We start from the raw sequence: 141,195 nt of genomic DNA on the forward strand, positions 1-141,195 counted from the left end.
AGTGTGTAGTGAGCCAGTGTGTGTAGTGAGCCAGTGTGTAGTGAGCCAGTGTGTAGTGAGCCAGTGTGTGTAGTGAGCCAGTGTGTAGTGAGCCAGTGTGTGTAGTGAGCCAGTGTGTAGTGAGCCAGTGTGTAGTGAGCCAGTGTGTGTAGTGAGCCAGTGTGTAGTGAGCCAGTGTTGTCAGTGAGCCAGTGTGTGTAGTGAGCCAGTGTGTGTAGTGAGCCAGTGTGTAGTGAGCCAGTGTGTTAGTGAGCCAGTGTGTGTAGTGAGCCAGTGTGTGTAGTGAGCCAGTGTGTAGTGAGCCAGTGTGTGTAGTGAGCCAGTGTGTGTAGTGAGCCAGTGTGTAGTGAGCCAGTGTGTGTAGTGAGCCAGTGTGTAGTGAGCCAGTGTGTGTAGTGAGCCAGTGTGTAGTGAGCCAGTGTGTAGTGAGCCAGTGTGTGTAGTGAGCCAGTGGTGTAGTGAGCCAGTGTGTAGTGAGCCAGTGTGTAGTGAGCCAGTGTGTGTAGTGAGCCAGTGTGTAGTGAGCCAGTGTGTGTAGTGAGCCAGTGTGTGTAGTGAGCCAGTGTGTGTAGTGAGCCAGTGTGTAGTGAGCCAGTGTGTAGTGAGCCAGTGTGTGTAGTGAGCCAGTGTGTGTAGTGAGCCAGTGTGTAGTGAGCCAGTGTGTGTAGTGAGCCAGTGTGTGTAGTGAGCCAGTGTGTAGTGAGCCAGTGTGTAGTGAGCCAGTGTGTAGTGAGCCAGTGTGTAGTGAGCCAGTGTGTGTAGTGAGCCAGTGTGTAGGTGAGCCAGTGTGTGTAGTGAGCCAGTGTGTGTAGTGAGCCAGTGTGTAGTGAGCCAGTGTGTTAGTGAGCCAGTGTGTGTAGTGAGCCAGTGTGTAGTGAGCCAGTGTGTAGTGAGCCAGTGTGTGTAGTGAGCCAGTGTGTAGTGAGCCAGTGTGTGTAGTGAGCCAGTGTGTAGTGAGCCAGTGTGTAGTGAGCCAGTGTGTGTAGTGAGCCAGTGTGTAGTGAGCCAGTGTGTAGTGAGCCAGTGTGTGTAGTGAGCCAGTGTGTAGTGAGCCAGTGTGTAGTGAGCCAGTGTAGTGCAGTGTGTAGTGAGCCAGTGTGTGTAGTGAGCCAGTGTGTAGTGAGCCAGTGTGTAGTGAGCCAGTGTGTAGTGAGCCAGTGTGTGTAGTGAGCCAGTGTGTGTAGTGAGCCAGTGTGTAGTGAGCCAGTGTGTGTCGTGAGCCAGTGTGTAGTGAGCCAGTGTGTGTAGTGAGCCAGTGTGTAGTGAGCCAGTGTGTAGTGAGCCAGTGTGTAGTGAGCCAGTGTGTAGTGAGCCAGTGTGTAGTGAGCCAGTGTGTGTAGTGAGCCAGTGTGTAGTGAGCCAGTGTGTGTAGTGAGCCAGTGTGTAGTGAGCCAGTGTGTAGTGAGCCAGTGTGTAGTGAGCCAGTGTGTAGTGAGCCAGTGTGTAGTGAGCCAGTGTGTAGTGAGCCAGTGTGTAGTGAGCCAGTGTGTAGTGAGCAGTGTGTAGTGAGCCAGTGTGTAGTGAGCCAGTGTGTGTAGTGAGCCAGTGTGTAGTGAGCCAGTGTGTGTAGTGAGCAGTGTGTAGTGAGCCAGTGTGTGAGTGAGCCAGTGTGTGTAGTGAGCCAGTGTGTGTAGTGAGCCAGTGTGTAGTGAGCCAGTGTGTAGTGAGCCAGTGTGTGTAGTGAGCCAGTGTGTAGTGAGCCAGTGTGTAGTGAGCCAGTGTGTGTAGTGAGCCAGTGTGTGTAGTGAGCCAGTGTGTAGTGAGCCAGTGTGTGTCGTGAGCCAGTGTGTGTAGTGAGCCAGTGTAGTGAGCCAGTGTGTAGTGAGCCAGTGTGTAGTGAGCCAGTGTGTGTAGTGAGCCAGTGTGTGTAGTGAGCCAGTGTGTAGTGAGCCAGTGTGTGTAGTGAGCCAGTGTGTGTAGTGAGCAGTGTGTGTCGTGAGCCAGTGTGTAGTGAGCCAGTGTGTGTAGTGAGCCAGTGTGTAGTGAGCCAGTGTGTGTAGTGAGCCAGTGTGTAGTGAGCCAGTGTGTGTAGTGAGCCAGTGTGTGTAGTGAGCCAGTGTGTAGTGAGCCAGTGTGTGTAGTGAGCCAGTGTGTGTAGTGAGCCAGTGTGTAGTGAGCCAGTGTGTGTCGTGAGCCAGTGTGTAGTGAGCCAGTGTGTGTAGTGAGCCAGTGTGTAGTGAGCCAGTGTGTGTCGTGAGCCAGTGTGTAGTGAGCCAGTGTGTGTAGTGAGCCAGTGTGTAGTGAGCCAGTGTGTAGTGAGCCAGTGTGTGTAGTGAGCCAGTGTGTAGTGAGCCAGTGTGTAGTGAGCCAGTGTGTGTAGTGAGCCAGTGTGTAGTGAGCCAGTGTGTAGTGAGCCAGTGTGTGTAGTGAGCCAGTGTGTAGTGAGCCAGTGTGTGTAGTGAGCAGTGTGTGTAGTGAGCCAGTGTGTAGTGAGCCAGTGTGTGTAGTGAGCCAGTGTGTGTAGTGAGCCAGTGTGTGTCGTGAGCCAGTGTGTAGTGAGCCAGTGTGTGTCGTGAGCCAGTGTGTAGTGAGCCAGTGTGTGTAGTGAGCCAGTGTGTGTAGTGAGCCAGTGTGTAGTGAGCCAGTGTGTGTAGTGAGCCAGTGTGTGTAGTGAGCCAGTGTGTAGTGAGCCAGTGTGGTAGTGAGCCAGTGTGTGTAGTGAGCCAGTGTGTAGTGAGCCAGTGTGTGTCGTGAGCCAGTGTGTAGTGAGCCAGTGTGTGTAGTGAGCCAGTGTGTGTAGTGAGCCAGTGTGTGTAGTGAGCCAGTGTGTAGTGAGCCAGTGTGTGTAGTGAGCCAGTGTGTGTAGTGAGCCAGTGTGTAGTGAGCCAGTGTGTGTAGTGAGCCAGTGTGTGTAGTGAGCCAGTGTGTAGTGAGCCAGTGTGTGTAGTGAGCCAGTGTGTGTAGTGAGCCAGTGTGTAGTGAGCCAGTGTGTGTCGTGAGCCAGTGTGTAGTGAGCCAGTGTGTGTAGTGAGCCAGTGTGTGTAGTGAGCCAGTGTGTAGTGAGCCAGTGTGTGTAGTGAGCCAGTGTGTGTAGTGAGCCAGTGTGTGTAGTGAGCCAGTGTGTAGTGAGCCAGTGTGTGTCGTGAGCCAGTGTGTAGTGAGCCAGTGTGTGTAGTGAGCCAGTGTGTGTAGTGAGCCAGTGTGTAGTGAGCCAGTGTGTGTAGTGAGCCAGTGTGTGTAGTGAGCCAGTGTGTAGTGAGCCAGTGTGTGTAGTGAGCCAGTGTGTGTAGTGAGCCAGTGTGTAGTGAGCCAGTGTGTGTCGTGAGCCAGTGTGTAGTGAGCCAGTGTGTGTAGTGAGCCAGTGTGTGTAGTGAGCCAGTGTGTAGTGAGCCAGTGTGTGTCGTGAGCCAGTGTGTAGTGAGCCAGTGTGTGTAGTGAGCCAGTGGTGTAGTGAGCCAGTGTGTAGTGAGCCAGTGTGTGTAGTGAGCCAGTGTGTAGTGAGCCAGTGTGTAGTGAGCCAGTGTGTGTAGTGAGCCAGTGTGTGTAGTGAGCCAGTGTGTAGTGAGCCAGTGTGTGTCGTGAGCCAGTGTGTGTCGTGAGCCAGTGTGTGTAGTGAGCCAGTGTGTGTCGTGAGCCAGTGTGTGTAGTGAGCCAGTGTGTAGTGAGCCAGTATGTGTAGTGAGCCAGTGTGTGTAGTGAGCCAGGTGTGTAGTGAGCCAGTGTGTGTAGTGAGCCAGTGTTTAGTGAGCCAGTGTGTTAGTGAGCCAGTGTGTGTAGTGAGCCAGTGTGTGTAGTGAGCCAGTGTGTAGTGAGCCAGTGTGTGTAGTGAAGCCAGTGTGTGTAGTGAGCCAGTGTGTAGTGAGCCAGTGTGTGTCGTGAGCCAGTGTGTGTAGTGAGCCAGTGTGTAGTGAGCCAGTGTGTGTAGTGAGCCAGTGTGTGTAGTGAGCCAGTGTGTAGTGAGCCAGTGTGTGTAGTGAGCCAGTGTGTGTAGTGAGCCAGTGTGTAGTGAGCCAGTGTGTAGTGAGCCAGTGTGTAGTGAGCCAGTGTGTGTAGTGAGCCAGTGTGTAGTGAGCCAGTGTGTGTCGTGAGCCAGTGTGTGTAGTGAGCCAGTGTGTAGTGAGCCAGTGTGTAGTGAGCCAGTGTGTGTAGTGAGCAGTGTGTGTAGTGAGCCAGTGTGTTAGTGAGCCAGTGTGTGTAGTGAGCCAGTGTGTGTAGTGAGCCAGTGTGTGTCGTGAGCCAGTGTGTAGTGAGCCAGTGTGTGTCGTGAGCCAGTGTGTAGTGAGCCAGTGTTGTAGTGAGCCAGTGTGTGTAGTGAGCCAGTGTGTAGTGAGCCAGTGTGTGTAGTGAGCCAGTGTGTAGTGAGCCAGTGTGTAGTGAGCCAGTGTGTGTAGTGAGCCAGTGTGTGTAGTGAGCCAGTGTGTAGTGAGCCAGTGTGTGTAGTGAGCCAGTGTGTAGTGAGCAGTGTGTGTAGTGAGCCAGTGTGTGTAGTGAGCCAGTGTGTAGTGAGCCAGTGTGTGTAGTGAGCCAGTGTGTAGTGAGCCAGTGTGTGTAGTGAGCCAGTGTGTAGTGAGCCAGTGTGTAGTGAGCCAGTGTGTAGTGAGCCAGTGTGTGTAGTGAGCCAGTGTGTAGTGAGCCAGTGTGTGTCGTGAGCCAGTGTGTAGTGAGCCAGTGTGTGTAGTGAGCCAGTGTGTAGTGAGCCAGTGTGTAGTGAGCCAGTGTGTGTAGTGAGCCAGTGTGTAGTGAGCAGTGTGTAGTGAGCCCAGTGTGTGTAGTGAGCCAGTGTGTAGTGAGCCAGTGTGTAGTGAGCCAGTGTGTGTAGTGAGCCAGTGTTGTCAGTGTGTAGTGAGCCAGTGTGTAGTGAGCCAGTGTGTGTAGTGAGCCAGTGTCTAGTGAGCCAGTGTGTGTAGTGAGCCAGTGTGCTGTAGTGAGCCAGTGTGTAGTGAGCCAGTGTGTAGTGAGCCAGTGTGTGGTGAGCAGTGTGTAGTGAGCAGTGTGTAGTGAGCCAGTGTGTAGGTGAGCCAGTGTGTAGTGAGCCAGTGTGTGTAGTGAGCCAGTGTGTAGTGAGCCAGTGTGTGTCGTGAGCCAGTGTGTAGTGAGCCAGTGTGTGTAGTGAGCCAGTGTGTAGTGAGCCAGTGTGTAGTGAGCCAGTGTGTGTAGTGAGCCAGTGTGTAGTGAGCCAGTGTGTAGTGAGCCAGTGTGTGTAGTGAGCCAGTGTGTAGTGAGCCAGTGTGTGTAGTGAGCCAGTGTGTAGTGAGCCAGTGTGTAGTGAGCCAGTGTGTAGTGAGCCAGTGTGTAGTGAGCAGTGTGTACGTGAGCCAGTGTGTGTAGTGAGCCAGTGTGTAGTGAGCAGTGTGTGTCGTGAGCCAGTGTGTAGTGAGCCAGTGTGTCATGAGCCAGTGTGTAGTGAGCCAGTGTGTGTAGTGAGCCAGTGTGTAGTGAGCCAGTGTGTAGTGAGCCAGTGTGTGTAGTGAGCCAGTGTGTAGTGAGCCAGTGTGTAGTGAGCCAGTGTGTGTAGTGAGCCAGTGTGTAGTGAGCCAGTGTGTAGTGAGCCAGTGTGTAGTGAGCCAGTGTGTAGTGAGCCAGTGTGTAGTGAGCCAGTGTGTAGTGAGCCAGTGTGTGAACGTGAGCCAGTGTGTAGTGAGCCAGTGTGTGTAGTGAGCCAGTGTGTAGTGAGCCAGTGTGTAGTGAGCAGTGTGTGGTGAGCCAGTGTGTAGTGAGCCAGTGTGTAGTGAGCCAGTGTGTAGTGAGCCAGTGTGTAGTGAGCCAGTGTGTAGTGAGCAGTGTGTGTCGTGAGCCAGTGTGTAGTGAGCCAGTGTGTGTAGTGAGCCAGTGTGTAGTGAGCCAGTGTGTGGTGAGCCAGTGTGTGTAGTGAGCCAGTGTGTGGTGAGCCAGTGTGTAGTGAGCCAGTGTGTAGTGAGCCAGTGTGTAGTGAGCCAGTGTGTAGTGAGCCAGCCTGTGGCAGAGCATTGCTTCAGACACACACACACCCGTTCACACTGTCAGGAGTGTATTCGGAGAGAGGAGCTTGAGTAAATCTCCGGCCATCTGCTTTAACAGCTCGGTCACTTTGGATTGAGTGGCAAATCCACAGCACTGCGTCACTGTCAGCCTGTCCTTCTCTGCAACTCTCTCTCTTCCCTCTGTTTAACTCATTCACCAGCAAATAAGGAAAAGTGTCTCAACACAAAGATGTCATTATTATGTGATAAAGCACTCGACATCTGTATTTCCACATGCACGTGCATTTGATTGGCCTACGTGTGTCTTAAAACTTGATTCTTGAACGCGTGTGATAAGCGTTCGATCACGTGACCTGCCGTCTCTGGATGAGAAGGAGAGCCGCTCAAGGTTAAACAGGAGGGGGCGGGGCCGAGGATCACGTGACTCCTGTGGGGACCGGTGAATGGCTGACGGAGCAAGAGATAAGAGACTGATACGATATCACTTCATCAAAAAAGAGAGAAAAAAATTCACTGATGTAAATTAACTATAAACACACCGTATTGCATTTCTCATAGACAGAAATTAATCTCTGAAAATGCATACACACACAAAAAATCATGACTACACTAGTAGATTAGGTCGCACGGGAATGGGAGTATTTAGTAAAAGTTAGACGAGCTGAACAGTCCTGATGATAAAAATAGAAGCAGCCTGATTTTATTAATGCTGTGTAAAATTCACACATGACGTTCCAGGAATCATCCAACAGCAGCATCTCTTCCTATAGGCGCATCATCACCACCATCATCATCATCATCCTCGCGTGAGGGAGGAGACAGGAGGCGAGACTCAGACCTGTCTGTCGCTCTCGGGCCTGTGGACCAGCATCCCTCTCTCCCCCCCTCTCTCTCTCTCTCTCTCTCTCTCTCTCTCCATGCAGCAGTGTGTCGGATTGAACTACGCTCTCCATGACTGAGACATGCTCGCCTTCGCTTTAGTCGCTGGATCTGTGTGGGTTGTTCTAGGTGAGTGTTCCGTCTTACTGGTTTATTCTGCTGGAGAACACATCTCCGATCGCGAGACACGCCAGTGCCGCAGTGCCAGAGATGGACATTATTAAAGGCTCAGGATCTCAAATCCTGTAGTGTCTCGAAGCTTCACTGTCTCTCTCGCTCAGATCGCTATTCGAAACGCGACTCTGTTAACATCGCCTCTGGTAGATTGAGCGAGCTACGGGAAATGAAGCGGCTGCTCGCTGCAGCACGTAAGTTGCTGATCGTGATGTTTTCTGTTATACGGCATTAAACGCTGCAGATCTTATGCGACGCGTTAATATGTGAGAATGACTTTATGTGTGTGACATGTGGTGACAGGAGACAGATATGGGTCATATTTCTGTTATGTTCGTGTAAGGGCCGCATTTTATAGCACGTCCTTTAAAGCGGCTAGTTTGCCGGTGTCGTGCTTCATTGTTACGCAGAGACCGCTGACGTCACGAGCGAGCGCGCCTCCTGATTGGCGGAGCTGTCCAGCGCAGAGGTGCTGACTCCGCCCACTGCTCACTGCATTGCTTTATTACGACTTCTGCGGGCAGGGCAAAGTCTTTCTTCAGTGTGTGTTAACATCAAGCATCACTGTAGGCAGAATCTATAACGACTGGAGCTGCTGCACCTTCACAATCACATCTGGATAATTGAGTTTCACTTGAAAATACGTGCATGATGAACTGACCACTGCAGGGTATTTTACTCACACGCTTCGGGTAGCAAGTTTTGGACTTTAAATGGATCACGTTCTTTACAGTGTGGCCTTCACATCATGCATTTTTCATGGCCATGTGTTAGCGAATAGTGCCTGGACGCCGTCTAACCCGAGCCTCCAGCTGCCATGTGCTGCGTATGAATTATGCAGCGGTCCAGTGTGACGAGAGACTGAGGTGAACCTAATCTTTTACCTCGTCCTCCATAATTTAAAGATTTAGGCTTACCAACACTTTCTGTCTTCTCCATTGAAATGTGCGTATCATCATAGCTGGCCCTCAGCGACCGGTTCACAAGCCAACTTGGCATTGACTGTAAAGGGAATGTGCTGTACAGGACAAGCAAACTTTCATCATTATGAAGACATATTCAAAGAAATGAAACTGAGATATTCAGAATTAAAAAAGAGAGTTGACACAAAAATTCTATAATTTACTCTGTTCCAAACTTTGTTCCAAACCTGCATGAGTTTCTTTCTTTCACCCATTGAACACAAAGCAAGATATTCTGAAGAATGTTGGTGACTGAACAGTTGATGGGTTACAGAAGAAGAAACTCAGGTTTGGAGGAACATGAGACTGAGTAAATGATGACAGAGCTTTCTTGTTTTGGGTGAACTATCTTGGGAATCCCACAGTGTGTTGGTGAACGCTTCTGCTTTCAGATTGCTGATGTTTACAGGAACACCAGAAACACTGAGATCCTCTTTCGCCAGCAGTCATGTGTGTGTCCACACACACTTCACCACCAGAGGTTTCACAGTGCGCTGAATGGGGAAAACTGATGTTCATGAGTGTGTGAAGGGCTCAAATGATGCTTAGTGAGCAGAAGAAAGTGCTGAGTGAGCACAGGACTGGTGACACTGGTGACACTGGGGAGACTGGGGAGACTGGTGACACTGGGGAGACTGGTCACACTGATGACACTGGGGAGACTGGTGACACTGGGGAGACTGGGGACACTGGTGACACTGGTGACACTGGGGAGACTGGGGAGACTGGTGACACTGGGGAGACTGGTCACACTGATGACACGGGAGACTGGTGACACTGGGGAGACTGGGGACACTGGGGAGACTGGTGACACTGGGGAGACTGGTGACACTGGGGAGACTGGTCACACTGATGACACTGGGGAGACTGGTGACACTGGGGAGACTGGGGAGACTGGGGACACTGGGGAGACTGGTGACACTGGGGAGACTGGTGACACTGGGGAGACTGGTCACACTGATGACACTGGGGAGACTGGTGACACTGGGGAGACTGGGGAGACTGGGGACACTGGGGAGACTGGTGACACTGGGGAGACTGGGGAGACTGGGGACACTGGGGAGACTGGGGAGACTGGTGACACTGGGGAGACTGGTGACACTGGGGAGACTGGTCACACTGGTGACACTGGGGAGACTGGGGAGACTGGTGACACTGGGGAGACTGGTGACACTGGGGAGACTGGGGACACTGCTGACACTGGGGACACTGGTGACACTGGGGAGACTGGTCAGGTCATGTGTGATGCTGGACACACTGGTGAGACTGGTGAGACTGGTCAGGTCATGTGTGAAACTGGAGACACTGGTGACACTGGGTAGCCTGGGGAGACTGGTCAGGTCATGTGTGATGCTGGAGACACTAGTGACACTGGGTAGCGTGGGTAGCCTGGGGAGACTGGGGACACTGGGGACACTGGGGAGACTGGGGACACTGGGGAGACTAGGGACACTGGGGACACTGGTGACACTGGGGACACTGGGGAGACTGGGGAGATTGGTGACACTGGGGACACTGGGGAGACTGGTGACACTGGGGAGACTGGGGACACTGGTGCTACTGGGGACACTGGGGAGACTGGTGACACTGGGGACACTGGGGACACTGGGGAGACTGGTCAGGTCATGTGTGATGCTAGAGACACTGGTGACACTGGGGACACTGGTGACACTGGTGAGACTGGGGACACTGGTGACACTGGTGAGACTGGGGACACTGGGGACACTGGTGACACTGGGGACACTGGGGAGACTGGTCAGGTCATGTGTGATGCTGGAGACACTGGTGACACTGGGGAGACTGGTGACACTGGGGAGACTGGTCAGGTCATGTGTGATGCTGGAGACACTGGTGACACTGGGGAGACTGGGGAGACTGGTCAGGTCATGTGTTATGCTGGAGACACTGGGGAGACTGGGGAGACTGGTCAGGTCATGTGTTATGCTGGAGACACTGGGGACACTGGGGAGACTGGGGAGACTGGTCAGGTCATGTGTGATGCTGGGGACACTGGTCTTGTGTTGGATATTATCTGTTTCTCTCGTCTGTAGAGCTTTATACAGCACTGATTCACTGTAGGGATTCTGGGGGGCAGAAATATAAAGGATGTTGACTTGCTTCACTGAAAGTTTCTGAAACACTGAAACCAATGTTTAAAGACATTCAGTTCAGATGAAATCTTTTTATTTCTGAGTTTTGATCTCCAAACTCTTGTACAGTGTTGTTTCAAAGCAGCTTCAGATTCAGCATATTCTCATCTGAGAGTTTCCTTGCAGTCAAATCAATAATGCAGCATTTCTGAATATTATTTGTGTTTTAAACGGCGCTGTGACTTCACAATGTGTTTCATCTTTGTTCAAGTAGAAGAATAAATATAACCGAATCCACCTGAGGTTACACATCTTTCACCGGTCAGGCAGAAATAGTGTTTTGATATTGATACAGATGATATAGATAATATAGCTGTGTTCCCCTGCGCTTGCTCTAAACATGTATCTGTGAATGTGTTATTTATATGTCAGTCAGTGTGTGTGTGTGTGTGTGTGTGTGAGAGCTGTAAGCTAAGCCTGCGTATCATGTAGTCAAGGGTAGATGGAGGAGGAGAGAGAGGGAGAGGGAGGGGCGAGAGACATGCATCTGCTGAGGGTGGTGTGATACGGTGGCCACGGAGGCTCACAGCAGACTGATGCGTTTCGCTTTCCCTGCCTGTGTGTGTGTGTGTGTGTGTGTGTGTGTGTGTCTGTGGGCGCGGGAGCTGATCACAGGTAGACTAATACCAACCTACACACACACACACACACACACACACACACACACACACACACACACACACACACACACACACACACACACACACACACACACACACACACACACACACACACACTCAAACATTTATGTCTAAACATAAGATTTATGTATTTGAATTGCACATAACATTTTCATCCATTTGGATTGCATAGTTTTAACATAAACAAATTAATAAACGGAATGTGATTCATATTTGTCAGTCATACATAAATGAAAGAGGTTAGATTTATGTAATAGTAACAGCAAAACGCCCATGTTAAATTAACACTGCTCGTTGTTCATATGTGTGCACACCACAGAGTTAAAGTACCACTGAAGCAGTGTTGAAGTTAATGAGATATTTAAGTGATGATTGCGCATTAATGATGAACACCTGCTGTTAACAAGCAGAATCACTGAAGAACAGAGAAACACAAGAACTACAGCTGACTTCAGCCACAGCCTAAGGGGGCTTTCACACTGGGCTGGTTAGCTGCGGTCCGAGCCGAGCGCGTTTGCTCCCGGCGCCCCTGAATACATCACAATAAGCTAAAACGCATGCGCAGGTCACTTTACTTCCTGAACAAGTGCGCACCCGAGTCCGTGCTGCTTTCACATTCACGCGAGCCGCGGCACGGTTCGGGAGCAGCCGAACTCAGACCACCTCCTCCAGGCAGACTCGGGTTCGGGACCCCAGTGCGCATCAGGTCCCATGACAGCGTTCACATTAGCGATGTTTCATGCGAACCGTGCCCCGTTCCCAACTACACTGCCCGTGTGAAAGCCCCCTAGATGAAACCAACTGAAGATAAAAGAAGACATTAAATCTCTCAAGATCTCAGCAGAGGATTAAACAACTCCACAAACAGCGTTACCAGCTTCACTTACTAAACAGGTTTTTATGTTTAACTTTATTTATGAAATAATAGTTTCATTTGAAGTCACCATGATGGTGGTCAGTGTTTGCTTTTTTTTTGGACACACACACACACACACACACACACACACACACACACACACACACACACACACACACACACACACACACACACACACACACACATAAAGACACACACACACACACACACACACACATAAAGACACACACACACACACACACACACTCACACACACTCTCTCTCACACACACTCACTCACACACACACACACACACACACACACACACACAAACACACACACACAAACACTCACACACACTATTATGGGATGCCTCAGGTATAGACAGCTCTTTAGGGTAACAGATGCAGGTGAGCACTTCATCAGTGCAGAGACTCACACACATGACAGGAAGTGACATCAGGAACTCCGGGCCAGGGAAAAGTGGACAGACTCTAAATAGCCCGTGTAAAGCAAGGGTCACTCGTGTCCATCTGTTAGTGCACTAATAGCCCATAATCTCCTGTGAAAGGGGTGGGGGCGGAGCTTACTCTTCAGACCCCGCCCTCAGGGTGCACAGCAGCCAATCATCGCTCTCCACAGGCTATAAAGGCTGTGAATGGACACTCATGGAGACGGTGGTCTAGTGACCAGAGGACAGAAACGTGTCCTGATCGGATGAGTTGTGTGTTTGAGGAGCAGTAGCTCAGGTGATGTTGAGGAGGACGAGCATCAGATTTGCTGTAGGTTTGATAACTCGTGAACAAGAAGCACACTTTAGCTTACTTTAAAAAGAGAGCATACTTTATAAGAAGATACTTAAGTGTGAAATTCATGTAATGTTTTTGGACACTTCCAATTCCATTAGTTGCAAGTAAATTAAAATGCATTAATGTTGCTTTTGTGACCTATTTAAGTACTTCAGTACAGCTTTATATGTAATTTCATAATGACGTGTGTGTTGTTAAGTGTGCTGCCGCATGACAAGCATTTATGGTAAACTAAAGTATACTCTAGTGTCATTTCTACTGAATGTCATGCATTAAACATATTTGTAATGTTGCAAAAGATTATTAAAACATAATCCCAGTTTATATGAAGTGTCTTTAACTACTGTGCATTAACATTTAAATTAATAATTTGATACAATACTCTTACATACATGTTTTATCAAAACCAACTTTAGCTGGAAATAACATTATTCAAAATCGATATAAAGCCAAAACAATCTCTGTTACCGTAAATTGTATGTTTATCTCTGTAAAGCTGCTTTGAAACAATCAAGCGCTATATAAATGAAGATGACTTGACTTGACTTGACTTGACTTGACTGAACCCTACAAGTATTATTTATAATGCAAGTACTGTATATAGTAGTTAAAGACATCTCATATAAAGTGGGACCAAACATTCTAATTTGACAGAATTACAAAGTGAATTTTTGAAGTGTTATGAATATGAAGACGAGTGGAAGTGCTTCATCTGAGCTTTTGACAGATATTCAGCTTCAGTCATTATCCAGTTATTCGAGATGTTGTGAACAGTGTGTAGTGTCTCGATGAAGATGATGATGAAGGACAGCTTTACACACAGCTCTGTTTAATCTGTTAGACGACACCGGGGGTTTGAGTTCATCATGTCACACACAGACTTTAAAATAAATGTTACATTATATAATGATGAACGATCATCGGATTGGAAATGTCACGAAACCATATGTTTTCAAAAGTTTGCATCTTTATGAACTAGTGATCTTTTAGCAGTGTTCGAAGAATGATGCTTTGTCAGAATGAGAATATATTATATTTCATATCCTGCACACGGCCTGGCGATAATCCCTTGATAATCTACGGCGTATAAATGAAAGCTCGTGCATCGGGACAGACATGCATCAGATTATCTGTCGTTTCCCAGGAGACTTCAGTCCGAAAGCCACGTCTAAAGATCTGTGCTTCTAGACAAACTCCCCACTTTAGGTTATTATAAGTAATAATTACAGCATTACAGAGTTAATTATGAGTGCACAGAAAAACTGTTAAACATGCAGTCTGGACTGGAAGAAAGCTTCAAGTAAATGGACTTCACAAACAATCAATACTTACAAAAGACAATTCAGCAGTTTTGGTGCCATAAACAACCATAAGATCAATATGCATTATTGACCAAGCATATGCATTAGTCCCCGTCTCCCAATAACAGTCCAGATATTTTCATCCTTGCTCTTCACGTCCAGATGTTTGTTATGGCGTTTTCAGATGAAATCTGTTCCAGTTCCTCAATGATGCTCAATGTCTGCTAAGATTCCTGAACAAATGAGAAATTAATTACGATGTTGTATTTTACCAAATATTAATGTAAACAGTACAATCATCTTGTTGTTGCTGTCTATGGAGACCCGCGAGGAAAAGAAGTGCACTTTTCTGTTTTCAATAGGCACTTGTAGTGTACTTCAAATCCTTAAAGGTACAAAGGTAATAAAATATCCAAAAATCGCTTGCACAGTGTGATATATATCCTGCAGTTGTGTATTTACAATATCCCAAAAGTCTCCAAAGATTTTTTATTTCAGAGAAATTCCAATTTTAAATAAGTGGCCGTCCCGTAAAAAAATGTCGCCTGTCAATGACGCAATATCCGCTATCCTCGGTTTCCGCTCGTACTGCCATAGCCATGACGTAACCATGGCGACAGACGTGGACAACTGCGCAGTGCGTAACGTTTAGCGGCACGCAGTTCTCGTTTCTTTCACACATAGACCATGGCAAGCAGACTTTGTGACAAACAAGGAGAACTAAAATGAGGATCAATATCAGCGTGGCGTTTTTGAGATGCCGAGAGCTAGCGTCCGCGGCTAACTTGGACTCGACAGAGCTTCACGAGTCACGACAGCTTTATTAGACAGGTGAGCAAATGTACATAAAACAAATCAATGTTATATAACGTTAGCTCAAAATGATGAAATGTTAGAATATGGTCAGTATATTATTCTAATGTTGATCTAGCTCACTGCTAGTTTCGTATAGCAAACGAACTAACACGTAGTATAACATTATAACTTTCAACACACATTTAAATGCCGTTTAGTGTGATAGTGTAACGTTAGACCGAGTGAAGCAGCGCTGCGTTCCCTCACAAGTTTAATTCGTCTAATAAACTGACCTGTGTGAGTAATCCAGCACTCGCGGTAGTTCGGTAGAATTAAATGTCCTTATTCCTTTATATCCGCGGGACTCGCGTGTGATATCTGTCTCTTTAGCAATCGCGACCTGCTTCATACCACTGTAATGTTAAAAAACATGAATGTTTGCACTCATCCATAAACATTATTAGATCCATCAGCTTGACAGCAAGTCCCATCATTCAGCTCATCACTGCGTCATCAACCTACGCCTGTTTTATTGTTGGAAACTGCGCCCTCTTGTGGCGAAAAAAACCTACATATTGTGCCTTTAAAGTCAGCATGAAATCAAATTTGACAAATCATCTTTTAAATGTAATATTGTAGTGTTTATTATAAATGATTTATCTGTGCACTTCATTATTTTTTTTAAATTCATGTACCCTTATAATCTTTAATCAAATACATTACCCTTCCCTCCCCCCTCGAAACGACTTCTCTTTCGGTCACGTGCAATGGCGAAAGGGTGTGGCCAGAGCTATCAGCCTCTCAGAGAACCTGTCAGTGTCAGCGCCCAACCTCCAACGATCCAATCAATTCCCGAAGGACGAAATCAAGCCCCGCCCTACATTTTTTTCTAATTTCAGAAGCCGTTTCACTCGGATATACGTCACAACAAGGAAAAAATGACAATCTCAACTTCCCTTTCATGCCGACTTTAAACTATATATTAAAAAATATATATACTTGCAGATAATATAGTATTAATGAAATAAAAGGCCACTTAAAGGGCACCTATTATGCCCCTTTTTAAGTCTCAGTGTCCCCAGAATGTGTGTGTGAAGTTTCAGCTCAAAATACCCCCCAGATCAGTTATTATATAATGTTGTAAATGGCCATTTTTGAGTGGAAGGAAAAACATGCTGTTTCCTGCATGTATCTTTAAATGCAAATGAGCTGCTGCTCCGCCCCCTTTCCAGAAGAGGGCGGAGCCTGTACAGCTCGTGCCTCAGATCTTGTGACATTGCAGTTCTTTATCATCATCATGAAAGTTTATTATCTGCATGTGTTTTAAAGTCCCCCTATCATGGTTTTTCGAATATTCCCTTTCATGCAGTGTGTGATATTGCTGTTTGTGGATGTAAACGTTCTGCAAAGTTGTAAAGTGGAAAGTGCACGATAAATAAAGCTATTGTCTCCCAAAAGAAAGAATCGACTTTGTACCGCCTTCACGAGTCGTTTGTGTTTCGAATCCCAACGCTTTACGGTTCTACATCACTAGAAGATACATTTGCATAATACCCGCCTATGTTGTACATTATCAGCCCTGAAACGTCATTTTACTGACGACTGTTTCGCCAATCTCTTTGAGTTCTACGCGAGATTCGCTAAACGCTGGCTCTAGAAAGACGGGTCAGTGCTCAGTTTATTTGGACCAACTCGCTCCTCAGAATCACAACCTGTATTAATTATTGATGTACATATTTTCTACCGAGAGTTCAAAATAGTTTTGTGTTGTATATTGTGTAGGTCTCCGGCTAACTCACGTTATCACTGTCTTCCTGAAACACTTCTGCTGATCAGCCGTGGTCGATCACTATTACCTATAACTGTGTCTATTAGTGCAGATCGTCTGTCGTTCTCACTACTTTGAGGAAAGATAAATGATGGAGCAAGATTTGTTTTACAAACTTTAATGTTTCATCAGGCATTCACGCTAGAGCTGGGAGAAACACACTGTTATTGATACAGTTCCTGAATGTTCACTGCAATAAATTAGAAATGTAATCAGTTTGTTGATGGACACACACTTGTTAATGCTGATGGTGAGGAATTACAGTTGCAACATCTCATAATGTTCCTCAAACTGAGTGGTGTATCACTGAGAAACACTGAGTCCTTCTCGAGTCATCCTCGTGATGGAGGTTCAGGTTGAATAACTAGTTCTTCCAATGTTTCATTATCGGACTCACCTCTGGAGCTGAAGTTCAGTTATGGTAATTGGCATATAGCTTCTGACTTAGACCAATCACAACAGACTGGCCATCTGGCCAATCAGAGCAGAGTATCTCTCAGAAAAGAGGGATTTAGTGAGACTGATTCATCCATCGAGTTGTTTGAGAATCATTGAAAAATGTGGTGATGTTCAATATATATTATGAGAAAATGAAAGTGTTTTTTTACCTTTGATGCATGTACACCTGTTGTAGGAGACTCCAAAACAACATTAGGAGCCTTTAAAATAGCACAATAGCGGCAATTTAAAGCCATATCAGTCTAAACTTCTGATATATGGTTTTCTGAGCGCACCACACACCCGAATAACGCGCACAGAAAGCTGGGTGTCAGACGGAGCGACCCGTGAGTAAACAGAAGGGCGGAGTCTGTCAGCATTCATGGGCGGGGTCTATGCTAATAGGGAGGGGTCCGTCAGCAGTCATTGGCGGGGTCTATGCTAATCGGGTGGGGTCCGTCAGCACTCATGGGCGGGGTCTATGTTAATAGGGCGGGGTCCGTCAGGAGTCATGGGCGGGGTCTATGTTAATAGGGCGGGGTCCGTCAGAAGTCATGGGCGGGGTCTATGTTAATAGGGCGGGGTCCGTCAGCAGTCATGGTCGGGGTCTATGTTAATAGGGCGGGGTCCGTCAGCAGTCATGGGCGGGGTCTATGTTAATAGGGCGGGGTCCGTCAGCAGTCATGGGCGGGGTCTATGTTAATAGGGCGGGGTCCGTCAGCAGTCATGGGCGGGGTCTATGTTAATAGGGCGGGGTCCGTCAGCAGTCATGGTCGGGGTCTATGTTAATAGGGCGGGGTCCGTCAGCAGTCATGGGCGGGGTCTATGTTAATAGGGCGGGGTCCGTCAGCAGTCATGGGCATGGGCTGTCCACTGTTTATTATTTATGGTGATTAAAGGAGTGGGTGGATTTTTACCATTATAGGGGGGTTGTGTACACACCCTGCCAACACACATTTAGTGAATCTTAAATCATCATTTATTAATTTAGGGGCTGTTTACGACAACTGAAAACAGAAAACTTTTAATGCGTTCATTTACACGACAACAGTGTTGTCGTATAAAGCCCAGCACAACTTCCAATATGTTATTAGCAGAGTAAGTATTCTTCAGTAAAGTATGGTAAGCGCCCGCTTTAGATCTGCACTCATTGAGTTCTGTGACACTAACAGCACATTCAGATCCTTTCATTGTGTTTTACAACATCTCTCAGTTAGCTGTCTTTTTAAATTGACCAGGACGAGAGCTGAGACGTGAACTTTAAACATCAGATGCGTCAATATCCCGCGTTCGCTGCTCCACGGTTCAGACACTTCTGCTCCTCGCACCGGTGAGTTATTAGTTATTAGTTACGCTCTCGATACTGCGCCGATGCCTCTCTGATTTCATATGATGTTTATGTGGTATATTCATTTTGCATGAGAGATTGCCACAGGGGAAACAGCTAAAGAAATCTAATTCCTGTTGATCAACTTCCATTTTTGGAAGAGTTCATGAATGAGATCAACAAATAAAGCCGAACTGCAGGATCAGCCACACATGTGTGTTCATGAGTTCATTACCGTAACTCGTCACTAACACGACTGTCAGACTGTTCACAAAGCAAAGAAAGGGTTACGCTTCAGCTCCATGGCCATCGGCAGGCGTTTCACTCACTATAACTGTGCTATGACTACTAACTCTCATTTGAGGATCAGTAGACTGGTAGATCAGGGTTCAGGTTAGTAGAATAAATTAATATGAACCAAAGTTACTTGCGGAGCATCAAAATAAAGTGTTGACAAAGACAGACACAGATCTTCTGTCAGTGGGAGCAACCCTTACGTTCATGAGTTAATATTGATCTGATTGAATTGATTGAAGTAATTACAGCTGGATCATGCAGTCAGATTCCTAAAATGAAATACTTGTAATTACATTTACCTTTTAAAATACTCATAATCAGATTAGAGTTACTTACAGGATTAATTATTGTTCAGAGAATGGCAGTAGAATCAAAGCGAAAGGTCTCGAGGTTTTGTTGGCTTTTGAGGATCATAGAGTTGACTGATGAACCGTTGGACAGACTCTCAATAAAGAGGACCTTAGTGAGCACAGGCTCTGTTGATTTCCAGAGTTGTTTAGTTGTGTGTGTTCAGTATAGTCAGATAGCATGTTAATATGTAAGCCATTAGAAGAAGGCCGAACGCTGTTGAGGTCTAGATAAACTCTGTGTTGTGTCACTGTGACTTTGTGTTATCTTTACATCAGCTTGTGTTCATATAGTGTCTGTGTGTCTGTGTGTGTGTGTGTGTGTGTGTGTCAGAGCTCAGCTCCACTCTGATGGAGAAGATGCAATCTCGGGATCTTCTGCTGGGTCTTCATCTGCCGGAGCTGGAGGATCTGGGTGAGTTTATCCGTTCTCTGCCCACCTCGACTCTGCTGGGTCTGGGTGCGCTCACTGCGGTTCTGGCCTACTGGATCTCCCATCGCCCGCGAGCCATCGTCCCACCCTGCGACCTGCGGCATCAGTCCAGAGAAGAGCAGGTACAGGACTATACACGATCCCCTATACACTCTACACACCTCCTGATCCCCTATACGCTCTACACACCTCCTGATCCCCTATACACTCTACACACCTCCTGATCCCCTATACGCTCTACACACCTCCTGATCCCCCATACGCTCTACACACCTCCTGATCCCCTATACACTCTACACACCTCCTGATTCCCTATACACACTCTACACACCTCCTGATCCCCTATACGCTCTACACACCTCCTGATCCCCTATACACGCTCTACACACCTCCTGATCCCCTATACACGCTCTACACACCTCCTGATCCCCTATACGCTCTACACATCTCCTGTTCCCCTATACACGCTCTACACATCTCCTGATCCCCTATACACGCTCTACACACCTCCTGATCCCCTATACACGCTCTACACACCTCCTGATCCCCTATACACGCTCTACACACCTCCTGATCCCCTACACGCTCTACACACCTCCTGATCCCCTATACACGCTCTACACACCTCCTGATCCCCTATACACGCTCTACACACCCCCTGATCCCCTACACGCTCTACACACCTCCTGATCCCCTAAACACGCTCTACACACCTCCTGATCCCCTATAAACTCTACACACCTCCTGATCCCCTATACATGCTCTACACACCTCCTGATCCCCTATACACTCTACACACCTCCTGATCCCCTATACACGCTCTACAGACCTCCTGATCCCCTACACGCTCTACACACCTCCTGATCCCCTATACACACCTCCTGATCCCCTAAACATGCTCTACACACCTCCTGATCCCCTATACACTGTACACACCTCCTGATCCCCTATACACGCTCTACACACCTCCTGATCCCCTATACACGCTCTACACACCTCCTGATCCCCTATACACTCTACACACCTCCTGATCCCCTATACACACTCTACACACCTCCTGATCCTCTACACACCTCCTGACCCCTATACACGCTCTACACACCTCCTGATCCCCTAAACACGCTCTACACACCTCCTGATCCCCTATACACTGTACACACCTCCTGATCCCCTATACACGCTCTACACACCTCCTGATCCCCTATACGCTCTACACACCTCCTGATTCCCTATACACACTCTACACACCTCCTGATCCCCTATATGCTCTACACACCTCCTGATCCCCTATACACGCTCTACACACCTCCTGATCCCCTATACACTCTACACACCTCCTGATCCCCTATACACACTCTACACACCTCCTGATCCCCTATACGCTCTACACACCTCCTGATCCCCTATACGCTCTACACACCTCCTGATCCCCTATACACGCTCTACACACCTCCCGATCCCCTATACACTCTACACACCTCCTGATCCCCTATACATGCTCTACACACCTCCTGATCCCCTATATGCTCTACACACCTCCTGATCCCCTATACACGCTCTACACACCTCCTGATCCCCTATACACTCTACACACCTCCTGATCCCCTATACATGCTCTACACACCTCCTGATCCCCTATACACGCTCTACACACCTCCTGATCCCCTATACACGCTCTACACACCTCCTGATCCCCTATACACTCTACACACCTCCTGATCCCCTATACATGCTCTACACACCTCCTGATCCCCTATACACGCTCTACACACATCCTGATCCCCTATACACTCTACACACCTCCTGATCCCCTATACACGCTCTACACACCTCCTGATCCCCTATACACTCTACACACCTCCTGATCCCCTATACACTCTACAGATCTCCTGATCCCCTATACACGCTCTACACACCTCCTGATCCCCTATACGCTCTACACACCTCCTGATCCCCTATACACGGTCTACACACCTCCTGATCCCCTATACACTCTACACACCTCCTGATCACCTATACGCTCTACACACCTCCTGATCCCCTATACACGGTCTACACACCTCCTGATCCCCTATACACTCTGTACACCTCCTGATCCCCTATACGCTCTACAGAGCTCCTGATCCCCTATACACGCTCTACACACCTCCTGATCCCCTATACACGCTCTACACATCTCCTAATCCCCTATACGCTCTACACACCTCCTGATCCCCTATACACGCTCTACACACCTCCTGATCCCCTATACACGCTCTACACACCTCCTGATCCCCTATACGCTCTACACACCTCCTGATCCCCTATACACGGTCTACACACCTCCTGATCCCCTATACACTCTACACACCTCCTGATCCCCTATACACGCTCTACACACCTCCTGATCCCCTATACACTCTACACGCCTCCTGATCCCCTATACACTCTACAGATCTCCTGATCCCCTATACACGCTCTACACACCTCCTGATCCCCTATACACGGTCTACACATCTCCTGATCCCCTATACGCTCTACACACCTCCTGATCCCCTATACACGCTCTACACACCTCCTGATTCCCTATACACTCTACACACCTCCTGATCCCCTATACACGCTCTACACACCTCCTGATCCCCTATATGCTCTACACACCTCCTGATCCCCTATACACGCTCTACACATCTCCTGATCCCCTATACACGCTCTACACACCTCCTGATCCCCTATACACACTCTACACACCTCCTGATCCCCTATACACTCTACACACCTCCTGATCCCCTATACACGCTCTACACACCTCCTGATCCCCTATACACTCTACACACCTCCTGATCCCCTATACACTCTACAGATCTCCTGATCCCCTATACACGCTCTACACACCTCCTGATCCCCTATACACGCTCTACACATCTCCTGATTCCCTATACGTTCTACACACCTCCTGATCCCCTATACACGCTCTACACACCTCCTGATCCCCTATACACTCTACACACCTCCTGATCCCCTATACACGCTCTACACACCTCCTGATCCCCTATATGCTCTAAACACCTCCTGATCCCCTATACACGCTCTACACATCTCCTGATCCCCTATACGCTCTACACACCTCCTGATCCCCTATACGCTCTACACATCTCCTGATCCCCTATACACGCTCTACACATCTCCTGATCCCCTATACGCTCTACACATCTCCTGATCCCCTGTACGCTCTACACACCTCCTGATCCCCTATACACTCTACACACCTCCTGATCCCCTATACACTCTACACACATCCTGATCCCCTATACATGCTCTACACACCTCCTGATCCCTTTTACACTCTACACACCTCCTGATCCCCTATACACGCTCTACACATCTCCTGATCCCCTATACGCTCTACACACCTCCTGATCCCCTATACATGCTCTACACACCTCCTGATCCCCTATACGCTCTGCACACCTCCTGATCCCCTATACGCTCTACACACCTCCTGATCCCCTACACGCTCTACACACCTCCTGATCCCCTATACACGCTCTACACACCTCCTGATCCCCTATACACGCTCTACACACCTCCTGATCCCCTATACACGCTCTACACACCTCCTTATCCCCTATACACTCTACACACCTCCTGATCCCCTATACACTCTACACACCTCCTGATCCCCTATACACTCTACACACCTCCTGATCCCCTATACACTCTACACACCTCCTGATCCCCTATACACGCTCTACACACCTCCTGATCCCCTATATGCTCTACACACCTCCTGATCCCCTATACACGCTCTACACATCTCCTGATCCCCTATACGCTCTACACACCTCCTGATCCCCTATACCCTCTACACATCTCCTGATCCCCTATACACGCTCTACACATCTCCTGATCCCCTATACGCTCTACATATCTCCTGATCCCCTATACGCTCTACACACCTCCTGATCCCCTATATGCTCTACATATCTCCTGATCCCCTATACACGCTCTACACACCTCCTGATCCCCTATACACTCTACACACCTCCTGATCCCCTATACACTCTACACACATCCTGATCCCCTATACACGCTCTACACACCTCCTGATCCCCTATACACGCTCTACACACCTCCTGATCCCCTATACACGCTCTACACACCTCCTGATCCCCTATACACTCTACACACCTCCTGATCCCCTATACACGCTCTACACACCTCCTGATCCCCTATACACGCTCTACACACCTCCTGATCCCCTTTACACGCTACACACCTCTACACACCTCCTGATCCCCTATACACGCTCTACACACCTCCTGATCCCCTATACACGGTCTACACACCTCCTGATCCCCTATACACTCTACACACCTCCTGATCCCCTATACACGCTCTACACACCTCCTGATCCCCTATACACGCTTTACACACCTCCTGATCCCCTATACACTCTACAGATCTCCTGATCCTCTATACACGCTCTACACACCTCCTGATCCCCTATACACGCTCTACACATCTCCTGATCCCCTATACGTTCTACACACCTCCTGATCCCCTATACACGCTCTACACACCTCCTGATCCCCTATACACTCTACACACCTCCTGATCCCCTATACACTCTACAGATCTCCTGATCCCCTATACACGCTCTACACACCTCCTGATCCCCTATACACGCTCTACACATCTCCTGATCCCCTATACGTTCTACACACCTCCTGATCCCCTATACACGCTCTACACACCTCCTGATCCCCTATACACTCTACACACCTCCTGATCCCCTATACACGCTCTACACACCTCCTGATCCCCTATATGCTCTACACACCTCCTGATCCCCTATACACGCTCTACACATCTCCTGATCCCCTATACACGCTCTACACACCTCCTGATCCCCTATACACGCTCTACACATCTCCTGATCCCCTATACGCTCTACACACCTTCTGATCCCCTATACACGCTCTACACACCTCCTGATCCCCTATATGCTCTACACACCTCCTGATCCCCTATACACGCTCTACACATCTCCTGATCCCCTATACGCTCTACACACCTCCTGATCCCCTATACGCTCTACACATCTCCTGATCCCCTATACACTCTACACACCTCCTGATCCCCTATACACTCTACACACCTCCTGATCCCCTATACACGCTCTACACACCTCCTGATCCCCATACACGCTCTACACACCTCCTGATCCCCTATACACGCTACACACCTCTACACACCTCCTGATCCCCTATACACGCTCTACACACCTCCTGATCCCCTATACGCTCTACACACCTCCTGATCCCCTATACACGGTCTACACACCTCCTGATCCCCTATACACTCTACACACCTCCTGATCCCCTATACACGCTCTACACACCTCCTGATCCCCTATACACTCTACACACCTCCTGATCCCCTATACACACTCTACACACCTCCTGATCCCCTATACACTCTACAGACCTCCTGATCCCCTATACACGCTTTACACACCTCCTGATCCCCTATACACGCTCTACACATCTCCTGATCCCCTATACGCTCTACACACCTCCTGATCCCCTATACACGCTCTACACACCTCCTGATTCCCTATACACTCTACACACCTCCTGATCCCCTATACACGCTCTACACACCTCCTGATCCCCTATATGCTCTACACACCTCCTGATCCCCTATACACGCTCTACACATCTCCTGATCCCCTATACACGCTCTACACACCTCCTGATCCCCTATACACACTCTACACACCTCCTGATCCCCTATACACTCTACACACCTCCTGATCCCCTATACACGCTCTACACACCTCCTGATCCCCTATACACTCTACACACCTCCTGATCCCCTATACACTCTACAGATCTCCTGATCCCCTATACACGCTCTACACACCTCCTGATCCCCTATACACGCTCTACACACCTCCTGATCCCCTATACACGCTCTACACATCTCCTGATCCCCTATACACGCTCTACACACCTCCTGATCCCCTATACACACTCTACACACCTCCTGATCCCCTATACACTCTACACACCTCCTGATCCCCTATACACGCTCTACACACCTCCTGATCCCCTATACACTCTACACACCTCCTGATCCCCTATACACTCTACAGATCTCCTGATCCCCTATACACGCTCTACACACCTCCTGATCCCCTATACACGCTCTACACATCTCCTGATTCCCTATACGTTCTACACACCTCCTGATCCCCTATACACGCTCTACACACCTCCTGATCCCCTATACACTCTACACACCTCCTGATCCCCTATACACGCTCTACACACCTCCTGATCCCCTATATGCTCTACACACCTCCTGATCCCCTATACACGCTCTACACATCTCCTGATCCCCTATACGCTCTACACACCTCCTGATCCCCTATACGCTCTACACATCTCCTGATCCCCTATACACGCTCTACACATCTCCTGATCCCCTATACGCTCTACACATCTCCTGATCCCCTGTACGCTCTACACACCTCCTGATCCCCTATACACTCTACACACCTCCTGATCCCCTATACACTCTACACACATCCTGATCCCCTATACATGCTCTACACACCTCCTGATCCCTTTTACACTCTACACACCTCCTGATCCCCTATACACTCTACACACCTCCTGATCCCCTATACACGCTCTACACACCTCCTGATCCCCTATATGCTCTACACACCTCCTGATCCCCTATACACGCTCTACACATCTCCTGATCCCCTATACGCTCTACACACCTCCTGATCCCCTATACGCTCTACACATCTCCTGATCCCCTATACACGCTCTACACATCTCCTGATCCCCTATACGCTCTACACATCTCCTGATCCCCTGTACGCTCTACACACCTCCTGATCCCCTATACACTCTACACACCTCCTGATCCCCTATACACTCTACACACATCCTGATCCCCTATACATGCTCTACACACCTCCTGATCCCTTTTACACTCTACACACCTCCTGATCCCCTATACACGCTCTACACATCTCCTGATCCCCTATACGCTCTACACACCTCCTGATCCCCTATACATGCTCTACACACCTCCTGATCCCCTATACGCTCTGCACACCTCCTGATCCCCTATACGCTCTACACACCTCCTGATCCCCTACACGCTCTACACACCTCCTGATCCCCTATACACGCTCTACACACCTCCTGATCCCCTATACACGCTCTACACACCTCCTGATCCCCTATACACGCTCTACACACCTCCTTATCCCCTATACACTCTACACACCTCCTGATCCCCTATACACTCTACACACCTCCTGATCCCCTATACACTCTACACACCTCCTGATCCCCTATACACTCTACACACCTCCTGATCCCCTATACACGCTCTACACACCTCCTGATCCCCTATATGCTCTACACACCTCCTGATCCCCTATACACGCTCTACACATCTCCTGATCCCCTATACGCTCTACACACCTCCTGATCCCCTATACCCTCTACACATCTCCTGATCCCCTATACACGCTCTACACATCTCCTGATCCCCTATACGCTCTACACATCTCCTGATCCCCTATACGCTCTACACACCTCCTGATCCCCTATATGCTCTACATATCTCCTGATCCCCTATACACGCTCTACACACCTCCTGATCCCCTATACACTCTACACACCTCCTGATCCCCTATACACTCTACACACATCCTGATCCCCTATACACGCTCTACACACCTCCTGATCCCCTATACACGCTCTACACACCTCCTGATCCCCTATACACTCTACACACCTCCTGATCCCCTATACACTCTACACACATCCTGATCCCCTATACACGCTCTACACACCTCCTGATCCCCTATACACGCTCTACACACCTCCTGATCCCCTATACACGCTCTACACACCTCCTGATCCCCTATACACTCTACACACCTCCTGATCCCCTATACACGCTCTACACACCTCCTGATCCCCTATACACGCTCTACACACCTCCTGATACCCTTTACACGCTACACACCTCTACACACCTCCTGATCCCCTATACACGCTCTACACACCTCCTGATCCCCTATACACGGTCTACACACCTCCTGATCCCCTATACACTCTACACACCTCCTGATCCCCTATACACGCTCTACACACCTCCTGATCCCCTATACACGCTTTACACACCTCCTGATCCCCTATACACTCTACAGATCTCCTGATCCTCTATACACGCTCTACACACCTCCTGATCCCCTATACACGCTCTACACATCTCCTGATCCCCTATACGTTCTACACACCTCCTGATCCCCTATACACGCTCTACACACCTCCTGATCCCCTATACACTCTACACACCTCCTGATCCCCTATACACTCTACAGATCTCCTGATCCCCTATACACGCTCTACACACCTCCTGATCCCCTATACACGCTCTACACATCTCCTGATCCCCTATACGTTCTACACACCTCCTGATCCCCTATACACGCTCTACACACCTCCTGATCCCCTATACACTCTACACACCTCCTGATCCCCTATACACGCTCTACACACCTCCTGATCCCCTATATGCTCTACACACCTCCTGATCCCCTATACACGCTCTACACATCTCCTGATTCCCTATACGTTCTACACACCTCCTGATCCCCTATACACGCTCTACACACCTCCTGATTCCCTATACACTCTACACACCTCCTGATCCCCTATACACGCTCTACACACCTCCTGATCCCCTATATGCTCTACACACCTCCTGATCCCCTATACACGCTCTACACATCTCCTGATCCCCTATACACGCTCTACACACCTCCTGATCCCCTATACACACTCTACACACCTCCTGATCCCCTATACACTCTACACACCTCCTGATCCCCTATACACGCTCTACACACCTCCTGATCCCCTATACACTCTACACACCTCCTGATCCCCTATACACTCTACAGATCTCCTGATCCCCTATACACGCTCTACACACCTCCTGATCCCCTATACACGCTCTACACATCTCCTGATTCCCTATACGTTCTACACACCTCCTGATCCCCTATACACGCTCTACACACCTCCTGATCCCCTATACACTCTACACACCTCCTGATCCCCTATACACGCTCTACACACCTCCTGATCCCCTATATGCTCTACACACCTCCTGATCCCCTATACACGCTCTACACACCTCCTGATCCCCTATACGCTCTACACATCTCCTGATCCCCTATACACGCTCTACACATCTCCTGATCCCCTATACGCTCTACACATCTCCTGATCCCCTGTACGCTCTACACACCTCCTGATCCCCTATACACTCTACACACCTCCTGATCCCCTATACACTCTACACACATCCTGATCCCCTATACATGCTCTACACACCTCCTGATCCCTTTTACACTCTACACACCTCCTGATCCCCTATACACGCTCTACACATCTCCTGATCCCCTATACGCTCTACACACCTCCTGATCCCCTATACATGCTCTACACACCTCCTGATCCCCTATACGCTCTGCACACCTCCTGATCCCCTATACGCTCTACACACCTCCTGATCCCCTACACGCTCTACACACCTCCTGATCCCCTATACACGCTCTACACACCTCCTGATCCCCTATACACGCTCTACACACCTCCTGATCCCCTATACACGCTCTACACACCTCCTTATCCCCTATACACTCTACACACCTCCTGATCCCCTATACACTCTACACACCTCCTGATCCCCTATACACTCTACACACCTCCTGATCCCCTATACACTCTACACACCTCCTGATCCCCTATACACGCTCTACACACCTCCTGATCCCCTATATGCTCTACACACCTCCTGATCCCCTATACACGCTCTACACATCTCCTGATCCCCTATACGCTCTACACACCTCCTGATCCCCTATACCCTCTACACATCTCCTGATCCCCTATACACGCTCTACACATCTCCTGATCCCCTATACGCTCTACACATCTCCTGATCCCCTATACGCTCTACACACCTCCTGATCCCCTATATGCTCTACATATCTCCTGATCCCCTATACACGCTCTACACACCTCCTGATCCCCTATACACTCTACACACCTCCTGATCCCCTATACACTCTACACACATCCTGATCCCCTATACACGCTCTACACACCTCCTGATCCCCTATACACGCTCTACACACCTCCTGATCCCCTATACACGCTCTACACACCTCCTGATCCCCTATACACTCTACACACCTCCTGATCCCCTATACACGCTCTACACACCTCCTGATCCCCTATACACGCTCTACACACCTCCTGATCCCCTTTACACGCTACACACCTCTACACACCTCCTGATCCCCTATACACGCTCTACACACCTCCTGATCCCCTATACACGGTCTACACACCTCCTGATCCCCTATACACTCTACACACCTCCTGATCCCCTATACACGCTCTACACACCTCCTGATCCCCTATACACGCTCTACACACCTCCTGATCCCCTATACACGGTCTACACACCTCCTGATCCCCTATACACTCTACACACCTCCTGATCCTCTATACACGCTCTACACACCTCCTGATCCCCTATACACGCTCTACACATCTCCTGATCCCCTATATGCTCTACACACCTCCTGATCCCCTATAAACGCTCTACACATCTCCTGATCCCCTATACGCTCTACACACCTCCTGATCCCCTATACGCTCTACACATCTCCTGATCCCCTATACACTCTACACACCTCCTGATCCCCTATACACTCTACACACCTCCTGATCCCCTATACACGCTCTACACACCTCCTGATCCCCATACACGCTCTACACACCTCCTGATCCCCTATACACGCTACACACCTCTACACACCTCCTGATCCCCTATACACGCTCTACACACCTCCTGATCCCCTATACGCTCTACACACCTCCTGATCCCCTATACACGGTCTACACACCTCCTGATCCCCTATACACTCTACACACCTCCTGATCCCCTATACACGCTCTACACACCTCCTGATCCCCTATACACTCTACACACCTCCTGATCCCCTATACACACTCTACACACCTCCTGATCCCCTATACACTCTACAGACCTCCTGATCCCCTATACACGCTTTACACACCTCCTGATCCCCTATACACGCTCTACACATCTCCTGATCCCCTGTACGTTCTACACACCTCCTGATCCCCTATACACGCTCTACACATCTCCTGATCCCCTATACGTTCTACACACCTCCTGATCCCCTATACACGCTCTACACACCTCCTGATCCCCTATATGCTCTACACACCTCCTGATCCCCTATACACGCTCTACACATCTCCTGATCCCCTATACGCTCTACACACCTCCTGATCCCCTATACGCTCTACACACCTCCTGATCCCCTATACACACTCTACACACCTCCTGATCCCCTATATGCTCTACACATCTCCTGATCCTCTATACGCTCTACACACCTCCTGATCCCCTATACACGCTCTACACACCTCCTGATCCCCTACACGCTTTACACACCTCCTGATCCCCTATACGCTCTACACACCTCCTGATCCCCTACACGCTCTACACACCTCCTGATCCCCTACACGCTCTACACACCTCCTGATCCCCTATACACGCTCTACACACCTCCTGATCCCCTACACGCTCTACACACCTCCTGATCCCCTATACGCTCTACACACCTCCTGATCCCCTATACACTCTACACACCTCCTGATCCCCTATACACTCTCTACACACCTCCTGATCCCCTATATGCTCTACACACCTCCTGATCCCCTATACGCTCTACACACCTCCTGATCCCCTACACGCTCTACACACCTCCTGATCCCCTATACACGCTCTACACACCTCCTGATCCCCTATACGCTCTACACACCTCCTGATCCCCTACACGCTCTACACACCTCCTGATCCCCTACACGCTCTACACACTATACGCTCTACACACCTCCTGATCCCCTATACGCTCTACACACCTCCTGATCCCCTATACACACTCTACACACCTCCTGATCCCCTATATGCTCTACACATCTCCTGATCCTCTATACGCTCTACACACCTCCTGATCCCCTATACACGCTCTACACACCTCCTGATCCCCTACACGCTTTACACACCTCCTGATCCCCTATACGCTCTACACACCTCCTGATCCCCTACACGCTCTACACACCTCCTGATTCCCTACACGCTCTACACACCTCCTGATCCCCTATACACGCTCTACACACCTCCTGATCCCCTACACGCTCTACACACCTCCTGATCCCCTATACGCTCTACACACCTCCTGATCCCCTATACACTCTACACACCTCCTGATCCCCTATACACTCTCTACACACCTCCTGATCCCCTATATGCTCTACACACCTCCTGATCCCCTATACGCTCTACACACCTCCTGATCCCCTACACGCTCTACACACCTCCTGATCCCCTATACACGCTCTACACACCTCCTGATCCCCTATACGCTCTACACACCTCCTGATCCCCTACACGCTCTACACACCTCCTGATCCCCTCCACGCTCTACACACCTCCTGATCCCCACGCTCTACACACCTCCTGATCCCCTACACGCTCTACACACCTCCTGATCCCCTACACGCTCTACACACATCCTGATCCCCTACACGCTCTACACACCTCCTGATCCCCTACACGCTCTACACACCTCCTGATCCCCTATACGCTCTACACACCTCCTGATCCCCTATACGCTCTACACACCTCCTGATCCCCTATACACGCTCTACACACCTCCTGATCCCCTACACGCTCTACACACCTCCTGATCCCCTATACGCTCTACACACCTCCTGATCCCCTATACACTCTACACACCTCCTGATCCCCTATACACTCTCTACACACCTCCTGATCCCCTATATGCTCTACACACCTCCTGATCCCCTATACGCTCTACACACCTCCTGATCCCCTATACACGCTCTACACACCTCCTGATCCCCTATACGCTCTACACACCTCCTGATCCCCTACACGCTCTACACACCTCCTGATCCCCTCCACGCTCTTCACACCTCCTGATCCCCACGCTCTACACACCTCCTGATCCCCTACACGCTCTACACACCTCCTGATCCCCTACACGCTCTACACACCTCCTGATCCCCTACACGCTCTACACACCTCCTGATCCCCTACACGCTCTACACACCTCCTGATCCCCTATACGCTCTACACACCTCCTGATCCCCTATACGCTCTACACACCTCCTGATCCCCTATACGCTCTACACACCTCCTGATCCCCTATACACGCTCTACACACCTCCTGATCCCCAATACGCTCTACACACCTCCTGATCCCCTACACGCTCTACACACCTCCTGATCCCCTATACACGCTCTACACACCTCCTGATCCCCTATATGCTCTACACACCTCCTGATCCCCTATACACGCTCTACACACCTCCTGATCCCCTATATGCTCTACACACCTCCTGATCCCCTATACACGCTCTACACACCTCCTGATCCCCTATACACGCTCTACACACCTCCTGATCCCCTATATGCTCTACACACCTCCTGATCCCCTATACACACTCTACACACCTCCTGATCCCCTATACACACCTCTACACACCTCCTGATCCCCTATACACGCTCTACACATCTCCTGATCCCCTATACGCTCTACACACCTCCTGATCCCCTATATGCTCTGCACATCTCCTGATCCCCTATACACTGTACATGGGGCTCAGGGGCTGAAACCACACAGAACAAGCTTTACAGTCAAGTCACCTTCATTTATATTGCGCTTTTAACAGTATAGATTGTTTCAAAGCAGCTTTACAGTGATAATTGGGAATTACCTTAATGCGCTCCGGCCGCTCATTTACACAACAACAGTGTTTGGTGCTCGAGAACGCAAACCTTGAAATAGGTTCCAAGGTGCAAGCCTTGAAAATTTTGAAAAACCTTATCATCTCAGTGTAAGCTTCAAAAATGCAAACATGTGTAAACGCTGACGGCGCGCACATGCGTATTAGTAGGCGTGTAGTCTTTCTTTACAAATTGACCTCAACAAATGACTTGTCTGGCCTTAAAAATTCATAATACAGATTTTTTTATTGCTTCTGCCTATTCATGTGAACTTGAATAATTTTGACAAGGTTTTATCTGCAATAATCAGATAATACATGTAGAAAAAAAATTCCCTCAGCCACTGGCATCATTATTGAAGATCCCGGTTCTCTTGATCTCGGACAAACTGGATATTCTGGAAAGTGTGATTTTATAGACTTGGAAAAGAATAAAATCTCAAGTCATTCTTTATTATGCAAATAATTTATGGTAACACTTTATTTTACAGTGTGCTTGTTACACATGTTACATGAACTTTCTATAGTAATAACTGTAAATTGTGCATAATTACATGCAACTAACCCTAAACCTATAGTACATGTGGTTCATTAACATTACTCAGTACTTACATGTATAATTACACTGTAACAAGGACATCTTTATTTAATATAAGCTTTTATACAAATCTATATAAACTACAAATTGCTAGTTGTTAGTCAAAAACAGTGTTATTATAGTTAACTAAAACTGAAATAATAAAGAAGCATTCTTGTTTCTTGAAATAAAATAAAATATAAAAAAATATGATGTTCACAGAAACTGGGCAACATATTAACAAATAAATCAATAAAATAATGATAAATAATTATTAAAATGATTAAGTTATAAAAACCCCAATAACTGAAAGTTCTTCATGGTTTACATTTCTTATTACAAATTAATTTACATGACTTTAATTTTTTTTTAGTATGTTTGAGATACTATTCTAGTTTTGTTTTGTTTTTTGTTTTTTTTGCATTTTGAATTATTATTATTATTTTATTTTTTAAGTTTTAGTAATTTTCCAGTGTTTTTGTCATTTTTATTAGTTATTGTTTAGATCAAGCTTGAGATCTTGACGGGCCTTCAGAAATGGTCTTTGACACTTGAGCGCTACATGACCAGCACTAGTTAGTGAGCATCATGACGTGCTCCTCACGGGTTCCTCCCTCACTAGTGTTATAAAGCATCCCATAATGCACCTCATGACTGGAGGAAAAGAGTTTGCATTGGTGTTTATTAAGCACCGTCATTATTCTTTTTTCACTTGGATGATAAATGATCAAACCAAAAGTACTTGTTCATTGTTGTCCTGTGAGGATCAGTTTTCTGCTGAATCCTGTGTTCAAATCTGCCTCAGACCTGCATTTTACTCACTGTTTTGCATAAAAGCAAAAGATGTGAGACAGGTGGCCGCTTGAATCGCCCTGAAACATCAGGACGATCAGTATATATATATACGGTATATGTGTGTGTGTGTGTGTGTGTTCATACTCAGCTCAGGAGATGATTATTATAATGAGAATATTTCAGTATCCTATAAAGCTCTTGAAAGCCCTTGACACCACAGCCTAAATAATCGAACAGGACATCTTCATATCTTCACATCTTCACCCAAACACATCCTACAGAGTCTAGGCCAATGCAAATATAAATGCAAACACAGATGCAAACAAGTACCAGACGAAAAATTCAACAATACGTCTTTCATGCAGTTATTGAAATGGGCTGTAGCACAGATGTCCTCCTCTCAGTCTCTCTGTCCCGTGTGTGTGTTTTCCAGATGGGAGACGGCGCTCGACGGTCCATGATGGGCAGCGGCTCCGAGCTTCTCTCCTACTACCATGAGGACGCCAAGACCCTGTACGAGGTGTTCCAGCGAGGCCTTCACATCACGGGTGAGAATCAGTTCATGTGTTCAACACACACCTGCACATCACGGGTGAGAATCAGTTCATGTGTTCAACACACACCTGCACATCACGGGTGAGAATCAGTTCATGTGTTCAACACACACCTGCACATCACGGGGGAGAATCAGTTCATGTGTTCAACACACACCTGCACATCACGGGTGAGAATCAGTTCATGTGTTCAACACACACCTGCACATCACGGGGGAGAATCAGTTCATGTGTTCAACACACACCTGCACATCACGGGTGAGAATCAGTTCATGTGTTCAACACACACCTGCACATCACAAGTGAGAATCAGTTCATATGTTCAACACACACCTGCACATCACGGGGGAGAATCAGTTCATATGTTCAACACACACCTGCACATCACGGGTGAGAATCAGTTCATATGTTCAACACACACCTGCACATCACAGGTGAGAATCAGTTCATATGTTCAACACACACCTGCACATCACGGGTGAGAATCAGTTCATATGTTCAACACACACCTGCACATCACGGGTGAGAATCAGTTCATATGTTCAACACACACCTGCACATCACGGGTGAGAATCAGTTCAAATGTTCAACACACACCTGCACATCACGGGTGAGAATCAGTTCATATGTTCAACACACACCTGCACATCACGGGTGAGAATCAGTTCATATGTTCAACACACACCTGCACATCACGGGTGAGAATCAGTTCAAATGTTCAACACACACCTGCACATCACGGGTGAGAATCAGTTCATGTGTTCAACACACACCTGCACATCACGGGTGAGAATCAGTTCATATGTTCAACACACACCTGCACATCACGGGTGAGAATCAGTTCAAATGTTCAACACACACCTGCACATCACGGGTGAGAATCAGTTCATATGTTCAACACACACCTGCACATCACGGGGGAGAATCAGTTCATATGTTCAACACACACCTGCACATCACGGGGGAGAATCAGTTCATATGTTCAACACACACCTGCACATCACGGGGGAGAATCAGTTCATACGTTTAACACACACCTGCACATCACGGGTGAGAATCAGTTCATATGTTCAACACACACCTGCACATCACGGGTGAGAATCAGTTCATACGTTCAACACACACCTGCACATCACGGGTGAGAATCAGTTCATGTGTTCAACACACACCTGCACATCACGGGTGAGAATCAGTTCAAATGTTCAACACACACCTGCACATCACGGGTGAGAATCAGTTCATATGTTCAACACACACCTGCACATCACGGGGGAGAATCAGTTCATATGTTCAACACACACCTGCACATCACGGGTGAGAATCAGTTCATATGTTCAACACACATCATGTTCACTGGATTCAAAAACACTCAACCCAGAGAGGCTCACCACCGCACACCCTGAATCTGATTCATGCAAATCATGTTCAATCACACAGTGCCTCATCCGTCAATACAGTGTTCACTTGTAGAATATCGTCTGACCCACAAAATAAGCTCAATAGAAAACACTTGTAATATGAATTTCTACAGCTCAGACTAGTTTTAAATAGTAATTTTGGTCGCATCTGAAATGGGTCATACCAGTAACATTACACACTAAAAAACTCATCTTGTTCAAGGATTATATATATACAGCTCTGGAAAAAATTAAGAGACCACTGCAAATGTTTCTTAAATCAGCATCTCTACATGTATGGCAGCCATTCCAGTGTCTGTTAAATCCCAACACAGGCACACCTCATTCTACTGAACCAAATCTTATTTAATGAGGAAAAGTATAAAAACCACTGCTGTGTTCAGCACTCTCCTCTCGCAATAGGACCAGCTGAATGGCAGAAACAGTGCTAGAAGCACCTCAAAAGTAATTGGAATCGAAAAATAACTATTGACCATGCCAAAAGAGTTGAAAAGGAAAGTTTTGAGTGAGGAAAAGAAGGGTTCAATTCTGGATTTACTGACAGAGGGATACAGTGAGAGTCGGGTCGCTTCCATCCTTAAAATTTCAAAGACGGCGGTTCATAAGAACAAGGTCAAGCAGCAGACATTGGGGACAGCACAGCTACAGACCGGCAGAGGGCGAAACCGACTCTCCACCGACCGGGATGACCGCCAACTCATTCGAATGTCACTCAACAACGTAGGATGACATCAAGTGACGTACAAACAGAATAGCAGATGGCAGCTGGGGTGAAGAGCATGGCGAGGACGGGTCGAGGCTCCTAGGGCTGCAGTCGTGCAAAGCTGGAGAAAAGCCCTTCATCACTGAGAAGCAAGAAGAGCCAGGCTGAGGTTTGCAAAAGACCATAAGGACTGTAGATCATTGGAGTACGGTCATCTTCTCTGTGAGTCCAGTTTTCAGCTTTGTCCAACACCTGGTAGTCTAATGGTTAGGCGGAGACCTGCAGAGGCCTACAAGCCACAGTGTCTCGCACACACTGTGAACGTTGGTGGAGGATCGGTGATGATCTGGGGGTGCTTTAGCGAGGCTGCAACCGGGCAGATTTGTCTTTGTGAAGGACGCATGAACCACGTACAAGGTTGTCCTGGAAGAAAAGACCACCAGATCAAGACCCTGTCATGGCCAGCCCAACCTCCAGACCTGAACCCCACTGAAGACCTCTGGGATGTGATCAACCTCCAGACCTGAACCCACTGAAGACCTCTGTGATGTGATCAACCTCCAGACCTGAACCCACTGAAGACCTCTGGGATGTGATCGACCTCCAGACATGAACCTACTGAAGACCTCTGGGATGTGATCGACCTCCAGACCTGAACCCACTGAAGACCTCTGGGATGTGATCGACCTCCAGACCTGAACCCACTGAAGACCTCTGGGATGTGATCAACCTCCAGACCTGAACCCACTGAAGACCTCTGGGATGTGATCAACCTCTAGACCTGAACCCACTAAAGACCTCTGGGATGTGATCAACCTCCAGACCTGAACCCACTGAAGACCTCTAGGATGTGATCAACCTCCAGACCTGAACTCACTGAAGACCTCTGGGATGTGATCAACCTCTAGACCTGAACCCACTGAAGACCTCTGGGATGTGATCAATCTCCAGACCTGAACCCCACTGAAGACCTCTGGGATGTGATCAACCTCTAGACCTGAACCCACTGAAGACCTCTGGGATGTGATCAATCTCCAGACCTGAACCCCACTGAAGACCTCTGGGATGTGATCAATCTCCAGACCTGAACCCCACTGAAGACCTCTGCGATGTGATCGACCTCCAGACCTGAACCCACTGAAGACCTCTGGGATGTGATCAACCTCCAGACCTGAACCCACTGAAGACCTCTGGGAATTGATCAACCCCCAGACCTGAACCCACTGAAGACCTCTGGGATGTGATAGACCTCCAGACCTGAACCCACTGAAGACCTCTGGGATGTGATCAACCTCTAGACCTGAACCCACTGAAGACCTCTGGGATGTGATAGACCTCCAGACCTGAACCCACTGAAGACCTCTGGGATGTGATCGACCTCCAGACCTGAACCCACTGAAGACCTCTGGGATGTGATCGACCTCCAGACCTGAACCCACTGAAGACCTCTGGGATGTGATCAACCTCCAGACCTGAACCCCACTGAAGACCTCTGGGATGTGATCAACCTCCAGACCTGAACCCCACTGAAGACCTCTGCGATGTGATCGACCTCCAGACCTGAACCCACTGAAGACCTCTGCGATGTGATCGACCTCCAGACATGAACCTACTGAAGACCTCTGGGATGTGATCAACCTCCAGACCTGAACCCACTGAAGACCTCTGCGATGTGATCGACCTCCAGACCTGAACCCACTGAAGACCTCTGGGATGTGATCGACCTCCAGACCTGAACCCACTGAAGACCTCTGGGATGTGATCAACCTCCAGACCTGAACCCCACTGAAGACCTCTGCGATGTGATCGACCTCCAGACCTGAACCCACTGAAGACCTCTGCGATGTGATCGACCTCCAGACATGAACCTACTGAAGACCTCTGGGATGTGATCAACCTCCAGACCTGAACCCACTGAAGACCTCTAGGATGTGATCAACCTCCAGACCTGAACCCACTGAAGACCTCTAGGATGTGATCAATCTCCAGACCTGAACCCACTGAAGACCTCTGGGATGTGATCAACCTCCAGACCTGAACCCACTGAAGACCTCTGGGATGTGATCAACCTCCAGACCTGAACCCACTGAAGACCTCTGGGATGTGATCAACCTCCAGACCTGAACCCACTGAAGACCTCTAGGATGTGATCAATCTTCAGACCTGAACCCACTGAAGACCTCTGGGATGTGATCAACCTCCAGACCTGAACCCACTGAAGACCTCTGGGATGTGATCAACCTCCAGACCTGAACCCACTGAAGACCTCTGGGATGTGATCAACCTCCAGACCTGAACTCACTGTAGACCTCTAGGATGTGATCAATCTCCAGACCTGAACCCACTGAAGACCTCTGGGATGTGATCAACCTCCAGACCTGAACCCACTGAAGACCTCTGGGATGTGATCAACCTCCAGACCTGAACCCAATGAAGACCTCTGGGATGTGATCGACCTCCAGACCTGAACCCCACTGAAGACCTCTGGGATGTGATCAACCTCCAGACCTGAACCCACTGAAGACCTCTAGGATGTGATCAACCTCCAGACCTGAACCTACTGAAGAGCTCTAGGATGTGATCAATCTCCAGACCTGAACCCACTGAAGACCTCTGGGATGTGATCAACCTCCAGACCTGAACCCACTGAAGACCTCTAGGATGTGATCAATCTTCAGACCTGAACCCACTGAAGACCTCTGGGATGTGATCAACCTCCAGACCTGAACCCACTGAAGACCTCTGGGATGTGATCAACCTCCAGACCTGAACCCACTGAAGACCTCTGGGATGTGATCAACCTCCAGACCTGAACCCACTGAAGACCTCTGGGATGTGATCAACCTCCAGACCTGAACTCACTGTAGACCTCTAGGATGTGATCAATCTCCAGACCTGAACCCACTGAAGACCTCTGGGATGTGATCAACCTCCAGACCTGAACCCACTGAAGACCTCTGGGATGTGATCAACCTCCAGACCTGAACCCACTGAAGACCTCTGGGATGTGATCGACCTCCAGACCTGAACCCCACTGAAGACCTCTGGGATGTGATCAACCTCCAGACCTGAACCCACTGAAGACCTCTAGGATGTGATCAACCTCCAGACCTGAACCCACTGAAGACCTCTAGGATGTGATCAATCTCCAGACCTGAACCCACTGAAGACCTCTGGGATGTGATCAACCTCCAGACCTGAACCCACTGAAGACCTCTGGGATGTGATCAACCTCCAGACCTGAACCCACTGAAGACCTCTGGGATGTGATCAACCTCCAGACCTGAACCCACTGAAGACCTCTAGGATGTGATCAATCTTCAGACCTGAACCCACTGAAGACCTCTGGGATGTGATCGACCTCCAGACCTGAACCCACTGAAGACCTCTGGGATGTGATCAACCTCCAGACCTGAACCCACTGAAGACCTCTAGGATGTGATCAACCTCCAGACCTGAACCCACTGAAGACCTCTAGGATGTGATCAATCTCCAGACCTGAACCCACTGAAGACCTCTGGGATGTGATCAACCTCCAGACCTGAACCCACTGAAGACCTCTGGGATGTGATCAACCTCCAGACCTGAACCCACTGAAGACCTCTGGGATGTGATCAACCTCCAGACCTGAACCCACTGAAGACCTCTAGGATGTGATCAATCTTCAGACCTGAACCCACTGAAGACCTCTGGGATGTGATCAACCTCCAGACCTGAACCCACTGAAGACCTCTGGGATGTGATCAACCTCCAGACCTGAACCCACTGAAGACCTCTGGGATGTGATCAACCTCCAGACCTGAACTCACTGTAGACCTCTAGGATGTGATCAATCTTCAGACCTGAACCCACTGAAGACCTCTGGGATGTGATCAACCTCCAGACCTGAACCCACTGAAGACCTCTGGGATGTGATCAACCTCCAGACCTGAACCCACTGAAGACCTCTAGGATGTGATCAATCTTCAGACCTGAACCCACTGAAGACCTCTGGGATGTGATCAACCTCCAGACCTGAACCCACTGAAGACCTCTGGGATGTGATCAACCTCCAGACCTGAACCCACTGAAGACCTCTGGGATGTGATCGACCTCCAGACCTGAACCCACTGAAGACCTCTGGGATGTGATCGACCTCCAGACCTGAACCCCACTGAAGACCTCTGGGATGTGATCAACCTCCAGACCTGAACTCACTGAAGACCTCTAGGATGTAATCAAGAGGAAGATGAATGGTCACAAGCCATCAAACAAAGCCGAGCTGCTTTAATTTTTGCAGCAGGAGTGGCATAAAGTCACCCAACATCACGGTGAAGGACTGGTGGAGAGCATGCCGAGACACATGAAAGCTGTGATTGAAAATCAGGGTTATTCCACCAAATATTGATTTCTGAACTCTTCCTAAGTTAAAACATTAGTATTGTGTTGTTTAAAAATGAACATGAACTTATTTTCTTTCCATTATTCGAGGTCTGACTGCATCTTTTTTGTTATTTTGACCAGTTGTCGTTTTCTGCAAATAAGTGCTCTAAATTATTTTATTTGGAATTTGGGAGAAATGTTGTCAGTAATTTATTGAATAAAACAAAAATGTTAATTTTACCCAAACACATACCTCTAGATAGTAAAACGAGAGAAACTGATAATTTTGCAGTGGTCTTTTTTTTTCTTCCAGACCTGTATATAGAAACCACTGTTGAACAGAGAATAAAGGGTCGTATGGGTAACACTTTATTATAGTTAATGCATTAATTAACAATGAGCATTTCTGACAGTATTTATTAAGCTTTGTTAGCGTTAGTTAATAAAAATACAACTGTTTATTGTTAGTTCATGTTTGCTCAGGTCCATTAAACAATATTAATAGATGCAACTTTTGATCATGTATTACTAAATGTTGAGATTAACATGAACTAAGATGAATAATGCTTTAGAGGTATGGATCATGGTTAGCTGATGTTGTGAGCGTCGTGTTTGAGATGATCTGATCTGATGTTGTTCTCTCTCTCACTTCTGATGTTCTGAGCAGGTGATGGACCGTTTTTAGGCTCCAGACTCCCCAATCAACCCTACAAATGGCTGTCCTATAAAGAAGTGAGTGTAGGAGTGTTGTGTGGTGTGGGTAAGCGCTGGTCTGATGCGATCTGACCTGTGTGTGTGTGTGTGTGTGTGTCGCAGGTGTTCCGCAGGGCAGAAGACTTGGGCTCGGGTCTGTTGTCTCAGGGATGTCAGCCCAATACGGCTCAGTTCATCGGGGTATTCGCACAGAACAGGCCTGAGGTAAAACACCCCAAAACACCATCCTGCTGAAGCCAGTTAAAGGAGTAGTTCACTTTAAAATGAAAATTAGCTTACTTAGATTTACTCTCCGTCGAGCCATCCTAGGTGTATATGACTTTCTTCTTTCAGACGAATACAATCAGAGCTCAAAAAAATGCTCAGGACATTTATTAATATTACTCTGATTGTGTTTGTCTGAAAGAAGAATGTCATACACACATAGGATGGCTTGAGGGAGAGTAAATCATGGGCTAATTTTCATTTTAAAGTGAATTACTTATTTAATAGCAGGAGACTCATGAAGCGCTTCTTCTTGTCTTTCAGTGGATCATCTCTGAGCTGGCGTGCTACTCGTACTCTATGGTGGTGGTGCCGCTTTACGACACACTCGGACCCGACGCCATCCGCTACATCATCAACACGGGTCAGCTTCACTCATCCTCTTCATCTGCCTGTCTGTGCCACCCCTTCGCCAGCCCCTCATCATCTTCATCTGCCTGTCTGTGCCACCCCTTCGCCATCTCCTCATCCTCTTCATCTTCCTGTCTGTGCCACCCCTCCGCCAGCCCCTCATCCTCTTCATCTTCCTGTCTGTGCCACCCCTCTGCCAGCCCCTCATCCTCTTCATCTGCCTGTCTGTGCCACCCCTCCGCCAGCCCCTCATCCTCTTCATCTGCCTGTCTGTGCCACCCCTCCGCCAGCCCCTCATCCTCTTCATCTGCCTGTCTGTGCCACCCCTTCGCCAGCCCCTCATCATCTTCATCTTCCTGTCTGTGCCACCCCTCCGCCAGCCCCTCATCCTCTTCATCTGCCTGTCTGTGCCACCCCTTCGCCATCTCCTCATCCTCTTCATCTTCCTGTCTGTGCCACCCCTCCGCCAGCCCCTCATCCTCTTCATCTGCCTGTCTGTGCCACCCCTTCGCCAGCCCCTCATCATCTTCATCTGCCTGTCTGTGCCACCCCTCTGCCAGCCCCTCATCCTCTTCATCTGCCTGTCTGTGCCACCCCTCCGCCAGCCCCTCATCCTCTTCATCTGCCTGTCTGTGCCACCCCTCCGCCAGCCCCTCATCCTCTTCATCTGCCTGTCTGTGCCACCCCTTCGCCAGCCCCTCATCATCTTCATCTTCCTGTCTGTGCCACCCCTCCGCCAGCCCCTCATCCTCTTCATCTGCCTGTCTGTGCCACCCCTTCGCCATCTCCTCATCCTCTTCATCTTCCTGTCTGTGCCACCCCTCCGCCAGCCCCTCATCCTCTTCATCTTCCTGTCTGTGCCACCCCTCTGCCAGCCCCTCATCCTCTTCATCTGCCTGTCTGTGCCACCCCTCCGCCAGCCCCTCATCTTCTTCATCTGCCTGTCTGTGCCACCCCTCCGCCAGCCCCTCATCCTCTTCATCTGCCTGTCTGTGCCACCCCTCTGCCAGCCCCTCATCTTCTTCATCTGCCTGTCTGTGCCACCCCTCCGCCAGCCCCTCATCCTCTTCATCTGCCTGTCTGTGCCACCCCTTCGCCAGCCCCTCATCCTCTTCATCTGCCTGTCTGTGCCACCCCTTCGCCAGCCCCTCATCTTCTTCATCTGCCTGTCTGTGCCACCCCTCCGCCAGCCCCTCATCCTCTTCATCTGCCTGTCTGTGCCACCCCTCTGCCAGCCCCTCATCCTCTTCATCTGCCTGTCTGTGCCACCCCTCCGCCAGCCCCTCATCCTCTTCATCTTCCTGTCTGTGCCACCCCTCTGCCAGCCCCTCATCCTCTTCATCTGCCTGTCTGTGCCACCCCTCCGCCAGCCCCTCATCTTCTTCATCTGCCTGTCTGTGCCACCCCTCCGCCAGCCCCTCATCCTCTTCATCTGCCTGTCTGTGCCACCCCTCTGCCAGCCCCTCATCTTCTTCATCTGCCTGTCTGTGCCACCCCTCCGCCAGCCCCTCATCCTCTTCATCTGCCTGTCTGTGCCACCCCTTCGCCAGCCCCTCATCCTCTTCATCTGCCTGTCTGTGCCACCCCTTCGCCAGCCCCTCATCTTCTTCATCTGCCTGTCTGTGCCACCCCTCCGCCAGCCCCTCATCCTCTTCATCTGCCTGTCTGTGCCACCCCTCTGCCAGCCCCTCATCCTCTTCATCTGCCTGTCTGTGCCACCCCTTCGCCAGCCCCTCATCATCTTCATCTTCCTGTCTGTGCCACCCCTTCGCCAGCCCCTCATCCTCTTCATCTGCCTGTCTGTGCCACCCCTTCGCCAGCCCCTCATCTTCTTCATCTGCCTGTCTGTGCCACCCCTCCGCCAGCCCCTCATCCTCTTCATCTGCCTGTCTGTGCCACCCCTCCGCCAGCCCCTCATCCTCTTCATCTGCCTGTCTGTGCCACCCCTCCGCCAGCCCCTCATCCTCTTCATCTGCCTGTCTGTGCCACCCCTCCGCCAGCCCCTCATCATCTTCATCTGCCTGTCTGTGCCACCCCTCCGCCAGCCCCTCATCATCTTCATCTTCCTGTCTGTGCCACCCCTCTGCCAGCCCCTCATCCTCTTCATCTGCCTGTCTGTGCCACCCCTCCGCCAGCCCCTCATCCTCTTCATCTGCCTGTCTGTGCCACCCCTCCGCCAGCCCCTCATCCTCTTCATCTGCCTGTCTGTGCCACCCCTCTGCCAGCCCCTCATCCTCTTCATCTGCCTGTCTGTGCCACCCCTCCGCCAGCCCCTCATCCTCTTCATCTGCCTGTCTGTGCCACCCCTCCGCCAGCCCCTCATCCTCTTCATCTGCCTGTCTGTGCCACCCCTCCGCCAGCCCCTCATCCTCTTCATCTGCCTGTCTGTGCCACCCCTCTGCCAGCCCCTCATCATCTTCATCTGCCTGTCTGTGCCACCCCTCCGCCAGCCCCTCATCATCTTCATCTGCCTGTCTGTGCCACCCCTCTGCCAGCCCCTCATCCTCTTCATCTTCCTGTCTGTGCCACCCCTCCGCCAGCCCCTCATCCTCTTCATCTTCTCTTTACGGCGCGAGGACGCATCTACGGGGAGGGGGCGTTCTGTCACATTCTCATTAGTTTGGACTCGTTATGTTTTGTCATCACCTGCCTTCGTCACTCACTTGTTGTCACGGACACTAATTACATTCCGCTGCGCACTCATCAGTCACCATCATTAACACCTGTATATATGTTCAGTTCTGTTTGAGTTCAGTGTCCGGTGTTGTCTATGTTTAGTGTGTGTGTTGCTATCCATTTGCCTTTCTGTTGGATCTGTTGTTAATAAACCTTCGTATTGGATATTATGTCTTCCTCATCTGTCTGCCAGCAACCATCCGTGACAAAAGCTTCAATGCCAATGAAGAACCTTTATTTTTAAAAGGGCTCTTTCCGTCTTTAACCGTGAAGTTTTTGTTTTCCAGCTGAAATCGCCACAGTAATCTGTGATAAACCAGAGAAAGCCACAGTGCTTCTGGGAAATGTCCAGAGAAGAGAGACGCCCGGTCTGAAGATGATCATCCTCATGGATGCGTTTGAAGCTCAGCTGGTGGAAGAAGGACAGAAGTGTGGCGTTCACATCCAGGCGCTGAAAGATGTGGAGGTGAGAAGGACTTCATCACGCTTTTACCTTTCAGTTTAAACCAGTGCTTCTCAACCACAAGTCACCATCACAATCATCCCAGATAGCACACGTACGTCTGCAAGATGTCTGTTAAAGATCACTTCATCTGGAAAGCATCTGCTGTTTACCAACATCTGATAGACATCTTTATGATGTCAGTTTAACATACATTCTAAATCATTACATCTTAAAGACATCTTCTAAACGTCTATTTGACATCTAACAGGAAATGTCCTATAGATGTATTGCAGATGAGAAAACACTCTAAATAATACGTCTTCCAGATGTAAACACGCACATCAAATAGACGTCTCCGTGATGTACGTGTGCTATCAGGGATATTTCTTATTTAAATAGCATTTAACTACCATTAATATTTCAGAACCACCTTCTCTTGGACAACCCGGATATGCTAAACGAGGGCATTTTAAAAGTGTAAATAACATTTACAAACATAAATAATATTTTTGTGTAGAAATTGCTATTTGTGAGTTAAAATAATTACAACTAGAAAAGTCATATAAATTCATTGGTAATGTAAACCATGAAGACCATTATCATTATTTAATTTAATTATTTTAATATATTGCCACTCCTTGTTTCTATAAATAAATAAAAAAGAAATTTAACAGCTTTGTCATAATAGCAGAAGTAACAAACATTTCTTCAAAATATTATCCTTTACAGTCGTAGCCAAAAGGATTGAGACCCACTGGTTTAGAGTGATTTATTGGCAAAGGGATTGTTCGACCAAAATTAAGATTCTGAATATTTGAAGAATATCCTGTCTGCTTTTTCCCATATGATGGAAGTGAATGAGGACCGATGCAGTCGTCCATGAACGATTGAGCGATTCCTTCATGAACGCACCATAGAGAGGCCAGACACATGTCAAGAAATGACTGCAACTTTCACTGACTACTGTTATGATCGTTTTATGGCAGTCATTTTGAAGGTTGAGTCCTCATTCCGTTTCATCATATTTCTTTTAGTAACTGGTATGAAATATATCTGTTGGCAGTGTTGGGGGTAGTAACGCATTACAAGTAACGCAAGTTATGTATTCAGATAACTTTTTTCAAGTAACCAGTAAAGTAAATTTAAATTTACAACAAAAAGTTACTTTTTCAAACAAGTAATCCAAGTATTGACTGACAGCTCTCCTGTCCCTATGCTGAGTAAAACCGGGAGTAAGTGCAGAGATGTTTGCGTTCTGTATTCCTCAAAATGAATGAAAACAGTGAAATGCAAACTCAGAATATTACGCAAACCTGCAATTATTAAATATGTTAAATAACACAAATATACTTATGTATTTAATGTCTTTGCTGCTGACCTCTAATGATCCAATTCAACCACACCAATAAGCAAAAATTAGGTTAAACGTAACATTTGTGCTTCATTTTCAGTCGTGTTTATTGCTGAAGTAAAGCCCAATTTATACTTCTGCGTCGAATTCCCTCCGTAGCTACGTCGTAGGCTTCGTGTAGCACGCGTACCCTTCGGCGTACCCTGACTGCAGCTCTCCAAAAATTAAACAACGCACCAATCCTTAGCGGACGCAAGCGCTGTGATTGGTCGGCTGAAACCCCTCCCTCGGGTTTCACATGCTCCCTCTGCATGTGTAATTGCGCCTCAACGCGGACAACGACGCAGAAATATAAGTGAAGACCAACGCGTAGCCTACAGTGTAGAGGCTCCGGCGTAGGTCCGACGCAGAAGTATAAAGCAGCCTTAAGAGTGTTGAACGTTCTTCTTCTGTGGTCCAGAACAGCAGCAGCAGTTTGTTTGAGCGGCGCTCTCTACTGTACAGGAGTGAATCTGCGCTCCCTTCAGCCTGAGGCTTATTCACTCCACCTCTCCTGCTGTGAAAGGGCCTTTACATTTGACAAAAATAGAACTTTTTTTGTTGTTGTTGTTGTTGTTGTTGTTATTTTAAAAAAAAGCAAGCGAGAAAAAGTAACACAAACACATTACTTTTCATAAAAAGTAACTAAGTAACGTTATTAGTTACTTTTTAGGGAGTAACGCAATATTGTAACGCATTACTTTTAACAGTAACTTCCTCCAACATTGTTTGTTGGTTGTCCCATAAGGCATCGAGTTCAACAGAGGGACATGGCCATGGTTCATATTTGAGGGTTGTTTTTAGCACTGCAGACTTCCTTGGTAGTATATCAGGACAATCTGTCAGAGGAAGAAAGCATTCCAGAAAGCGGTTTCATCGAGACAGGCTTCAGCTTGCAGCACAGACTCTTTACATTAGCTGCAAACAACCACATTCAAACCAGCCGTGACCGACCTATGTTCATTAAACAACCAACCACGGAGGACGCATGTTTCCTGTCAGTGTGTGGAGATGAAGAACATGAACAATGTGGGCAAACTGTATTGATGCTGTTGCTTGTAGAATAGCACAAAATGATGTTGGATAAAGTCTTGTTGTTGTTGTTTCCAGGCTCTGGGTCGAGATCACTACAGGAAACCAGTGGTGAGTGAGGAACTATCACTTCTCTGCCAGTGTTTGGATGAATAAACTGATCACTCTTGCTTCACATCTCCCTGAACTAAAGTCAAAAACAGAATCAACCTGAATACATTACTTTATACCATCAATTAAACCAGGTAGACATAGCTCTTAATGGTAACAATTGCAGGTTAGCACTTTTTACAGTGTAAGTTGATGAAAAAATGACTGTAGCTTTAACACTTTATTAAACATAATAAAAAAACAGGATAATCCAGAGAGGAAGAACCACAAAAACTGAACACAGCGTAAAGACAACACTGATCAGAGACTGAACCGACCGAAGGGCTTAAATACACAACTCAACAAGAAACAGGTGCGCAACATAATTAGTCTCCTTGACAACCAACTGCTGATACGAACACAGGAAACGGAATGGAATCACATGAAAATAAGGAGTTCACATTAAGGCATGTTCAGACTGCCAGAAAAACTCAGATGGGTTTTTGAAAGTCTGGAGAGCAAAAAAAAACAAACAAAAAAACATGAAATTTGATACAAACCACATTAGCAGGTGATTTGAAATGCAATTCCATTCAGATTTTTACAGATGCATCTCAGTCCGGGCGCTCTGGCTGATCAAATTTTCATGATTTCAAATGGTCTTTTCTCACTCTTAATGCGACACACAACGATAACGGCAAACCTGGACTCGACAGGGCGCCTATCTGAAGAGCGAGATGATGCAGCCCTGTTTGTCCTGCATCCGTTCGGAAAGCCTCGTTACATACGTGTGTACGCCTGCGTTCTTACCAAAGCTACCCATGCAGATAAGTTACTTATGTCTGGAAACACAAATCTTATTTGCGGACAGTCTGCCAGAAAAGATCTGATTTGAGAAGAAATCTGATTTGCCAGCAGTCTGAAAACAGCCTAATAATCCAAACTGGAACAGATCTATTGGTTAAAGTTGTCATAATTTGTTATAAGATTTGTTCTACAAACATCCTACAAATGTTATATACAGTGCCTGACAAAAGTATTGTCGCTTATCTATTTTGTAGAAACACCTGCTATTAACCTGACTTTTAATTAATCAATTGGTGTTAGAAATAGCTCATATGAAAAGCTAAAACCCTCCCAAATGATGTTAAATGCACTGAAATAAATTAGTTTCACTGAAAAAAGATTTATCATTTAAACAAGACAGAAAGGTCCAATTTTGGCAAGACAAAAGTTTTGTCGCCTATACAGAAATTGAACAAATTTCCTGCAAATACAAAAATATGTCAGCAAATTAAGTAGTGGTGCTGTGAGATCCAAATTTAATATCTTGTATGACTTCCATGAGCTTGAAGGACTGCATCCATGCGGTTTGGCAAGGATTCATACAATTTATTGATGAAGTCATCAGGAATAGCAAAGAAAGCAGTCTTGCATGCCTCCCAGAGTTCATCAATATTCTTTGGTTTCGTCTTCCATGCTTCCTCTTTCATCCTACCCCACATATGCTCAATGATGTTCATGTCTGGTGACTGGGCTGGCCAATCCTGGAGCATCTTGATCTTCTTCGCCTTGAGGAACTTTGATGTGGAGATGGAAGTATGTGATGGAGCACCATCCTGCTGCAGAGTTTGGCCTCTTTTATGGTTGGGAATATAAGAGGTAGCTAAGATTTCTTGGTATTTTAGACTATTGATGTTGCCTTCCACCCTGCAGATCTCTCGCACACCCCCATACTGGATGTAACCCCAGACCATGATTTTTCCACCACCAAACTTCACTGTTTTCTGGGTGAATCTCGAATCCATGCGGGCTCCAGTAGGTCTCCTGCAATATTTGCGGCGACTGTGGTGTAATTCAACAGAAGATTCATCTGAAAAATCCACCTTCTTCCACTTTTCCAGCGTCCATCCTTTTAGCAGGCTGTGGGCCTTGGCAAATGCCACACGGTTTTTCAATTGTCTTTTGTTTAGTGCTGGCTTCTGGGCACTGATTCGACCATGGAGGCCATTTCGAGACAGAATCCGACAAACTGTTCTGGTTGACACAGGGACTTCAGGTGACCAGGTCTCGTGGAGCTCTGCTGCAGTGGAAAATGGGCTGGCCTTGGATTTTCGAGCCAACAAACGGTCCTCTCGAGCAGTTGTCTTGCGGGGTCTGCCTGACCTGGGCTTGTCAAAAATGTCTCCAGTGTCTTCAGATGTTTTTTTTATCCTCTGTACTTGACGCTGAGACACATTGAAGGTGTCTGCCACATCAGCAGTGGATCTGGTCTTCAGCCTCTTGATAATCAAAACTTTAGTCTCAGGGTGAATCTTAGGCATGTTTGCAGAGGTCTAGTTGCAGTTGATGTGAAGGTCTAGTGTACTGGGGTTGTTTTTATACACACCTGAGACCTAATTGATCCATTATTAGTCACAGGTGAAGCTCATATGACAAGGCGACAACACTTATGTCTTTGCAAAAATTGACTCAATGGGCTTTACCAAGCTGTGAATATTAGAATACTTTTTGACAGTTTCGTTTTGCACTGAAACATTATTACAAAAGCTGTTGGGATAAAAATGAGCCATTTCTTGTAAAAAAATCTTGATTAGAAATATATTTTAGCGCCACTTCAGGTCAATTTGTACACAAGCGACAAGACTTTTGTCAGGGACTGTATATAAAAAATAGTATGAAAAAAGTAGTCATTATGAAAACATTTCTTTTTGATGTCACTTCTATTAAAGTCAGGTGACACCTGCCGGCCAACAGCACCTGTCAGTGTCCACTGTTCACATATGAGTTTTCCTCATGTTTCGTTTTCATTTCATTTGATTTATTGCTAGATTTATCAGATAGGAAGGCCTCTGAGTAGATGATTGCGAACTCCTCTAAAGTCTCTGTAGTCTCTGGGATAGTCTGCCCCTTGAGGTCAGGAGTGGTACTACACTCACGTCTGAAGACACGCTTACTTGCCCTCACGGTTTTTCTTGATATGTTGTTGTATTGTGCTATTGAAATAAAATTAAATTAAAAATGTTAAATGCATAATGCATGAATGCCAGTGTAAAGTTGCTTGTGTGTCTTAACGAGACCAGGCGATCCTCTCATCAGCGCTTCAGTGTTTTGATCTGTGCACTTCATTGACTTCATCTTGTTGAGCACTAGCTAGATGTGTCCAGTAACAGTTTGATGTGTTGTCGCAGCCGCCGGCACCAGATGACCTGTCCATCGTCTGCTTCACCAGTGGAACCACAGGTGAGTCAATGCAGCTCCACATTCTCTTCTGCCACAGGTTAACCCTAACCTAAACTAAACTAACCTAAACTAAACTAAACTAAACTAAACTAAGCTAAGCTAACCTAAACTAAACTAAACTAAACTAAACTAAACTAAACTAAACTAAACTAACCTAACCTAAACTAACTCTAACTCTAACTAAACTAAACTAACCTGACCTTAACTAACCCAACCTCACCTGACCTAACCGGTTAGCATGCCTTTAGCTCCTGCTCCCCTCAGATTCTGGGGATTATTTAGGTATTATTTCTACATAAATGCCTGTGATAAAATATCCCTGAAGTGAAATGGGCCGTGGTGAGCGGCGGATATGAGCGGCACAGTTAGTGAAACGTGTGCAGATGTGCTTGTTGACCCAAGTAAATCTCCTACAGTACAGCGATGTAAGAGCGTATGAAACCTTCCTCACATCATCATCCAGTGTCCCACAGCGGGTCAAGCGTAGCGTCCTCCCTCCTGAGAATCCCATCCCAAGAGAATTCACAGCATTCAGAAGAGCTGAAGGGAGGAAGGCGGTGAACTCTACACTTTAAAACCAGACGTCTAGTGTTGAAGACGAAGACCGTCAGTGTTGTCGGACTCGTCAAGTTATGCAGGGTTATCATAGTGAACTAAAACTAAAACCATAAAAAACATTGTCACTTGAAATTAAATAAACTTGAGCTGAAATAAAATGTAAAAATCTTAAACTTACTTTTTCTGCTAGTTGCCAAAGAAACATTTCTCATTTTCATTTAGTTTAAAATGACATAAAAAAAAAAACAAACAAAAAAATTGGTCCCACTTTTTATTAAGTGTCTTCAATGACTATGTACAAACATTTAAATTAACTTATTGTGTACATACGTTTTTACATTGTACTGATAATTAAAAATACCTGCATTTTAATTTCTGTAATTGCATCTATATTTACACTGTAATTACACCCTGAAAATGTCATCAAACCTGTCCTGACTTACCCATATCCACCCAACCCGACCTCGCGGGAGACGCTTGCACCAGCTGGGGAATTCCAATCAATTCCTACGATTTCAATTGAACAAAAAATATGATTTTTAAAAGAAACTCATGATGAAGGACCTCCCTTTAAACCCATCGAACAGATCGAACCAAGTAGCCACCAATAAACCAAACCTAAGAGAGTTCTGAATGGCTGAGACGGTGTTGATCCAAGTGTTTTCAACACAATAAGCTCATAAAGACACCTACAGTGTGACCAAACACTTTAACTAGAATTTCAATGAAAACAAAAGAACTAGTCCTAAATATTCACAAAAGGCTATTATAGTATCTGAATGATACTATAAAGCATTATAGCCTTGATGCTATAATAAAACTACAAATATGAAAATCAGCATGTGATTGAAAGACTGACATCACTGTCGAAAAGACATCAACACTGAGCTCAATACTGGTGTGTGTGTGTGTGTGTGTTTTGCAGGAGATCCGAAGGGAGTGATGCTGACCCACGGCAACGTTGTCGCAGACTTTGCTGGCTTTCTGAAAGTGACAGATGTGAGTGATTTCTGTAAACATGAGCGACTGCTGAAGTGTGTCGACAGACAGCGATCTGACTAACCGCAGCCTCTCTGTGTGTCTGTCTGCAGAAAGTCATCTTTCCGAATCAAGACGACGTTCTCATTTCCTTCCTGCCTCTTGCTCACATGTTCGAGAGGTTGATTGAGGTGAGACCTGCGTGAGAAGATGCTCTTTATACTGCAGGAGCTCAACACTGCTCGTCCAATGAGAAACACACACGTCCTCAGCTCTTCTGCTGGATCAGGTTACAGTCTGGCAGTGTGCCGACCGTCAGCACTAACAAGGGCATGGAACCACACCTACACACACACACACACACACATTAGAAGAGTGTGCACTTCCTCTTTCCCAGGCGCTTCATGGCCATGGCCTAATGTGACCCACTGATCTCAATCTCTTAAAGGAGCCGCAGTTGATTTCCTCAATGCTTTAAAACAGCTGGAACGATCTAAAACCACAGCGGGTTTCTTTCTGCTCTTCTATGGAGTGTAACAGCCGAGTAGGGAGCTAAGGAAAAGGCCTGAAGTGTGTGTTCAAGTGTGTGGAGGTTGTTGTATTTGAGACGGAAGTATTGAGTCGTGTTTTTGTTCTGGTGAGTTAGGGTTAGATGAAATCAACACAACACCAGACCAGCAGAACCAGTGCATGAAGGCTTCATTCCTACAGCACTTTACGTTTCAAAGCAGCTTCATTAACAGGAACTTTAACAGTGTTAATGTTTGATAATTCATTAATTATAAGACCAGTTTAATTTCATCTGTAACACAGCTCTATAGAAGCCAATAAAGTCTTTATTCAGTTCAGTTCAGGTTTTGTTCTAAGTGCAGTCAATTTGATAATATTTCTGAATATGTATTGTCTCATGAATATGTATTGGGGCGGCAGTGGCTCAGTGGTTCATGTTGGTTGTCTACAAACCGGAAGGTTGGTGGTTCAATCCTCGGTTCCACCTGACCAAGTGTCGAGGTGTCCATGAGCAAGACACCTAACCCCGGCTGCTCCCGGCGAGCTGGATAGCGCCCTGCATGGCTGCCGTCGCCCGTCGGTGTATGAATGAGTGAGTGAATGGGTGAATGTGAGGCAAATTGTAAAGCGCTTTGATGGCCATTGGGTCTGTGAAAGCGCTATATAAATGCAGTCCATTTACCATTTACCATTCATGTTCCCTTCATTCCAGTCCGTGGTGATCTGCCATGGCGGGAGGATTGGCTTTTTCCAAGGCGATATCCGACTTCTTCCTGACGACATGAAGGCTCTCAGACCCACGATATTTCCCGTGGTGCCGCGTCTCCTGAACCGCATGTATGACAAGGTGAGCCGTCGCACCGATCAGACACATTCACAAAGAGATGACCTGTCCGTTCTTCACTATAATGCATATAGCACAGTCATCTGCACTGTGAAAAGAGCTGTTTCTACCCGATTTAACATATTATTTAACGTCACTCAACCACAAATTAGTATATTTTTGACTTGATTAAAACCAGTTGATTTAGAATAGATTATTTTTTATTAACAGCAAACAGTGCAGGGCATGAAGTCTCTCCGTCTCTCAGGATCAGTCCAGCTCTGGCTGAAGACACATTAGTGATGCTTCCATTCAAAGTTGGGAATTTAACTTGCAAAATTGGAATATGGCTTGAAACATTTTTGAATAAAGCAGCATTTCCATCCCATGTGTTCCAGAGAACAAAATCATCACTTCCTGGCACAAAATATCAGTAATAAACTGTAGGATTCTGCAATCGGGCTCTTTTTCCTCCATCATAAAGGAGTTTGTCTCAGAGCAAGCAATAAACGAAAGAATAAATGCTGTCATGTTCTCTTGCGTTCGGATGCTGGTGTTTGGGAACACAATCGTGTCAGTGTCACACTCTCACACCACATGGACTCTTGTTTTCATTCAGTGCCGCTTTTCCCTAGTTAGTTTGTTGTCATGGACACTCATTAGTTTCAGCTGTGCACTAATTAATCATCTAATTATCCTCCCACTATTTAAGTTCAGTTCTTTTTTTTGTGTCTTTGTCTGGTCTTGTCTATACTATGGCTGTGTTGGATTGCTTAACTCTTTGTTGGACTTAACATGTGTAGAATATTAAAGTTTACCTGTTTACGTTCATGTTCATCTTCATGTGTGTTTACACAACCTGATCGTGACAGAAGATCAGACCTAAGAAAAGATAAGCGGCGTGTTTGTTGAAGCGTTTTTGTTGTACGTGTTTTTGGTTTCTTTCTGCAATATGGAGCACTTGGCAGCAGTCAAACTGTTATGCCTTGAGTAGAAGGACCACTCCCTTGAGGAACCTTTAAAGGAATTCCTCAGCCTCATGCTAGCTACATCTTTCCCGGACGACGGCCTCAACACCGGCAGCAGAGAGCATCTGTCCGGGGAAGGCCCTCGAGGGAGCTTACCCAGATACGTAGAGTGGGGCTGGTGTCCTGTGATTCGCCGCTCACAGTGGACATTGTCGACGACAACAGTAACGACCCAGTGCCCAGCCAAAAACACCCAGACTGTGGGGATTGGCGGCCCGAGCCCACCGCAGGCAACGAGAGCGACTCCGCCGCGACGTGCAAGCCAGCGCTAACAAGAGCGACCCAGCTGAACATCGTTACGGAGCCTGAGCGGCAGCTTCATCCATCGCTGAGGGAGGGAATGTGAAATTCGTGGGGATGGCCCTCCCGCCACTGAGAGTGAGTGTTTGACAATCGCACTGGAGAACAGTTTTGATTTTGGAGAGGTTGATTTTCTGCCCACTCGGTTACCGCCTGAATCAGTCTGTTATGTTCTGATCCCGCTGGTCCCACCCAACCTCCCTCTCCCACCACCTCTCCAAAATATTTTTGAGACTTTATTTTTTTGGGGATTTTGCATCCCTCTCCAAGCCCCTCTCTAGTCCCCAGCCACGCCTGCCACCCAGTCATCGCTGCCTCCCATCAGCCCTTCAGTTTCGCCTCAGCCTCCTCTCAGTGTCATGGATCCACATTGCGCCTGCTGGGAGCCATCAGCCTCGCCGGACTCCCTCAGCACGTCGGCTCCACCTGGTTCGGGCATCACTACACCTACGCAGCGGACTCCTTGCTCTCCGGGCCTCCACCCCCTAAGCTTTAGCCAGCCCCTCCCTCGGGCTCCGTCTCCGCCCTCGGTCGCTCCAGCTCGACTTCAGCCCTCCGGATCCCTACCACCATCTCAGGGGTTGTCACTGCAGCTATGCCATCCATATCATCGGAGTCCCTTTGCTACATCGTCTCTACGGCTGCGTGATGGGCTCCTTCCTCCATGACATCATCACCTCGGGTCGTCCCCATGGCTACATCTCCATGGCTCCTCCCTCTTGCGACGCCGCCATGAGGCGCAGTCTCAGCTGTGTCTTCCTCTCCTCAAGGCTCCTCCATGGCTTTCTCCATCATCTGCTCCACCCTGGACTTTTGTATTCCGCCTCCTGGTCGGCCGTCCACCTTCAGAACCTCCTCCTGTGTCCTCTGCCTGTTTTGCCAAACCTTTGCCACCTCCTCATCCTCTTTGCCTTCTTGTCATCACGGCATGAGGACGCGCCTTCCAGGATGCTGGTGTTTGGGAACACAATCGTTTCAGTGTCACACACTCACACCACATGGACTCTTGTTTTCAGTCAGTGCCGTATTTCCTTAGTTGGTTGGTTATCATGGACACTCATTAGCTTCAGCTGCGCACCTCATTATCCTCGCTCTCACTATTTAAGTTCAGTTCTGCTTGTGTGTCTTTGTCTGGTCTCGTCTATACTATGGTTGTGTTGGATCGCTTTAGTCTATGTTGGACTTAACATGTGTGGTTTATTAAAGTTTACCTGTTTGCTCTCATCTTCATCTTCGTGTGTGTTTACACAACCTGATTGTGACAGTGAGACGCTTCTGGAGGGAATTAAACCAAATCATTCTGATGACAGACTCTCTTTATCTAAACGCTATTCATTTTAAAATACAAGTTAAACTAAAGTAGAGGCCTTTTTAAGATCATGAGAAGCATAACTCATGTTTGAACATGAGTTTACATGTGAGGACTATGATATTTTATGCAGTAATCAAGTCAACTCAGCTTTATTTATAGGCCTACTGTATACTTTATACAATGCAGATGATTTAAAAGCAGCTTCACAGTGACCAACAGAATTCAATTCTACTGTAATCATTTAAAAAAATATAAAAACATTCTTCAGCCATATGTATTTCCCATGTAACTGTTGAAGCATGTCTGCTGTCGTTCAGATCTTCAGTCAGGCCAACAACTCCGTCAAGCGCTGGCTGCTGAACTTCGCGGCCAAGAGAAAAGGTTCGGAGGTGAGCCGCGGCGTCATCCGCTGCGACAGCGTCTGGGACAAGATCTTCTTCCACAAGATCCAGGTGCGTGACTAGAGCCGGTGAGATGCTGGGCCGAAGCCGCGCTGCTGTTTGACTGTGCTGTGTCTCCTTACAGGCCAGTCTGGGTGGCAGGCTGAGGATGATCATCACTGGAGCAGCTCCGGCGTCCCCGTCCGTCCTGGGCTTCCTGAGAGCAGTGTTGGGCTGTCAGGTGAGGCGAGAGCGAGCGTCTGTAGCATAGCCCTCCTGTGTTTCTGAGCTCATCACAGCTGTGTGTCTGTAGCGTAGCCCTCCTGTGTTTCTGAGCTCATCTCAGCTGTGTGTCTGTAGCGTAGCCCTCCTGTGTTTCTGAGCTCATCTCAGCTGTGTGTCTGTAGCGTAGCCCTCCTGTGTTTCCGAGCTCATCTCAGCTGTGTGTCTGTAGCATAGCCCTCCTGTGTTTCCGAGCTCATCTCAGCTGTGTGTCTGTAGCGTAGCCCTCCTGTGTTTCTGAGCTCATCTCAGCTGTGTGTCTGTAGCGTAGCGCTCCTGTGTTTCCGAGCTCATCTCAGCTGTGTGTCTGTAGCGTAGCGCTCCTGTGTTTCTGAGCTCATCTCAGCTGTGCGTCTGTAGCATAGCCCTCCTGTGTTTCCGAGCTCATCTCAGCTGTCTGTCTGTAGCGTAGCGCTCCTGTGTTTCTGAGCTCATCTCAGCTGTGCGTCTGTAGCGTAGCGCTCCTGTGTTTCTGAGCTCATCTCAGCTGTGTGTCTGTAGCGTAGCGCTCCTGTGTTTCCGAGCTCATCTCAGCTGTGTGTCTGTAGCGTAGCGCTCCTGTGTTTCTGAGCTCATCTCAGCTGTGTGTCTGTAGCGTAGCGCTCCTGTGTTTCTGATCTCATCTCAGCTGTGTGTCTGTAGCGTAGCGCTCCTGTGTTTCCGAGCTCATCTCAGCTGTGTGTCTGTAGCGTAGCGCTCCTGTGTTTCCGAGCTCATCTCAGCTGTGTGTCTGTAGCGTAGCGCTCCGGTGTTTCTGAGCTCATCTCAGCTGTGTGTCTGTAGCGTAGCCCTCCTGTGTTTCCGAGCTCATCTCAGCTGTGTGTCTGTAGCATAGCCCTCCTGTGTTTCCGAGCTCATCTCAGCTGTGTGTCTGTAGCGTAGCCCTCCTGTGTTTCTGAGCTCATCTCAGCTGTGTGTCTGTAGCGTAGCGCTCCTGTGTTTCCGAGCTCATCTCAGCTGTGTGTCTGTAGCGTAGCGCTCCTGTGTTTCCGAGCTCATCTCAGCTGTGTGTCTGTAGCGTAGCGCTCCTGTGTTTCTGAGCTCATCTCAGCTGTGCGTCTGTAGCATAGCCCTCCTGTGTTTCCGAGCTCATCTCAGCTGTCTGTCTGTAGCGTAGCGCTCCTGTGTTTCTGAGCTCATCTCAGCTGTGCGTCTGTAGCGTAGCGCTCCTGTGTTTCTGAGCTCATCTCAGCTGTGTGTCTGTAGCGTAGCGCTCCTGTGTTTCCGAGCTCATCTCAGCTGTGTGTCTGTAGCGTAGCGCTCCTGTGTTTCTGAGCTCATCTCAGCTGTGTGTCTGTAGCGTAGCCCTCCTGTGTTTCTGAGCTCATCTCAGCTGTGTGTCTGTAGCGTAGCGCTCCTGTGTTTCTGATCTCATCTCAGCTGTGTGTCTGTAGCGTAGCGCTCCTGTGTTTCCGAGCTCATCTCAGCTGTGTGTCTGTAGCGTAGCGCTCCTGTGTTTCCGAGCTCATCTCAGCTGTGTGTCTGTAGCGTAGCGCTCCTGTGTTTCTGAGCTCATCACAGCTGTGTGTCTGTAGCGTAGCGCTCCTGTTTTTTTCTGAGCTCATCACAGCTGTGTGTCTGTAGCGTAGCGCTCCTGTATTTCTGAGCTCATCACAGCTGTGTGTCTGTAGCGTAGCGCTCCTGTGTTTCCGAGCTCATCTCAGCTGTGTGTCTGTAGCGTAGCGCTCCTGTGTTTCTGAGCTCATCTCAGCTATGTGTCTGTAGCGTAGCGCTCCTGTGTTTCTGAGCTCATCTCAGCTGTGTGTCTGTAGCGTAGCTCTCCTGTGTTTCTGAGCTCATCTCAGCTGTGTGTCTGTAGCGTAGCGCTCCTGTGTTTCTGAGCTCATCTCAGCTGTGTGTCTGTAGCGTAGCGCTCCTGTGTTTCTGAGCTCATCACAGCTGTGTGTCTGTAGCGTAGCGCTCCTGTGTTTCTGAGCTCATCTCAGCTGTGCGTCTGTAGCGTAGCGCTCCTGTGTTTCTGAGCTCATCTCAGCTGTGCGTCTGTAGCGTAGCGCTCCTGTGTTTCTGAGCTCATCTCAGCTGTGCGTCTGTAGCGTAGCGCTCCTGTGTTTCTGAGCTCATCACAGCTGTGTGTCTGTAGCGTAGCGCTCCTGTGTTTCTGAGTTCATCTCAGCTGTGTGTCTGTAGCGTAGCGCTCCTGTGTTTCTGAGCTCATCTCAGCTGTGTGTCTGTAGCGTAGCGCTCCTGTGTTTCTGAGCTCATCACAGCTGTGTGTCTGTAGCGTAGCGCTCCTGTGTTTCTGAGTTCATCTCAGCTGTGTGTCTGTAGCGTAGCGCTCCTGTGTTTCTGAGCTCATCTCAGCTGTGTGTCTGTAGCGTAGCGCTCCTGTGTTTCTGAGCTCATCTCAGCTGTGTGTCTGTAGCGTAGCGCTCCTGTGTTTCTGAGCTCATCTCAGCTGTGTGTCTGTAGCGTAGCGCTCCTGTGTTTCTGAGCTCATCTCAGCTGTGTGTCTGTAGCGTAGCGCTCCTGTGTTTCTGAGCTCATCACAGCTGTGTGTCTGTAGCGTAGCGCTCCTGTGTTTCCGAGCTCATCTCAGCTGTGCGTCTGTAGCGTAGCGCTCCTGTGTTTCCGAGCTCATCTCAGCTGTGTGTCTGTAGCGTAGCGCTCCTGTGTTTCTGAGCTCATCTCAGCTGTGTGTCTGTAGCGTAGCGCTCCTGTGTTTCTGAGCTCATCTCAGCTGTCTGTCTGTAGCGTAGCGCTCCTGTGTTTCTGAGCTCATCTCAGCTGTGCGTCTGTAGCGTAGCGCTCCTGTGTTTCCGAGCTCATCTCAGCTGTGCGTCTGTAGCGTAGCGCTCCTGTGTTTCCGAGCTCATCTCAGCTGTGTGTCTGTAGCGTAGCGCTCCTGTGTTTCTGAGCTCATCTCAGCTGTGTGTCTGTAGCGTAGCGCTCCTGTGTTTCCGAGCTCATCTCAGCTGTGTGTCTGTAGCGTAGCGCTCCTGTGTTTCCGAGCTCATCACAGCTGTGTGTCTGTAGCGTAGCGCTCCTGTGTTTCTGAGCTCATCTCAGCTGTGTGTCTGTAGCGTAGCGCTCCTGTGTTTCTGAGCTCATCTCAGCTGTGTGTCTGTAGCGTAGCTCTCCTGTGTGTCTGAGCTCATCTCAGCTGTGTGTCTGTAGCGTAGCGCTCCTGTGTTTCTGAGCTCATCTCAGCTGTGTGTCTGTAGCGTAGCGCTCCTGCGTTTCTGAGCTCATCTCAGCTGTGTGTCTGTAGCGTAGCGCTCCTGCGTTTCTGAGCTCATCTCAGCTGTGTGTCTGTAGCGTAGCGCTCCTGTGTTTCTGAGCTCATCTCAGCTGTGTGTCTGTAGCGTAGCGCTCCTGTGTTTCTGAGCTCATCACAGCTGTGTGTCTGTAGCGTAGCTCTCCTGTGTGTCTGAGCTCATCTCAGCTGTGTGTCTGTAGCGTAGCGCTCCTGTGTTTCTGAGCTCATCACAGCTGTGTGTCTGTAGCGTAGCGCTCCTGTGTTTCTGAGCTCATCTCAGCTGTGTGTCTGTAGCGTAGCGCTCCTGTGTTTCTGAGCTCATCTCAGCTGTGTGTCTGTAGCGTAGCGCTCCTGCGTTTCTGAGCTCATCTCAGCTGTGTGTCTGTAGCGTAGCGCTCCTGCGTTTCTGAGCTCATCTCAGCTGTGTGTCTGTAGCGTAGCGCTCCTGTGTTTCTGAGCTCATCTCAGCTGTGTGTCTGTAGCGTAGCGCTCCTGTGTTTCTGAGCTCATCACAGCTGTGTGTCTGTAGCGTAGCGCTCCTGTGTTTCTGAGCTCATCTCAGCTGTGTGTCTGTAGCGTAGCGCTCCTGTGTTTCTGAGCTCATCTCAGCTGTGTGTCTGTAGCGTAGCGCTCCTGCGTTTCTGAGCTCATCTCAGCTGTGTGTCTGTAGCGTAGCGCTCCTGTGTTTCTGAGCTCATCTCAGCTGTGTGTCTGTAGCGTAGCGCTCCTGTGTTTCTGAGCTCATCACAGCTGTGTGTCTGTAGCGTAGCGCTCCTGTGTTTCTGAGCTCATCTCAGCTGTGTGTCTGTAGCGTAGCGCTCCTGTGTTTCCAAGCTCATCTCAGCTGTGTGTCTGTAGCGTAGCGCTCCTGTGTTTCCAAGCTCATCTCAGCTGTGTGTCTGTAGCGTATCTCAGCTGTGTGTCTGTAGCGTAGCGCTCCTGTGTTTCCAAGCTCATCTCAGCTGTGTGTCTGTAGGTGTACGAGGCATACGGACAGACGGAGTGCACCGCTGGATGCACCTTCACCACACCTGGAGACTGGACGTCCGGTGAGACTCTTGCTCGATCATGACCTCTGGCACATGCTTTTCTTCTGGCCTCATCCAGAATCACCCTTTAAACAGTTCAGTTTTTCTTAAAGCAAAAATTTTTCTTTTAAATAGTATATTGGCTTGAAAGCAGAGAACACATTCTGGCTCGCTTTACTGACTGCAGAGATAAACATGTTTTAAAAAGACATCTCAATAACCATTACTGTCTAAACTAAACATTTACTAACAAAATATATATAAACTTATTTATTATTAAAAGTAAATCAAAAGGTAAGGTTTGAATCAAACCATAAATATAATTTGAGAAAAACTAATACATTTTGATGTGATGAATTTGAATATTTTGGTAATTTCTTTAGTGTGTTGTGATTATTAGAAAAACAGAAAAACACTCTTTTAACACATGATGATTAATGGATGTTTTCACAGAGTGACTCATTTCACAGTTATCAACATCGCTGCTCTAGTAAAGTTTATCATAGTTTCATTTGTAACGCTATACTTTGCCTTATATTACCTTGGCAGTAAATTATAAAGCAGGTTGTGTTTCTAACACAATTTCACGTTTCTCTCTTCTGACCAACATCATCAATATTTTCCACTTCTTTTGGAAAGTCATGGAAATGCTATCATGGACTTTTCTCTTTTGCTATTGGAGCAAACGGTAATACAGACATTATATTTGCTGTTGTCTCCCGGAGATGTTAAAAGAGTCTGTTGTCCTTCACTAGATGTAATGGCTATTTCTAAAGATGGTCGTAGTGTGACATCACACTCTGCGGCATCTTTTTTATATGTAACATATAATACATACAAAATGTAAAAATATAAAATCTACTAGGCTTTACCGAGGTCACGGCATGATCTTCACGTGACACGGATCCACAGGGAAGAGTTAGCGAACATGACCTTTGGAACGCAGTGAAATCCTGTGTTTCTGTCTCCTGCATGTGTATGAATGAAAACCGTTCCTTTACACTAGAATGAGCCACCAGTTACTCCCCAGTCACTGATAACTAGCCATTTAATAATCAAGATGATTCAGTCAGGGTGAATACTGTGTAGCAGTGAGAAATATATGATGTCTCTACATCCACTGTGAAACTGCGTGGCAAGCTCTCCCTCCAGTGGCTTGTTTTTGCATTACACTTTGAGTGCCGTGTGTTGCAGACTGTCTTCAGTGTTTCTCAGTCATTATGTCCTCTAATCAGTCATTATCTGCTGATTCATCCACACAGACCTGTATGTGATGACATGATGAAGTTATTGAGGTCTCTCTCTGCAGGTCATGTAGGAGCTCCGCTGCCCTGTAACCTCATTAAACTGGTGGATGTGGCTGAGAAGAACTACTTCGCTGCTAAAGGAGAGGGCGAGGTTTGTTATAACACTGTCTGTGTGGCCTACGCTTAGTTTAACACACACTGGCAAAGACAAGTCTTTAAAAAGCTGCTTCACACTAGAAAACAGAAATCTACCTGGTCTGGAGAAATGTAGGACTATCATTTTCAACAAAAATTCTCTGAAATGTTTTGTGGTGTAACATTTATGTTCAAATGTTCCTTACACCTTGAGTAGACGTCTGTTCAATCATGTCTTTCAAATAGTATGAATTTATTGTTATTTATTATTATGAATATTGTTTTCCTGGGGTTATTACATTTAACTAACTGTCAAAATATCCCAGTATAAATGTCACTTCTTTTTTAAATAAATAAAAGATTTGTATTCCATGGTGTTCTGGAATAGTGCCGTTGACAAAGCGCATGGCTGGAGAGACTGTAACAGAAAGTCATACGTTATCCCGTAACAGGAAGCCATACGTTATCCCGTAACAGGAAGACATACGTTATCCCGTAACAGGAAGCCATACGTTATCCCGTAACAGGAAGCCATATGTTATCCCGTAACAGGAAGTCATACAGAAAGTCATACGTTATCCCGTAACAGGAAGCCATACGTTATCCCGTAACAGGAAGTCATTTGTTATCCCGTAACAGGAAGTCATTCGTTATCCCGTAACAGGAAGTCATACAGAAAGTCATACGTTATCCCGTAACAGGAAGCCATACGTTATCCCGTAACAGGAAGCCATACGTTATCCCGTAACAGGAAGCCATACGTTATCCCGTAACAGGAAGCCATACGTTATCCCGTAACAGGAAGTCATTCGTTATCCCGTAACAGGAAGTCATACAGAAAGTCATAGGTTATCCCGTAACAGGAAGCCATACGTTATCCCGTAACAGGAAGTCATTCGTTATCCCGTAACAGGAAGTCATACAGAAAGTCATACGTTATCCCGTAACAGGAAGCCATACGTTATCCCGTAACAGGAAGCCATACGTTATCCCGTAACAGGAAGTCATTCGTTATCCCGTAACAGGAAGTCATTCGTTATCCCGTAACAGGAAGTCATACAGAAAGTCATACGTTATCCCGTAACAGGAAGCCATACGTTATCCCGTAACAGGAAGTCATTCGTTATCCCGTAACAGGAAGTCATACAGAAAGTCATACGTTATCCCGTAACAGGAAGTCATACGTTATCCCGTAACAGGAAGTCATACGTTATCCCCTAACAGGAAGCCATACGTTATCCCGTAACAGGAAGCCATACGTTATACCGTAACAGGAAGCCATACGTTATCCCGTAACAGGAAGCCATACGTTATCCCGTAACAGGAAGTCATTCGTTATCCCGTAACAGGAAGTCATACAGAAAGTCATACGTTATCCCGTAACAGGAAGCCATACGTTATCCCGTAACAGGAAGACATACGTTATCCCGTAACAGGAAGACATACGTTATCCCGTAACAGGAAGACATACGTTATACCGTAACAGGAAGCCATACGTTATCCCGTAACAGGAAGACATACGTTATCCCGTAACAGGAAGACATACGTTATCCCGTAACAGGAAGCCATACGTTATACCGTAACAGGAAGCCATACGTTATCCCGTAACAGGAAGACATACGTTATCCCGTAACAGGAAGTCATACGTTATCCCGTAACAGGAAGCCATACGTTATACCGTAACAGGAAGCCATACGTTATACCGTAACAGGAAGCCATACGTTATCCCGTAACAGGAAGCCATACGTTATCCCGTAACAGGAAGACATACGTTATCCCGTAACAGGAAGCCATACGTTATACCGTAACAGGAAGCCATACGTTATCCCGTAACAGGAAGACATACGTTATCCCGTAACAGGAAGTCATACGTTATCCCGTAACAGGAAGCCATACGTTATACCGTAACAGGAAGCCATACGTTATACCGTAACAGGAAGCCATACGTTATCCCGTAACAGGAAGACATACGTTATCCCGTAACAGGAAGTCATACGTTATCCCGTAACAGGAAGCCATACGTTATACCGTAACAGGAAGCCATACGTTATCCCGTAACAGGAAGCCATACGTTATCCCGTAACAGGAAGACATACGTTATCCCGTAACAGGAAGTCATACGTTATCCCGTAACAGAAAGCCATACGTTATACCGTAACAGGAAGCCATACGTTATCCCGTAACAGGAAGACATACGTTATTCCCCATATTGTCGGCCCAGATCTGGTATGAGTGAAATCCACATGTACCAGCTGTGGCCCGGATCTGGGCCAACACTATGTTGCTGTCTGGCACTGTAACAGGAAGTCATACGGCATCATCACAAGCTTGATTGACAGTCATGTCCCCATGCATTTGTCTTAAGAGCACAAAGCTCTCTCTCGCCAAACACAGAATAGGCCATTATTAAAGCATCATCCATCATTCTTCTCTTTGTTTTTGCTCCAGGTTTGTGTGAAAGGTCCAAATGTCTTCAAGGGTTATCTGAAGGATCCCGTGAGGACGGCGGAGACGCTGGACACAGACGGATGGCTTCACACCGGAGACATCGGGAAATGGCTGCCGGTATGTCGGCCTCAACACGTTTTGTTCTTCTTTGTATACAAGAGACATGGTAAAAAGACAGATGAACAGGACAGTCCTGCTGTCCCATCGTGACTTCAACTCTTTCCCCGCCAGCGTTTTTATCATTTTTATAAAGCTTTCATAGCCCCCAGAATATTTTATTGTATAAATATCTGAACATGCAATATATCAAAAGAAAGAACAGAGCCTCTGCATTAGAACAAGCAAACAAACATTTTATTCTAGCTTCATGCATTCTTTTTTATCAACACTTGAATGTGGGTTTCATAAAAAAGCATCATTTTGAACAAAAAGCTGAGTAAATACTACAACAGGAGTGTTAGCAATGTTTTAATCAGGAGATTCAGTACTCTTTCAGAAGATGTGTAACAGCGCCCCCTACCGTATAACAGAGAAAACACGTCCTGTCAATGGCAGGGAAAGGGTTAAAGAGCGACTTCGACCTGATTTAACCCTTTAAATTAATGTATACAGTTTGGTTCAGTGTCTATAGATACTGCTTGACTTGAGACTCATGCATTTCCTCAGCATTTCTCTTGTCAAGTCGCCTTCATTTATACAGCGCTTTTAACAATATAGATGTTTCAAAGCAGCTTTACATTGATAACAGGAGATTACAGAAACGGAGATTTAGGCTTTACAGCAGCTCTAGAATAAAGTTATTGTCCAGATAAAGTTAGTTTTGATTGATTCACTTCCGTTGCAAAGATCATTAGTTATTAACTTAGGGGCCGCTAACACGACACCGCTCTAACAGAAAATACTGCTATAATGCGCTCCGGCCGCTCAATCGCACAACGACAGTGTTTGGTGCTCGAGAACGCAAACCTTGAAAAAGTTTGAAAAACGCCATCATCTCTGTGTAAACTTCAAAAACGTGAATCTGTGAGGCATTAACCCTGCATAGCCAACCCTGCTCTTCTTTACTGGTGTTAAATGTGGGTCAAATCTAGTGTCCGTCGGGCCGTTGACCTGCTCAGACAGACGGATAATAACAACAGCTCCTTCCATTCCATAGCCAGCAGCCATATCACCCAGTAGCCCAAGACTGGTCGCCCACTGAAGCTAAGCAGGGCTGAGCCTGGTTAGTACCTGGATGGGAGACCTCCTGAGAAAACCAGGTTGCTGCTGGAAGAGGTGTTAGTGAGGCCAGCAGGGGGCGCTCACCCTGTGGTCTGTGTGGGTCCTAACGCCCCAGTATACTGACGGGGACACTGTACTGTCAAAGAGCACCGTCCTTCGGATGAGACGTTAAACCGAGGTCCTGACTCTCTGTGGTCACAAAAAATCCCAGGATGTCTTTCGAAAGAGTAGGGGTGTAACCCCGGTGTCCTGGCCAAATTTGCCCAGTGGTCTCTGTCCATCATGGCCTCCTAATCATCCCCATATATATATACACTAATTGGCTTCATCACTCTGTCTCCTCTCCACCAGTAAGCTGGTGTGTGGTGGGCGTTCTGGCGCAATATGGCTGCCGTCACATCATCCAGGTGGAGCTGCACATTGGTGGTGTTGAGGAGATTCCCCCTTCCATGTGAAGCGCTTTGAGTGCCGAGAAAAGCGCTATATAAATGTAATGAATTATTTATTATCATTATTCTCTGTCCTTCAGAACGGCACCCTGAAGATCATCGACCGGAAGAAGCACATCTTTAAGTTAGCGCAAGGAGAATATATTTCCCCAGAGAAAATAGAAAACATCTACATCCGCAGTGAGCCCGTGTCTCAGCTGTACGTGCACGGAGACAGCCTGCAGGTCAGTCCTCAGCTTTAGCCTGAATGTCTCGAGTTAGCTGCGCTGCGGATGCTAACGCTGACTGGTTGTGTGTGCAGTCGTGTCTGGTGGGAATCATCGTCCCGGATCCCGAGGTCTTTCCCTCATGGGCTCAGAAGAAAGGCTTTGAAGGATGCTTCGACGAGCTGTGTGAAAATAAAGTAAGGCTCATCTGAACCCTGATCTCATATGCATTTGCTGCTTGTCGGCCCAGATCCGGCCCAGAGCTGGGCCGCGTGGAATCCATGTGTACCAGATGTGGGCCGACACTATGTTGCTGTCTGGGATTCACCAAGTTGCTGACCATTGTCTGTTTTGTCCATCTAAAGGACCTGAAGAAAGCCATCCTGGATGACATGGTGCGTTTGGGAAAAGCTAGTGGCCTCCATTCATTCGAACAGGTACGTCTGCAAACCGGCATGATGTAGCCAACAACTACAGCGCTAAACCACAGGTGTCTGTGTCTTAAACACTCTTTGGTATGAGCATTAGTTGCTCAAGTGGTCACGTGTTTTAGGACTAGGTTCAATTTACTAGAAAGCATTTAATATTTAGTCTCATTTAAAGGTGAAGCGTGTCATTTCTGCACCAGATGGACTAATGGGAGTTTTTAATCAAGGGCCCGTTCTTCATTGCTCGTTTAACACACTTGAGATGGTGTGACGTGTGCCAGATCTTCTCATCCTGATCTCTAGCTCATCGTGCTTCTTCAAACACAGGTGTCTGAGATTACGGTGTTCGTTTGAAAGAGCAAATCTTTAAAGACTCAAGACTATGAGCAGCGATTGGCCGGCAGAATGACGTCAATTTAATGGCCTCGTTTAAAAGTGTAAACGAGTTCAAATTATTATTATTATTATCATCATTTCACTATTATTTTTCAGAGGACACTTTGAGATTACTCTGTGGCCTAATCTGATTTAAATCTAAATAAAATTATGATTTAGCTATTCCCTTACAAATGAACTAATTGGTGTCTATTGTTATAGCAATAACTATTTATTTTCAATAACTGGTGTGACAGACTTTCAGTTTCTTTCAGCTGGTAATAGTTTAGGTGAACTAAACATCTCCCAGAAGCGCTCGGTAATCCACACGCGAGGAGCGGGACCACGGCAGTCCCTCGCTCAGCCAGGGCACTAGCCATCACAGGCCAGAAGCGGCACAGAACGTCACGCTTCACATTTCAAATGGGCACAACCATGAAATGCCTGCATATAGAGTGAAACACAACCTTAATCCTCTGTTTGACTCCTCTCAGGTTAAAGACATCCACATTCACAAAGAAATGTTCTCCATACAAAACGGATTGCTGACCCCCACTTTAAAAGCCAAGAGACCCGAGTTGAAGGAGTATTTCAAGATGGAAATCGAACAACTGTACAGCAACATCTCCATGTAATAGTTCCGTCACCAAAAGATGAGGACGTTTTATCGACATTGGCATTCCTTCACTATTTGTTCTTCCTCGCTCAAAACTAGCAGGCACTAAATGCTCCGAATGAGCCATGGGCGTCAAGACCACGCATGAGCTTACTCGCATTAAACGAGTAATTCCCCTTGGGCCGCTGGTGGCGAGCTGCGTCCAGATGGAGTCGTCCTCAGAAAGCAGAAGCAGATCCAGCTAGCATGCATGCTTGACTCCGAGGAGAGCAACTAGCCCAAAGTTCACCTCCATTCATGTTTCGTTTGTGGGTCCAAAGGGAACTCCAGTGGCACATTCCCAGCTAAAAGCCATGCATGCTGTGTTCCGGCGTTCCATGACTGACATTCCCAGGTCCTTACGGCATCAGAAGACATTTTACATGCACTCACCGTATGATGCTTGTCTATCCTACAAGAGAGGCTCGCTTGATCGAAGTGAGCATGCCATGCAATACCGCGCTGACCTGACGGACCGACTCGCTTTCAGTTCTTTTCCATCCCAAAGTATTTCAAAAGTAGCGTACATTTTGAAGAAACCTAGATGTGAAACTATTTAAGCAATGGTTTGAAGTGTAGAGAAACCAATAAGATTTGAATCTGCTCTTGAATGATATCAGAACTTTATCTTTGTATTTCACAAGGGGACTGGAATGGGGATGGGGTGACAAATATGAATCTGCAGAGATATTCATTTATTCTGGTTACTTTAGCTTAGGTTTTATGGCATTTAAACACAATGCATTTCACATTCCACCTTTCAGTCTGGCCTATATTGTGTTTTTTGTCTGTTTGTTAGAATGTTATTAGCTAATTTAATTATCAGGGTTACTCATTTATTTATTACTATCAGAGGTTATTCTAAAGGTTGCTCCATTTGGACGCCACTAAGCTCTGTATTTCTTACAAAAATCAAGCTGATAAGTCCACATTCCTGCTGATTCCAGCGGTCAGACTGAAGAACGACGACCAGTGTCTGTCTAAAGCAGTCAAAGTCTTTCAGTCAAACAGCTATTAGACATTTAACAGTCTGAACATGTGAGCCTTACACGTTTTATATTATGTTCAAATTTGGAGAATGGAAGACTTTTTTTGTTTTGTTCTTTGAAACGGTTCACCTGCATTTTCCCCCATAATAAAGTCTTTTATGCGCATGTACATCTCTGCATATACACAAACATAGTGATGATGAGTGTGTGCAAAAAATGTAAAAATAAAGAAGAATTCTTTGTAATTCTATTGGTTGTGGTGGTCTTTAAAGTACGTGAACCCTCATTTAAATCAGAGCAATATGACTTAAAGTATTGTTATACTTATAGTATAGTTCGATTATGGATTTAGTCCGACAGAATTTCTTGGGTTGTTTTGTCGAGGCCACAACATCTTTGAGCCTGAGGTTTGTTTTCCCTGATATTTGGCCATGTTTTAGTAAGAACATTTTATTTAAACCGCAAACTATCCAAAGTGCTGACCAAAGTTAAGATGACCTCAAATAAAACAAAAAACAGAAGCAAGATCATTTTAAAATGCCAGGGAGTAAAGATAAGTTTTCAATTTAGATTTAAAAATTGCAATTGAAGGTGCAGGCGGATGTCCAGAGGCGATCGGTCCCGTAGACGGGCGGCGACAGCAAAGGCTCCCTTAGTTTTAGACCGGAGCGAGGGATGGATAAAAGAGCTCTGTCTGAAGATCTTACAGATCCAGTGGATGACAGAGGAGTGAGAAGATCTCTGAGATATAATGGAGCTTGATCATTAAGAGCTTTAAAAACAAACAACAACATTTTAAACCGAATTCTAAAATGGATTGGGAGCCAATGAAGCAAAGCTAAAATAGGGGTGACATGCTCATATTTCTTTGCCTTGCAGGAGTTGAGCAAGCGATGATTGAGGAAGACCCAAATACAATGAATTACAGTAGTCCAAGCGTGAATGAATGAATGAATGAGGCATTTATATAGCGCTTTCATATGTACTACTGTACACCCAAAGCGCTTTACAATCATATCAGGGGTTGTCTCCTCAACCAGCACCAGTGTGAGCATCCACTGGGATGATGCGACGGCAGCCACAGTACAACGGCGCCAGTGCACTCACACACACAGTTGGAGAGGAGAGAGAGAGTGATAGAGCCAATTCAGTGGATGGGGATTATTAGGAGGCCATGATTGGCAGGGGCCAATGGGTGGAATGTGGCCAGGACACACACCGGGGTTACACCCCTACTCTTTACGAGAAGTGCCATGGGATTTTTAATGACCACAGAGAGTCAGGGCCTCGGTTTAACGTCTCATCCGAAGGATGATCCGAAGTCCAAGCTAATAAAAGCATGAATAACCTTCTCCAAGTTGAGTTTGGAAATTAACCGCAATTGATAAAAACTATACAACAGAATTCATTTGTTTGGATAAACATTCATGAGTCAAGAATGACACCAAGGTTCCTGACCTGAGAGGAAACTGAGGGGAAGTGGTTACCAATGGTTACACCCATGGGCGTCAGGTTGGTCTGAAATGTGCTGGGGACAGAGGCGCATTCGGAAGTGCATTTTCAAAAGTTTTTCTCTTTCACGCAGGTCATGTTTTGAAAGACGATGTTCTGTAGCTTAGGCCTACTGATGTAAATAAATAAAAATGTATACAAAGATGTGATGATGTCTGACCAAAAATGTGATGGGTGGGGGGGTTTAAATAGTAGGCTACTTTGGGTTTAATTGGTCGTACAATGAGATCTGATATGTTGTTAGTGTCATAAACACATAGATCAGCCTAGTGTACGTATGTACTGTAATGGTCCAGTGGAAGAATTATTGCCAAGCGAGTCGGAGGTTCTGGGTTCTAATCCGCACTCGAATAGCACTTGCACTGGAGGGGAATTTTTCCCCTCATAAAAAAACTATAATGTTTATCAGTGGTTGTATATCAAGCAGGGAGGCGTTTGTTAGCATTTTGTTTTGCGATTTCACCGGAACACAACAGAACACTGTATCCGCGCCACTGATCGCAGAGGCAACGAGCACATGATCACTTGATTAAAAAAACAAAACGTTTGTTATTTAACAAACGAACGAAACGAATGCTCAGCTAGTTAACTGGAGATGTTTTACTTGTATTGGTACATCCGTACCGCGAGATGTTTCAAAAGTGGTGGGGACACAATCGACCCTGGCAAATAGTGGTGGGGACATGTCCAGAAAGATAATTTTAAGGTTAATGGCATAAAAGTAAAGTCTGTCCCATTTCTCCCCCCTTAAAACTTCCACTTGGTTTTGAGTGCCCTCGACAGTAAAGTCCCTCAACGAGGGAAGTGGGGGTGAAGATCTTTCCCTATGAAATGGGACACCACTATATGCAAATTAGCGTAGCAAACGTGCTCACCTACGCCACGCGCAGTGTCGACGTTCTCCCAGTAGTAGGCTACTACTATTTTCATTCAGTCATTTTGCCATATTTTTGTGTGTTTTTGATCGTTTAGACGCACATGAAACCCAAAGTATGGTTTGCTTGTCTAGTTGCAGTCCGTTTCCGAGCGCGCGCCGCTATGGGAACAGGGGAACGTCTCTTGCGCGGATCATTGGGCTTTTAATAGCTCTTTTGAGATGACAGCGCGCTGTGAAGGGAAAGATGGTGCGCTAGACGAACGCGGCTAGTTGGTAGATTAACTCCCCAGATCAGATGTATATTTGATGGGCAGACTCTCTCGAAGCACTCGGCAGATATCATGAACATCGTCAGATAGCTTCGTGAAATATTTTGAAACATTAGTGTTCGAAACTCAACAGTCCATTGGATGTGCATCAAACTAACATATTCCAACATATTTCGAAATTTTAACATGCTTGTTTGCGAAAATATACTTAATTCAATTGTTCCTTTCCAGCGGTGTCCGCCATCTTGTTTGAAAAATTTGGTCGGTTCGCAAGGTATCCTGGGTAATTTCATCTCCCACTTCGTTTTAAGCCTGCATCGGACCTCACTATGTTGTGAGGGTTGATTTTAAGGGAAGAATAGCACTCCCCCTTGCTCCCTAAAGTTTTGGGACACCCTACCCCAACACGAGATCGTGCAAAAACGAGGGTTACGGCAAAAATCTAGGGGAAGGGGAGGTATTGGGACAGGCCCTTACTGTATGTGTTAAGTGTAACATTTGAGACAGGCAAAGAAGCAAGCTTGGAAGAGGATCCACGTGCAGGGTTAGATTTATTAAAGGCCGAACACAAAGTAACTGATGAAAACACTAAACCAGGGAATGTCCACTGAAGACTGACAGCTTAACGAGATAACAAGGGGGCGTGGCTAATAAGAAACAGAGGAGAAACACTAGAGAGACTAATCAACATTAAACCTACAGAGAACTGCAAACCATGGAGCAAGACAGGAAATAACATAAAGTCCAGGAACACACAAGACAGGGGAACACAGGTTGGAATCATATCATTAAGCATTAGTTGGAGATTGTTTGTGTGAAGGAGAACGGCTGTATAAAGCATGATTTGAATCAACATTTCACAGTCGTGCTGATACTCAGAACAACAGCACTATTGTGAGTCTGTGTTATATCATGAGCAGATTTCTTAGATCACTTTTAGGCTGATTTGTGTTTTGGTCCTGTGGTGGCAATTTTTTCTTTACTGAATAAGAGACAAACATGTACCAATAGCCTTTAAAGATGATTTATTCCCTTGCAAGGAAAGGTCAACAGTCATCTTCCTTCTTTATAGTTGTTCCTCCCCCAAGGTCGTTTCCAGAGGCTAAATGAAGATATCTCTCAGCCAAATCTAATACATTGTTTAGATTTGTCTATCATATTAATCATATTATATCCTTGAATGGAGACCCTCTGTCTCGGCCATACACTTAGTCACACATTAACTTTTGTCAGGTCATATACAAGGACATACACATACATATATTCATAAGGATATGTATCGACACTACATTAATTTAATTACCATCATATTTCTAAGATTCTATAAATATAATTAAATGCAAACATATAGAACATATTAAATTGCTTCCACAGTCCCAACAAGATTAAGATTAAGAAATACTTGAATATTACAGACATCTATAGATCTACTGTTTAAAGGTTTGGTTAAAAAATTTATAGTTTCCACAAAAATAGGTAGCAGCACAACTGTTTTCAACACTGATAATAGAGACGCAGTCAAACCACTGGTAAGAAATAAATGTAAAGCAGCTTCCTGGTTCAAAGATAAAGAATGATCTATTTTTGTGGATTGAAACGGGTTGAGCCTAGCCTGGATGCCAGCCCGAACCCCGTCCACAACATGTTTTGGTCGGGAAGTTCGGTCTGGACTCGATCCATTGAGGGGTAATTATGATCGGTTCAGAATTAGTCGAGCCAATCAAATTGCCAGGGCGGGCTTTATACGATGATGGACAGATGATCTGCAGTTGCGTAATCATCACGTTATCAAAGAGCGCTTGGGTTGAACTGGTTTCCCTCAGAGATGGAGCGCTTGGGTTGAACTGGTTTCCCTCAGAGACGACTGCGGCTGGAGAACTGAGATGTAGAGATTCCGCTATCGCGTCTGTCGTAAAAGAAATCGACAGGCAGAGGTGGAAAGTAACGAATTACATTTACTCGCGTTACGTAATTGAGTAGTTTTTTTGTGTACTTCTACTTTTTTAAGTAGTTTTTAAAATCTGTACTTTTACTTTTACTTAAGTACGTTTTGTTTGAAGTTTTGTACTTCGCTACATTTGAAATCATATCCGTTACTGAGTAAAAAATAATAATACAAGGGAGGGGAAAAAAATCACACTCCGGAAACTAGCTACTGCATTGTTTGAAGGGCGGGAGAACAAACGCGCAAGAAAGGTGACGCTGACCCATGGACAGTATAAGAAGTGGACAGAGCATCTCATTGGAACTCAGTTGAGACAGTTGAAGCCCATTTTTAGCGATTTCTGAGCACTTCCGTTCCTGACGCGCAGACTCAGACCGACTCAAACTAAGCTTGATGACGTGAGCAACCTGTCTGACAGACGTTACTCTTCTAGTAGCTGTGCGTGAAAATTGCCAACGTTAATCTGGCAGAGACGGGGAACTTGAGCAAAGAGTTCTTTATCGTGAGTGAGCAGGAGTAAGTATCCCGTTGCTTTTATGGACTCATTATCTATGGGCTTCTCCCTTGACGGGACGTCCCCCCGATTGCCTGCGAGCTTCTCCTCCTGTCTGTACGGTAGTTTCTGTACAGCGCGACAGAGAGTCAAGTGGTTATGACGCAATCGTTAGCCTATTTTTACAAAAACTGTTTCTACGGGGCCATAATGTAACATAGAAGGTAATGGAGCCCTTTATACATTGTCGTGTTTCTTTAGAAATAAATAATGGACAAATGGAGTCTTTAAACGCCTCAGATGTAAAGTTATTCGCTGTCAAAGTGACGCCAAAATGAATGGGAGTCAATGGAAATGCTAACGCAAGTGAAGTTCTGCTACAAGATGGCGGCACCCGGCCGGCTTCAACTTCCGGTCGATGGATTACCCCCTTGGGCTGACCCAGCTGAAGCTGAAGGCGCCCTCGAATTCTTGAAGCGAATTATGGCCAGTATGGAAATACTTTGTAGAAAAAACGAGTGGTTGTCCTCGAGGATAGATATCCAATTTGCAAAAAATGTGGACGCAAAGTGGCTGCAAAAAGAGGATACATAGGACACCATCCCTCCTGCAGATAACGTAAGGTATGTCCCGATTATAACTTAAGGCCGAATGACTTACGTGATGCAGAGGGAATCCCGGAATCCAGTCATGAAAGTGGAATTCACATAACGCAGATGTCACGTAAAACACGCAAAATAATGGATGGATGAATACATGGAAAGTAGAACTGTGCAAAAAATCCAATCGCGACATGGTCTGAGAATATTGAAGCACAAAAATACTGCTATGTAAATATATAACATATTTGTTCTGCTGAGCTGCGCCGCTTTGTCTACTAACGTTACATACTCAAGTACGCGTGACGTTCATGGTGTTTTCAGCGTCTCACAAACAATTTGAGGACATGAAAACATTTCCAGAGCTGCTCTGAGAGAACGCCTAATGAGCATTTTCATAATTTTATTTGAGAAAAACCATTGTCAAATACACTTTGAAACGGGTCTTCACTACAACCTGTCAAAATAAAAGTTCGGTTTTACTAAGGAGAAATTCTGGGCATACAATAGAACGAACTTCTCAAAATAATAATAACAACAATAATACATTTTATTTAAACAGTATTTAAAGGAATATATATATTTTTTTTTCCATGGTTTAATTTAGTAAATCTGTTTTTGCAGCGCTTCCCCAAAAAATAAAAGGACACAAAGTTTAAATTTACATTTGATTACCACCGTTTTTGATAATATATTTGGATTAAATCATAAAAAGAAACATTCATTTTCTGAATAAAATACATTTCATAGGACTATATTATTCTTAAACATTTTAATAAATTATTAATGTTAAAAATAAGTTGTTAATCTAATTCATTATCAATTATTGAATTTTTGAATGATTAGACATGTTTTATTGAAATTTTAATAAATAAAACAAACAAATGGTTTCAAGTTTGTTATAGTAAAAGCATTTGTTCAACCAAAAAAACCTCTGTTTTCATTAATTTAACTGTCATTTTAACTAATGATAATAATAATAATAACCATAATTTAATAATAATGTTTATTTATTTAAAGGTGCTATATGGAACTTTTCTTCTAAAATGAATCCTTTTTTTATTGCCTGTGTGTGAAGGGGTTGTAATCACACATTACAATGATCCACTTGTCGAGTTTTGCTATTACCTCTGAAGGCCGGTATTCCTATTTCTATGTGAAGTCTCCGGGTCGGATTTTCTGCGAAAGCCATCGGATGTGACGTGCACGCGCGCTCCCGAGCCTCTCTCCTTTTTGAGACCTCCGCTATTTTTATTGTGATAAATTACAAGTTTTTAGATATGCTGAAATAATGTTAAACTATAATGAAATAGCAAGGTAAACTACAACATACATGAGACATGAAATGAATACAAAAGACTGTTCCAGGATAGCAAGAGCTTTAGGATTTAACTTTTATTTTATGTACTAGATCTACTGTCTAACGTCACTCATCCCACTATCATATTGTTTATAATACACATTTCCGACACGTTCAGTGCAGTAATTTTACTTCCTACGATCTTACTGCTACACTGACATTGTTCAGTCTAGTTCACTAACCGTTTTCGTTATCATATTATACGTTCACCTATGTTGACATTGCTGATTGTGAAAGATACACGAATGGTTAGTGAAATGCCTTATGCTAGATAACACCACAAATGTATCGTTATCATGGAGCGAGCATGGAGCATTAGTTCAACGTCAAGCTGATAAAAGTAGCCTATTATTGTAACGTTGCAGTGGGAGTTTACTTGAGTTTCCAGCATGTTGTGTGATGCTTTCTCCGGTGTGTTGAAAGTCTCAGTGTGGCCGGTACCATGAGTGATCGCTCTTGTGTTCGAGCACGCCACGAGCGCTCTTGTAAAAATTGGTTGCAATCTGAAACATCACAGATAGAGGCCACTAAAAAATACATATAGCACCTTTAATAATTGATTAATACTGTAAACCGTGATATTTTCTACTGTGAAAATCTCATACCATTAATAAAACCCTACACGGGGGATTCCCCCACCCGCTGTTAAAAAAGTAACTCAGTAACTTTTACTCTGAGTAAATTTTAAATGAGCTACTTTTTACTTTTACTTGAGTAGATTTTTAGACCAGTACTTTTACTTGTACTTAAGTAAAATTTCATTGAAGTAGTAGTACTTTTACTTGAGTAGAATATTTTATTACTCTTTCCACCTCTGTCGACAGGGCATTAATTTTAAAAGACGAACAGAGAACTGCAATCAAGGCATTTGTCGATCGTCAAGATGTGTTTGCCGTCCTTCCTACGGGATTCGGCAAAAGTTTAATTTATCAGCCGGCTCCGATGGTCACTAAGAATATGGGACGCAATGAAAACCCTGTGGTCGTTGTTGTTTCTCCTTTGGTCGCACTCATGGAGGACCAAGTAAAAGAAGCAACCGAAATGGGCATCAGGGCGATGCAACTCATGTCAAAGCCATCGCTACATCAAACAATGGTGACGCTTTGTTATACTGTACTCGCACACCATACCCATACTGGTAATCACTGTACCCCTTATGAGCGGTTTATTTTTTTTAAATAAATCATTAGATGATGTTACTCAATTCAGTTTATTTGCCAGACTCATGTCCAAAACACCACCCAAGACAGAACAAATAAACAAGACAAAGTACAAGTACAAGAATTACTCATCATTTTGTATTTAAATCATCATTAAAACGTCATTTTGTCTCCCGGTCTCTTTTCTCTGAAGACTCAAATGAACACGCTTCTTCAGCCTGGTGTCTTTCGTCTCTCTCCATTTATTAAAATCAGTCAAGTCGCGCTCCAACCCTGTTATAAAATTGAGACAGGTCAGACAAATGCGAGTAGATTTGTTGGCTTTACTGTCGAGATCTAATCCTAATCGGAGAACTTGTTCGTATATACATTCACATTTTCTATTTCGTTCAAAAATGTTTTTCGAGTTTTCAAGTACTCTGCAAATCCTTAAATTCTTTTTGCAACACCGACAAAGGTCGTTAACACTCATTTTTCTTTTAAATACTTTTTCCAGAGTGCGTGCAGTGCAGTTCAGTTCTGTTGATATGAGTCGCTCAACATACGTCACTTACTGCGTTGCTCTGATTGGTTGTAGGTCTATCCAATTGAGTGCAGAGTTTGTTTTTTTCCTGGTTCGATTAAGACACGCCTCATAATCAAAGCCCTATGGAGCAGTATCAGACTCACATTCTCACTAGAATATGAGTATGACGAAGTCAGGCTAGGTTGAGCCCCTAATTTATATTACATCCCCTCGGGCTCGGGTCCTAGATCCGGAACAACCTTCTGAGGGAGGATCCAAGGGTCTGTGACGGGCTTTAGCTCTATAATCCATTTTCTTCTCTTTTTACGTTCAGTATTTTGTCATGGCAATGAAAGAGAGATCTATGCAGCTTAATACTTTATCAACTAAATAAAACAAAGAAAGCAATCCAATAAGGAAGAGAGCACGTAACAGCTTTGGCCAAACACAAAGTCAACACCAGACAAAGAACTATAGCAAATGAGATCATATAAAGACACTGGCTAATGAGAACTAAAGTAGACACACGTGCACAACATAAATAACATAAATCAGTAAATATAGTAACAAACTAGTGACAAGAACCCAGGAAACAGAAAGGAAACCACATTGATTTCAGTGCTTCTGAAGCACAGTTTTCCGGTGGCTGGGGCAATCGGAGGGGGTGTTGGTGACGTCAGTGTCGATGGGATGTGTTGGTTGTTGTTATCACAACTCGAAAGGTATGTGATTAATAAATTGGTTCATCATTATTTAAGAAGTTAAAAGTAAGATTAACTGCATTTATTTTTATCCACAGGCTTTGAAGGTCATGGTTGATAATAAATACATGAAGGCTAAGGAGAAGGCCAGAAAGCAGTTGCAGCTATAAGACATACCTCTGATATGTGGACATCCCTAAAAATCGATGCCTACCCAGCAGTAACAAGCCATTTTAAAGATGGCAATGACAACCTCTACACTATTTTACTAGGTGTAGAGTATTTCCCTAAGAACCATTCTGCTGAGAACTTGACTACTAGACATATCACGTTAATGGAGGAGTGGGGCATAGAAGATGAAGTGAAGTGTCTGGTAACTGATGCTGCAGCCAACATGATAGCATGTGTACGATCATTAAATGTTAGGCACGCGATATGCATTGCACATGCACTAAACGTCATTGTGAGGAAATCTTTTGATGACATCAGTAGCTTCAACGAAATTCAATCCAAATGTAGGAAACTTGTGACCTATTTCCAAACCAGCAGTACAGCAGAAGAGAGACTGGCCTAAGTACAGGAGCAGATGGGGAGACCAGTTCTGAAGTTGATCATTGAAGTGGACACTCACTGGAACAGCACTTATAACATGCTGGAACATCTCTATCCGCTGAGAGAGCCAGTGGGGGCAGCCCTGACCTCTCTAAACACCGTCATCACCCCTCCTTCAGCCCTGACCTCTCTAAAGACCGTCATCACCCCTCCTACAGCCCTGACCTCTCTAAAGACCGTCATCACCCCTCCTTCAGCCCTGACCTCTCTAAAGACCGACATCACCCCTCCTTCAGCCCTGACCTCTCTAAAGACCGTCATCACCCCTCCTACAGCCCTGACCTCTCTAAACACCGTCATCACCCCTCCTACAGCCCTGACCTCTCTAAAGACCGTCATCACCCCTCCTTCAGCCCTGACCTCTCTAAAGACCGACATCACCCCTCCTTCAGCCCTGACCTCTCTAAAGACCGACATCACCCCTCCTTCAGCCCTGACCTCTCTAAAGACCGACATCACCCCTCCTTCAGCCCTGACCTCTCTAAACACCGACATCACCCCTCCTTCAGCCTTGACCTCTCTAAAGACCGTCATCACCCCTCCTTCAGCCTTGACCTCTCTAAAGACCGACATCACCCCTCCTTCAGCCCTGACCTCTCTAAACACCGACATCACCCCTCCTTCAGCCCTGACCTCTCTAAACACCGTCATCACCCCTCCTTCAGCCCTGACCTCTCTAAAGACCGTCATCACCCCTCCTTCAGCCTTGACCTCTCTAAAGACCGACATCACCTCTCCTTCAGCCCTGACCTCTCTAAACACCGACATCACCTCTCCTTCAGCCCTGACCTCTCTAAACACCGACATCACCCCTCCTTCAGCCCTGACCTCTCTAAAGACCGACATCACCCCTCCTTCAGCCCTGACCTCTCTAAAGACCGACATCACCCCTCCTTCAGCCCTGACCTCTCTAAAGACCGACATCACCTCTCCTTCAACCCTGACCTCTCTAAAGACCGACATCACCTCTCCTTCAGCCCTGACCTATCTAAACACCGACATCACCCCTCCTTCAGCCCTGACCTCTCTAAAGACCGACATCACCCCTCCTTCAGCCCTGACCTCTCTAAAGACCGACATCACCTCTCCTTCAGCCCTGACCTCTCTAAAGACCGACATCACCCCTCCTTCAGCCCTGACCTCTCTAAAGACCGACATCACCCCTCCTTCAGCCCTGACCTCTCTAAAGACCGACATCACCCCTCCTTCAGCCCTGACCTCTCTAAAGACCGACATCACCCCTCCTTCAGCCCTGACCTCTCTAAAGACCGACATCACCTCTCCTTCAACCCTGACCTCTCTAAAGACCGACATCACCTCTCCTTCAGCCCTGACCTCTCTAAAGACCGACATCACCCCTCCTTCAGCCCTGACCTCTCTAAAGACCGACATCACCTCTCCTTCAACCCTGACCTCTCTAAAGACCGACATCACCTCTCCTTCAGTCCTGACCTCTCTAAACACCGACATCACCCCTCCTTCAGCCCTGACCTCTCTAAAGACCGACATCACCCCTCCTTCAGCCCTGACCTCTTTAAAGACCGACATCACCCCTCCTTCAGCCCTGACCTCTCTAAAGACCGACATCACCCCTCCTTCAGCCCTGACCTCTCTAAAGACCGACATCACCTCTCCTTCAGCCCTGACCTCTCTAAAGACCGACATCACCTCTCCTTCAGCCCTGACCTCTCTAAACACCGACATCACCCCTCCTTCAGCCCTGACCTCTCTAAAGACCGACATCACCCCTCCTTCAGCCCTGACCTCTCTAAACACCGACATCACCCCTCCTTCAGCCTTGACCTCTCTAAACACCGACATCACCCCTCCTTCAGCCCTGACCTCTCTAAACACCGACATCACCCCTCCTTCAGCCTTGACCTCTCTAAACACCGACATCACCTCTCCTTCAGCCCTGACCTCTCTAAAGACCGACATCACCTCTCCTTCAGTCCTGACCTCTCTAAACACCGACATCACCCCTCCTTCAGCCCTGACCTCTCTAAAGACCGACATCACCCCTCCTTCAGCCCTGACCTCTTTAAAGACCGACATCACCCCTCCTTCAGCCCTGACCTCTCTAAAGACCGACATCACCCCTCCTTCAGCCCTGACCTCTCTAAAGACCGACATCACCTCTCCTTCAGCCCTGACCTCTCTAAAGACCGACATCACCTCTCCTTCAGCCCTGACCTCTCTAAACACCGACATCACCCCTCCTTCAGCCCTGACCTCTCTAAAGACCGACATCACCCCTCCTTCAGCCCTGACCTCTCTAAACACCGACATCACCCCTCCTTCAGCCTTGACCTCTCTAAACACCGACATCACCCCTCCTTCAGCCCTGACCTCTCTAAACACCGACATCACCCCTCCTTCAGCCTTGACCTCTCTAAACACCGACATCACCTCTCCTTCAGCCCTGACCTCTCTAAAGACCGACATCACCCCTCCTACAGCCCTGACCTCTCTAAACACCGTCATCACCCCTCTTTCAGCCCTGACCTCTCTAAACACCGTCATCACCCCTCCTTCAGCCCTGACCTATCTAAACACCGACATCACCCCTCCTTCAGTCCTGACCTCTCTAAAGACCGACATCACCCCTCCTTCAGCCCTGACCTCTCTAAAGACCGACATCACCTCTCCTTCAGCCCTGACCTCTCTAAACACCGACATCACCTCTCCTTCAGCCCTGACCTCTCTAAACACCGACATCACCTCTCCTACAGCCCTGACCTCTCTAAACACCGTCATCACCCCTCCTTCAGCCCTGACCTCTCTAAACACCGTCACCCCTCCTTCAGCCCTGACCTCTCTAAACACCATCACCCCTCCTTCAGCCCCGACCTCTCTAAACACCGACATCACCCCTCCTTCAGCCCTGACCTCTCTAAACACCGACATCACCTCTCCTTCAGCCCTGACCTCTCTAAACACCGACATCACCCCTCCTTCAGCCCTGACCTCTCTAAACACCGACATCACCCCTCCTTCAGCCCTGACCTCTCTAAACACCGACATCACCCCTCCTTCAGCCCTGACCTCTCTAAACACCGTCATCACCCCTCCTTCAGTCCTGACCTCTCTAAAGACCGTCATCACCCCTCCTTCAGCCCTGACCTCTCTAAACACCGACATCACCCCTCCTTCAGCCCTGACCTCTCTAAACACCGACATCACCCCTCCTTCAGCCCTGACCTCTCTAAACACCGTCATCACCCCTCCTTCAGCCATGACCTCTCTAAACACCGACATCACCCCTCCTTCAGCCCTGACCTCTCTAAACACCGTCATCACCCCTCCTTCAGCCCTGACCTCTCTAAACACCGTCACCCCTCCTTCAGCCCTGACCTCTCTAAACACCATCACCCCTCCTTCAGCCCCGACCTCTCTAAACACCGACATCACCCCTCCTTCAGCCCTGACCTCTCTAAACACCGACATCACCTCTCCTTCAGCCCTGACCTCTCTAAACACCGACATCACCCCTCCTTCAGCCCTGACCTCTCTAAACACAGACATCACCCCTCCTTCAGCCCTGACCTCTCTAAACACCGACATCACCCCTCCTTCAGCCCTGACCTCTCTAAAGACCGTCATCACCCCTCCTTCAGCCCTGACCTCTCTAAACACCGTCATCACCCCTCCTTCAGCCCTGACCTCTCTAAACACCGTCATCACCCCTCCTTCAGCCCTGACCTCTGTAAACACCGTCATCACCCCTCCTTCAGCCCTGACCTCTCTAAACACCGACATCACCCCTCCTTCAGCCCTGACCTCTCTAAACACCGACATCACCTCTCCTTCAGCCCTGACCTCTCTAAACACCGACATCACCCCTCCTTCAGCCCTGACCTCTCTAAACACCGACATCACCCCTCCTTCAGCCTTGACCTCTCTAAACACCGTCATCACCCCTCCTTCAGCCCTGACCTCTCTAAACACCGACATCACCCCTCCTTCAGCCTTGACCTCTCTAAACACCAACATCACCTTTCCTTCAGCCCTGACCTCTCTAAAGACCGTCATCACCCCTCCTACAGCCCTGACCTCTCTAAAGACCGTCATCACCCCTCCTTCAGCCCTGACCTCTCTAAAGACCGTCATCACCCCTCCTTCAGCCCTGACCTCTCTAAAGACCGACATCACCTCTCCTTCAGCCCTGACCTCTCTAAACACCGACATCACCTCTCCTTCAGCCCTGACCTCTCTAAACACCGACATCACCCCTCCTTCAGCCCTGACCTCTCTAAACACCGACATCACCTCTCCTTCAGCCCTGACCTCTCTAAACACCGACATCACCTCTCCTTCAGCCCTGACCTCTCTAAACACCGACATCACCCCTCCTTCAGCCCTGACCTCTCTAAACACCGACATCACCCCTCCTTCAGCCCTGACCTCTCTAAACACCGTCATCACCCCTCCTTCAGCCCTGACCTCTCTAAACACCGACATCACCTCTCCTTCAGCCCTGACCTCTCTAAACACCGTCATCACCCCTCCTTCAGCCCTGACCTCTCTAAAGACCGACATCACCTCTCCTTCAGTCCTGACCTCTCTAAACACCGACATCACCTCTCCTTCAGTCCTGACCTCTCTAAACACCGTCATCACCTCTCCTTCAGCCCTGACCTCTCTAAACACCGTCATCACCCCTCCTTCAGTCCTGACCTCTCTAAAGACCGACATCACCTCTCCTTCAGTCCTGACCTCTCTAAACACCGACATCCCCCACCGACACCCCTAGCTCAGCTGCCAGCCTCTTCAGAAGCAGGTCAATCTACAAACAACAGTAAGTAGTATATTTTTTTGTTGTGTGAATTTTCACATTAGTGATGATTAGTACTGTGAACTTTTTTTAATGGAGATTTTTTTTTCTTTGTACCTCTATTTGGCATCTGCTGGATAGCACGGTTGATCACAGTAGAAGAGCTCAAGTGCAACAGAAGATGCTACTGTAGAAGTGGAACAGTATTGATCAGAAGTGAATCTCACAAGATCTGAGGATCCATTAGTATATTGGGCTCAACAGAAGCATCAGTGTCCTCATTTATACCAGCTGGCACTGCCATTTGTATGCTCCCCTGCATCCCTGTTCCATGCGAAAGGATCTTTTCCAAGGCTGGAGAGGTTTTGTCCAAGAAGAGGAATTGTCTAAGCCCCAACACACTTCAAAAAATTCAATTGTAATCCTTCTTTCACCCACCCCAAACTGCAGTGTTGCCGTTTTCTCCTCTATACCCCCAGTCCCATAAGCACCAGACTGCACTCAAACTAGTAACAGTTCACTGCACAAAACCCCCAGAAACAGTTCTTAACTTTTCCCACCCTAGACTAATCTGTTGATTTATTACACTCCATCCACCATAAGCACTGCACTCAACACAGTCTCACTTTTGTTGTTCATACTGTCACTATCCAAACAATTTATGAATAATTAATTAACTGTGTGTGACAGTTGTCTCTGCACAAGTACAGTCAGACAGAGAAAGATACATATTTTATTTTATACCCAGGTAATGGAAAAATATCTGCACAGGTCATTGGTTCAAGATTATTTAATTTGTCTGCTATTTCTTTGCACAGTAGCTAGGTGTCACTAGTGAGCAATGCTGAATGAAGCTTTGAGTAATGAAGCTTTGGGTGAAGCAATGGGCTGCGAGGTCTCAGTGGTTCAGGAAGCATAGACATAATGGAGAGTAGACGCCCTATCGACCGCTACTGCTACTGTGCTGACGAGCCGTGGGGCCGCCATCTTGGACCGGTCACCCGCTCCGCTCAGTGTAATCTGTTTGGCAGGTGCAATGAGCTGTCAGCGCATTTAATCATACCTCACTGAATACCGAACTGATTTTCACGCTTTTTTTTTTGCTGCAAAGGTCATACATGTAGCTATATAGGACACATGGTTTGGTTATTTTAATATTCATAGTGGGTTTAACAGTAATAGAATATTCTGATATATGATATGAAGTGATCAGACGTCCGAGATCAAAACTGGGAACATAACCCCCGAAAAGGGAGGAAAAACGGGGACATTTCCAGTTTGACTATCAATCTGATTGAAAAACTTAATGTTGTGTCTTCAAAAACAAAACGGAGACAGAGGTAGTTTTTTCCTGTATTTAGCCAGGGACAGGGAACCAAAAACGGGGACTGTCCCCTGAAGCCGGGGACGTCTGGTCACCCTATGATATGTGATGTAGGCTATGAACACACACTATAAATATGATAGAGAAGCAGAAACAGATAGTGGCAGTAAAGTCAGATATTTTAATAAGTTGAAGAAATAATATATGATTATATTAGAGTCTACTTGAAGCTTTTTATATTTGTCTCTCTCGGTCACACACACTACCACGTTCTTCTGCATCCATCTCATAAACATAGCCTAGCTAGCTGGCTACGGTTTCAGTACAGTTATATCAAAGATCCTTGCTCCCTCTCAACTCTCTGGTAATATTCTATTAAAAAAATACAACCAATAGTACTTGTAAATTTTACTTGTGAAAAGTAATCCCTCAAGCCCTATTTGCGATGGCCCGCCGATTTGAGCAGGAATATGCAGCACAGTGCTCTGGCATCGCTACGCAACGCAACTGGGAGTATGACCCGTCCAAGATGGCGGCCGCATTTCTTGCGCCCAGTGGCCAATAGGGCGTCTACTCTCTATTATGTCTATGTCAGGAAGCCTCATTTTACCATCACTAGTTTGAGCCATTTCCATTTAATAGATCCATTTCAGGATGGTGTTCCTTCCAGCATATTCCCTTCTTGGAGATGGAAAGTATGTGATTACATCCAAGTAAGTTCTTCAGGCGATGGAAGTGTCACAGTTCTGCACTACATCTCCCATCACTCTCCTTGTCGTTCATGATCACACACACCTGCACCTCATCAACACCCTCATTACCTACACTACTTATACACACACTTCACCCCAGCTCATGGCCCGGTCTGGATTACACAGTGGACTATTCTCCCTGTCTCCAGCGATCTCCGTGTCTTCATTCCTCTGTCTCCCTCTAGATCATCCTTTGGACTCTAACCTACCAGCTCACTTCATTACTGCCCCATTATTGTCTATAAACTCACTGTTCACCATCTTCCTCTCCAGTGTCTGCGTTAGGTAACAGGAAGAGTCCTGTGGAGAAGTTGAGGCACAAGGATGGTTCCAGCATTCACAGCTTTTTCCCCACGACTCGTGAAAATATATGCTGTGATGTTGATGGAATTCTTTAACCAGATGTAAATGAGAGGCAAGATCTATAAAGTTAATTGATTCTGTGATTGCAGTCCATTCATTTATTTATTTATTTATTGGGCGAAAACTCATCGATATACAACTAAACTTTTCATTAAAAAACTTTGAAAAACACAATTAAAGGACAACAAAAACATTTTCATTCATGTATTTGTGTATCTACAGCTGAGTTTGTCATCAAATCAACAGAGAACACATTTGTAGTTTTGATGTTAGTATTTATTTTTGATAAATGCATTATTAGAATAAACTGCAGTGCTTTATTACGCAGGGAATACTGAACTGTTTCGCTAACTTAAAGTGCGTATGTCAGGTTAAATTTGTAATTATGATTAACACAAAATAGTTAGGGGAAATACACGTTTGACAAGTTGATGTATGGTGTAAGGGGTGTACAGTCAAAGACCCAGAACCAGATATGAAGAATGAAGACCCGGAGTCAGAATTATAAAAAAATTAAAGAAAAGTTTTACTGAAGATAGTTTGCATTTTCATCAGCAGAAGTCAGCTTCAAGACTCACACAGGAGTTCGTAGGCCGCCTCGCTTACAGTTACAAAGATCACAGCAGTTATACCATTTCCAAGGTCTAAGCTACGTCATTGCTTACAGGCTGAATGATTCTCATTGGCTAAGAAACATTAAGAGCCTAAACAATTTAACACATGTGAGGAGATAGGGGTGCCTATCGCCATTAGTAAGATAGTTGTCGTCCACTCATTGGATTTAGGTCTGTGGTGGCCTCGCAGGTTAGAGAAGGGCGCCGGGGTGTCTGGTCCGACTGTCCAGAACCTACATAGAATGTCATACGCACACACACACAAATAACAGACACTAGCAAATAACAGCTCCCATCAAGGCTGAAGAGAGTCTGAGCTCCTTATTATCAGTTAAGTATACCAAAACATAATGCTAAAACATTCACTCGTTTGGGAGAAAAACAGATCACTGGTATTTACTCCCAAGGAAGGAAATATACTGGAAAGAATACATTTTAATACAACAATTAAAGTTTGATACTAACGCTCAATATAGCTTGACCATATGTCCAACGAAGAATCATATGTGTCCACGCTGCCTTTAGGACCCTCTAACCTTTCTACTGATCCCAGAGAAAGAGACAAACTGCCTTGTGGGTTCCGTGGCCTTCGTGTCCTGCGTGTACTACGTGCAATCTCAAAGTAAGATTGGGATGCACCTAAAAGAAACTGGTTACTTGCATCCATGCATTTAAGAAAATATAATTTCACAGGCACAAGAATATAAAAATTATTATGTGATAATGAATATATTTGATTATTGATTTTTATAAAGGAAGTATATAACCATTCTAAATGATATATGATTATATATGTATTTGAAGAGGCAAGGGATTTTGACCAACCCTTCAGTCCCCCGTTTTAGACCAATGTGGGGTCCAATACCGCCACGTCTGGTCTAACCAGTGAGGTCACTATACGGAAGGGAGGAGTGGTGACGCATGCTCCCCTGACGGGTCACACTTGTCTCTTCACCTCGTCACGGACATGCTGGATACTAAAAATTCCAGTCCCCATTAAGAGGCTCTCCCACCTTCCACTCACAACAGGACATCAATGTCATTCTTCCTCAGTTTATCAGTCAGGTTAACATTTTTATAAAACACATAACTGATTACGAAACAAGTACATATTGGAAGCCAGGCTAAATAAGCAAGCACTATTGCTGTATTCCTAGCATGGGCTAGATCCACAGTCACTACTCAGATCCTAAATAAAGACATTGTCTATAATCATGAATACCAGAATATATGCACTAGTTTTTTTTTTTTTTATAAAATTATGATTTCCAAATCATTTTATTATAAACAAAGTTGGATGGTTAATCCATTATTTTCACTACCCCTTTTATAGACCCTTTAGGTTTAAAACACAATGGTTGTCTAACTAAAAATAAACAACAAACAATAAAATATTAATAATTAAGACTTTACCACTAAAATATAGGATCGTTCCCCATTCTGCTTAATAAAGCTTTTGTTCATTCCTTATCCTTATATCACTTGAATCCCTGTCAATCATACAATGTCTAACCCTAACCTTTTTCATACCATTTAAACTTAATTTGACTTCCATAAATCCTATCAGAAATTGTATTTTCATAACATACATTTTCTTCTACTATATTTCTTCCATCTTGCCCTACATGCCAGTTCCTTCTGCATCCGAGTCTCTCACCACTGTCAACCTAGTGACACTTAAAGTTCCCTCGTTAGGGGAATCATGGTACTTTATTAATTCTTCAATACTCTTGTTTTCTTATCATTAACTTCAACTTTATTTTTCATTATAACTACTTCTCACAGTATTTGTCTCAGTTCCACTTATCTTTACAGTTTTACAGAAACCAAAATATTATGTTACTCAGATCCCAGCCCACAGCCATATAGCTGCTTTCTCTTTTTACCTTTATTACATTGTAGTTTTCTTAGACATCTAATGTCATACATACATTCAAGGGATTGAGAAATAAAACCTTTTCTTTTTAGAAGTTATATTCACTCCTTCTTTGTTCGCCCTCCGGCCTTTCAATAAAAATGAGGGAGCTCACTCTGGATAATTTGGATAGTGACTTAGCCAATGTGTCACTTTGTCTCTCTGCCGTCAAGTCTATATATATATATATTTTTTCCTACGTTTATCCTTATGATCCCACCTAGTTGTCTATTTAAATTTAGACCCTCAGTTGAATTTAGACAAGAGTTTTACCCCATAATGGACGGCAATCTTCTTTACAATTCCAATTTATATAAAATACTAATCCAGAGAGTAATTCAGTTCAATATCATAAATGACAAAAGCATTCATAATTACCAATAGCAGACAGAGCTGGAAAACCACTCCAATTAAAGCTCGTCCCATGTTCTGCATTGTCTTTTCATCAGATTGACTTAGAATTATCAACTTTTCTAAAGTTGGTCATTTCACTTAACCCATCTGTAATGATAAAACACTAATTCCAGAGGTTAATGACACAATATCCTCAAAATCAGGAAATAATAGTACCCCAAACTAATACATACAAGACATAAAGTGCTGTCACCATCATACGCACTCATACTAGACACACATATGTTAACTGTTCATTTTCAATGTTCATTTTTCTTTAGAATTTAACAAGGTCAGCTGGGTTGTTTTGTTTCATTATCATTATTTTGCTTCAGCTTGCTCTAGCAGGCCAATAATGGAAAGACAGACACAGTTACCATCCCTTCCTCCGCTCAAGCAGTCTCTCTCACTATAAATAAATTTCTAAGACTGTAACTTATATAAAATGTAATATTAAATTCGTTACAATAATCTTTGACCATTCACCTTTGTTATCCAGACTTTTCTTAAATCAAAAGCTGTCTTCATCTTTAGCCACCACCATGTCTAACGACCTTCAGGAGTTAAAACTATGTCATAGACCTATTAGTTCAAAATCAACACTATGATTTTCCTTGCCCATAAGGCAAACCAGTACATAAAAAGTTTTGCTACTGTCTCCACAACAACTAATGGGAATCACTTCATGGCCTCAGCTGGCTCTTGAAAGCCCACTCCTGTTAGCCCTTTATCTATAATCTCCATCAGGGTGTTTTCCCCTGGCATTTTTGCAGACGCTTGTAACAATAAAAAAAAAACAAGCCATACAATGAATGCGGTTTCTGGTGATTGGTATTAGAGGAACATCACGTTTCTGGGTCAGACTGCCTGTAACTCCTCACAGCTCATCCGCCCTAACGATAAAGGATGCTGCTGGCCTCACAGTCATCCGCTCCACTCTCATACCTTTCTCACATAAACACCTCCATCTTGAGATGCCCAGTGACTTTACGTGATCCACTCTGGCTTAGGTTGCCCCCTGTCTGGCCAATAGAAGGTCTTACCCGTCATTGAGTAGCCACTCGTGCCCACTGGTGACCGCTCTTTCCCATCACAGGCTGTTTGCTTCAACAGAACTCAGCTGTTTTCTAGAGCTTAGGAAAGGCACGTTCAAGAGTCACCAGAGCCATTCGGATTGCCTAATAGTGTTCACACAGGGAGACAGGTCAATAACAACAGTATTTAATCACTTAAATCCATTAACTATCTTAAAAGCAGCAACCTAGCTACTTGGATTATACTCAGTGAATTTAGATCACAACCGTACATTCAGTGTACATTTCCGTCGGCCCCTCCCCCGTTTCATGGTGGGGACTAAGATCAGACAAAGAAGTTACTGGTCCTAACCTAACCAAAGATGTCACTACAAATAGCTTATTATCACTTATGACACCGACTCAGGTAACAGCTTTTAGCTGACATTGACTGAGAGAGAGACATTGAATGAGAGAGGGACTGGTACACTGCACTCTGAACGTCTAACTTTATCTACCATCTTTTAACTCTATCCCAGCTTAAGGCATCTTTGCCAGATATTACATACGGTTTCAAATAAACATATTATTTATATTTGTCTTTTGCCCACACATCAGGAAATTTAGGCATTACAAATTTCCACTCAGATTGAGTCTGTTGCACTGGCAGTTTCAGCCACAGCACACATCAGATTCAGATAAGCAAACTGTTTCCTTACAGCCAATAACAAACTTATCTTTTGAAAGCAAAACATCAGCTTCTAGTTCTTTCATGGTCAACTTTTCAAGCTGTTTGTTTAATCAGCATTTAGCAACTGTTAATCCAGTACTGCTTCTGCTTATTTGTTCTTACATAAAAATAATTATTCTAGTTCTCAATAACGTTTCACATTTCTCAATCTCAATTTTAATTGTCAAGTTCTCAACCATAGTTTAATATTTGACTTAAGATTTCTCTTGGAGTTTATCAATCTCCAATTAGGATTCACACACTAAGTTTGACGAGGCAAGCACTCTCTGCTTGTGATACTTTTGCAGTTATTGTAAATCATCTGTGAGATTAGTCTCTCTATATCATCTAAAACCTTTTTAAAATGTTTAAACACAATCATCCTTTAAGTTACTTTGATATATTTTGCAACTCACATTTGTTGGAGTCATTAATTTTACATCAACCTGTATTCATCAATTCACTTATAAAAATTTGTATTATAGATCTTTTCTTCAAAAGGATTCACTTTAAGACTTCAATCTTTTGACCCTGTTTTATCTCTTGTTCTTTCTCAGACGACAACTTTAATATCGTCATTTAAACACTAATCTACTTTCAAACTCACATTATTACCAGAAATGTGTCACATGTTAAATGGCCCTACTGACCACAATCAAGACACTCTCTGTCATCTGGTGAATTTGTTTCAGCCTCAACTACAGCATCACACCCTTGAAGCAGTGTGTCCCATTCAGGAATGCAAACAGAGCTACTGATTAAGCAGTTCTCTGTATTCTTTTACAGTCCACCAGTGGCTGATTTAATCATAATAACCCAATCATAATCTTCATCATTATTATTGGCAGAACATTAATTTTCATAAGCTGCAAAATACTCTTAGTTGTTTTCACAAAGTGTCTGTTTAACTTTAGTCGCTTGTCGAGGGAAATTATCCCTGACCCAGAATTTCTTTCACTTGCTTCTTGTAATCATCGTAAGCAATACAAGGCTAAACATTTTAATTTTTCTGTTTCTTTGTTTGTTTGTAGCCAGTCAAGTTGTTTAAATTTCCAATCAGAATCAAAATCCTGACTACCATTTACTTAATCATTTCTGCTAATTTCTTTGAAGTGAGGGCTTTAGAGCACAGCTGCTTACAGCGTTTGCTTTTCCTGTCTCACTATTTGTTTCAGGACTCTTCAGGTTACTGATTAAGTTATTACATTTTTCTGCCATATCTTAATCATGGTTCATACTCACCTGAAGTTATTGCAGAAATGGAGGCGGCGATCTTTGAACAACACAGCTTGGCTTCTGCGTGATGAAACTGCAAAGTATACTCCAAAATCACAGTTACATATACTGGTCCATGCCAATTTGGGTCACAACTTTTTACATTTTTCTCTCGGAATCGTTCCTGATGCATCCCTGGCAAACAACCCTGTTATTGTTAGTATCCCTAACTGCCTGATTCACTTCACTAAGTTCGGGGATCCCCTATCTGAGATGGAAGAGATTGAGCCGGTTTACGGTGCCACTGGACCTCTAGCCCAGGGACGTGCTCTGCTGGGGTGGTGCTACACCAGTAATGCCCAGCGGGGCCCCCACAGAGCACGCTTCGCTTGCGCTGTCTGCTGCCGTTACCCTTAACGACGCTCTCAGCGACTTCTTATACTGTCAGCAGTATAATTAACTTACTCCTTCACTCGCCTCATCGGAGTGAAGCTTCACTCGCCTCATCGGAGTGAAGCTCTCCCGCTCTCCTTCAAAATCTCTTCCAGTCAGACAGCCCTAACAATTAATAAAAGCTTACTACCTTGTTTGTTGATTTGCCAGGGGTGTCACCGAGAATAATTGCCTGCGCATCCTCCACCATAACTGTAAGGGGTGTACAGTCAAAGACCCAGAACCAGATATGAAGAATGAAGACCCGGAGTCAGAATTATAAAAAAATTAAAGAAAAGTTTTACTGAAGATAGTTTGCATTTTCATCAGCAGAAGTCAGCTTCAAGACTCACACAGGAGTTCGTAGGCCGCCCCCCCTTACAGTTACAAAGATCACAGCAGTTATACCATTTCCAAGGTCTAAGCTACCTCATTGCTTACAGGTTGAATGATTCTCATTGGCTAAGAAACATTAAGAGCCTAAACAATTTAACACATGTGAGGAGATAGGGGTGCCTATCGCCATTAGTAAGATAGTTGTCGTCCACACATTGGATTTAGGTCTGTGGTGGCCTCGCAGGTTAGAGAAGGGCGCCGGGGTGTCTGGTCCGACCGTCCAGAACCTACATAGAATGTCATACGCACACACACACAAATAACAGACACTAGCAAATAACAGCTCCCATCAAGGCTGAAGAGAGTCTGAGCTCCTTATTATCAGTTAAGTATACCAAAACATACTGCTAAAACATTCACTCGTTTGGGAGAAAAACAGATCACTGGTATTTACTCCCAAGGAAGGAAATATACTGGAAAGAATACATTTTAATACAACAATTAAAGTTTGATAGTAACGCTCAATATAGCTTGACCATATGTCCAACGAAGGATCATATGTGTCCACGCTGCCTTTAGGACCCTCTAACCTTTCTACTGATCCCAGAGAAAGAGACAAACGGCCTTGTGGGTTACGTGGCCTTCGTGTCCTGCGTGTACTACGTGCAATCTCAAAGTAAGATTGGGATGCACCTAAAAGAAACTGGTTACTTGCATCCATGCATTTAAGAAAATATAATTTCACAAGCACAAGAATATAAAAATTATTATGTGATGATGAATATATTTGATTATTGATTTTTATAAAGGAAGTATATAACCATTCAAAATGATATATGATTATATATGTATTTGAAGAGGCAAGGGATTTTGACCAACCCTTCAATGGTTTTGTATGTTTTCTATACCTTAAGGCAGAATATAAGATGAAAAAGTTCGTTATTTTCAGTACTCACTTAAAACTGCTCCTCCCCCAAACGGATCGCTTGACGTCAGAAGAGGGAGATGTCTAATCTAATAAGATAATTACGTGGTTTATGTGAAAACACGATTTGATGCCAAAAATACGTATGGCCTTGCTCTTATAAATACTCATTTGATTACATAGCTAACGTTAGCGTTGTGATTATAGTCAGCAACCTTGTCATTATGTTGTAATTTTAGAGTTTCGCATTATTCTCTTCCTGTTTTAAAAATGCAGTAAAATAGCATTAGTCCGTTTGTTCAAGGATGCAGTGTTGACTGCTGTATTTGCTTCAGCTTTTGGAAGATGCAGCGGGACTGTCACGGAGGGATGCTCCCACAGTCAGCCGTGCAGTGCATGTTGACCCAGAACCAGAGGTTGACCCAGAACCAGAGCCTGACCCAGAACCAGAGCCTGACCCAGAACCAGAGCCTGACCCAGAACCAGAGCCTGACCCAGAACCAGAGCCTGACCCAGAACCAGAGGCCTATTACCCACCAGCATCTGTCCATCACAGTGGCTCACAGTGCAACATTAGACCTTTGCACCGTTCAGCGGGTAGGATATAATTGGTCTTATATCTGAGGTTGTCTTGTCACTGTGGCGCTATTTAACGCAGAGTGGGGACTTGCTATTTGGCGAACCCACTCTAGAGGGTGTAACCCGGGCTGTCATATTGGTTTGGTTGTGTATTTTTATAATGCAAGGCCTTCATTCACCCACAGCTGTTCAGGTAAGGCCGAAGATGGTCAGTGTGTGGACACAGACAGTAACACCAAAAGTCAAGACCACTTCAACCCCTCTGCCCAGTCCTGTTAAAAGTGATGATGAGACCAGGTCTTTCATAGACAGCGACAATGATATGTCATGGATGCCAGAAGAGGAGGAGATGATGAGTGACCCATCACGGCCACAGGAGTCTAAGCCAGAACTCAAGTAAGGCAATTAGACTACTTTGGTTTTAGATTTTGACTGTCAAGAAATTCTGTTGTGGTTCGAAGGTTCTGTGAATGTGTGCTTTGTTTAAGTATATTTGTTGGGCATTTTTGCCTTTATTGTGATAGGACAGTTAGAGAATAACAGGAATGGTTTTGTTTTTCAGCATGGCTGATTAGTTTATTGTCTGTGAAAGCCAGTTGATGTCCCTATTCACAATTTGCCCTGCATGTTGTGGGGAAAGCAAGGGTAGCATGAACCAGAATGAGGGAACTTTTATCAAAATAAAGCAAGTATGAGGATGTTCGTAAATTCCACTGTTTATACAATTTAAATAAACCATATAGTTTTTAGTGAAAATGAGTTATATATTTCAAGGTATAATTGTGACTCCTAACATAGTTTTTTTTTTTTTTTTTGCATTCTATACATCTATGTCTGTATGAGCGTTATTGGCAGAACCAGCCCATGTTGCATAGAAATATGCCTGTTTGCAACCTTCTTCTCAGTGGGGCCATACCTTATTCGGGTTGTATGGCCACACAAACGCTGAGGGTGCTGACACTGTTTGGTCTTCAGTGCATCAGTGCGAGGACTTTCTTCCGCCACCAGCACCTCTACACAATCCCAGTCATTATGCAGGCCTGGCAGAATGAACAGACAGGGGTCATTAGGGAACTAAAGGAGATGGGCGGCGGACTGGCAGTCTCGGGTGACTGCAGGTAAATGCACGGTTGGCCTCATCTAAGATGGAAAATGTTTACATTGCAACTCATTAATTCAATTTTTAACATTCTCAGATTCCCCTGGGCATTGTGCAAAGTATGGCACTTACTCCTTGATAGATCTTCAGCTTGTCCAAGTGAGTATGATGTTTTTCAGTTCCACTACCAGATTTCAAGTGTTACACTGTCTGTGACGTGTTACAGAGCTCTGAGGTCTGCACTCGAGTCATTGACTTGAAAAAAGATTCGTTCATTTTGATGAACGAGTTCGAACAGGAGAGTTCGCAAGGCGAGCATTTGTGCCTATAAAACTTTAACTTTTTTATTTATTTTTGAAATGACAGATCGTTTCTCTAGATAAGACCCTTATTCATCGTCTGGTGTCGTTTAAAGCCCTTTGAAGCTGAACTGAAACGGTCATTTAGACCTTGAACCGTTTGGTGCCCAGCAAAGTGCATTATATGGAGAAAAATCCTGGAATGTTTTCATCAAAAACATTAATTTCTTTTCGACTGAAGAAAGAAAGACATGGACATCTTGGATGACATGGGGGTGAGTAAATTATCAGCAAAAGTTTTTTTTAAAGTGAACTAATCCTTTAACACCTGTCGATCCACGTCCTCCGACAGTGATTTGACCCTTCTTGTCACTGTTGCGGGGCCAGGCGGGACACTGCTGAATGCTGTTTTGATGTCATCTTTTTTTTTTTTAAGTCGTTGCAAACTGTGTCAGCGATAATGGGTCATGTAAAAGGCTTCTTATGTTTGGCCAAAAGGTGACTAACACGAAATGATGCTTCTGCAGCAGCCTTATGTCGAACAGCAGGTTTAGTGAAGAGCGACTGCTGGGCTTTCAACTCCAACTTTAGCTCCGCCACTTTTTTAGCACGGATGGATCTGGTTCTGGTTCACTCTTCGGTGGACAGCTGTCCCTAAAGGTCGGGTGGTTAGCATTGTGGTGCCGCTCCAGATTTCCTCTTTTAGCCAGTGCTTGTGTTTGCCGGCATAACATACATATACACTTGTCTTTAACTAACGTAAAAATGAATTGTTCTTCCCATTCTGGATGAAAATAATAGGTTCGTGGCTTCTTTCCCGGAGCCTCAGCCATGTTAGCTGTCTCTAACTTGGCTAAAACTCCCGCGCTCTGCAGCGTCTGCACACATAAAGCCCGCCTACTTTGATTTGATTGGTCATCTCAAATATTCTGACATTGACGAGCAGTGGCAGACCAATGAGGCTCAGATGAACACACACACACACACACACACACCCTGTCCTCGGTTGACGTGCGCTTAGCTCTGCGCCGCTGCGGATTGAAGATGAACGCGCTGAATCTGATTATAACAACACTGAAGCGAACACGAATTTGTGTAGCCTACACTTAATCACACATTTTTAGGGGGGCTAGGCAGAAGTTTAGGGGGGCTGAAGCTGTTTTAATATTATTTTCACGATCTACAGGAAAATCTCAAAGATCGACATGTCGGTGACCCCTGCTCTAGAGGACCATGTTCCTGCCTGAAGTTCAAGTAGGCAATGTTGAGAACAAAGGGGTTCAGACAGCATGCCTCAAAACCAGGGTGTTATATGGAGTGCCACATGGATCTTTGTTAGGCCCGCTGCTATTTTCAATATATGCTGCCACTTGGTAATTGTTACGGAATGCTTGAGTTAACAAAGCGCACGACAAAGGAGAATGAACTGGAGTAATATTTAATAGTAAACTTGGAGAACAACAAAGAATTAACACAACCAAACACTATCTCAAACGAGGACGAACAGAGAATGGGTGAGAACACCGGGTATATATACAGTATCTCACAAAACTGATTACACCCCTCACATTTCAGCAAACATTGTAGTATATCTTCTCAAGGGACAATACTATAGAAATAAAACTTGGATATATTATAGTGTAGTCAATGTACTGCTTGTATAGCAGTATTTACTGTCCTCTGAAAATAACTCAACACACAGCCATTATTGTCAAAATAGCTGGCAACAAAAGTGAGTACACCCTAAGTGATGATAGATGTACGTCGTTTAACCATGCAAAGCCACGTCCGATTCATCATGTTCATGTTTTTGTCTGCTTGACAGGACCATACAAATGTGTGTATCTTGCTTTGAGTACAATTCTCTCATACTGACCACTGGATGTTCAACATGGCACCTCATGGCAAAGAACTCTCTAAGGATTTGAGAATTAGAATTGTTGCTCTCCACAAAGATGGCCTAGGCTATAAGAAGATGTGTAACACCCTGGAACAGAGTTACAGCACAGGCCAGGGTCATGCAGAGGTTTCCCAGACGGGATCCACTCGTAACAGGCCTCGCGAGGGTCAATCTAAGAAGTCGAGTCCTCGTGCTGTGCGTCAGGTGCAGAAGCTGGCCTCAAACACAGACGCATGCTTTAGAGGTTGCAGGAGGGGAAAGTCAGCTTGTCCGTGCTCGGACCGCACACTGTAACAAGTCAGTTTGCATGGCCGTCGTCCCAGAAGGAAGCCTCTTCTGAAGCTGGCTCACAAGAAAGCCCCCAAACAGTTTGCTGAAGACAACCTGTCCAAGAGCATGAACTACTGGAACCATGTCCTGTGGTCTGATGAGACTAAGATGAACTTGTTTGGCTCAGATGGTGTCCAGCATTTGTGGCGACGCCCTGGTGAGGAGTACCAAGAAAATTGTGTCATGCCTACAGTCAAGCATGGTGGTGGTAGCATCGTGGTCTGGGGCTGCATGAGTGCTGCTGGTACTGGGGATATGCGCTTCATTGAGGGTAACATGGATCCCAACATGTACTGTGGCCCTCCCTTCAGAAACTGGGCCGAACGGCAAGGTAACGACCCCAAACAAACCGCCAAGATGACAACTGCCTTGCTGAGGAAGCTGAAGGTGATGGAGTGCCCAAGTGTGTCTCCAGACCTGAACCCTATTGAGCACCTGTGGTGATCCTCAAGCGGACGGTGCAGAAGCACCATGTGTCCAACATCCATCAGCTCCGTGATGTGGTCATGGAGGACTGGAAGAGGGTCCCAGCAACAGCTTGTGCAGCTCTGGTGAACTCCAGGCCCAGGGGATTAAGGCAGTGCTAGATAACACTGGTGCTCACACACAATATTGACACTTTTGACACAGTTTTGACATGGTCACTTAGGGTGTACTCACTTTTGTTGCCAGCTATTTTAACATTAATGGCTGTTGTTGTGGGTTCTCTTTTTTGTGAAAAATCACTTCTCAGAGATCTTTGATGGCAGAAATATAAGACTTTATTTTACAACAAAGCCGAGCATCTTCTGCAGAAAACGACTCCAGATTTTTGCTCAGCTCACACATATATACCATACATCCTTTTCCAAGGATGGTAACACACCCTATAGATATTTTTGGGAAAAAGGTCTTTGTAGCATGTGACATACTAGAATAGAATTTTCTGCTGCAAGCAACATTCCAGGCCTTTCTTCAGGCTTCAGAAACTCAAACCAAAGTCACAGACAGCGGAATTAATAGTGTACAAATATATAGCTAAATTACTTATTTTCTAAATAATAAAATCTTCTACACTGTATGTTGAGTTATTTTCAGAGGACAGTAAATATATACTGCTATACAAGCAGCACATTGACTTCACAAGTTTCATTTCTATAGTATTGTCCCTTGAGAAGATATACTAAAATGTTTGCTGAAATGTGAGGGGTGTACTCAGTTTTCTGAGATACCGTACATGTGACAAACAAAGGGAACTAATGATATATTTAATGGATGACAGGCGAACAAAATGACTAATTAAACAGACTGGGAAAAACTAGGTCAAAGGGGCAGAACTAACATACTCAATACAAGGGCAAAACAATACATCCATGTAACGGTAATATTATAAGAAAACATGGAATTAATTTCCACTGTTATGCTGATGATACAAAGTTATATATTTCATCACGACCAGATGAATTCTCTAATTTATCAAATTTGACAGAGTGTGTTAAATGCAGCTAAGCCTGAGGAATTACTTATTGGACCAAAAAACCTGTACACAGAATCTCTAGAATACAATTTGCATTTAAAAGGATGTACTGTAACTTCATCCTCTACAGTTAAAGACCTGGGTGTTATATTAGACAGAAACAATATTTCATATGTCAAAAAAACAGCCTTATTCTACCTCAGAAACATTGCTAAGCTCCGGAATATGCTATCTGTTTATGATGCAGAAAAGTTAGTTCATGCTTTCATGACCTCTAGACTAGATTACTGTAGTGTATTACTAGCTGTTGTCCTGCATCCTTAATAAACAAGCTACAATTAGTCCAAAATGCATGTAATGTCCGGGGCTCAGACTCACTCGCCAAGTTTCAATCAAGATTAAAGACGCATATCTTTAGCCTAGCATTCATATGATGCATCTCCTACCCTAATACTGTTATATCAGACCAAATAAACATGATTATCCTTGCTTAATGTTACGAACAGCAGCTACTCTAATTATTTTCTATTTGCTTATCTGTTTTATCTTGGGATGCCCATCCTGAGGTAACTAGAGAGTATGTCAGCTCCAGTCTGGATCCAGTCTCTTATAAAGACTTCAGATGCCCAACACCTATGAAGAGATGCCCAACACCTATGAAGAGATGACCCAACACCTCTGAAGACATGACCCAACACCTCTAAAGACATGACCCAACACCTCTGAAGACATTACCCAACACCTCTGAAGACATGACCCAACACCTGTGAAGACATGACCCAACACCTGTGAAGACATGACCCAACACCTCTGAAGACATGACCCAACACCTGTGAAGAGATGACCCAACACCTGTGAAGACATGACCCAACACCTCTGAAGAGATGACCCAACACCTGTGAAGAGAGGACCCAACACCTGTGAAGAGATGACCGAACACCTCTGAAGACATGACCCAACACCTCTGAAGACATGACCCAACACCTGTGAAGAGAAGACCCAACACCTGTGAAGAGATGACCAAACACCTGTGAAGAGATGACCCAACACCTGTGAAGACATGACCCAACACCTGTGAAGACATGACCCAACACCTCTGAAGACATGACCCAACACCTGTGAAGAGATGACCCAACACCTGTGAAGACATGACCCAACACCTCTGAAGAGATGACCCAACACCTGTGAAGAGAGGACCCAACACCTGTGAAGAGATGACCGAACACCTCTGAAGACATGACCCAACACCTGTGAAGAGATGACCCAACACCTGTGAAGAGATGACCCAACACCTGTGAAGAGATGACCCAACACCTCTGAAGACATGACCCAACCCCTCTGAAGACATGACCCAATGACCCAACACCTCTGAAGACATTACCCAACACCTCTGAAGACATGACCCAACACCTGTGAAGACATGACCCAACACATATGAAGAGATAACCCAACACATATGAAGAGATGACCCAACAGATATGAAGAGATGACCCAACACATATAAAGAGATGACCCAACACATATGAGATGACCCAACACCTGTGAAGAGATGACCCAACACATATAAAGAGATGACCCAACACATATGAAGAGATGACCCAACACCTGTGAAGAGTTGACCCAACACCTGTGAAGAGATGACCCAACACATGTAAAGAGATGACCTAACACATATGAAGAGATGACCCAACACATATAAAGAGATGAACTAATACATATGAAGAGATGACCCAACACATATGAAGAGATGACCCAACACCTGTGAAGAGATGACCCAACACCTCTGAAGAGATGACCCAACACCTGTGAAGACATGACCCAACACCTGTGAAGAGAGGACCCAACACCTCTGAAGACATGACCCAACACCTCTGAAGACATGACCCAACACCTCTGAAGAGATGACCCAACACCTCTGAAGACATGACCCAACACCTCTGAAGACATGACCCAACACCTCTGAAGAGATGGTGCCAACTCCTGTGAAGACTTGATGACGCATCTCTGAATCAACATGCACCAATACTACATAATCATTGTAGTCATTGTAGTTCATAATCATTTGTTAACAAACAAGTATTCATTACTTCATTGAGCACATTGTTTCTACATTAAAGGAGAACTCCGGCGCAAAATGAACCTTTGGTCTAATTACACATTGTTACCTAGTCAACCGTTATCTGAGATTTGTTTTCATGATTATCGAATGTAAATAGTTTTATCTCTAAAAACAGTTTAGCCTATAAAGCTAGTATAACGCTAGTATATTGGGCATAGATCAATGACAAATAAAAATCGCTTGTTAATACCACTAACAAGGCTCAAAATAGCCCCACACTAACACGGTAGCATAATGAGGGTCCCTACCTTCAAACCGAAGCATTGAGAACTTTCTCAGTGTCCAGACAGTTTAATAAGAAGATATTTAATACATACAGTCAACTTCGCGTATACAGGCAGGAGCCATCTTTGAAATACAGTCTCTACCAGTCAATCTACGACCCTCATTAAAACCCTCATTATGCTACCGTGTTAGTGTGGGGCTATTTTGAGCCTTGTTAGTGGTATTAACAAGCGATTTTTATTTGTCATTACACCATGCCCAATATACTAGCGTTATACTAGCTTTATAGGCTAAACTGTTTTTAGAGATAAAACTATTTACATTCGATAATCATGAAAACAAATCTCAGATAACGGTTGACTAGGTAACAATGTGTAATTAGACCAAAGGTTCGATTTGCGCCGGAGTTCTCCTTTAATTGCAACAGTTCTGAAAGGCTGTTCCATTTCTTGTGCTATAATTTTACTCCCCACCTCAAGGGGGGTCAAGGGAGGTTTCTACAGGAAGGGCTATCCTTTTAAGTAAGAGTGTTTAGAGAGGTACTGTCATGGGCTGCGTTCCAGTCCACTTTTAGACACGCACTTGCGAACTTCCCTAAGCACTTCCCCTCGGGGGAATCCCTGTGGCCATTTTGAAGTGCGTTCCACTTCATGAAGTGGACGAGGGAAGTTTATATGGACAGACACTTGTTCCCTCGATTTTGTCGAGGGAGCGAGTCTACTTCATATGTACACTTCAGGCAGCTCCATATACCACAATGCAACACAATTGTGACGTCACCGCAGATCTCGTCTAATCACCACCACCACAAACAACTCTGATATATTAATTATATATATATTTTTAATTCAAAACAACCCAAACACACCTATATACATTTGGATGCTGCATTAAACAAATTCTTAAAGGAAAAAAAAAATGTAAATAATAAATCAACTCTATAGCTGATTCCAAGTGATCAAGGGCTTAGGACGTTCCAGTTCAGCCCATTGCAGTTTCCGCCAGTAGTGGGCACTCGTGCAACGTAAGCAATGACATACATCCGAGTGCACAAGACGGAGGGAAGTTAGCAAGTGAAGGGCATGACAATTTTGGACTGGAACGCAGCCCTCGCTTTGCGTGTTTGCTCAACTGAGCAGGATGCAAAAACCCCTATTATGAGGAATCTTTTTGGTTCTACAGCTCAATGTAAGTTGTATATGTTTTGTAATTCTATGTTTATTATCTGTGTCAATTGCATATTTTGATTTGTGTTTGCCTATTTGTTCAGAGGGTTCTCTTTTCTTTTGGCTTCATTCAATATGGACACTTCATCTGGACTGTGTTGTGCTCTTATTCTACACCTTTGTTGATTATCTGGACTGGTGCTTGGTTATGGTTTGAAACGTTTTATGTTGGACTTCTTTTCTTGGATTTCTATTGAACTTTTGAAATACTGGAAACACTCGCTTCTAACCTGAACTACATGTGATGTGGTGAGAAATTGACTTTATTTCTGTCACAGTGTATGAATTCATTGTCTCTCTCTCGTCTTGCGTGCTGTTGTGTGTGTGTGTGTGTGTGTGTGTGTAATTGTGGGCGCGGTCACTGATCAGCGATGATCAGCAGCGCCAGCTGGCTTCAATCTGTTTTACCCTTTATATGTTCAGTACTGGTGTCTCATGTTTTCAGATCGTTGTTCTCCCGGTGTGTTCCTGTTCCCGAGTATTGTTGGCCTCCTGTGGATGTCCCTGTTCGTCTTCGTTGTTCTTCGAGTTCCTCGCACTTCCACGGATTCACTTCACTCACGGATCATCTTCACAGGACTGGGAGCACTGCACTGGTTGTTCACCGAGGTCCCTGCGTCACTCTACATCAGCGCTGGATTCCGCCCGATCCACCGTTCCTCTCCAGCTGTGTTATTTCCCCTGTGTTGTGACTCTGACCAAACATTTAATACTTACCTCTAATAAAGCGTTTTGCTATTGCATCCTTCTCCTGTGTTACGTAACAGAACGATCTGACCAATCATGGATGCAGCAGGCGCAAGAGACTGGGATGAGTTTGCCAATCGGAGCATTGCACGTTTGGACCAGCAGGATGAGAGCATCAGCAACACAGGTCGGGCGGTCCAAGCGCTTGTGACGCAGGTGTCCAAGCTCACCCAACAACTTCAACATCTGAGAATTCCCACTGCGCCACCCACACCGCCCGTTCAACCCGTACCACCAGAGCCGCACCAGCAGCGGGAGCCACGCCTACCCATCCCCGAAGGATATTCAGGTGAACCTGAATTTTGCAGAGCTTTCCTGACCCGATGCTCTATGCATTTCTCATTGCAGCCACTGACGTTTTTCCAGGAACGAAGTAAAGTGGCATTTGTTCTGACATTACTGTCTGGCAAGGCGGCTCTCTGGGGAACGGCGGTGTGGGAGAATCAAGACCCATGCTGCGCCTCATTCCAGGCACTCTCCGAAGAGATGAGAAGGGTCTTCGATCGTGCGGTGGCGGGTAGGGAGGCGGCCAGACTACTCGCCGATCTCCGCCAGGGTAATGGCTCGGTGTCGGAATATTCCATCCAGTTCCGCACCCTGGCCGCAGAGTGCCGTTGGAACGAGGAGGCGCAGTGGGACCGTTTCCTACCGTTTGGCTGACCGTGTCCAGAGGGAAATTTATATGTTGGATCTGCCTCAGAATTTGAATGGACTCATTGAGCTAGCACTAAGAGTCGATGCTCGGCTGAGCAGGATGGGTCGGTTTCAGCAGAGTCATCAGTATCTCAGCACGGAGGATTCCCGGGTCGGCAGCAGGGACACGGTCAGCCCCATCCCCGATCCCGAGCCCATGCAGGTGGGTAGAGCTCGGCTTTCCCGGGAGGAGCGCGAGAGGTGGAGATCCCAGGGACTATGCCTATACTGTGGGAAGGCGGGCCATTTCATTCATGCCTGCCCAGTAAAAGATCAAGCCCGGTAGTAACTTTGAGGCTACTATCGGGTGGGATCTCCGCCGAGAAGACCTCATCACCCTCATCATCTACCCTCCTCCCGGTAAGACTAAGGTGGGCAACCTGCACACACGACACCAAGGCATTACTGGATTCTGGGGCGGAAGGTAATTTTATGGATTTTGGACTGGCTAAGAAACTTTCTATTCCCATTTCTCCACTCGAGCACCAGATCTCCGTTAATGCCCTCAACGGCCAACTCCTCCCCAACATCTCTCACACTACTGAATCCATCACTCTCATCACATCCGGCAATCACATTGAGACTATAAAATTCCTCCATGGACTCACCACTCGCACCAGTTGTACTTGGTCATCCGTGGCTCACTTTGCACAATCCCAGAGTTGATTGGGGCCACAAATCAGTGTCTACATGGAGTAATAAGTGTCATGAGTCTTGTCTCGTATCTGCGTGTTCGTCTGTACCTGTTTCTGTGTTCCAGGAGGAGGCAGTGAATTTGTCTAACGTGCCCGAGGAGTACCAGGACCTGAGAGAAGTGTTCAGTAAGTCTCGAGCTGCTTCTCTTCTTCCTCATCGTCCCTATGACTGTGCTATAGACTTAGAGCCTGGTAAGTCTCCGCCTAAGGGCAAATTATATTCACTTTCTGTTCCAGAGAGGGAGGCTATGGAGAAATATATTTCTGATTCTCTAGCATCCAGATTCATTCGCCCTTCTTCATCTCCAGCAGGGGCGGGGTTCTTTTTTGTGGGGAAGAAGGATGGGTCTCTGCGACCGTGTATTGATTACCGAGGGTTGAACAACATCACGGTAAAGAATACTTATCCTTTGCCGTTGATGTCTTCAGCCTTCGAGCGATTGCAGGGAGCATCCATCTTCACAAAACTGGATTTACGTAACGCTTATCATTTGGTCCGCATAAGGAAGGGTGATGAATGGAAGACCGCGTTTAATACCCCTAGGGGGCACTTTGAATATTTGGTTATGCCGTTCGGGCTGTCCAACTCCCCAGCGGTCTTCCAAGCACTCATCAATGACGTGCTGAGAGATATGGTCGACCAATTCATATATGTTTACCTCGATGACATATTGATTTTTTCATCTTCTCTCCAGGAACACGTTCAGCACGTCAGACGAGTGCTTCAGAGGTTACTAGAGAATGGGCTTTTTGTCAAGGCGGAGAAATGCGTATTTCATGCACAGTCTGTTCCTTTCCTAGGGTTCATCGTCTCGTCTGAGGGAATGCGTATGGATCCTGACAAGGTTAAGGCTGTGATAGATTGGCCTAGTCCAGATTCCCGTAAGGCCCTGCAGAGGTTTCTGGGATTTGCCAATTTCTATCGGCGTTTTATTCGCAACTTCAGCCAACTAGCCGCGCCTCTGACTGCCTTGACCTCCCCCAGAACGACGTTCAGGTGGACCGATACAGCCGAGGCTGTGGTCGCCAAAATTAAGAGCCGCTTTGTTTCGGCTCCCATCCTCGTTACCCCTGATCCATCACATCAGTTCGTGGTGGAGGTCGACGCGTCAGAGGTGGGGGTAGGAGCAGTTCTTTCCCAACGTTCTTCCACAGACGACAGGATGCACCCCTGCGCGTTTTTATCCCATCGTTTATCACCTGCCGAACGCAATTATGACATAGGTAACAGAGAGTTGCTGGCAGTCAAGTTAGCGCTGGAGGAGTGGCGTCACTGGTTAGAAGGCTCAGGGGTACCTTTTATCGTATGGACTGATCATAAGAATCTGGAATATATCAGAACCGCCAAAAGACTCAACTCTAGGCAGGCTCGGTGGGCACTTTTTTTCGGACGTTTTGACTTTTCTCTCTCGTACCGCCCGGGTTCCAAAAACATCAAACCCAATTCTTTATCTCGTATTTTTGACCAATCCGAACGCCCGTCTACTCCCGAGTGTATTTTACCTGAGACATTAGTGGTCTCCACTCTCAGATGGGAGGTCGAGTCGAAGGTCATGAAGGCCTTAGAAGGGGTAACGCCTCTGCCTGATTGCCCACCGAATCGGTTGTTTGTGCCAGAGGAGTGTCGGTCCAACGTTATTCAGTGGGGGCATTGTTCCAGTGTGGCTTGTCATCCAGGGGTTAATCGTACCAGTTATTTGGTCAGGCAACGATTCTGGTGGCCACTTATGGCTCGTGACATCCGCAGTTTTGTTTTGGCTTGCTCTGTTTGTGCCATTGGTAAATCCTCCAATCGACCCCCAGATGGGTTACTCCAATCGCTGTCTGTCCCTTCGAGACCCTGGTCCCACATCGCACTAGATTTTATTACCGCCCTCCCGCCCTCCCAGGGCAAGACGGTCGTTTTGACTGTCGTGGACCGGTTCTCGAAGGCGGCTCATTTTATTCCCTTGCCCAAATCACGTCTTTCGCTTACATGGCCTTCCGATAGACATGGTTTCTGACAGGGGTCCCCAATTTGTGTCCAAATTTTGGCAAGAATTTTGTGAGTTACTGGGAGCGACTGTCAGTTTTTCTTCGGGGTTCCATCCCCAAAGCAATGGTCAAACTGAGAGAGCCAACCAAGATTTGTAGAGAGTGTTCCGATGTTTGGTTTCCAAGAATCCTTCCTCCTGGTGTCAACAATTGTCTATGATGGAGTACGCCCACAATTCGTTACCAGTGTCATCCACGGGCCTCACTCCGTTTGAATGTAGTTTAGGTTGCCAGCCACCAGTGTTTGCCAGTACGGAGTCCGAGGTCCCGGTCCCCTCCGCGCACGCCTTCGTCCAGAGGTGCCGCCACACTTGGATGAGAGCCCGTGAGACTCTTCTCCAAGTGGGGGCGCACACTAAGGCTAAGGCCGATCGCCACCGGTCGAAGCCTCCCGTATACGTCGTGGGTCAAAAAGTGTGGCTTTCTACTAAGAATATTCCTCTCCGATCCGTATCTAATAAACTTGCTCCCAAATTTATCGGCCCGTTTCCTGTCACCAAGATCATTAGTCCGGTGGCAGTCCGACTCAAACTTCCTCCTGCGTACAGGAGAATTCATCCCGCCTTCCATGTGTCTAAGATTAAACCTGTGTTTCATGCACGCATTAATCCGCCAGTTCCGGTTCCTCCCCCGCCGCGTCTCGTAGATGGGGAACCAACTTATTCGGTTAACCGTATTCTAGACTCGAGTTGGAGGGGACGTGGATTTCAGTACCTGGTGGACTGGGGAGGTTACGGTCCGGAGGAGAGAAGTTGGGTTCCTGCTAGAGACATTCTGGATCACTCCCTTATCGATGATTACAATCGACAGGTAAGTCCGTCTGGGAACGCCAGGAGGCGTTCTTAGAGGAGGGGGTACTGTCATGGTGTATAAATTCATTGTCTCTTTCTCGTCTTGCGTGCTGTTGTGTGTGTGTGTGTGTGTGTGTGTAATTGTGGGCGCGGTCACTGATCAGCGATGATCAGCAGCGCCAGCTGGCTTCAATCTGTTTTACCCTTTATATGTTCAGTACTGGTGTCTCATGTTGTCAGATCGTTGTTCTCCCGGTGTGTTCCTGTTCCCGAGTATTGTTGGCCTCCTGTGGATGTCCCTGTTCGTCTTCGTTCTTCTTCGAGTTCCTCGCACTTCCACGGATTCACTTCACTCACGAATCATCTTCACAAGCCTAGGAGCACTGCACTGGTTGTTCACCGAGGTCCCTGCGTCACTCTACATCAGCGCTGGATTCCGCCCGATCCACAGTTCCTCTCCAGCTGTGTTATTTCCCCTGTGTTGTGACTCTGACCAAACATTTAATACTTACCTCTAATAAAGCGTTTTGCTATTGCATCCTTCTCCTGTGTTACGTAACAATTTCTGCCTGGACTCAAAAATGTGTTGAACTGAAATGTTCTTCTAACATAATGAAGTTATATGATTTTCCTTTACTTTGGATGTAATGATTTGCTGACAATATTGCTGTTGTGTATATATATATATATATATATATATATACACTCACCTAAAGGATTATTAGGAACACCATACTAATACTGTGTTTGACCCCCTTTCGCCTTCAGAACTGCCTTAATTCTACGTGGCATTGATTCAACAAGGTGCTGAAAGCATTCTTTAGAAATGTTGGCCCATATTGATAGGATAGCATCTTGCAGTTGATGGAGATTTGTGGGATGCACATCCAGGGCACGAAGCTCCCGTTCCACCACATCCCAAAGATGCTCTATTGGGTTGAGATCTGGTGACTGTGGGGGCCATTTTAGTACAGTGAGCTCATTGTCATGTTCAAGAAACCAATTTGAAATGATTCGAGCTTTGTGACATGGTGCATTATCCTGCTGGAAGTAGCCATCAGAGGATGGGTACATGGTGGCCATTAAGGGATGGACATGGTCAGAAACAATGCTCAGGTAGGCCGTGGCATTTAAATGATCGTCAATTGGCACTAAGGGGCCTAAAGTGTGCCAAGAAAACATCACCCACACCATTACACCACCACCACCAGCCTGCAGAGTGGTAACAAGGCATGATGGATCCATGTTCTCATTCTGTTTACGCGAAATTCTGACTCTACCATCTGAATGTCTCAACAGAAATCGAGACTCATCAGACCAGGCAACATTTTTCCAGTTTTCAACTGTCCAATTTTGGTGAGCTCTTGCAAATTGTAGCCTCTTTTTCCTATTTGTCGTGGAGATGAGTGGTACCCGGTGGGGTCTTCTGCTGTTGTAGCCCATCCGCCTCAAGGTTGTGCGTGTTGTGGCTTCACAAATGCTTTGCTGCATACCTCGGTTGTAACGAGTGGTTATTTCAGTCAAAGTTGCTCTTCTATCAGCTTGAATCAGTCGGCCCATTCTCCTCTGACCTCTAGCATCAACAAGGCATTTTCGCCCACAGGACTGCCGCATACTGGATGTTTTTCCCTTTTCACACCATTCTTTGTAAACCCTAGAAATGGTTGTGCGTGAAAATCCCAGTAACTGAGCAGATTGTGAAATACTCAGACCGGCCCGTCTGGCACCAACAACCATGCCATGCTTAAAATTGCTAAACATCACCTTTCTTTCCCATTCTGACATTCAGTTTGGAGTTCAGGAGATTGTCTTGACCAGGACCACACCCCTAAATGCATTAAAGCAACTGGCATGTGATTGGTTGATTAGATAATTGCATCAATGAGAAATTGAACAGGTGTTCCTAATAGTCCTTTAGATGAGTGTATATACATACACATATACATGGGTTATCTAACAAAAACTTAAATACACTTAACTCTGCTCTTGGATGAATGGATCCCCTTCATTTAGTGTGTGACCAAAACAAGAATGTTACAAAATTCTTACCTTTTTCGCTAACTGTGATTTTGTATATACATTTCTGAAATTCATAACTTAGACAGTTACCTCTGATAACAGATCACTCAAAATTGTAATGTGGACAGATGCATTTTCTGTAAAGCTGCTTTGAAATGATGTGTATTGTGAAAAGCGCCATACAAATAAATGTGAATTGAATTCAATTTGCTAACTTGTACCTCAGATCTTTGAGGGATAACACATTACTTAGGTCTCTGAGCCAAATTTTAAATATGGGCACAGACTCAAATTTCAATTTCTGTAAAATTTACTTCTTTGCTAAGATCATGTATAATGAAACAGCCTGTAATAAAATTGTATTTCCTATACTCGAACTATCCATCAATTTTCCTTCATCCCTTCTCAAACAGCCCATTGAGAATTATGTTACTGAATTTTGTGGACTATGTCCCCAGGTGGATTTTAATGACGTGGCACTAAAGGACATTTTTAGGATGGGACTAAATGAATGGTTCGGTCTTGTTTGTCAGGGGAGGAAATTCACTTTTCCCTGGCAAAATTGGCAATGTTCAAGAAGTCCTGGATATGGTCCTCGAGTGGTCGATTACCTTGATGTAGGCGGATGATCTGAACTGCTGGTGGTGAAGTCTTCTGTCACGAACTGCTCCAAAACACGAAGGTTGAGGATCCAAATGCAGTATTTATTGAACAGGGTAATCCAAAAATGTAATCCAGATAACAGGCAAGGGTCATACACAAACAAACAATCCAAACAAAACACTTGTACTAAAGATTTTATTTCTGTTTTAGATAGTTTTGGTCTCATTCAGTATATTCATTTCCCAACCCATAATAAAGGCCATGTCTTAGATTTAGTCTGCTGCTTAGGAGTGACACCATGCAATTTTAATTCCACAGAGCTTCCCATCTCAGACCATAAAATGGTTTTCTTTGATATTATTCTGCCACTCCCTAATCTTAACTTGAAGCGCTCCATATCATTCCGTAATATTAAAAACATTAACCCAGATGACCTTAATAAATTAGTTAATACCTCTATTTGCCTTACATCCCCTTCACTCTGTACTGCTAACCTGGTTGATCATTACAACAACTGTTTATCCCATTCACTAAATTCCTCAGCTCCCTTGAAAACTCGTACAGTCTCATTTACTAGGTCTTCTCCATGGTACACCCCTGAACTCCGACATATGAAAATGATGGGTCGACGATTGGAGAGACTATCAAAGAAAACTGGTCTAACCATTCATCAACAAATGTATACTGATAATCTTCTTTCATATAAAAGTGCCTTGACTGCTGCTAAATCCTCTTTTTATTCTGACATTATCAGTACCAATGAAAATAATACTCTGATTTTATTTTCCACTATTAATAATCTACTTAAGCCTGTAGACACTCCAAATCACCTCACCTCCATAGCTCAGTGTAACAGATTCTTGGATTCTTTTAGTACAAAAATTACCAATATTCACCACCAGCTGAACTCTTCTGCCTCTGCATACAGCTGCCCATCCCGGACCACCACACTGGACCCACCATTCTCCATTCTATCAGCTTTCCAGCCTTCATCAGTTGAAGAAATTACTAGACTCATCATTAAGTCCAAGAATTCTTCCTGTGTGCTTGATCCCATCCCTACTACCCTGGTTAAAACCTGTCTGCCCTCTGTCTCACCGATCATAACATCCATTATCTCAACTCTTTCCTGCTTACTTCCACTGTTCCTACATCTCTTAAAACTGCTTTCGTCACCCCGATTCTGAAGAAACCTGGTTTGGATCCTAATGACCCAAACAACTATCGTCCCATCTCCAACCTCTCATACATCACCAAACTTTTGGAACGGACTATAGTAACTCAACTTCAAGCCCACCTGCACAACAATAACCTCTACAATTCTTTTCAGTCTGGTTTTCGCCACAATCATAGCACTGAAACAGCCCTGGTAAAAATCACAAATGATCTCTGACTTGCAGCTGACAATGGCCTTTTATCCATCTTAATTCTTCTCAACCTCACTGCAGCCTTTGATACGATCTCTAATAAAATTATTGTCTGGCTGCCATCGGGATCGCTAACAATGCACTAGCCTGGTTCAGGTCATATCTACATAATAGAAAACAGTTCATTCAGGGAAAAAATGTCACATCAAAAACTTCAACAGTCACCCATGGTGTTCCTCAGGGCTCAGTACTGGGACCACTGCTTTTTATCATCTACATATTACCCCTTGGCAACATTCTCCGTCACTTTGGGATCAATTTTCACTAGCCGCGTTTCCATTACCCTTCAAATTGCGCAAATTGAAATTGCGAATTAAAAATACGCTCAATGGAAACACGTCAATTTCGCAAAAACTCCCATTTATCGCAAAAAAGTTTTTACGCTCGCATGAGGTGGTTTTTCAGGCAATTCGAAAAAGGAATATTTCGCAAAACTGCAATGGAAACAGTTTTTGCGCAATTACAGTCACCTGACTTAGAAGGCGCGTGTGTTTGGGGTCCGTGTAGGCTACTGCGTCCATTCGTTTTTCCTTTAACTCGTATGAAAAACGAAAGCATGCTTTCTTTTTTATTAGTTTTTAGACTGGTGAAAAAATATTCACATACAAACTTATTTTCCTTATATACCCTATTGCTTATTTAATTGAAAATCAAATAGGCCTAATTGACATAGGCCTACAACTTTGCGAAATTTGATTTCTGCATTTCATTTTGACACGGAACATTTAGATAATATGGAGCGTCTGTGAAAAAATAAAATAGCCTAAATGAAAAAAAATCTGTGGCGACGGATTTGCAATCCGTCCCCTCAAGTTTATAAACCGTAGGCCTACTCACGTTGAGTACAAACTGTTCCCTCGATCGGTTTAACAAATCGCGCTCTCAGATTCGTAAATATCAGTTCTTTGTAATTTCTTGAATTTTCAAAAAAAACGACATTTAGCCCGGTACTTGTATCTTTAAAGTCCTTTTTTTGGAGGGGGGGGGGGGGGGGGGGGCTTTGAAAAGTATGAGATCCCACCCTCCATTCAGAATGTCTCCAAAGCCACGCACACAGCAGAGTCTGCAAAACGTCACGAGATGAGTAGTGTCAGCCTCAGACGCCCACGGAACGCTGGCTGAACGTCTGATGCATACGGCACACTTAACTGGAAACACTTCAGGAGTTTTGAAGTCGTCATCTGATTGGTTGAATTCTACAGGATGTCCGGGAGACGTGTGTGTCGCGGTCTTTAATGTTCCGCCTGGAAATAAAGATGCCGTGATGATGCCAAACTCCCTCATGGAAGAAGAACGCCGTCATTTTTACAACTGTGACTAAGAGCGCTTACTAGGATCAACTAAACGCTGGATTTTCAAAAGTATGTGAAGTTCATGGTGCCGCTGTTGCAGTAAACTTGTTCAACATTCTTGAATTAATAATTTATTAGATGAATTAGTCTGTTATTATAGGGACATCAACTATACACTTCACACCCTAAACATGACATTGAACAAAACGAACTGTGATTGGTTGCTTGACGTGTCAATCAGATGTCACACACACAAAACACTTACACATCAAAAGCTATCCAATACAAATAATGATACTATAGAATGAATAAACTATTAATTTTAATAGTTGATACAGGAGAAATGTCAAGCATTTTATTTATACATTTAAGGAAATTTGCATACTTAGTTTTCTTAGTCTTTTACACAAAATATTTCCATTCCATCGCTAACATTAGAATGTGTTGTTTACTCTGAAGCTTGAAATAAATAACAATATTTTAAAAAAGCTAATCCCCATGTATAGCACAGTGGGCAATGACCAGGGCAACACAAATATTTGGGGGGAAAAATAAAGTGGCATATTATCAAAACACAAGAGGAAGTTTGAATGCAGTGATGACTGATGTATCGCATTTCTCATGACAACTCTCTGAGAGGTTAGCATGGTAATAAATATGACAAAATTAATGTTTTTGGTCTTAGCGGCAGAGGCTCCGATAAGGGGGTGAAAGTTAGGATGATTCTAAGGCCGGAGACACACTGGCTGCGTGGCGGCGTCTCAGCTGCGTGGCGTGCCCGTTTTTATTTCGGCTCCCATGTTAACAGGTTAGAGCTTGCACACTGCCTGCGTGACACGCGCGGAAAACGCGTGCATGCTAGAAATAGAACCGACGCCTATTTTTCACGCGACACGCAAGCGTGTTGGAAGCGTTTGCAGGCAAAATAGAATAGGAAAAGATGGTTATATGTCATTTTGTACATGAATACATATTAATAAATTACATTTTGATGTTTGAAAATCTAGGTTTTGACATAAATTCAGATACAAATGTCTTTTTTTTTAATCCCATTATTTTTGCCTATATAATTTCATGTCATTTTATTTTTTAAACAGTCGAGTCCTGGTGTCCACTACAGAGGTCATAGCATATGAATAAAATATAGCCTATATATATTTTCATTTGTTTATAATGCTCTTAACAATGTGATTACATGAAAAAAAAAATTAAAAAATTCTTTGAAAAAAACTTTCTGGGCCTCAGGAGGATATAAAGTTAGGATAGGCTACAATAACATCGTAGTGTGTCTTCTGAGTGACGGTCCAACATCAGGTAGGCTAAATATAGGCTCTTTAAAGCTACACAAAATTTGTAAATGTTATTGAAATAAACAGACAGCCGCATGTTTCCCTATTTTTCGGATTTTGGAAGATGCGTGATAAAAGTTGAAATTGTTGTCGTAAAGGCAAGAGCAACAGTAATCCAAATGTAGACTGGTCTGTCGGCGCCCTCCCTCTATGTCACATATAGCGAATATGTATTTGTTTACGCCACGCAGCGCCGCGTCAGACACGCTTCTGGTGTGCAAAGACACAGAAAACGAGACACAGCCGACACGCAACTGACACGCAACAGAAACGCCACGCTCACGCCACGCAGCCAGTGTGTCTCCGGCCTAAGGGCCCATTCACTTTTGGGGCCTCCAGAGATCGATTGTATTAATGGAATGGGTGCGGTATACCAACCTCATATTCTTTCATAGGGCCCAAAATTGCTAGCGGCGCCCCTGCTTAGCGGAATAGTTCTGCTGTTATTGCTGCTGCTGTTGATTATTGCTGCTGCTGCTGTTATTACTGTTGCTGTTGTTGCTGCTGCTGTTGCTGCTGCTGCTGTTATTGCTGCTGCTGTTGCTGTTATTGCTGTTATTGCTGCTGCTTGCTGCTGCTGTTGCGGTTATTGCTGTTATTGCTGCTGTTGCTGTTATTGCTGCTGCTGCTGTTATTGCTGCTGCTGCTGTTGCTGTTATTGCTGCTGTTGCTGTTATTGCTGCTGGTGTTGCTGCTGCTGTAGCTGTTATTGCTGCTGGTGTTGCTGCTGCTGCTGTAGCTGTTATTGCTGCTGGTGCTGCTGTTGCTGTTATTGCTGCTGGTGCTGTTGGTTATTGCTCCTGCTATTGTTGCTACTGCTATTATTACTGCTGCTGCTGCTGTTATTGCTGCTGGTGCTGCTGTAGCTGTTATTGCTGCTGGTGCTGCTGTTGCTGTTATTGCTGCTGCTGCTGTTGATTATTGCGGCTGCTGCTGCTGCTGGTGTTGCTGCTGTTGCTGCTGCTGCTGCTGTTGCTGTTATTGCTGCTGGTGTTGCTGCTGTTGCTGTTATTGCTGCTGCTGCTGTTATTGCTGCTGTTATTGCTGCTGTTATTGCTGCTGCTACTGCTGTTGCTGTTATTGCTGCTGCTGCTGCTGTTATTGCTGCTGCTACTGCTGTTGCTGTTATTGCTGCTTGTGCTGCTGCTGTTATTGCTGCTGCTGCTGTTATTGCTGCTGCTGCTGCTGCTGTTGCTGTTATTGCTGCTGGTGCTGCTGCTGTTATTGCTGCTGCTGCTGCTGTTATTGCTGCTGCTACTGCTGTTGCTGTTATTGCTGCTGCTGCTACTGCTGTTATTGCTGCTGCTACTGCTGTTGCTGTTATTGCTGCTGCTGCTACTGCTGTTATTGCTGCTGCTGCTGCTGCTGTTGCTATTATTGCTGCTGCTGCTGCTGCTGCTGTTATTGCTGCTGCTACTGCTGTTGCTATTATTGCTGCTGCTGCTGCTGCTGTTATTGCTGCTGCTACTGCTGTTGCTGTTATTGCTGCTGCTGCTGCTGTTGCTGTTATTGCTGCTGCTGCTGCTGTTATTGCTGCTGCTGCTGCTGTTATTGCTGCTGCTGCTGCTGTTATTGCTGCTGCTACTGCTGTTGCTGTTATTGCTGCTGCTACTGCTGTTGCTGTTATTGCTGCTGCTGCTGTTATTGCTGCTGCTGCTGCTACTGCTGCTGCTGTTATTGCTGCTGCTGCTACTGCTGTTGCTGTTATTGCTGCTGCTGCTGCTGTTATTGCTGCTGCTGTTATTGCTGCTGCTGCTGCTGCTGTTATTGCTGCTGCTGCTGCTGCTGTTATTGCTGCTGCTACTGCTGTTGCTGTTATTGCTGCTGGTGCTGCTGCTGTTATTGCTGCTGCTGCTACTGCTGTTGCTGTTATTGCTGCTGCTGCTGCTGTTATTGCTGCTGCTGTTATTGCTGCTGCTGCTGCTGTTATTGCTGCTGCTGCTACTGCTGTTGCTGTTATTGCTGCTGCTGCTGCTGTTATTGCTGCTGCTGTTATTGCTGCTGCTGCTGCTGCTGTTATTGCTGCTGCTGCTGCTGCTGTTATTGCTGCTGCTACTGCTGTTGCTGTTATTGCTGCTGGTGCTGCTGCTGTTATTGCTGCTGCTGCTGCTGTTATTGCTGCTGCTACTGCTGTTGCTGTTATTGCTGCTGCTGCTGTTGCTGTTATTGCTGCTGGTGCTGTTGGTTATTGCTGCTGCTGCTGCTGTTATTACTGCTGCTGTTGCTATTATTACTGCTGCTGTTGCTGTTATTGCTGCTGCTGCTGTTGGTTATTGCGGCTGCTGCTGCTGCTGCTATTGCTGCTGTTATTACTGCTGCTGCTGTTATTGCTGCTGCTTTTGATGTTATTGCTGCTGCTGCTTTTATTGCGGCTGCTGCTGTTGTTGGTGCTGCTGCTTTTATTGCCGCAGCTGTTGATTATTGTTGCTGCTCTTGGTTATTGCTGCTGCTGTTGGTTTTTGCTGCTGCTGTTATTACTGCTGCTGTTGCTGTTATTGCTTGTGCTGTTATTGCTGCTGTTGTTGGTTATTGCTGCTGCTGCTGCTGCTGCTGGTGATGGTGCTGCTTCTTTTGATGCTATTGCTGCTACTGTTTGTTATTGCTGCTGCTGTTTGTCATTGTTGCTGTTATTGCTGCTGCTATTGATTATTGTTGCTGCTATTGATTATTGTTGCTGCTGTTGATCATTGCTGCTTCTGTTGATCATTGCTGCTGCTGTTGATTATTGCTACTGCTGCTGCTGTTGGTTATTTCTGCTGCTGCTGTTTGTCATTGCCACTGCTGTTTGTCATTGCTGTTGTTATTGTTGCTGCTGATGGTTATTGTTGCTCCTGTTTGTTATTGCTGCTGCTGTTATTGTTGCTGCTGCTGTTTGTTATTGCTGCTGCTATTGATTGTTGCTGCTGTTGATTATTGTTGCTGCTGTTGATTATTGTTGCTGCTGTTGATTATTGTTGATGCTGTTGATTATTGCTGCTGCTGTTGATTATTGTTGCTCCTGTTTGTTATTGCTGCTGCTGTTATTGTTTCTGCTGTTTGTTATTGCTGTTTGTCATTGTTGCTGTTATTGCTGCTGCTATTGATTGTTGCTGCTGTTGATTATTATTGCTGCTGTTGATTATTGTTACTGCTGTTGATTATTGCTACTGCTTTTGATTATTTCTGCTGCTGCTGTTTGTCATTGTCACTGCTGTTTGTCATTGTTGCTGCTGTTGTTATTGTTGCTGCTGTTGATTATTGCTGCAGTTGTTATTGTTGCTGCTGATGGTTATTGTTGCTGCTGTTGATTATTGCTGCAGTTGTTATTGTTGCTGGTGTTGTTATTGTTGCTCCTGTTTGTTATTGTTGCTGCTGTTATTGTTGCTGGTGATGGTTATTGTTGCTGCTGTTTGTTATTGCTGGTGATGGTTATTGTTGCTGCTGTTGATTATTGCTACTGCTTTTGATTATTTCTGCTGCTGCTGTTTGTCATTGTCACTGCTGTTTGTCATTGTTGCTGCTGTTGTTATTGTTGCTGCTGTTGATTGTTGCTGCTGTTGTTATTGTTGCTGCTGATGGTTATTGTTGCTGCTGTTGATTATTGCTGCAGTTGTTATTGTTGCTGGTGTTGTTATTGTTGCTCCTGTTTGTTATTGTTGCTGCTGTTATTGTTGCTGGTGATGGTTATTGTTGCTGCTGTTTGTTATTGCTGGTGATGGTTATTGTTGCTGCTGTTGATTATTGCTGCTGCTGCTGTTGATTATTGCTGCAGTTGTTATTGTTGCTTCTGTTTGTTATTGCTGCTGTTGTTATTATTGCTGGTGATGGTTATTAGGGCGGCAGTGGCTCAGTGGTTCATGTTGGTTGTCTACAAACCGGAAGGTTGGTGGTTCAATCCTCGGTTCCACCTGACCAAGTGTCGAGGTGTCCATGAGCAAGACACCTAACCCCAGCTGCTCCCGACGAGCTGGATAGCGCCTTGCATGGCTGCCGTCGCCCGTCGGTGTATGAATGAGTGAGTGAATGGGTGAATGTGAGGCAAATTGTAAAGCGCTTTAGTGGCCATTGGGTCTGTGAAAGCGCTATATAAATGCAGTCCATTTACCATTTACCATGGTTATTGTTGCTCCTGTTTGTTATTGCTGCTGTTGTTATTATTGCTGGTGATGGTTATTGTTGCTCCTGTTTGTTATTGCTGGTGATGGTTATTGTTGCTGCTGTTGATTATTGCTGCTGCTGCTGTTATTGTTGCTGCTGTTTGTCATTGTTGCTGCTGCTGCTGTTATTGATTATTGCTGGTGATGGCTATTGTTGCTCCTGTTTGTTATTGCTGCTGTTTGTTATTGCTGCTGTTGTTATTGTTGCTGCTGTTTGTTATTGCTGCTGCTGTTATTGTTGCTGCTGTTTGTCATTGTTGCTGCTGTTGTTATTATTGCTGGTGATGGTTATTGTTGCTCCTGTTTGTTATTGCTGCTGTTATTATTGCTGCTGTTGGTTATTGCTGCTGTTGTTATTGTTGCTGCTGTTGGTTATTGCTGCAGTTTGTTATTGCTGCTGCTGTTATTGTTGCTGCTGTTTGTTATTGGTGCTGCTGTTATTGTGGCTGCTGCTGTTGTTGATTATTGCTGCTGTTATTGTTGCTGCTGTTTGTTAATGCTGCTGTTTGTCATTGTTGCTGCTGCTGTTGTTGATTATTGCTGCTGCTGTCTACTGCCAATACATACACAACATGCTGCTGTGAGCAAGACAGACATGCTGCTGCTGCACAAGCATACATTAATTAACCGTAGCAGATCTATACAGGTTGAGCTGGGGAAGGTAGAGGGTTTCTAAAAGTGCACTACGGACAATAGGCAAGTATTTGAATGTTGAGCAGCAAGCTCATTGGCTACTGATATGGCGGGATCAATCAGCTATGTCCTGTAGAGAATGATGTGATTGCAAGCAGACTGGGTCTAGGTATCAGCCTGCGCCATCTAGAGTTTCATGACAGATCTTTGTATTTATTCTGTGTCTGAGGACACTGCTTCAGTGGTTGCTCTGGAGACTAGGTCAACTCGCCTCGAGCGGATGTGTCTGTCTGCAGTTGTGGTCAGTGATCTTTGGCCCGTGGCAGAGGTTTTCCTACTCTTGATGTGTAAGTGTGGGTCAGGGTTCACCAGACCGCTGTCGTTACCCTCATCTTCCTCCTCTTCACTCTGGCCTTCCTGGGGCTTCAGTGTCTTCGAGCTGAATTGGCTCAAAGGCTTTCCAAGAATGCCAAAGCTAAATGCAAAAGAAAGTTGATACAATCAGGCAACAGGGACCATTAGAAACAAAAGTGATATAGACACATATACTATGCTTTTTATTACATCAGTTGTAAATAATTCAAAAGTATTACCTAAGAGACTTTAGCTGCTTTTTTAGCCCATCCATCAGAGCCTCTGAATCACAGCGTTCAGTCGAGGGCAGTTTACCACGTCTGAAGCGCCTAAACAGGTGCGGGGCATTCTCCTGTGGCGTGGGCAGCAGAGAGGCCATCAGAGGGGAACACTGGGTCAGGATCTTGCTCAGCGCCGGGCGTCGCTCTGACTTCCTGGGTCAAAGTCAGGAGACCGAGAGTGAGAGATGGGCCAGTAAAAGCACACCTCTAAAGAATCTTCATTAATATATGCATAAAAACATTTAGAATAAATTTGTCACGCATTTTTAAAAATCTGGGTTCTGCTGTGCTTTGGTGATAAAAGGAATAAACATTTTTTTTTCTTCTTTCCATGAATGAATGCGTGGTGTATGTATCAACAAAGAAAGATAACTAAAATCATATAACATTAAATCATAAATATTTAATATTCGGAGTTATTGGAATGGTTATATGACGTTTTTCGGGTTGAATGGTGGCCGTCTCCACGAGTTTTTCACACTATCGTCATGGCTGAGCCGGCATATAGGAAGCAGAAAGCTAGGAAAGCATTGTCGGAGGAACAGAGAAAGAGGAAACGGCAGACTGACCGAGCGAGGAGTCGGACACGAGCATAGGCGTAATTTGCGGGTGGGACATTTCCCCATCACTTTTGAAACATCTTGCGGCACGGATGTACCAATACAAATAAAACATTTCCAGTTAACTCTAGTAGAGCATTCATTTCGTTCGTTTGTTAAATATGAGGCGATCTGAAATGTGTTGTTTTTGAAATCAAGTGACCAAAGTGCTCGTTGGCGCTGCTATCAGTGGCGCGGATACAGTGCTCTGCACAGTCTTCACTCGGACACGCGCTTCAATCCGTTGGGGAGAGACTCTCTATATTCGTTACAGTGAAATCATAAAACATAATGCACAAACTACTACTTAGTGCGGATTAGCCTAGAACCCAGAACCTCTGACACGCTTGGCAAAAGTTCTGCCACTGGACCATTAAAGTACATGGGGATAACAGTTGGATCTATGTATTTATTCACGTGAAAATTCTCATCATTAACAACTTATATTAGATCTCATTAAACGACAAATTAAACACAATGTACTATTGTATACTATGTAACACGTCACGCCATGTCACGCTTTGCATGAGTGGTATTTACGACAGTGACGTTAAATACAAGTACTCCACAGCGACTCTAGAGGTCGCTGTTTGACAAAAACGGAATTCCTGCAGAGTGTGTCTAAAAAAAAAAAAAAAAATTTACATTAAAAAAAAAAACTTTAAAAATATTTTTTAATAAACAATTTTTTAATGAAACATACTGAATAAAATATGAAATCAGTTTAAGTTTTCAGTTCAGTCAAACATGCCTACAGTTTAGTTATATCTAGTGTTTCCAGCGAGTGGACTGTACCTGTTGTTCAGTGCTGTGCGTCGGGGCTCCACGTCCTCACACTGATCGTTCAGGGCGGAGTTAAAGCTGTCGGAGCGGAACAAGCGGCCAATCTCCACCCGGATGCCCTTCAGGCCCCGCCTCTCAAAGCTCACCCATACAGCAGAGCTGCAAAAGCTGTAGAGACACTGAGGCACAGAAAACACACTGTGATATGATATGACATACTGATATGAAACTCTTGGCTACTAATATTCAAATACATAAATGTTTTGGTGTGACATCCTCAGGAATCACATACTGTATATTAGTTGAAAGTTTGGCACAAACCTCATCTAGCTGAATGTCACAGTGAGTGGACGACACCTTGAACCTGTTGACATAAACAAACTCATAGTTTCCTCAAACATGCTCTTATTCATCACAGAACTCACATCATTCATCTGTTCTGACCCGTCAGTACTCTCACATCATTCATCTGTTCTGACCCGTCAGTCTCTCACATCATTCATCTGTTCTGACCCGTCAGTCTCTCACATCATTCATCTGTTCTGTCCCGTCAGACTCACACATCATTCATCTGTTCTGACCCGTCAGTCTCACACATCATTCATCTGTTCTGACCCGTCAGTCTCTCACATCATTCATCTGTTCTGACCCGTCAGTCTCTCACATCATTCATCTGTTCTGACCCGTCAGTCTCTCACATCATTCATCTGTTCTGACCCGTCAGACTCACACATCATTCATCTGTTCTGTCCCGTCAGACTCTCACATCATTCATCTGTTCTGACCCGTCAGACTCACACATCATTCATCTGTTCTGACCCGTCAGTCTCTCACATCATTCATCTGTTCTGACCCGTCAGACTCACACATCATTCATCTGTTCTGACCCGTCAGTCTCTCACATCATTCATCTGTTCTGTCCCGTCAGACTCACACATCATTCATCTGTTCTGACCCGTCAGTCTCTCACATCATTCATCTGTTCTGACCCGTCAGACTCTCACATCATTGATCTGTTCTGACCCGTCAGACTCTCACATCATTCATCTGTTCTGACCCGTCAGTCTCTCACATCATTCATCTGTTCTGTCCCGTCAGACTCTCACATCATTCATCTGTTCTGACCCGTCAGACTCTCACATCATTCATCTGTTCTGACCCGTCAGTCTCTCACATCATTCATCTGTTCTGACCCGTCAGACTCTCACATCATTCATCTGTTCTGACCCGTCAGACTCACACATCATTCATCTGTTCTGACCCGTCAGTCTCACACATCATTCATCTGTTCTGTCCCGTCAGTCTCTCACATCATTCATCTGTTCTGACCCGTCAGTCTCACACATCATTCATCTGTTCTGACCCGTCAGTCTCTCACATCATTCATCTGTTCTGACCCGTCAGACTCTCACATCATTCATCTGTTCTGACCCGTCAGACTCACACATCATTCATCTGTTCTGACCCGTCAGTCTCACACATCATTCATCTGTTCTGACCCGTCAGACTCTCACATCATTCATCTGTTCTGACCCGTCAGACTCACACATCATTCATCTGTTCTGACCCGTCAGACTCTCACATCATTCATCTGTTCTGACCCGTCAGTCTCTCACATCATTCATCTGTTCTGACCCGTCAGTCTCTCACATCATTCATCTGTTCTGACCCGTCAGACTCTCACATCATTCATCTGTTCTGACCCGTCAGTCTCTCACACATCATTCATCTGTTCTGACCCGTCAGTCTCTCACATCATTCATCTGTTCTGACCCGTCAGACTCTCACATCATTCATCTGTTCTGACCCGTCAGACTCACACATCATTCATCTGTTCTGACCCGTCAGTCTCTCACATCATTCATCTGTTCTGACCCGTCAGACTCTCACATCATTCATCTGTTCTGACCCGTCAGTCTCTCACATCATTCATCTGTTCTGTCCCGTCAGACTCACACATCATTCATCTGTTCTGACCCGTCAGTCTCACACATCATTCATCTGTTCTGACCCGTCAGTCTCTCACATCATTCATCTGTTCTGACCCGTCAGTCTCTCACATCATTCATCTGTTCTGACCCGTCAGTCTCTCACATCATTCATCTGTTCTGACCCGTCAGACTCACACATCATTCATCTGTTCTGTCCCGTCAGACTCTCACATCATTCATCTGTTCTGACCCGTCAGACTCACACATCATTCATCTGTTCTGACCCGTCAGTCTCTCACATCATTCATCTGTTCTGACCCGTCAGACTCACACATCATTCATCTGTTCTGACCCGTCAGTCTCTCACATCATTCATCTGTTCTGTCCCGTCAGACTCACACATCATTCATCTGTTCTGACCCGTCAGTCTCTCACATCATTCATCTGTTCTGACCCGTCAGACTCACACATCATTCATCTGTTCTGTCCCGTCAGACTCTCACATCATTCATCTGTTCTGACCCGTCAGACTCACACATCATTCATCTGTTCTGACCCGTCAGTCTCTCACATCATTCATCTGTTCTGACCCGTCAGACTCACACATCATTCATCTGTTCTGACCCGTCAGACTCTCACATCATTCATCTGTTCTGTCCCGTCAGACTCTCACATCATTCATCTGTTCTGACACGTCAGTCTCTCACATCATTCATCTGTTCTGACCCGTCAGTCTCTCACATCATTCATCTGTTCTGACCCGTCAGACTCTCACATCATTCATCTGTTCTGACCCGTCAGACTCACACATCATTCATCTGTTCTGTCCCGTCAGTACTCTCACATCATTCATCTGTTCTGACCCGTCAGTCTCTCACATCATTCATCTGTTCTGTCCCGTCAGACTCTCACATCATTCATCTGTTCTGACCCGTCAGTCTCTCACATCATTCATCTGTTCTGACCCGTCAGACTCACACATCATTCATCTGTTCTGACCCGTCAGTCTCTCACATCATTCATCTGTTCTGACCCGTCAGACTCACACATCATTCATCTGTTCTGTCCCGTCAGACTCTCACATCATTCATCTGTTCTGACCCGTCAGTCTCTCACATCATTCATCTGTTCTGACCCGTCAGTCTCTCACATCATTCATCTGTTCTGACCCGTCAGACTCACACATCATTCATCTGTTCTGACCCGTCAGTCTCTCACATCATTCATCTGTTCTGACCCGTCAGACTCACACATCATTCATCTGTTCTGTCCCGTCAGACTCTCACATCATTCATCTGTTCTGACCCGTCAGTCTCTCACATCATTCATCTGTTCTGACCCGTCAGTCTCTCACATCATTCATCTGTTCTGACCCGTCAGACTCACACATCATTCATCTGTTCTGACCCGTCAGTCTCTCACATCATTCATCTGTTCTGACCCGTCAGTCTCTCACATCATTCATCTGTTCTGACCCGTCAGACTCACACATCATTCATCTGTTCTGACCCGTCAGTCTCTCACATCATTCATCTGTTCTGACCCGTCAGTCTCTCACATCATTCATCTGTTCTGTCCCGTCAGACTCACACATCATTCATCTGTTCTGACCCGTCAGTCTCTCACATCATTCATCTGTTCTGACCCGTCAGTCTCTCACATCATTCATCTGTTCTGTCCCGTCAGACTCACACATCATTCATCTGTTCTGACCCGTCAGTCTCTCACATCATTCATCTGTTCTGACCCGTCAGTCTCTCACATCATTCATCTGTTCTGACCCGTCAGACTCACACATCATTCATCTGTTCTGACCCGTCAGTCTCTCACATCATTCATCTGTTCTGACCCGTCAGACTCACACATCATTCATCTGTTCTGTCCCGTCAGACTCTCACATCATTCATCTGTTCTGACCCGTCAGTCTCTCACATCATTCATCTGTTCTGACCCGTCAGTCTCTCACATCATTCATCTGTTCTGACCCGTCAGTCTCTCACATCATTCATCTGTTCTGACCCGTCAGACTCACACATCATTCATCTGTTCTGACCCGTCAGACTCACACATCATTCATCTGTTCTGACCCGTCAGTCTCTCACATCATTCATCTGTTCTGACCCGTCAGACTCACACATCATTCATCTGTTCTGTCCCGTCAGACTCTCACATCATTCATCTGTTCTGACCCGTCAGTCTCTCACATCATTCATCTGTTCTGTCCCGTCAGACTCTCACATCATTCATCTGTTCTGACCCGTCAGTCTCTCACATCATTCATCTGTTCTGACCCGTCAGACTCACACATCATTCATCTGTTCTGACCCGTCAGTCTCTCACATCATTCATCTGTTCTGACCCGTCAGACTCACACATCATTCATCTGTTCTGACCCGTCAGTCTCTCACATCATTCATCTGTTCTGTCCCGTCAGACTCACACATCATTCATCTGTTCTGACCCGTCAGTCTCTCACATCATTCATCTGTTCTGACCCGTCAGACTCACACATCATTCATCTGTTCTGACCCGTCAGACTCACACATCATTCATCTGTTCTGTCCCGTCAGACTCTCACATCATTCATCTGTTCTGACCCGTCAGTCTCTCACATCATTCATCTGTTCTGTCCCGTCAGACTCTCACATCATTCATCTGTTCTGACCCGTCAGTCTCTCACATCATTCATCTGTTCTGACCCGTCAGACTCACACATCATTCATCTGTTCTGACCCGTCAGTCTCTCACATCATTCATCTGTTCTGACCCGTCAGACTCACACATCATTCATCTGTTCTGTCCCGTCAGACTCTCACATCATTCATCTGTTCTGACCCGTCAGTCTCTCACATCATTCATCTGTTCTGACCCGTCAGTCTCTCACATCATTCATCTGTTCTGACCCGTCAGACTCACACATCATTCATCTGTTCTGACCCGTCAGTCTCTCACATCATTCATCTGTTCTGACCCGTCAGACTCACACATCATTCATCTGTTCTGTCCCGTCAGACTCTCACATCATTCATCTGTTCTGACCCGTCAGTCACTCACATCATTCATCTGTTCTGACCCGTCAGACTCACACATCATTCATCTGTTCTGACCCGTCAGTCTCTCACATCATTCATCTGTTCTGACCCGTCAGACTCACACATCATTCATCTGTTCTGTCCCGTCAGACTCACACATCATTCATCTGTTCTGACCCGTCAGTCTCTCACATCATTCATCTGTTCTGACCCGTCAGACTCACACATCATTCATCTGTTCTGTCCCGTCAGACTCACACATCATTCATCTGTTCTGACCCGTCAGTCTCTCACATCATTCATCTGTTCTGACCCGTCAGACTCACACATCATTCATCTGTTCTGTCCCGTCAGACTCTCACATCATTCATCTGTTCTGACCCATCAGACTCTCACATCATTCATCTGTTCTGTCCCGTCAGACTCTCACATCATTCATCTGTTCTGACCCGTCAGACTCTCACATCATTCATCTGTTCTGACCCGTCAGACTCACACATCATTCATCTGTTCTGACCCGTCAGCCTCTCACATCATTCATCTGTTCTGACCCGTCAGACTCTCACATCATTCATCTGTTCTGACCCGTCAGTCTCTCACATCATTCATCTGTTCTGACCCGTCAGACTCACACATCATTCATCTGTTCTGTCCCGTCAGACTCTCACATCATTCATCTGTTCTGACCCGTCAGTCTCTCACATCATTCATCTGTTCTGTCCCGTCAGACTCTCACATCATTCATCTGTTCTGACCCGTCAGTCCTCTCACATCATTCATCTGTTCTGACCCGTCAGACTCACACATCATTCATCTGTTCTGTCCCGTCAGACTCACACATCATTCATCTGTTCTGACCCGTCAGTCTCTCACATCATTCATCTGTTCTGACCCGTCAGTCTCTCACATCATTCATCTGTTCTGACCCGTCAGTCTCTCACATCATTCATCTGTTCTGTCCCGTCAGACTCACACATCATTCATCTGTTCTGACCCGTCAGACTCACACATCATTCATCTGTTCTGACCCGTCAGACTCTCACATCATTCATCTGTTCTGACCCGTCAGTCTCTCACATCATTCATCTGTTCTGACCCGTCAGTCTCTCACATCATTCATCTGTTCTGACCCGTCAGTCTCTCACATCATTCATCTGTTCTGACCCGTCAGTCTCTCACATCATTCATCTGTTCTGACCCGTCAGTCTCTCACATCATTCATCTGTTCTGACCCGTCAGTCTCACACTTCATTCATCTGTTCTGACCCGTCAGTCTCACACTTCATTCATCTGTTCTGTCCCGTCAGACTCACACATCATTCATCTGTTCTGTCCCGTCAGTCTCTCACATCATTCATCTGTCTGACCCGTCAGTACTCTCACATCATTCATCTGTTCTGACCCGTCAGTCTCTCACATCATTCATCTGTTCTGTCCCGTCAGACTCTCACATCATTCATCTGTTCTGTCCCGTCAGTCTCTCACATCATTCATCTGTTCTGACCCGTCAGTACTCTCACATCATTCATCTGTTCTGACCCGTCAGTCTCTCACATCATTCATCTGTTCTGTCCCGTCAGTACTCTCACATCATTCATCTGTCTGACCCGTCAGTCTCTCACATCATTCATCTGTTCTGACCCGTCAGTCTCACACTTCATTCATCGTTTCTGTCCCGTCAGACTCACACATCATTCATCTGTTCTGTCCCGTCAGTCTCTCACATCATTCATCTGTTCTGACCCGTCAGTACTCTCACATCATTCATCTGTTCTGAACCCGTCAGTCTCTCACATCATTCATCTGTTCTGACCCGTCAGTCTCTCACATCATTCATCTGTTCTGACCCGTCAGACTCTCACATCATTCATCTGTTCTGACCCGTCAGACTCACACATCATTCATCTGTTCTGACCCGTCAGACTCACACATCATTCATCTGTTCTGACCCGTCAGACTCTCACATCATTCATCTGTTCTGACCCGTCAGACTCTCACATCATTCATCTGTTCTGACCCGTCAGACTCACACATCATTCATCTGTTCTGACCCGTCAGTACTCTCACATCATTCATCTGTTCTGACCCGTCAGTACTCTCACATCATTCATCTGTTCTGACCCGTCAGTCTCTCACATCATTCATCTGTTCTGACCCGTCAGTCTCTCACATCATTCATCTGTTCTGACCCGTCAGACTCTCACATCATTCATCTGTTCTGACCCGTCAGACTCTCACATCATTCATCTGTTCTGACCCGTCAGTCTCTCACATCATTCATCTGTTCTGTCCCGTCAGTCTCTCACATCATTCATCTGTTCTGACCCGTCAGTACTCTCACATCATTCATCTGTTCTGACCCCGTCAGTCCTCTCACATCATTCATCTGTTCTGACCCGTCAGACTCACACATCATTCATCTGTTCTGACCCGTCAGTCTCTCACATCATTCATCTGTTCTGACCCGTCAGTCTCTCACATCATTCATCTGTTCTGACCCGTCAGACTCTCACATCATTCATCTGTTCTGACCCGTCAGACTCACACATCATTCATCTGTTCTGACCCGTCAGACTCACACATCATTCATCTGTTCTGACCCGTCAGTCTCTCACATCATTCATCTGTTCTGACCCGTCAGTTACTCTCACATCATTCATCTGTTCTGACCCGTCAGTCTCTCACATCATTCATCTGTTCTGACCCGTCAGTCTCTCACATCATTCATCTGTTCTGACCCGTCAGACTCACACATCATTCATCTGTTCTGACCCGTCAGACTCACACATCATTCATCTGTTCTGACCCGTCAGACTCTCACATCATTCATCTGTTCTGACCCGTCAGTCTCTCACATCATTCATCTGTTCTGTCCCGTCAGACTCACACATCATTCATCTGTTCTGACCCGTCAGTCTCTCACATCATTCATCTGTCTGACCCGTCAGACTCACATCATCAGTTCTGACCCGTCAGACTCTCACATCATTAATCTGTTCTGACCCGTCAGTCTCTCACATCATTCATCTGTTCTGTCCCGTCAGACTCACACATCATTCATCTGTTCTGACCCGTCAGACTCACACATCATTCATCTGTTCTGACCCGTCAGTCTCTCACATCATTCATCTGTTCTGACCCGTCAGACTCTCACATCATTCATCTGTTCTGACCCGTCAGTCTCTCACATCATTCATCTGTTCTGTCCCGTCAGTCTCTCACATCATTCATCTGTTCTGACCCGTCAGTCTCTCACATCATTCATCTGTTCTGACCCGTCAGTACTCTCACATCATTCATCTGTTCTGACCCGTCACGTCTCTCACATCATTCATCTGTTCTGACCCGTCAGTACTCTCACATCATTCATCTGTTCTGACCCGTCAGTACTCTCACATCATTCATCTGTTCTGTCCCGTCAGTCTCTCACATCATTCATCTGTTCTGACCCGTCAGTCTCTCACATCATTCATCTGTTCTGACACCGTCAGTACCTCTCACATCATTCATCTGTTCTGACCCGTCAGTCTCTCACATCATTCATCTGTTCTGACCCGTCAGTCTCTCACATCATTCATCTGTTCTGACCCGTCAGTCTCTCACATCATTCATCTGTTCTGACCCGTCACTCTCTCACATCATTCATCTGTTCTGACCCGTCAGTCTCTCACATCATTCATCTGTTCTGACCCGTCAGTACTCTCACATCATTCATCTGTTCTGTCCCGTCAGTCTCTCACATCATTCATCTGTTCTGACCCGTCAGTACTCTCACATCATTCATCTGTTTCTGACCCGTCAGTCTCTCACATCATTCATCTGTTCTGACCCGTCAGTCTCTCACATTCAAATCATCTGTTCTGACCCGTCAGTCTCTCACATTCATCTGTTCTGACCCGTCAGTCTCTCACATCATTCATCTGTTCTGACCCGTCAGTCTCTCACATCATTCATCTGTTCTGACCCGTCAGTCTCTCACATCATTCATCTGTTCTGACCCGTCAGTCTCTCACATCATTCATCTGTTCTGACCCGTCAGTCTCTCACATCATTCATCTGTTCTGACACGTCAGTCTCTCACATCATTCATCTGTTCTGTCCCGTCAGTCTCTCACATCATTCATCTGTTCTGACCCGTCAGTCTCTCACATCATTCATCGTTCTGACCCGTCAGTCTCTCACATCATTCATCTGTTCTGACCCGTCAGTCTCTCACATCATTCATCTGTTCTGACCCGTCAGACTCTCACATCATTCATCTGTTCTGACCCGTCAGTCTCTCACATCATTCATCTGTTCTGACCCGTCAGACTCACACATCATTCATCTGTTCTGTCCCGTCAGACTCACACATCATTCATCTGTTCTGACCCGTCAGTCTCTCACATCATTCATCTGTTCTGACCCGTCAGTCTCTCACATCATTCATCTGTTCTGTCCCGTCAGACTCACACATCATTCATCTGTTCTGTCCCGTCAGTCTCTCACATCATTCATCTGTTCTGACCCGTCAGTCTCTCACATCATTCATCTGTTCTGACCCGTCAGTCTCTCACATCATTCATCTGTTCTGACCCGTCAGACTCACACATCATTCATCTGTTCTGACCCGTCAGTCTCTCACATCATTCATCTGTTCTGACCCGTCAGTCTCTCACATCATTCATCTGTTCTGACCCGTCAGACTCTCACATCATTCATCTGTTCTGTCCCGTCAGTCTCACACATCATTCATCTGTTCTGTCCCGTCAGTCTCTCACATCATTCATCTGTTCTGACCCGTCAGTCTCTCACATCATTCATCTGTTCTGACCCGTCAGACTCTCACATCATTCATCTGTTCTGACCCGTCAGTCTCTCACATCATTCATCTGTTCTGACCCGTCAGTCTCTCACATCATTCATCTGTTCTGACCCTGTCAGACTCTCACATCATTCATCTGTTCTGTCCCGTCAGTCTCACACATCATTCATCTGTTCTGTCCCGTCAGACTCTCACATCATTCATCTGTTCTGACCCGTCAGTCTCTCACATCATTCATCTGTTCTGACCCGTCAGACTCTCACATCATTCATCTGTTCTGTCCCGTCAGTCTCACACATCATTCATCTGTTCTGACCCGTCAGTCTCTCACATCATTCATCTGTTCTGTCCGTCAGTCTCTCACATCATTCATCTGTTCTGACCCGTCAGTCTCTCACATCATTCATCTGTTCTGACCCGTCAGACTCTCACATCATTCATCTGTTCTGACCCGTCAGACTCTCACATCATTCATCTGTTCTGACCGTCAGACTCTCACATCATTCATCTGTTCTGACCCGTCAGTCTCTCACATCATTCATCTGTTCTGACCCGTCAGTCTCTCACACATCATTCATCTGTTCTGACCCGTCAGTCTCTCACATCATTCCATCTGTTCTGACCCGTCAGTCTCTCACATCATTCATCTGTTCTGACCCGTCAGTCTCTCACATCATTCATCTGTTCTGACCCGTCAGTCTCTCACATCATTCATATGTTCTGACCCGTCAGACTCTCACATCATTCATCTGTTCTGTCCTGTCAGTCTCTCACATCATTCATCTGTTCTGACCCGTCAGTCTCTCACATCATTCATCTGTTCTGACCCGTCAGTCTCTCACATCATTCATCTGTTCTGTCCCGTCAGTCTCTCACATCATTCATCTGTTCTGACCCGTCAGTCTCTCACATCATTCATCTGTTCTGACCCGTCAGTCTCTCACATCATTCATCTGTTCTGTCCCGTCAGTCCTCTCACATCATTCATCTGTTCTGACCCGTCAGTCTCTCACATCATTCATCTGTTCTGACCCGTCAGTCTCTCACATCATTCATCTGTTCTGACCCGTCAGACTCTCACATCATTCATCTGTTCTGACCCGTCAGACTCTCACATCATTCATCTGTTCTGACCCCGTCAGTCTCTCACATCATTCATCTGTTCTGACCCGTCAGTCTCTCACATCATTCATCTGTTCTGACCCGTCAGTCCTCTCACATCATTCATTCTGTTCTGACCCGTCAGTCTCTCACATCATTCATCTGTTCTGACCCGTCAGTCTCTCACATCATTCATCTTTCTGACCCGTCAGTCTCTCACATCATTCATCTGTTCTGTCCCGTCAGTCTCTCACATCATTCATCTGTTCTGTCCGTCAGACTCTCACATCATTCATCTGTTCTGTCCCGTCAGTCTCTCACATCATTCATCTGTTCTGACCCGTCAGTCTCTCACATCATTCATCTGTTCTGACCCGTCAGACTCTCACATCATTCATCTGTTCTGACCCGTCAGACTCTCACATCATTCATCTGTTCTGACCCGTCAGACTCTCACATCATTTATCTGTTCTGACCCGTCAGTCTCTCACATCATTCATCTGTTCTGACCCGTCAGTCTCTCACATCATTCATCTGTTCTGACCCGTCAGACTCTCACATCATTCATCTGTTCTGACCGTCAGACTCTCACATCATTCATCTGTTCTGACCCGTCAGACTCTCACATCATTATCTGTTCTGACCGTCAGTCTCTCACATCATTCATCTGTTCTGACCCGTCAGACTCTTACATCATTCATCTGTTCTGTCCCGTCAGTCTCTCACATCATTCATCTGTTCTGACCCGTCAGTCTCTCACATCATTCATCTGTTCTGACCCGTCAGACTCTCACATCATTCATCTGTTCTGACCCGTCAGACTCTCACATCATTCATCTGTTCTGACCCGTCAGACTCTCACATCATTCATCTGTTCTGACCCGTCAGTCTCTCACATCATTCATCTGTTCTGACCCGTCAGTCTCTCACACATCATTCATCTGTTCTGACCCGTCAGTCTCTCACATCATTCATCTGTTCTGACCCGTCAGTCTCTCACATCATTCATCTGTTCTGACCCGTCAGCTCTCACATCATTCATCTGTTCTGACCCGTCAGTCTCTCACATCATTCATATGTTCTGACCCGTCAGACTCTCACATCATTCATCTGTTCTGTCCCTGTCAGTCTCTCACATCATTCATCTGTTCTGACCTCGTCAGTCTCTCACATCATTCATCTGTTCTGACCCGTCAGTCCTCTCACATCATTCATCTGTTTCTGACCCGTCAGTCTCTCACATCATTCATCTGTTCTGTCCCGTCAGTCTCTCACATCATTCATCTGTTCTGACCCGTCAGTCTCTCACATCATTCATCTGTTCTGACCCGTCAGTCTCTCACATCATTCATCTGTTCTGACCCGTCAGTCTCTCACATCATTCATCTGTTCTGACCCGTCAGACTCTCACATCATTCATCTGTTCTGACCCGTCAGTCTCTCACATCATTCATCTGTTCTGACCCGTCAGTCTCTCACATCATTCATCTGTTCTGACCCGTCAGTCTCTCACATCATTCATCTGTTCTGACCCGTCAGTCTCTCACATCATTCATCTGTTCTGACCCGTCAAGTCTCTCACATCATTCATCTGTTCTGACCCGTCAGTCTCTCACATCATTCATCTGTTCTGACCCGTCAGTCTCTCACATCATTCATCTGTTCTGTCCCGTCAGTCCTCTCACATCATTCATCTGTTCTGTCCCGTCAGTCTCTCACATCATTCATCTGTTCTGACCCGTCAGTCTCTCACATCATTCATCTGTTCTGACCCGTCAGTCTCTCACATCATTCATCTGTTCTGTCCCGTCAGTCTCTCACATCATTCATCTGTTCTGTCCCCGTCAGTCTCTCACATCATTCATCTGTTCTGTCCCGTCAGTCTCTCACATCATTCATCTGTTCTGACCCGTCAGTCTCTCACATCATTCATCTGTTCTGACCCTCAGTCTCTCACATCATTCATCTTTCTGACCCTTCAGTCTCTCACATCATTCATCTGTTCTGTCCCGTCAGTCTCTCACATCATTCATCTGTTCTGACCCGTCAGACTCTCACATCATTCATCTGTTCTGACCCGTCAGACTCACACATCATTCATCTGTTCTGACCCGTCAGTCTCTCACATCATTCATCTGTTCTGACCCGTCAGACTCACACATCATTCATCTGTTCTGACCCGTCAGTCTCTCACATCATTCATCTGTTCTGACCCGTCAGACTCTCACATCATTCATCTGTTCTGACCCGTCAGTCTCTCACATCATTCATCTGTTCTGACCCGTCAGACTCTCACATCATTCATCTGTTCTGACCCGTCAGTCTCTCACATCATTCATCTGTTCTGACCCGTCAGTCTCTCACATCATTCATCTGTTCTGACCCGTCAGTCTCTCACATCATTCATCTGTTCTGACCCGTCAGTCTCTCACATCATTCATCTGTTCTGTCCCGTCAGACTCTCACATCATTCATCTGTTCTGACCCGTCAGTACTCTCACATCATTCATCTGTTCTGACCCGTCAGACTCTCACATCATTCATCTGTTCTGTCCCGTCAGACTCTCACATCATTCATCTGTTCTGACCCGTCAGTCTCTCACATCATTCATCTGTTCTGACCCGTCAGTCTCTCACATCATTCATCTGTTCTGACCCGTCAGTCTCTCACATCATTCATCTGTTCTGACCCGTCAGTCTCTCACATCATTCATCTGTTCTGACCCGTCAGTCTCTCACATCATTCATCTGTTCTGACCCGTCAGTCTCTCACATCATTCATCTGTTCTGACCCGTCAGTCTCTCACATCATTCATCTGTTCTGACCCGTCAGTCTCTCACATCATTCATCTGTTCTGACCCGTCAGACTCTCACATCATTCATCTGTTCTGACCCGTCAGTCTCTCACATCATTCATCTGTTCTGACCCGTCAGTCTCTCACACATCATTCATCTGTTCTGACCCGTCAGTCTCTCACATCATTCATCTGTTCTGACCCGTCAGTCTCTCACATCATTCATCTGTTCTGACCCGTCAGTCTCACACATCATTCATCTGTTCTGACCCCGTCAGTCTCTCACATCATCATCTGTTCTGACCCGTCAGTCTCTCACATCATTCATCTGTTCTGTCCCGTCAGTCTCTCACATCATTCATCTGTTCTGACCCGTCAGTCTCTCACATCATTCATCTGTTCTGTACCGTCAGTCTCTCACATCATTCATCTGTTCTGACCGCTCAGTCTCTCACATCATTCATCTGTTCTGACCCGTCAGTCTCTCACATCATTCATCTGTTCTGACCCGTCAGTCTCTCACATCATTCATCTGTTCTGACCCGTCAGTCCTCTTCACATCATTCATCTGTTCTGACCCGTCAGTCTCTCACATCATTCATCTGTTCTGACCCGTGTCAGCTCTCACATCATTCATCTGTTCTGTCCCGTCAGTCTCTCACATCATTCATCTGTTCTGACCCGTCAGTCTCTCACATCATTCATCTGTTCTGACCCGTCAGTCTCTCACACATCATTCATCTGTTCTGACCCGTCAGCTCTCACATCATTCATCTGTTCTGACCCGTCAGTCTCTCACATCATTCATCTGTTCTGACCCGTCAGTCTCTCACATCATTCATCAGTTCTGACCCCGTTCAGTCTCTCACATCATTCATCTGTTCTGACCCGTCAGTCTCTCACATCATTCATCTGTTCTGACCCGTCAGACTCTCACATCTTCATCTGTTCTGACCCGTCAGACTCTCACATCATTCATCTGTTCTGACCCGTCAGTCTCTCACATCATTCATCTGTTCTGACCCGTCAGTATCTCACACATCATTCATCTGTTCTGACCCGTCAGTCTCTCACATCATTCATCTGTTCTGACCCGTCAGACTCTCACATCATTCATCTGTTCTGACCCGTCAGTCTCTCACATCATTCATCTGTTCTGACCCGTCAGTCCTCTCACATCATTCATCTGTTCTGACCCGTCAGTCTCTCACATCATTCATCTGTTCTGTCCGTCAGTCTCTCACATCATTCATCTGTTCTGACCCGTCAGTCTCTCACATCATTCATCTGTTCTGACCCGTCAGTCTCTCACATCATTCATCTGTTCTGACCCGTCAGACTCACACATCATTCATCTGTTCTGACCCGTCAGTCTCTCACATCATTCATCTGTTCTGACCCGTCAGACTCTCACATCATTCATCTGTTCTGACCCGTCAGTACTCTCACATCATTCATCTGTTCTGACCCGTCAGTCTCTCACATCATTCATCTGTTCTGACCCGTCAGACTCTCACATCATTCATCTGTTCTGACCCGTCAGTCTCACACATCATTCATCTGTCTCTGACCCGTCAGACTCTCACATCATTCATCTGTTCTGACCCGTCAGACACTCACATCATTCATCTGTTCTGACCCGTCAGTCTCTCACATCATTCATCTGTTCTGACCCGTCAGACTCACACATCATTCATCTGTTCTGACCCGTCAGACTCACACATCATTCATCTGTTCTGACCCGTCAGCTCTCACACATCATTCATCTGTTCTGACCCGTCAGTCTCTCACATCATTCATCTGTTCTGTCCCGTCAGACTCACACATCATTCATCTGTTCTGACCCGTCAGACTCTCACATCATTCATCTGTTCTGACCCGTCAGTCTCTCACATCATTCATCTGTTCTGACCCGTCAGTCCTCTCACATCATTCATCTGTTCTGACCCGTCAGTCTCTCACATCATTCATCTGTTCTGTCCCGTCAGACTCACACATCATTCATCTGTTCTGACCCGTCAGACTCTCACATCATTCATCTGTTCTGACCCGTCAGACTCACACATCATTCATCTGTTCTGACCCGTCAGTCTCTCACATCATTCATCTGTTCTGTCCCGTCAGTCTCTCACATCATTCATCTGTTCTGACCCGTCAGACTCTCACATCATTCATCTGTTCTGACCCGTCAGTCTCTCACATCATTCATCTGTTCTGTCCCCGTCAGACTCACACATCATTCATCTGTTCTGACCCGTCAGACTCTCACATCATTCATCTGTTCTGACCCGTCAGTCCTCTCACATCATTCATCTGTTCTGACCCGTCAGTCTCTCACATCATTCATCTGTTCTGTCCCGTCAGTCTCTCACATCATTCATCTGTTCTGACCCGTCAGACTCTCACATCATTCATCTGTTCTGACCCGTCAGACTCTCACATCATTCATCTGTTCTGACCCGTCAGTCTCTCACACATCATTCATCTGTTCTGACCCGTCAGACTCACACATCATCCATCTGTTCTGACGCGTCAGTCCTCTCACATCATTCATCTGTTCTGACCCGTCAGTCTCTCACATCATTCATCTGTTCTGACCCGTCAGACTCTCACATCATTCATCTGTTCTGACCCGTCAGACTCTCACATCATTCATCTGTTCTGACCCGTCAGACTCACACATCATTCATCTGTTCTGTCCCGTCAGACTCACACATCATTCATCTGTTCTGACGCGTCAGTCTCTCACATCATTCATCTGTTCTGACCGTCAGTCTCTCACATCATTCATCTGTTCTGACCCGTCAGACTCTCACATCATTCATCTGTTCTGACCCGTCAGACTCTCACATCATTCATCTGTTCTGTCCCTCAGTCTCTCACATCATTCATCTGTTCTGACCCGTCAGTCTCTCACATCATTCATCTGTTCTGACCCGTCAGACTCTCACATCATTCATCTGTTCTGACCCGTCAGTCCTCTCACATCATTCATCTGTTTCTGACCCGTCAGACTCACACATCATTCATCTGTTCTGACCCGTCAGTCTCTCACATCATTCATCTGTTCTGTCCCGTCAGTCTCTCACATCACTCATCTGTTCTGACCCGTCAGACTCTCACATCATTCATCTGTTCTGACCCGTCAGTCTCTCACATCATTCATCTGTTCTGACCCGTCAGACTCACACATCATTCATCTGTTCTGTCCCGTCAGTCTCTCACATCATTCATCTGTTCTGTCCCGTCAGTCTCTCACATCATTCATCTGTTCTGACCCGTCAGTCTCTCACATCATTCATCTGTTCTGTCCCGTCAGTCTCTCACATCATTCATCTGTTCTGACCCGTCAGTCTCTCACATCATTCATCTGTTCTGTCCCGTCAGACTCACACATCATTCATCTGTTCTGACCCGTCAGTCTCTCACATCATTCATCTGTTCTGTCCCGTCAGACTCACACATCATTCATCTGTTCTGTCCCGTCAGTCTCTCACATCATTCATCTGTTCTGTCCCGTCAGTCTCTCACATCATTCATCTGTTCTGACCCGTCAGTCTCTCAAATCATTCATCTGTTCTGTCCCGTCAGTCTCTCACATCATTCATCTGTTCTGTCCCGTCAGACTCTCACATCATTCATCTGTTCTGACCCGTCAGTCTCTCACATCATTCATCTGTTCTGACCCGTCAGTACTCTCAACATCATTCATCTGTTCTGACCCGTCAGTCTCTCACATCATTCATCTGTTCTGACCCGTCAGTCTCTCACATCATTCATCTGTTCTGACCCGTCAGACTCTCACATCATTCATCTGTTCTGACCCGTCAGTCTCACACATCATTCATCTGTTCTGACCGTCAGACTCTCACATCATTCATCTGTTCTGACCCGTCAGACTCTCACATCATTCATCTGTTCTGACCCGTCAGTCTCTCACATCATTCATCTGTTCTGACCCGTCAGCCTCTCACATCATTCATCTGTTCTGACCCGTCAGACTCACACATCATTCATCTGTTCTGAACCCGTCAGCCTCTCACATCATTCATCTGTTCTGACCCGTCAGTCTCTCACATCATTCATCTGTTCTGACGCGTCAGTCTCTCACACATCATTCATCTGTTCTGACCCGTCAGTCTCTCACATCATTCATCTGTTCTGACCCGTCAGCTCTCTCACATCATTCATCTGTTCTGACCCGTCAGACTCACACATCATTCATCTGTTCTGACCCGTCAGTCTCTCAACATCATTCATCTGTTCTGTCCCGTCAGACTCACACATCATTCATCTGTTCTGACCCGTCAGACTCTCACATCATTCATCTGTTCTGACCCGTCAGTCTCTCACATCATTCATCTGTTCTGACCCGTCAGACTCTCACACATCATTCATCTGTTCTGACCCGTCAGTCTCTCACATCATTCATCTGTTCTGACCCGTCAGACTCACACATCATTCATCTGTTCTGACCCGTCAGTCTCTCACATCATTCATCTGTTCTGTCCCGTCAGACTCACACATCATTCATCTGTTCTGACCCGTCAGTCTCTCACATCATTCATCTGTTCTGACCCGTCAGTCTCTCACATCATTCATCTGTTCTGACCCGTCAGACTCTCACATCATTCATCTGTTCTGACCCGTCAGTCTCTCACATCATTCATCTGTTCTGTCCCGTCAGACTCACACATCATTCATCTGTTCTGACCCGTTCAGACTCTCACATCATTCATCTGTTCTGACCCGTCAGTCTCTCACACATCATTCATCTGTTCT

General features: G+C 45.8%; 2 protein-coding genes across 4 annotated transcripts; one reads left to right on the top strand and one right to left on the bottom strand.

Moving 5' to 3' along the window:
* The first annotated feature begins 6,688 nt into the window (after nt 1-6,688).
* acsl6 (acyl-CoA synthetase long chain family member 6) lies at nt 6,689-69,648 on the top strand. 3 transcript variants are annotated; one of them, XM_056244808.1, is made up of 21 exons: nt 6,689-6,908; nt 19,040-19,260; nt 34,884-34,998; nt 42,155-42,219; nt 42,304-42,405; nt 42,730-42,829; nt 45,780-45,958; nt 48,438-48,470; nt 51,641-51,692; nt 53,176-53,249; nt 53,342-53,419; nt 54,451-54,585; nt 57,519-57,653; nt 57,727-57,822; nt 62,057-62,129; nt 63,418-63,506; nt 65,939-66,055; nt 67,689-67,832; nt 67,910-68,011; nt 68,180-68,251; nt 69,112-69,648. In XM_056244808.1, exons 1-21 carry the CDS (start codon nt 6,863-6,865, stop codon nt 69,250-69,252), a joined length of 2,169 nt encoding a protein of 722 aa, XP_056100783.1. In that variant the 5' UTR covers nt 6,689-6,862; the 3' UTR covers nt 69,253-69,648. The 3 variants fall into 3 exon arrangements, with proteins under 3 accessions (XP_056100783.1, XP_056100784.1, XP_056100785.1); XM_056244809.1 differs by lacking the exon at nt 6,689-6,908 and adding an exon at nt 7,119-7,147; XM_056244810.1 differs by lacking the exons at nt 6,689-6,908; nt 19,040-19,260; nt 34,884-34,998 and adding an exon at nt 36,311-36,318 and having other exon boundaries at nt 69,112-69,645.
* A 51,146-nt stretch (nt 69,649-120,794) lies between these two features.
* On the bottom strand, nt 120,795-123,141 carry LOC130079530 (protein phosphatase 1 regulatory subunit 36; the record flags this gene model as incomplete). The annotated part of the gene is made up of 4 exons (XM_056244811.1): nt 120,795-121,207; nt 121,326-121,520; nt 122,762-122,928; nt 123,071-123,141. Coding segments are annotated over 4 exons (695 nt in total), but the record flags the coding sequence as incomplete, so codon positions are not given.
* Nucleotides 123,142-141,195: the final 18,054 nt, after the last annotated feature.

The sequence above is a fragment of the Rhinichthys klamathensis genome, unplaced genomic scaffold (assembly GCF_029890125.1).
Source record: "Rhinichthys klamathensis goyatoka isolate OS25496 unplaced genomic scaffold, OSU_Roscu_1.1 h1tg001110l_1, whole genome shotgun sequence".
Classification (NCBI taxonomy): Eukaryota; Metazoa; Chordata; class Actinopteri; order Cypriniformes; family Leuciscidae; genus Rhinichthys; species Rhinichthys klamathensis.

What these genes read in the sequence shown, in the direction of transcription:
- acsl6 (XM_056244808.1), top strand. Translation starts at nt 6,863, where the DNA reads ATGCTCGCCTTCGCTTTAGTCGCTGGATCTGTGTGGGTTGTTCTAG. An exon ending in CCGCTACATCATCAACACGG is followed by an intron (nt 42,830 to 45,779) that starts GTCAGCTTCACT and finishes TTTGTTTTCCAG; the next exon opens with CTGAAATCGCCACAGTAATC. An exon ending in TGCACGGAGACAGCCTGCAG is followed by an intron (nt 67,833 to 67,909) that starts GTCAGTCCTCAG and finishes TTGTGTGTGCAG; the next exon opens with TCGTGTCTGGTGGGAATCAT.